At 44.5% G+C, this 144,179-nt stretch overlaps 1 protein-coding gene across 7 annotated transcripts; it reads left to right on the plus strand.

The window, feature by feature from the left end:
• The first annotated feature begins 22,408 nt into the window (after positions 1 to 22,408).
• PDLIM1 (PDZ and LIM domain 1) lies at positions 22,409 to 101,312 on the plus strand. 7 transcript variants are annotated; one of them, XM_040434708.1, is made up of 9 exons: positions 22,409 to 22,816; positions 55,492 to 55,643; positions 68,164 to 68,248; positions 85,806 to 85,876; positions 87,145 to 87,453; positions 89,957 to 90,108; positions 97,594 to 97,653; positions 99,489 to 99,600; positions 100,622 to 101,312. In XM_040434708.1, exons 1-9 carry the CDS (start codon positions 22,721 to 22,723, stop codon positions 100,806 to 100,808), a joined length of 1,224 nt encoding a protein of 407 aa, XP_040290642.1. In that variant the 5' UTR covers positions 22,409 to 22,720; the 3' UTR covers positions 100,809 to 101,312. The 7 variants fall into 7 exon arrangements, with proteins under 7 accessions (XP_040290642.1, XP_040290644.1, XP_040290643.1 ...); XM_040434710.1 differs by having other exon boundaries at positions 22,426 to 22,816; positions 87,235 to 87,453; XM_040434709.1 differs by lacking the exon at positions 97,594 to 97,653 and having other exon boundaries at positions 22,449 to 22,816.
• The last annotated feature ends 42,867 nt before the right edge of the window (positions 101,313 to 144,179 follow it).

The following is a 144,179-nucleotide window of genomic DNA, read 5'->3' on the forward strand; positions in this document are numbered from 1 at the left end:
AGCCCTAAGCTGGCGGTGGTTCCACCGAAGTTATGAAGAGGTGCAGGCCTCTCCATAACTTCGGCAAATCAAGAGCAGTTCTAAATGTAAGACGGCTTCCGAGCTGTCTTACATTTAGACCTTTTTCTACGCTTGAAACAGGCGTAGAAAATGGTAAATCCCCGCCCACTTATATAGACCTGGCGTAAGCGGGGCGAAGTCGGAGATTGTGGCGCAACTAGCTGTTACGCCGCAATCTGCTCCTGAAATACTCAGAATTTAGGCGTGTTTCAGAATGATAAATGACCCCCATAGTCTATCTTTTTACAAAAGAACATACAGCTGCAGAAGGCACACAGATGATCCGTGTGCTTTCCGCATCCGTATGTCCATTCCGCAGTAGGATAGAACATGTTCTTTACTTGGCTGCAAAATGCAGACCGCAGACCCATTTGCGAATCTGATTTGCAGACTGCAAAGTGGACACTGTCATGTGCATGAGGTCCTACTGGACACCGCTGCACGGAATAACAGTCTGGTATGCTATTCATAGCTGCTGAAAACCAGAAACCCCATCAAACCAAAGTCCAATTCTCTGTATAATAGATTCTGATGGGTCTGTTTAACAGACGTGCTGGACCTTTCCCAGAGTATACAGTAAACGGATGATCAAGATGCAGTGTGAACAAAGCTTTAGCAACACAATGCATGTACAAAGTTACTCACCATTTTATATAGGTTATTTCAATACATCAGCTGTAAAATGGGGCTTCAGATGAACATACCCTTTAAAATTTGGTCTCTGCTGGTTGGAAAGGAGTCAGGCATAAAATTAGGCTACTTTCACACTTGCGGCAGAGTGATCCGGCAAGCAGTTCTGTCGCGGGAACTGCCTGCCGGATCAGGAAATCTGCATGCAAACGGACGGCATTTGTAGACGAATCCGGATCTGTCTCACAAATGCATTGCAAGAACGGATCCGTCTCTCCGTTTGTATTATTATTATTATTTTTTTTCACATTTTCAGGACGGATCCGGCACTAATACATTTCAATGTAAATTGATGCCGGATCCGGCATTCCGGCAACTAATCTGGAATTTTGGATGGAGATAATACCGCAGCATGCTGCGGTATTTCCTCCGTCCAATACGCCGTTCAGTGACTGAACTGAAGACATCCTGAACAGATTACTCTCCATTCAGAATGCATGGGGATAAAACTGATCAGTTCTTTTCCGGTATTGAGCCCCTAGGACGGAACTCAGTGCCGGAAAATAAAAACGCAAGTGTGAAAGTACCCTAAATTGTATTCTCCTGGGTAAGTGGGGTATCCAATGCAAGTATCTTTCATTTTTGCTTTCTCCATATTGTATTCTACCATGCAGTATGTAATAGAGCAAAGTACCTAAAGTATATATATATATCACACAAAGTGACAGGTTCTCTTTGACTTCGAAAGTCAAGAAATCAGCAATGCCAAGTCGGCTTTCATGACCCGATCACCTACTGTACACACGTATGAAACCGTTCATTACACAAAGTGAAACTACACTGTAAGCTTGCACCTTGCAGTAAAAACCAGATCTAGAATGTTCTTTTATCATAATAAGGTATATTTAATAATGTAAGATGACTATTTTTTTTCTGGCGCTTTTCTACCGATTTATTAACAAAGCTACGTTGGCATGACTAGCAATATGTTTTGATAAATATACATAAAATATATATATATATATATATTATCTGTGTTCCTAGTACTAAAGATTATTATTTTTTGCCATGTTACGTACACATCGAAATGGTTTCTAAGAGGTTAGCGACTGTAAATATGTATATTTGACTTTGTAAAGAACATGTACGTTATCTTGTATAGAAACAAAAACAATTAATTTAAGTGAATTGACTGAAGAGAAAAAATTCAGCAGCTGGGACGAATGGAGAAGCTACTTTAAAAAAAAAAAAAAGTTTAATTTAAAATGAAGGAGATTTGTTATAACTTCACCGAATGGGTCTGATGCATGGAAACCAGTACGCTGCTGTCATTTTCCAACCTGCCTTAGAAAAATGAGAGCTGCAGTCTAAGGCTACTTTCACACTGGCATTTTGGCTTTCCGTTTCTGAGATCCGTTCAGGGCTCTCACAAGCGATCCAAAACGGATCAGTTTTGCCCTAATGCATTCTGAATGGAAAAGGATCCGCTCAGAATGCATCAGTTTGCCTCCATTCCGTCTCTATTCCTCTTTGGAGGCGGACACCAAAACGCTGCTTGCAGCGTTTTGGTGTCCGTCTAACGAAACTGAGCCAAATGGATCCTTTCTGACACACAATGCAAGTCAATAGGGACGGATCCGTTTTCTATGATGCAATCTGGCACAATAGAAAACGGATTCGCCCTCCATTGACTTTCAATGGTGTTCAAGACTGATCCGTCTTGGCTATGTTAAAGATAATGCTAACAGATCCGTTCTGAACGGATGCAGACGGTTGTATTATCTGAACGGATCTGTCTGTGCAGATCCATGACAGATCCGGACCAAACGCGAGTGTGAAAGTAGCCGAATTGGTTGCTCCACGTTCCTCCGTACTGGTTTTTAAGCACGAGGCCCAGTGTGTTTAGCACAAAATATCTGTAATCCAGTCATGACAAGACACTGACCACCTTTTAAGAAAAACTGTTCATTGTTTTACTAATATTTTAATCCTGCAGATGCATTTAAGCCACAGTATTTAGAACTATGTTAAGAATTGGGAACCACACGGTAACAATGCGTTACCCATTACCTATTGGACTCTATAGTCGACAACACCTACATCATTATAGAATGACCACTTTGCTCCTCACTTTAACATACAGTTATGTTGTGGTGTTTTCTTATTGCAGTGCATTATATTTTGAATCAATAAAAGAAAGCATTCAGTAAGCCGGGTCCCTTCATTTAAAAGAAGAAAAAAAAAGTGACGTCTTGCCTGGGTATCATGCGCTGAAAAGTGAATGAGCATGTTCAGCGCAAGCGCACAAGAAGATCAGTCTAAGGACAGAACGTCTTACCCAAATTAACATGGTGCCTGGGTATAAAAAGTTAAAGGAGTTGTGCAGTGCTACAATATTGATGACCAGGATAGGTCATCAATATCAGATCTAGGAGGGTCTGACATCCAGCATCCCCACCCATCAGCTGTTTGAAAAGGGAGCAGCACTGGTGCGAGAGCTGCTTCCTCTTCAAAATTACCTGTACCTTGTCTCGTCGCTCGTCCCATTCACTGATTGGTGGGGATGTTGGAGTCGGACTCTGATATTGGCGACCTATCCTAAGGATAGATAAATATTGTAGGACCTTACAACCCCTTTTACTTTTTATATTTGCAAGATAATCTATAATATCAGTATCTTAGCACCACACAACCCCTTTAATAATATGTTCAGCGCAAGCGCACAAGAAGCTCATTCTAAAGACAGAACAGAAAGTGGCATCCTGCCACCATCTTGAACCCTTTGGACGCTGTGTCGGAGAATCATAGGTGTTTACACAGGCCACAGAAGAGGACCAGGGTAGCTTCCCCTGTGTAGTGGGTTTAGGTTTTAAAAGTGTGTTGGATCAACAATACTCTAGGGGCTATTGGAAAACATTTTTACAAATTGTCCAACCCCTTTCAAAGTGACCACCAATATGGCCACTCTTTCTGCCAATATCCCTGTATGTTAATAAAAATAATAATTTTGGTAAATACGCTTCTGTTTTACTCCTGTATAGCTAATTTTATGTTTATTACTGGACTTCCTTATTTATGACATTGTGCCTCATTTATTAGGAGCAGAACCAAACACAAGGGGAAAGTCGCTAGAAACTTACCGAGAAGAGGAGCACCAAGAAAAGACAGTCCTGTAGCATAGCGAGGCTGGTCATGCATTGGTGACAAAGGACAGTTGTCAGGTTCAGGTTTCAAGTCTAGGGCTCATGCACACGGCTGTAGAAGTTTTTGCAGATCCACAAACCACAGACACTGACCGTGTTCCTTCCGCATTTTGAGGAACGGAAAAGCCGGCCTCTAATAGAACAGTCCTATCCCTGTCCGTAATGCAGACAAGAATAGGACATGTTCTATAATTTTATGGACATCACGAAACGGACTTGCGAATGCGGACACACACTGGGTGCAGTCCGCATCTTTTTCGGCACCATTGAAGTGAATGGGTCCGCATCCAATACGCACTTTTTGGACCCAAACCACGGTGATCCCTTAAATAGCACAAACTAAGAAACAAACGCCTATAGCTGGCAGTGAGGCCAGCACGTTGCCCCCATATGCTGCCTTTCATAGGATTATAAATCACTATATTGACTAACCGCACTTGATCTGTTCATACACCGTGTGCCAGAGTTTCGGTGCATGCACAATGCAATTCTCTCCAGCTTTACTGTGCATGCGCCAAACTTCTCGTGCATTGCGCCTGAGAGAGCCGTATACAAACACCTGGCCCTGGTAATCAACATGGGAAAGGAGGCGCTTGAACAGTTAATTTGCATATTAGACCAAAGTGCTTTTTCTACACAGCGCAGCAACAGATTGCCCTAAGAAAAGTACTGATTTATTTGTGTCTGTGCTCTACCAGCCTCTATGTAGTTTAATAAACCTGCCATTACATTTAGGAACGTACCCTGTTTTGCTTACCGCCACCAAACTACCGTATGTATAAGGTACAACCCAGAAAAAATGTAGCACGCCTTCTGAAGAGTAAAAATACTCCTTGCCATTATTGAGGAGTATTTTTAGCCGATGAGTAGGAAAGTTACTGTAAGGCTACATGCACACAAATGTGGTTTGGTTCCGCATCGGGTGCGGACCCATTCACTTCAGTCAGGCCGCAAAAGATGCGGACAGCACTCCGTGTGATGTCCGCATCTGTTGCTCCGTTCCGTAGCCACGCAAAAAAAATAGAACCTTAGGCTACATGCACACGAACAATGTTTGTTTCCGTGTCCGTTCAGGTTTTTTTTTTGCGGATAGGATTGCTGTCCTATCAGTATGTCCATTCCGTAGGCCCGCAAAAAAAATAGAGCATGTTCTATTCTTGTCCGTTTTGCGGACAAGGATAGGCATATACAATGGATCCGCAAAAAAAAACGGATGCTATATGGACGTCATCCATTTTTTTTTGCAGATCCGCAATTTGCGGACCGCAAAACCCCCGGTCATGTGCATGTAGCCTTTAAACGGAACGGAAATATTGAAATGGAAGGCAAACTGAGTACTTTCCGTTTTTTTGGCGGATCCTTTGAAATGAATGGTTCCGTATACGGAACGCCAAAGAACGGAAAACGGGAAAAAAATTGTTTGTGTGCAAGAGTTCGGGTTCATTCACACGTCCGCAATTGTGATCCGCATCCATTCCGCAATTGTGCGGAACAGGTGCGGACCCATTCATTGTCTAAGGGGACGGCATGGATGCGGACAGCATACAGTGTGCTGTCCGCATCCACGTTTCCGGAGCGCGCCGCCAATCTTCCGGTCCGCGGCTCCGGAAAAAAATAGAACATGTCCTATTCTTGTCCGCAATTGCGGACAAGAATAGGCATTTCTATGGGGGTGCCGGCCGGGTGTATTGGGGATCCGCAATGCACTACGGACGTGTGAATGGACCGGGTTGCTGTTTATTCATAGACACCATTACTAGTACTTTAGAACTGTCTTCCATGCATAAATAGCAAATTTAGAGCTCATGCACACAAACGTATTTTCTTTCCGTGTCCGTTCCGTTTTTTGGGGGGACTGTATGCGGAACCATTCATTTCAATGGGTCCGCCAAAAAAACGGAAGTTACTCCATGTGCATTCCATTTCAGTATGTCCGTATTTCCGTTCCGCAAAAAATAGAACATGTCCTATTATTGTCCGCATTACGGACAAGGATAGTACTGTTCTAAGAAGGGCCAGCTGTTCCATTCCGCAAAATACGGAATGCTTACGGATGTCATCCGTATTTTTTGCGGATCTGTTTTTTGCAGACCGCCAAATACATACGGTCGTGTGCAAGAGGCCTTAGACAATTTATCTGACGTCATATACTAAACATAAGACCAGTGCCACCAGTTTTTGCTGGTATAGACGCAAACAGTAGACTTTTTATTACAGTCATTCCTCCAACACCTAAAGCTGGGGACACTGTTACACTCAGCGGAAATGGAGTTTAGGGGCAACTTGTACAAAGTACTGCGTGCATAAGGGCTTCACCCTCTGCAGCGGTCTCAGATTGGATGCTAATGCTATGTAGTCTTAGGGTGGCACAGAGAGCTCTGCAGGGTCAGGTTGGCACAGTATGAGGCTATGTAGGCTTAGGGTGGTACAGAGAGCTCTGCAGGGTCAGATTTGCACAGTATGAGGCTTAGGGTGGCACAGTATGAGCTATGTAGACAGGGTGGCACAGTATGAGGCTATGTAGTCTTAGGGTGGCACAGAGAGCTCTGCAGGGTCAGGCTGGCACAGTATAAGGCTATGTAGGCTTAGGGTGGCACAGAGAGCTCTGCAGGGTCTGGGTGGTAGGCTTAGGGTAGCACAGGGCTCTGCAGGGTCAGGGTGGTAGGCATAGGGTAGCACAGTATGAAAATGTACTGTATGTAGTGCACATAGTGGGATGTAGTGTGATTGTGTACTGTTATACTATTATAGTGTACATAGTGTGATAATGTACTGTATATAGTGATACAGTATACGGTATATAGTGTCCTGGACTATAGTGCAATAGTGTACGGTATATAATGGGACTGTGATGCTTTTCCTTGCCCACTACTGTCTGTGTGTGAACCGGACCCTACCCCTCATGCAGCCTCCTGTTTCATGGTGCTTGCAGCCTCCTCTCTTCTCCCCTGTTATCTCCAGGATTTGCATTGACAATGAGAGTAGGGGTATCTGTAAGTCAGTCATGCTGTGACATCTGAGTATCAGCCAGGAGGCTTGTGCTGGGCCCCGCACCGGGTACACAGGCACATCACAGTCTGCTGCATCTATAAACTGCTCCTCCTTTATTTTTCTGGCTATGGGACAATAGAATGACCTGCCCTGAGGGTCTCCCTCCCATGTCCTCGCTGTCTTGCAGCTGGCAGTCAGACCCAAGTCTGAGGTTGGTGTTGCTTGCTGCTGGTCTCCTGTTGGTGTGTCCAGCGCTGAGACCCTCGCTGACTTCTATAAGCAGGAGTCTGAAACAAGGCGCTCAGATCTGGGACCACCACTATATTTAAAAGCAAGGCCACTTACCCCGCCAGTGAGGATCATGCACCTCCTTCCTCACTTCAGAGCGGTGTGCCATAAGCTCCGGCAGCCCGCCCAAACTGACCAATCACTAAGCGTCTTACTGTAAGGAGCTTTGTTATTGGTTGTTTCAGGCAGCATCGCTGCGCTGCCCTTGCCGTTCACAGCGCTCACTGCACTGATGAATGGCAGGGAAAAGTCTAAGGCGTATTGATACGCCTTAGATTTCTTCCAACGAGTAAAATGGCCTGAACAGGCATCTATGACGCTTGTACAGGCGTTATTGCGACCTCTGGGTACAACTGTGGAAATTTCTCCTTAAAAGGGTTATCCAAAGTGTAAAGCATGCCCAAAAATGCACGGGCCCCTCATATAGATTATACTTACCCCAGCACCCGCAACACTCCTGATCCCTGCAGGCCACCCCTACATCTACCTAGCGTCACCTGTGATGCTAGGGAGACTTGTCCCCGGGGAGAGGGCTAAGTATAATCTATATGAGGAACCCGGGCATTGGGGGGCATGTTTTACACTTTGAATAACCCCTTTAAAGCAGTCCCGGCGAATTCAAAAGATGCACTGTACAGAATACATCCCAGGACAGTTATTAAAATACAAGCTGCTGCTATGGAAGAGTATAAGGAAAAGGAAAAATTATTAAGACTTGTAATGTGCTGCAGTATAGGGTGGCACTATAAAGTTTTAGCAGGAGAACGTCCTTTTAGAGTGTCTCTTTGGACAAAATTTGGAAGGTGTCAACCACAAAGCGTAAAATTTAAATCGAATGGAGTTACAGTACGGACGGGAATGCAATAAAAACTGGATAATGAACTCCCACTGAGAGGTTCATCTTCAAGAAGACACTTCCTGGACAATAATGTTCTTGAGATAAATGGTTCACTTTGTGTTGTGTTCATATCATACCCTTGCAAGTCCTTTTTATTTTTTCTTGTGCCGACATATTCCACGGCTCGATATAGAGATTGTCACCATTCACATCAGTCTCTGTCCCCAGCAGGGCTCACAGTCCGGTTTTCCTGTCTGATGTTTATGCTGTGGTAGAGAATGATTGTATTTTTTATATTCCATACGTTTACGTATATAACCAAGTGAGAAAGAACAATTACATAAGAAATAAACTATCTGCAGCTACACCCCCCCACCCCACAGCTTGGGAGGTAAAAAAAAATTGTCATGATAAAAACACATTGGGGGGAATTTATTTATTCAAATTTTGACTTTTTAAAGGGGTTTTCAGCTTTTCCCATATTGATGACCTAACCTATCCTGGTCTTGAAGAGATGAAAGGTTCTGGAGAACCATGGAGCACAAAGATCAACAGTTGGGAGGCATTTATATATGAAAATATTATATAAATTAGGGCTCTTTCACACTTGCGTTATTGTCTTCCGGCATAGAGTTCCGTCGTCGGGACTCTATGCCGGAAGAATACTGATCAGGATTATCCTAATGCATTCTGAATGGAGAGTAATCCGTTCAGGATGCATCAGGATGTCTTCAGTTCCGGTACGGAACGTTTTTTGGCCGGAGAAAATACCGCAGCATGCTGCGCTTTTTGCTCCGGCCAAAAATCCTGAAGACTTGCCGCAAGGCCGGATCCGGGATCAATGCCCATTGAAAGGCATTGATCCGGATCCGGCCTTAAGCTAAACGTCGTTTCGGCGCATTGCCGGACCCGACGTTTAGCTTTTTCTGAATAGTTACCATGGCTACCGGGACGCTAAAGTCCTGACAGCCATGGTAAGTGTAGCGGGGAGTAGGGGAGCAGCATACTTACCGTCCGTGCGGCTCCCCGGGCGCTCCAGAGTGACGTCAGGGCGCCCCAAGCGCATGGATCACGTGATCACATGGATCACGTCATCCATGCGCATGGGGCGCTCTGACGTCATTCTGGAGCGCCCGGGGAGCCGCACGGACTGTAAGTATACCGCTCCCCCGCTCCCCGCTCCTACTATGGCAACCAGGACTTTAATAGCGTCCTGGGTGCCATAGTAACACTGAAAGCATTTGGAAGACGGTTCCGTCTTCAAATGCTTTCAGTACACTTGCGTTGTTACGGATCCGGCAGGCACCTCCGGCAACGGAAGTGCATGCCGGATCCCAACAACGCAAGTGTGAAAGAGGTCTTAATAAACATTATTTATATAATGTCAGAGTATCTGTTTGGAGAGTTACCACAAATCTTGCCTATCGGCCATGCAACATGATATACACTGCCTGTCCCAAAAAAAAAAAGATAAAAAATGGGGTTAAGGTCTGGACTCTGTGGTAGCAAATCCATGTGTGAAAATGATGTCTCATGCTCCCTGAACCACTCTTTCACAATATGAGCCGGATGAATCCTGGCATTGTCATCTTGGAATATGCCATCAGGGAAGAAAAAACCCATTGATGGAATAACCTGGTCATTCAGTATGTTCAGGTAGTCAACTGACCTCATTCTTGGAGCACATACTGTTGCTGAACCTAGACTTGACCAACTGCAGCAACCCCAGATCATAGCACTGCTTGTACAGTAGGCACTAGGCATGATGGGTGCATCACTTCATCTGCCTCTCTTCTTACCCTGATGCGCCCATCACTCTGGTACAGGGTAAATCTGGACTCATCAGACCCCATGACCTTCTTCCATTGCTCCAGAGTCCATTCTTTATGCTCCCTAGCAAATTGAAGCCTTTTTTTTTTTATGGCTACACAGCTGTTCAGTCCCGATCCCTTGAGTTCCCTTCGCATTGTGCGTGTGGAAATGCTCTTACTTTCACTATTAAACATAGCCCTGAGTTCTATTGTTGTTTTTCTTGATTTGATTTTACCAAACGTTTTAGTGATCGCCGATCATTCAGGATTTTTTTTCCGACACATTTCTTCCTCGAATACGATGGGTCCCCACTATCCTTCCAGTTTTTAATAATGCGTTGGACAGTTCTTAACCCAATTTTAGTAGTTTCTGCAATCTCCTTAGATGTTTTCTCTGCTTGATGCATGCCAATGATTTGACCCTCCTCTAACAGACTAACATCTTTTCCACGACCACGAGATGTGTCTTTCGACATGGTTGTTTAAGAAATGAGACGCAACTCATTGCACCAGTTGGGGTTAAACAACTTTTTGCCAGCTGAAAGATAATCGCCCATGCAGTAATTATCCAATAGGAGGCTCATAACTATTCGCTTAGTTAAATCCAGGTGGCAACTTTTTTATTGGACAGGCAGTGTATGTTCTCCAGCAATCACATGCTCATCAGCCGGTGCTTTGTGGGCGACATCTGGTCGGAGATAGCTGACATTGTGATTATAAGTGCCTGATGACAACAGGGAAATGATGTAACATTTAGTGATAAACTTGTTAAGTGCATAAAATATGACCCTCACAGCATTTCTGTACAGAAACCTGTAAAATGACATTAACCACCTCAGCCCCCAGTGCTTAAACACCCTGAAAGACCAGGCCACTTTTTACACTTCTGACCTACACTACTTTCACCGTTTATTGCTCGGTCATGCAACTTACCACCCAAATGAATTTTACCTCCTTTTCTTCTCACTAATAGAGCTTTCATTTGGTGGTATTTCATTGCTGCTGACATTTTTACTTTTTTTGTTATTAATCGAAATTTAACGATTTTTTTGCAAAAAAATGACATTTTTCACTTTCAGTTGTAAAATTTTGCAAAAAAAAACGACATCCATATAGAAATTTTGCTCTAAATTTATAGTTCTACATGTCTTTGATAAAAAAAAAATGTTTGGGTAAAAAAAAAATGGTTTGGGTAAAAGTTATAGCGTTTACAAACTATGGTACAAAAATGTGAATTTCCGCTTTTTGAAGCAGCTCTGACTTTCTGAGCACCTGTCATGTTTCCTGAGGTTCTACAATGCCCAGACAGTACAAACACCCCACAAATGACCCTATTTCTGAAAGTACACACCCTAAGGTATTCGCTGATGGGCATAGTGAGTTCATAGAACTTTTTATTTTTTGTCACAAGTTAGCGGAAAATGATGATTTTTTTTTTTTTTTTTTTTTTCTTACAAAGTCTCATATTCCACTAACTTGTGACAAAAAATAAAAAGTTCTATGAACTCACTATGCCCATCAGCGAATACCTTGGGGTCTCTTCTTTCCAAAATGGGGTCACTTGTGGGGTAGTTATACTGCCCTGGCATTCTAGGGGCCCAAATGTGTGGTAAAGAGTTTGAAATCAAATTCAGTAAAAAATGACCTGTGAAATCCGAAAGGTGCTCTTTGGAATATGGGCCCCTTTGCCCACCTAGGCTGCAAAAAAGTGTCACACATCTGGTATCCCCGTACTCAGGAGAAGTTGAGGAATGTGTTTTGGGGTGTCTTTTTACATATACCCATGCTGGGTGAGATAAATATCTTGGTCAAATGACAACTTTGTATAAAAAAATGGGAAAAGTTGTCTTTTGCCAAGATATTTCTCTCACCCAGCATGGGTATATGTAAAATGACACCCCAAAACACATTCCCCACCTTCTCCTGAGTACGGAGATACCAGATGTGTGACACTTTTTTGCAGCCTAGGTGGGCAAAGGGGCCCATATTCCAAAGAGCACCTTTCGGATTTCACTCGTCATTTTTTACAGAATTTGATTTCAAACTCCTTACCACACATTTGGGCCCCTAGAATGCCAGGGCAGTATAACTACCCCACAAGTGACCCCATTTTGGAAAGAAGACACCCCAAGGTATTCGCTGATGGGCATAGTGAGTTCATGGAAGTTTTTATTTTTTGTCACAAGTTAGTGGAATATGAGACTTTGTATGAAAAAAAAAAAAAAAAAAAATCATCATTTTCCACTAACTTGTGACAAAAAATAAAAAATTCTAGGAACTCGCCATGCCCCTCACGGAATAGCTTGGGGTGTCTTCTTTCCAAAATGGGGTCACTTGTGGGGTAGTTATACTGCCCTGGCATTCTAGGGGCCCAAATGTGTGGTAAAGAGTTTGAAATCAAATTCTGTAAAAAATGACGAGTGAAATCCGAAAGGTGCTCTTTGGAATATGGGCCCCTTTGCCCACCTAGGCTGCAAAAAAGTGTCACACATCTGGTATCTCCGTACTCAGGAGAAGGTGGGGAATGTGTTTTGGGGTGTCATTTTACATATACCCATGCTGGGTGAGAGAAATATCTTGGCAAAAGACAACTTTTCCCATTTTTTTATACAAAGTTGTCATTTGACCAAGATATTTATCTCACCCAGCATGGGTATATGTAAAAAGACACCCCAAAACACATTCCTCAACTTCTCCTGAGTACGGGGATACCAGATGTGTGACACTTTTTTGCAGCCTAGGTGGGCAAAGGGGCCCATATTCCAAAGAGCACCTTTCGGATTTCACTCGTCATTTTTTACAGAATTTGATTTCAAACTCCTTACCACACATTTGGGCCCCTAGAATGCCAGGGCAGTATAACTACCCCACAAGTGACCCCATTTTGGAAAGAAGAGACCCCAAGGTATTCGTTGATGGGCATAGTGAGTTCATGGAAATTTTTTTTTTTTGTCACAAGTTAGTGGAATAGGAGACTTTGTATGAAAAAAAAAAAAAAAAAAAAAAATCATCATTGTCCACTAACTTGTGACAAAAAATAAAAAATTCTAGGAACTTGCCATGCCCCTCACGGAATACCTTGGGGTGTCTTCTTTCCAAAATGGGGTCACTTGTGGGGCAGTTATACTGCCCTGGCATTTTCCAGGGGCCCTAATGTCTGGTAAGTAGGTAAATGACCTGTGAAATCTGAAAGGTGCTCTTTGGAATGTGGGCCCCTTTGCCCAGCTAGGCTGCAAAAAAGTGTCACACATCTGGTATCTCCGTACTCAGGAGAAGGTAAGGAATGTGTTTTGGGGTGTCATTTTACATATACCCATGCTGGGTGAGAGAAATATCTTGGCAAAAGACAACTTTTCCCATTTTTTTTATACAAAGTTGGCATTTGACCAAGATATTTATCTCACCCAGCATGGGTATATGTAAAATGACACCCCAAAACATATTCCCCAACTTCTGCTGAATACGGAGATACCACATGTGTGACACTTTTTTGCAGCCTAGGTGGGCAAAGGGGCCCAAATTCCTTTTAGGAGGGCATTTTTAGACATTTGGATACCAGACTTCTTCTCACGCTTTGGGGCCCCTAAAATGCCAGGGCAGTATAAATACCCCACATGTGACCCCATTTTGGAAAGAAGACACCCCAAGGTATTCAATGAGGGGCATGGCGAGTTCATTGAAAAAAAAAAATTTTGGCACAAGTTAGCGGAAATTGATTTTTTGGATTTTGTTCTCACAAAGTCTCCCTTTCCGCTAACTTGGGACAAAAATTTCAATCTTTCATGGACTCAATATGCCCCTCAGCGAATACCTTGGGGTGTCTTCTTTCCAAAATGGTGTTATTTGTGGGGTGTTTGTACTGCCCTGGCATTTGAGGGTCTCCGCAATCATTACATGTATGCCCAGCATTAGGAGTTTCTGCTATTCTCCTTATATTGAGCATACGGGTAATGAGATTTTTTTTTTCCGTTCAGCCTCTGGGCTGAAAGAAAAAAATGAACGGCACAGATTTCTTCATTCGCATCGATCAATGTGGATGAAAAAATCTCTGCCAAAAAAAGAAAAAGGAGGGGAAAGGCGTCTGCCAGGACATAGGAGCTCCGCCCAACATCCATACCCACTTCAGCTCGTATGCCCTGGCAAACCAGATTTCTCCATTCACATCAATCGATGTGGATGAATAAATCATTGCCGGGATTTTTTTTTTTATATATACAAAGTGTTTGCCAAAGTATATGAACACCGCCACCTCCTCAGCTCATATGCCTCGGCAAACATATCTTTTACTGCAGAGGAGAAATCTCGTCTTGCAGCGCCGCATACACCGACTTGCGTGTAATCTGACAGCAGCGCAATGCTTCTGTCCGAATGCACATCAGTGCTGCAGCTGGTCGATCGGTTGGTCCACCTGGAAGGTAAAAAAAACAAAACAAAAAAGAAAAAACCAGGCCGCAACGCAATAACTTTATTAACTGTTGAACAGAACATAGAAACTTTTTTTAAACTTTTTTAACTGAACGTTTAACTTTTTTACTTACCGGTATTTTTTTTTTTGTTTAGTTTTTTTTACCTTTATAGAGCAAACCTCTCCTTCCCCATGGGACAATGTGCAAAGCGCAAATCGCCCAAAGATGTGGCGAAGTACGTTATGCACTTTATCCCAGGTGAAAGGAGAGGTTTGCAGCAGCTGTGAGAGAAAGGGCCCTAATAGCCCTGTGTGCCTGTCCTGGTGAGATGTGATCCCTATGCTAGGTGTACCTGTGTGTGGTACTTCCGGAAACACTCACCATAGCATAGGGCAGGGTGGTCCGGACAGTCAGGACAGAAATAGCGGGTGTCACGCCTTATTCCACTCCTGCTACAGACACAACATTTTTTTGGGGGTGGCGGTTGGGTTGAGGTACCAGCAACGACACTGGGGAAATGTCGCTCGTGTAGACGGCTAACTACACTGGTGGATGGGGCCACGGAACCTCCCGGATAAATGAGGTTCTCGATGATCTCTTCCTGGAATTTGAGGAAGGATCCTGTTCTCCCAGCCTTACTGTAGAGAACAAAACTATTATAGGCAGCCAATTGAATTAAATATACAGACACCTTCTTATACCAGCGTCTGGTTCTGCGGGAAACTAAATAGGGAGCCAACATCTAGTCATTGAAGTCCACCCCTCCCATGAGCGCATTATAGTCGTGGACTGAGAGGGGCTTTTCAATGACACGGGTTGCCCTTTCAATTTGGATTGTCGTGTCTGCGTGAATGGAGGAGAGCATGTAAACGTCACGCTTGTCTCTCCATTTCACCGCGAGCAGTTCTTCGTTACACAAGGCAGCCCTCTCCCCCCTTGCAAGACGGGTGGTTACAAGCCGTTGGGGGAAGCCCACGCGACTAGTTCGCGCGGTGCCACAGGCGCAAATCCGTTCTAGAAACAAATGCCTAAAGAGGGCCACACTTGTGTAAAAATTGTCCACATAAAGATGGTACCCCTTGCCGAATAAGGGTGACACCAAGTCCCAGACTGTCTTCCCACTGCTCCCCAGGTAGTCAGGGCAACCGACCGGCTCCAGGGTCTGATCTTTTCCCTCATAGATCCGAAATTTGTGGGTATAGCCTGTGGCCCTTTCACAGAGCTTATACAATTTGACCCCATACCGGGCACGCTTGCTTGGGATGTATTGTTTGAAGCCAAGGCGCCCGGTAAAATGTATTAGGGACTCGTCTACGCAGATGTTTTGCTCGGGGGGTATACAAATCTGCAAATTTCTGGTTGAAATGGTCTATGAGGGGCCGAATTTTGTGGAGCCGGTCAAAAGCTGGGTGGCCTCTGGGACGGGAGGTGGTGTTGTCGCTAAAGTGCAGGAAACGCAGGATGGTCTCAAATCGTGTCCTGGACATAGCAGCAGAGAACATGGGCATGTGATGAATCGGGTTCGTGGACCAATATGACCGCAATTCATGCTTTTTAGTTAGACCCATGTTGAGGAGAAGGCCCAGAAAAATTTTAAGTTCGGAAACTTGGACTGGTTTCCACCGGAAAGACTGGGCATAAGAGCTTCCCGGGTTGGCGGATATAAATTGTGTGGCATACCGGTTTGTCTCTGCCACGACTAAGTCCAAGAGCTCCGCAGTCAAGAACAGCTCAAAAAATCCCAGGGCCGAACCGATTTGAGCCGTCTCAACCCGAACTCCAGACTGGGCGGTGAAAGTGGGAACTACAGGTGCGGCTGAAGTTGGTGACTGCCAATCAGGGTTTGCCAGCACCTCAGGGATTCTAGGGGCTCTACGGGCCTGTCTGCGCGGTGGCTGCGACGGGGTAACTAGTGCACATGCCACCGTACCAGCTTCAACTGCCCTTCTGGTGCTCGCCACGTCACCATGTTGTACGGCAGTGCTGGTACTAGGTCCAGGAAGGGCTGCGCTGCTGGTGTATGCCTCACCACGTGATCCGGCAGCGACAGCCCCACTCTGCTGCTCTTGAAGCGGATCCTGCATAACCTGTGGTCTAGCGACACGGGGCCGGGTACGCCTGGTGCTGCCAGGGACCTCCACCTCCTCGTCCGAACTTTGGGTCAGAGAGCCACTGCTTTCCACAGGTTCATATTCTGACCCGCTAGATTCGTCAGATGAGGGTTCCCACTCCTCATCCGACTGGGTCAGAATCCTGTAGGCCTCTTCAGAAGAATACCCCCTGTTTGACATTTTGGACTACTAAATTTAGGGGTATTCCCTGAGACTACCCAAGAAAAAAAGCAAGCCTGTCTTACAAAGGGGAGGCTAGCGAAGTACCGGAGGCCGCTGCGGTTGATAAAAAATATCAAAACTGATTTTTTTATCGCCGCAGTGCGTGTAAAGTGAATGTGCAGTGATCAAAAAACAAATTTTTTTTTGTCACTGCGGTGGGGGCGGGCGTGGGTGAACGCACGTGTGGGCGACCGATCAGGCCTGATCGGGCAAACACTGCGTTTTGAGTGGAGGGCGAACTAAAGTGACACTAATACAATTATAGATCTGACCGTGATCAGTTTTGATCACTTACAGATACTATAAAAGTACAAATGCTGATTAGCGATACGCTAAACAGCGAATAAAAGTGACTGCGGTGCGGTGGGCTGGGCGCTAACTGACGCTAACTACCTAACCAAGGGGCCTAAACTATCCCTAAAACCTAACAGCCAATACTAGTGGAAAAAAAAAGTGACAGTTTACACTGATCACTTTTTGTCTTTCACTAAGTGATTGACAGGGGGCGATCAAGGGGTTAATTAGGATGATGGGGGTGATGGAAGGTGATCAGGGGCTAAGGTGTAGTGTTGGTGGGTACTCACAGTGATCTCTGCTTCTCTGCTGGATCCAACCGACGAAAAGGACCAGCAGAGAAGCAGAGAAGCCATATAACAGATCATATTTACTAATATGATCTGTTATCTGGCTTCTGATTTGATTTTTTGAAAATCGCCAGCCTGCCAGCCAATGATCGTTGCTGGCAGGCTGGTGACGAAATACTTCTTTAACTTTTGCCGGCCCGCGATGCGCATGCGCGGGCCGGCAATGCACGAAATCTCGCGTCTCGCGAGAGGACGCACCGGCGCGTCCACCCAGAACAACAGGACCGCCGCAAAGACGCAATCCTGCGTACGGCGGTCCTGAGGAGGTTAAAGAGCCTGTCCCATGATAAAAGTAAAATATAAAAATCAGACATCATATACGTATTACATGACAATCCCTAAAGTATTCGCTTATTCTTAGGTAAAAGTGGTCTTAACCAACTTTCTACTAAGCACAGTTAATACAACCTTAAAGGGGTCGTCCCACAAAAAATATTATAAATTTTTCAAGCCAGAACCTGAATCTAAATACTTTTGTAATTGAATATTTGGTATAGTCACTTCAATAAAATGTATCTGTATAGCACCACCTGCTGTTTGTTCTTTTCTTTATCTGAGTCCCTAAGATATCAGCACATGCTCAGTTCCATCCATCAACTGCCTTATGAGCTGTGATAGGGAGAGAGATGCAGCAGAAAGGACACGCCCCCATCCCCTGAGCTGCAGCAGAAAGACACTCTCCTTGAGCTACCAGCTTGACATAAATCCAGCAGAGCAATTGGAGCAGTGAATGGGGAGATCTCTGGATCTATGTGAGGTACAGGGCTGGTTCTAGCTTTGTTAGAGATTGTCATGCACTACATGGTGTCTGACTTTAATTTTTTACATCATGACATAACCCCTTTCATTTAATCAGTATATCCTTTAGTTATGGACAGTGCTGTAATTGTAGTAGCAATCCCAACTGGGCCTAAGGTCTCATGCACACGGCAATCCGGCGGATCTGCAAAATACAAATACCATCCCTGTTCCGCCATTTTCATCAACAAAATCCGCCGATGAGGATTTTTTAAAGTTGCGTTTTTTTATTTTGGATTACATCTCCACTGAAATGAATGGAGGCTTCCCAGCTATAGGAAATCCGCAACAAAACTTTGTGTTCTGTTCTTGCTGCGGAATGTTTAATTCCACGGTGGAAAAGAACGCAGAAGTTGACACTTTTCATCCCCTAACATGGGGGATGTCTTTATGGTGTAGTGCTTTGTTTGCGGAAAATTCCGTCACGTGTGAATGTACCCTTATGAAACATGTTCTATTCTGGTCTGCAAAATGTGGACCACAGACCCATTGAAGTCAATGGGTCCACAAGAAAATGTAGACTGCACATGGACGGCAGCCGTATTTTTCAGACTGCAAAAAGGATAAGGCTGTGTGCATGAGGTCTAAAAACCGTGTCACATGAGGATCAGGTCCATATGAAGAAGGTGTAACCATATCTAACAGACATAATATATTAGATGGATCTTTCTCTGAATTTATTTATCATATCATATTAAATCAAAGGGGTTATCCAATCCTATAAAAAGCCCCCCCCCCCCCCTTCCATATGCCAGGCCCCCCACACTGAATATACTTACCTGGGTCCATGCTCCCTCCTCCTCTCGTGGTCCCCGCATGACTGATTCAGCCTTTAGGTGTCCTGTACACAACTGTTTAGCTGTGCGCAAATCCGCAAAATACAGATGCGGTCCGTGTACATCCCACAATTCCCACATGGGAGCCACTGTAAAAAAAAAAAGCTTCTTTTTGTCCCCAAAACAGACAAGAATAGGACAGGTTCTATAATTCGCGACCCGACTGCATGGATGCAAACAGTGCACGGATGACATCCGTTAGCTATCCATTTTTTTTTTTGTGGACCCATAGAAATATATGTGCGATCCGCAGGTCACAGACTAAAAATACAGTCATATGCATAAGGCCTTAGTCATACATCTTATATATACTGTACATTCCAGGATGTCTTTTGTATCTGTATGAACAACTTGAGATCTTTCCCTATCCATTTCCTTGCAGAACAGATGTAAAGGAAACTTGAGTCTAGATAAATATGATAGTTTTGAAGCAGACGCTCTGCAAAAGAACTGACAAACAGCAAGCATATTTATATTCCTGGGAGAAAAAGGGTTAAAATTAGATAGCTAAGCTATCCACTCACTATATAGTTTCACCTTAACGCAGGCATGCTCAACCTGCGGCCCTCCAGCTGTTGTAAAACTACAACTCTCACAATGCCCCGCTGTAGGCTGATAGCTGTATGCTGTTCAGGCATGCTGGGAGTTGTAGTTTTGCAACAGCTGGAGGGACACAGGTTGAGCATGCCTGCCTTAATGGGGTTCTTTAAAATACGTAAATACAACTTTATTATAAATATATTCCCAAATGCTATTCATTAGCTATAATGGCTCGTTTTCTCTGGGGAGCAATCATCAGGGGAAATAAAATGGCCGCCATCCTATTAGTGCACACGAAACCTGTCCTAATCACACACTAAGTTACTTCACAACACAGAGCTAAAGAGCTGCCTCAGCCTCCTCTCTGCTCTGCTTGTCAGGGATTATGGTCCTCTGTAGGAATGGAGTTCATGAGGAGACATGAAGTACAGAGAGGAGGTGGGGATGTGGCTGTGTCCTGCTGTGTGATGAGGATAGGTTTTGTGTGTACTAGTAGAACGGCGGCCATTTTATTTCTCCTGATTGCTCCCTAGACAAAATAAGCCATCATAGCTAATGAAAGATACTTGGGAATATATTTGTAATAAAGTAATATTTAGGTATTTTCATTTTCTTAATTCCCGGAGAACCCCTTTAAAGGGATTTTCCAGGCTCCTAAATAAAGGGGTTTTCCAGGTCATTAATATAAGGAACCTGGAAAATCCCTTTTAAGGGAACCTGTAATTTGGCACATGGCGTCTGGGCTGCAGGCAGGAGGAGCTTAGCGGGTCGATATATAGGGGTCACTTACACTGGTCATTGTTTCCCCTTTGCGTCAGTCACATAACCTAGGCGCAGCTCTTCTCCATAGAAGCGAATGGGCCTGAGCTGCAATACCAAGCACATCCACTATACAATGTACAGCACTGTGCTTGGTGAGCACACAGAAGGCCGCGGCGCTCACAGGAGGATCGGTGCCTTCTCAAACAGCTGATCAACGAGGGTCCTGGGAGTTGGACCCCCACTGATCAGATACCAATGACCTATCCAGAGGACAGTCAAGAATATGCGAAGACAGCACCAATGTCCCAATTTTTAGCAAGATGCACGGTCACCACAGTCAGTATAAAAGCCTCGGAAAACCCCTTTAACCACATGTCACCGTATGCAAAGCAACATCCTGAAACCTGCTGCAAAGTTCTGAGAGGATTGTAATGGAGCCAGACAGCAAGTGCTTTTTACATGTGCTCATTATTAAAGGGGTTCTCTGGGCTTTTAATATAGATGACCTATCCTCGGGACAGGTCATCAATATCGGATCGGCAGGGGTCCGATACCCAGCACCACCTCCGATCAGCTGTATGGGGAGACGGCGCGCACATGCCATCTCCTGTCTCTCCTTCTGCTCGCCGCTGCTGTCTATGGCAAAGCAGCAGCAAACGGGAAGAGAAATTGGGGATGGCACATGTGCATACGGTAAAATACATACGGTTGTATGCATGAGCCCTAAGGCCTCTTTAATGCAAACGATACGGATTGTCTCAGGATGCGTTCAGTGAAACTGGCCCCAATAACAAGCAAGTTCAGTGAGTTTTGTCTGCATTTGCGTTCAGTGTTTTTCCGCGCGGGTGCAATCCGTTTTGATGCGTTTTTCACGCACGTGAAAAAAAAACCGGAAGAATTACAAACAACATCTCCTAGCAACCTTCAGTGAAAAAAGCATTGGATCCAGACTGCATTCAATGCGGGTGTTATGCGTTCACTTCACGCATTGCACCCGCACGGAAAACTCGCTCGTGTGAAAGGGGCCTAAAAGATCTGCCCCTGTTCTGTGTTTAGAGCCGCACCTGGTTTTGGCTCACAATCACTGATGGAAATCGCTGATCAAACGCTGGGGGTCATTTACTAAGACCGGCTTTGTACGCTGGTCTTGGATTCCCCCCTGCGCTGCTGTAGGATTTGGCTAATTTATGATCAGGTGTGCGCCTCGTCATTAAATTAGGCAAATCTACGGCAGTCTGTGTGCTTGGAGAGAAAAACTACTGGGCTAGTGTACTTTTTCGCGGCGTAAATGTTGGTAAATATGCCAGAGTCGGATGATCTGTGTGCTTTCTGCATCCGCATGTCCGTTTTGCAAACAGGTAGAATGTGTCCAATACTTGGCCACAAAATGCGGACCACAGACCCACTGAAGTGAATGGGTCCACACAAAAAAAAACGGATACAACACAGACGTCATACGGACATTATCTGTATTTTGTGGATCTTCAGTTGTGCAGAATACAAAATACATACGGTCGTGTGTATGAGCCCTTACTTTGAAACAGAATTTTATGCCAGAATAGTGGCGCAAAACAGCTCTTCTTAGGCCATGCCACATCACACTTTCAAGCAAGTCGGAAAAAAGGTTAGAAACCCCAGCAGCGCCAAATGACACCACTTTTTAAACAGATTTTAGGCACAGATGCAATAGTAAATCCACAAGCTCCATGCACATGGCAACTCCGCGCGGATGATATAGTGCAAGCATCGCAGTTATTTCATCGCCGTGGAACCCTGGTCAAGTTTGATATATTTCAGAACTGCTATTCAACCCCCTCAAATATTATCATTTTTTGCGGCTCAGATGCGGATCCATTCACTTCAATGGGGACGCAAAAGATGCGGACAGCACTTTGTGTGCTGTCCACATCCGTTGCTCCGTTCCGTGGTCTGTTTTGCGGACAAGAATAGGCATTGCAATAATGGGCTGCCCGTACCATTCCGCAACGGGCGACATCCGCGTTTCGCGGACCGCAAAAGGTGGCACGTTCGTGTGCATGAGCCCGAAACAAGATCTTCAGGGGATCTTTCTTCGCAATACCTCTATGGTATTTCTAGACAGAGCAGAATCTTTCTTCACTTCCCTGACCATGATGACGTCACCACCCCCTCCAGCTGCTGCATTACAGCTCTATAGGCAGGGGCATTGCTGCGCAGGGGGGGCTTGGAAGGTGCAGCAGGGGGCTCTTGCCTAATCCCATGGAAGTATTTGGGAGGTAGGATGGGACAGGAATGCAGAGCGGTGTAAACATTTCCTGGGTTTGGGATCCCTGCTCTTCCATACAAGGAAACAGTGCAGTGTCAGAGAGGGGAGGGGATGTGACGGGACCATCCCAACACAAAGAGAGTCCCATCCATCCCCTGACTTTGTAGAGCCTGTAGCCTTTGTATGGGTGTTTCTGGCTGTCAGACACCACACCCCTCTGTGCTAGAAGCTCAGTAATCAGGAAAAGCTCCTGCTGCACAGGAACATCCACTGCTTGTGCCTGGAAGGAACTGAAATCAAGGAAACCGTCTCTATATAGTCACTGGAGCTTCATAATGACAACCAAGCGCATCACTCTAAAAGGGCCAGCGCCTTGGGGATTCAGGCTGGTGGGAGGAAAAGACTTTGATCAACCTTTAACCATCTCTAGGGTAAGTGTCCGCCTTGTCCTCAGCCAACAGCTGTGTCTCTGTCCATCTGGGGGATGCAATGCACTAAACTTCTTCCCACTCTAGTCCGTCCAAGTAGAATATTGTGAATTTTGCAATAGTCACCCATTGAACGGTTATGTTACACCTGTGGCTGCTCATACAATGCACTGACCGGGCGGGGAATGACCGGTATGCTGGGCTGTTATCAGCAGTTAACTATTGCGTTAATCGCCCAAAAACCGCTAGGAGATTAAATTGGCTGAACTTTTCACAGTCTGATAGATCGTTAAAGTGTAGACGGACTGATGAATGACATTCGCCGTGAGGGGCACTTCGCGTACTAGTCGGGGAGTTTTTCAAAAAGGATCAAGTGTTACGATGGATTGTTTCTTTTACGGTAGGACCAGCGCTCCCTGTATTGACTTGTGACTGTTGCACTGTGTGATGGTGGGAGATCATCACAATAAAGTATGCACATAGTGGGGCACATTTACCAAGACCGGCTTTTCGCACCAGTCTTAGTTTCCCCTTTTGCGCTGCCGTATGTTTCGTCTAATTTATAATGAGGTGCATTTATGGCAGTACTTTCACCAGGCAAAAAAAAAAAAAGAAAAGATGACTCCACCAACTGTCCAGCGCAGTTATTCTCCAACTTTTACGCCTATAATGGTAAATTTGCATGGGCCAGCGTTCCGACCCTGCCATGGCCCCCACACGCCCCGTCCTGCCCAGCTGCCGAACATGGTGTGATACTGGTCGTGCGACTAAATACTGTTGCACAGACAGTTTAATAAAGGACTAAAATAGTCAAAAGTCCCTTAGTAAATGACCCCCAGCATGTGATCACATTGCGGTTTATTGCCTTAAAACATAGCAATCTTGCTGCAATTTCACAGTAAACGAGGCAATAAACTGACCGCACCATGGTGCACTGAACTCCAATCCACTGTAACTGTATACAGCAACGTATGTACACCAGACGCCTGTTTCAGGGCGAGGCTTCAGAGTTTCACTATGAACACACAATCGTGACCTACTATTAGTTTAAGGGTATGTTCACACTTAAAAATGTTCTTTGCTGAAATGGACTGACATGGATTCTACTTCAGGATTCAGTGTTTTTTAGCGTCTCTTTTTATTCTGATGCATTTTTCGATGTGTTTCTTTTTGTGTGCAGTTTTTGACACTTTTTAACCCTGCCCATTTCAATGGAAAGATTGAATGTGGATGACGCGGAATCCGCTCCAAGAATGAACATGTCACCTTTTTGCCATTACTTGGTTTAAATACCACAAGTGGCAAAAATGCCACCCGATGTAAATGAACAAGCAGTCAATGGATATGTTTTGCAGTCGTTTTCAGGGTGGAGTCGATGCCACAAAAACTCTGTAAAGGTGGGCATACACATTCAGTAGCTGTTGGCTAAACAATGGCTATCTCTCCTGATTCCCTCCCGCCGCCACCATACACCTACACGTTTAGCTCGACCGAATGTCGGAGAAAGCTGTGACCAGAAACTTCTGGTGGTGGCTTATCTCCCAGGAGAGCAAAAGAATCAGGTGAAAATATTCCTCTCCCCTGACCTCATCTGTCGGGAGCTCCCCACACTTATTAGAGTGTTGGACAACTCGGCTGACAATACACTAACGTGTATAGGGGCCTAGAGTCTGCGTTATATCCCTGTATCGGGTGTGCAGCATGTGCAATGCACAGGCCTGAAGGAGGAGGGGGCGTGGAGAGGATGGGAGTGGTGGCAATGAGGGTAGTCATAGTCCTCACTGTTGCTAATCGATCCTACATCCTACTAACTCTAGCTTGGCCTGCTGGGAACTCTGTAATGCTAGCCAGGGGGGGAATAGAACCAGCCCATAATCCGGCAGCTGTAAGGCTAGTTGCACCCCAGTGTCTGAGATTCGGCAGGCTGTTGCGGCAGGTTTGTGAGGCCCCGTCCAGCCCCATTCATTATAATGAAGACCGGCGGAGATCCGGCTGCGTTCCGGCAAATATGCCAAGAATCAGACGGAAGAAAACTGCTGTTTCCTACCTATGTACATAGCCTCCTTGGGTTACGTAGTGCAAAGATCATATTCAGTATCACAGTGAACACTGCAACCACTTTAGTAATGAACTATAATATTAACCCTTTAGCAGTGATGGGTCACTGCACGTGCTAAACTGTGTAAGGCCTCTTTCACATTAGTATTTTAGTCAGTGTTTGATCAGTCATTTCCATCTGTGATTGTGAGCCCTGCGCCCCATTCATACTCTATCCGACCACCAGAGACAGCAAAGTACAGCTGTGGGGGGAACGGGACCCCCGTTTTTGGGATTAGTGGGAGTCTCAGCGGTCATTTAGTTATTATTTATTATTAAAGCGCCATTCATTCCATAGCGCTGTACATATGAGAAGAGGTATACATACATAATACAGACAATTGCACTAATCATAAACAAGACGAGTTACAAACTGGTACAGAAGGAGAGAGGGCCCTGCCCGTGAGGGCTTACAATCTACATGGTATAGGAGAAGGACACAGTAGGTGAGGGTAAAGCTGGTCATGGCGGTATAGAGGCAGCAGGGTCACTGGTTGTAGGCTTGTCTGAAGAGGTGGGTTTTCAGGTTTCTTTTGAAGGATTCCACTGTAGGTGAGAGTCTGATATGTTGGGGTAGCGAGTTCCAGAGTATGGGGGATGCACGGGAGAAATCTTGGAGGCGATTGTGGGAAGAGGTGATAAGAGGAGAGGAGAGAAGGAGGTCTTGTGAGGAGAGGAGATTGCGTGTGGGGATGTATCTGGAAAGTAGCTCAGAGATGTAGGGAGGGGGCAGGTTGTGGACGGCCTTGTATGTATTTGTTAGTACTTTGAAGTGAATTCGCTGGGCAATGGGGAGCCAGTGAAGGGATTAGCAGAGGGGAGAGGCAGAGGAGTAAGGCTGCGTTCACACGAGCGTGTCCGGATTAGTTCCGGATGCGTCCCGGTGTGTTGCGGCAAACCCGCGCGAGTAGGAATGCAATTGCAGTCAGTTTTGACTGCGATTGCGTTCCGATGTTCAGTTTTTATCGCGCAGGTGCAATGTGTTTTGCACACGCGTGATAAAAAAACGACTGTGGTACCCAGACCCGAACTTCTTCACTGAAGTTCAGGTTTGGGTTCGGTGTTGTGTAGATGTTATTATTTTCCCTTATAACATGGTTATAAGGGAAAATAATAGCATTCTGAATACAGAATGCTTAGTAGGTGATCAATTGAGGGTTAAAAAATAAAAAAAATTAACTCACCTTGTCCTCTTGTTCGCGTAGTTCTCCCGGTCTTTAGTTCTTTAAAAAGATGAACTATGGGCTAAAGGACCTTTGGTGACATCAGATCACATGCTCCAATCACAGGGTCCATCACCGCGGTGATGGACCCTGTGATTGGAGCATGTGATCTGATGTCACCAAAGGTCCTTTAGCCCATAGTTCATCTTTTTAAAGAACTAAAGACGGGAGAACTACGCGAACAAGAGGACAAGGTGAGTTAATTATTTTTTTTAACCCTCAATTGATCACCTACTAAGCATTCTGTATTCAGAATGCTATTATTTTCCCTTATAACCATGTTATAAGGGAAAATAATACAGTGTATAGACAGTCACCTAGCAACCGTGCGTGAAAATCGCACCGCATCCGCACTTGCTTGCGGATGCATGCAATTTTCACGCAACCCCATTCACTTCTACGGGGCCTGCGTTGCGTGAAAAACGCAGAATATAGAGCATGCTGCGATTTTCACGCAACGCATAAGTGATGCGTGAAAATCATCGCTCATCTGAACAGCCCCATTGAAATGAATGGGTCCAGATTCAGTGCGGGTGCAATGCGTTCACCTACCGCATTGCACCCGCGCGGAAATCTCGCCCGTGTGAACGCAGCCTAATAGGGTGAGAGGTGGATTAGTCGGGCAGCAGAGTTGAGGATATATTGGAGGGGTGCTAGATGGAAGGCCACAGAGGAGAATGTTGCAGTAGTCTAGGCGGGAGATGATCAGGGCATGTACAAGCATTTTCGCAGACTCAAAGTTGAGGAAAGCGCAGATGCGGGAGATGTTTTTGAGTTGAGTTATCTTCTTGTATATCACAACTCTTGTACATCTATTAAATTTATAGAAAGCCCTTTTACCTTAATGACATCAACTATCACAGGGAAAAGCTTTAAAACTACATATACAAAAAAAATAACATTTCAAATTTCCATAAAACTATCATTTTAATTATTATTCAGTGCATGCAGCTCTGTAGTAACGATCTCCCACTACTACAAGGTGACAGAGCTGCACCTAAACAGCTGATAGGCGGGGGTCGGGGACTGATCAGCTAGTGATGGCCTAGTCAGAGGATGGACCATTACCTAGTAAAGGCCGGACGACCTCTTTTATAGAGAATAGTTGCATTCATTGGTATTCATTATTATCTTTTAGAAAAATAAACCCTGAACTTATCATTGGCGTTCTTGATTCTACAGGAATCATGTTGTCACTGTAATCTTGACCTTAGGAAGGTGGTTTAGAAATATAGCTTGGCAGAGATCCAAGTGAGCTCATCAGTTTCGCATGAACAGAAGTGTAAATCTGAATATCAGACAGGCCAAGACTTATCATGAGAACACTCAGCACATGCAATGGGAGTAAAACATAAGTCAATACGAAAAAGTATTTTACTGCAGAAATAACTGTGACTAAAAGGGTTGGCCAACTGTGGGGATGGGTTTTGGCAATGTCTCTCCTGGGCAGACTTGCAAAGGGAAGCATAATTACATGCTCCCCGGTGCTGATTCATGTCTTCTTTGCTCTCCAGCCTTGGCTGCTTCATTTGGCTCCACTACTAACATCTGGTTTTTCACTGCTGAAGCCTATCAGTGGCTGCAGAGGTGACTTGCTTTCTTTGCATCATGTGACCAATTGACTTGATGCAAGGGGAGCAGGTAGCCGCAGCTGTGGCAAACTGGATGTTGACAGCGGGGCACCCAGTGAAGCGACCGGGGAGCAAAGGAGCTGGGACCCAGCACCAGAAGGCAAGTAAGTATGCTTCCCTTTGCAGGTCTCCCCAGGAGGGGTGGAATTGCCTTGCCCCATAGGTGGCCAACCGAGTTAAGCCTTATGCACTTAAGTGTACTATGGCTCTGTCCAGCCATCGAGTAGAAGTCTACGGGGCCATAGTGTAGCTCTGCATGTCTCCAATTTCAAGATTCCAACAGAAAAAAATGGAATACTATATCTGATGTCTTATTATAGAGTTATTTCCCCCTCGAAGTATTGCTTCTAGGTCTGAATAGCTTGGTAATACAGTGCCATATGAAGGCACATGTAGTGCCTATGTCCTGCTCCATGGTGCAGAGTCTTAGGGTAGGTTCACACAGAGTTTTTTGGAGGAGGTTTTGAGGCAGAATAACTTTCACATTTTGCAGCCAAAGCCAGAAGTGGATTAAAAAAAAAAAGGGAATTATAAAGGAAGGACTTCACACAGGTTTTTTTGCAGAGATTTCCATAACTGAAAATTGGTTCCATCCACCTGATTGAAATCCATGTGCTTGCTGCCTCATTCAAATGAATGGAACTAATTTTCAGTTGCGGAAAATTCTGCAACAAAATCTGCAGTTTGTGAAGCTACTCTTATTCTCCTTCCTGCTGGATCCATTTCTGGCTTTGGCTAAAATATCCGCAGGAAAAATCTGCCCCAGCATCCTCCAAAAAACAGTGTGAAGCTACCCTTAGGAACATTGGCTGTGTGCACATATCTAGCATGTGGTATTAATCTATGATATGATTTTATAAGGAGGCATGAAGATGTTTTTTTTTTTTTCCCTCCACAGAATCTTTTATCAAGAAAGTGATGTAAAAATGCCTAAAAAACAACTAAGAGCTACAGCATACTGCATCATTCTTTACAGTGTTCTGTGCACTCGGCATGCCATACATATACAGTAGTAAGGACTGTGCTGGGTATAGCATCATTGCCTGTTCAAACCTATTCAATAGCTAGTGGAGGTAGCAAGAGTTGGACCCTCACCAGTCTAAGGGCTCATTCAGACGACCGTAAGTGTTTGGCGGTCCTCAAATTGCGGATCCGCAAAACACTGATACCGGCTATATAAAATTGCCTATTTTTGTCCGCAATTGTGGACAAGATTAGGACATGCTCTATATTATTTGCGGGGTTGCGGAACTGAACTACAGATGCAGACAGCACAAGGTGTTCTGCCCGCATCTTTTGCGGCCCTATTGAAATGAATGGGTCTGCACTCGTTCTGCAAAATTGCAGAACGAATACGGACCCGTACATACGGCCGTCTGAATGAGCCCTAATACTGATGACCTATCCTATCACTGATACTAAAATCCCAGACATCTCCTTTAAGGGTTAGCCTTATAGAGCTGACCTCTTGGACCACAACTTCAGCGGAAGAGTGTTTTGCTGAGCTGGGCACCCCCATAAGTTGCTACAAGACAGAAACCCAGGCAGAAGTAACTAGTGAAATTGAGCTCTGTCTGCTGAGGGTCACTAGGACCAAAAATTGTCTCTTGGCTACTCAACATGTGTCTCAACATGTGTGAACGGGTCAGCCTTTACAATTGAATAAAACTATCTGCTGAGGTGCACTTATCTCATAGATACAGCCTTGTCCAGTATCATATTCCAGTCTTCTAGACTTTGAAACTCCTTGTGTATGTATGTTCTCTTACTTACTTTTATGGGGTCATTGACAAGTACATTTTATCTTTAAAACACATGGCGGGAGATTTATAGAGACTAGTTCAAGGCAAAAGAGGAGGCGTTGTCTATAGCCTGAATTATCGAATGAACTTGTCGGTGTGTTTTGGCGCGTGGGATGAAACCTGCACAAATGTGCCACTGTTTTTTGTTTAAAAAAAAAATAGTTTGAGCAGAAACACTTTCTAAAGCTGCATTTACACAGGCCAATAATCGTCCAAATAATCGACAATCTGCCCATGTTAATGTGCCGCTGATCACCAGAAGAACAAGCAGAACGCTCGTTCATTGATTCTTCCTGTCGTTCATACAGGCACCACTGATCATAGTATCTGGGTAGCAGATTGTGTGGTCTAAACAGTGATCTGCTGGTCAGAAGCTATGATTCTGTATGGGGATGAGGGATCGCTATAGCATTTCCCTGTCCTCGTACAGTGAAGGAGATCACTGCATGTAAGTGTGTGGTCTCCTTCGCTGAACGAGTGGCCAACTGTCGGGAAGGAATGCTTCTTTCCCGACAATGGGCTGCAGTAAATCCACCTGTAAAAATCAAATACTGTAAGTGTTAAAGGAGTTGTCTGAGAGAAATAAAAGCACTAAATGGTAGAAGAAAAAAAAAAGGCATATTTAGGCCCCATTCAAATTATATAATTTTTTTGGTCCGCTTCCTATCCAAATTTATTGCAGATTGGATGCGGACACATTAATTTTAATGGGGCCACGAAAATTATACCATGTGTTGTCTGCATCCATATGTCCGTTCCGCAGTCCTGCAAAAAAGATAGAACATGTCCTAATATTGTCTATTTTTTTGGAAAAGAATAGGCATTGTTATAATGGTCTGCAAAAAAAAAACAGATGCAACACGGGCGTCATCCGTATTTTTTTGCAGATCCAAGTTTTGCGGTCGTGTGAATGCACCCTTACCCTTTATCTTCGGTCCCGCTTCCAGTGCTATGCTGTAGTCCTACAGTGCTGATGTCATCTTCCTGGCTGCAGCGGTAAGATCCTGTGCACACAGGTCACCGTGCATCCGATTGCTGGCCTGAGCAGTACACTAGACATGGTGCTTTGAATTCATACATGTACAAAAAATGTGCATCACATTGAAGTTAACAATTCACATACACAAAATCTATCTATCTAATCTTATTTCTTATTACCGATATGTATTATTTCCCACTTTGGATTAAATAATTGATAAATGAGCAGGTTTCACATCTACAGTACATTACACTGATGTAGTTTTAGTGCAGTCATCTATGTCATAAACTGTACTGCTGATTACCAGTCATATGACTGTATTAATAGTGAACCTATTGAAATCTACGAGTATGTAGAAACATAGAATGTGTCGGCAGATAAGAACCATTTGGCCCATCTAGTCTGCCCAATATACTGAATACTATGGATAGCCCCTGGCCCTATCTTATATGAAGGATAGCCATATGCCTATCCCATGCATGCTTAAACTCCTTCACTGTATTTGCAGCTACCACTTCTGTGGGAAGGCTATTCCATGCATCCACTACTCTCTCAGTAAAGTAATACTTCCTGATATTACTTTTAAACCTTTGTCCCTTTAATTTAAAACTATGTCCTCTTGTAGCAGTTTTTCTTCTTTTAAATATTCTCTCCTCTTTTACCTTGTTGATTCCCTTTATGTATTTAAAAGTTCCTATCATATCCCCTCTGTCTCGTCTTTCTTCCAAGCTATACATGTTAAGGTCCTTTAATCTTTCCTGGTAAGTTTTATCCTGCAATCCATGTACCAGTTTAGTAGCTCTTCTCTGAACTCTCTCCAAAGTATCACTATCCTTCTGGAGATATGGTCTCCAGTATTGAGCACAATACTCAAAATGAGGTCTCACTAGTGCTCTGTAGAGCGGCATGAGCACCTCCCTCTTTCTATTGGTAATGCCTCTCCCTATACACCCAAGCATTCTGCTAGCATTTCCTGCTGCTCTATGACATTGTCTGCCTACCTTTTAAGTCTTCTGAAATAATGACCCCTAAATCCCTTTCCTAAGATACAGAGGTTAGGACTGTATCACTGATTTTATTTTCTGCTCTTGGGTTTTTACGCCCCAGGTGCATTATCTTGCACCTATCAACATAAAATTTTAGTTGCCAGATTTTTGACCATTCCTCTAGTTTTCCTAAATCCTTTTCCATTTGGTGTATCCCTCCAGGAACATCAACCCTGTTACAAATCTTTGTGTCATCAGCAAAAAGACACACCTTACCATCGAGGCCTTCTGCAATTTCGCTGATAAAGATATTAAACAATATGGGTCCCAGAACAGATCCCTGAGGTACCCCATTGGTAACAAGACCTTGGTCTGAATATACTCCATTGACTACAACCCTCTGTTGCCTGTCCCTCAGCCACTGCCTAATCCATTCAACAATATAGGAGTCCAAGCCCAAAGACTGCAATTTATTGATAAGCCTTCTGTGTGGGACAGTATCAAAAGCCTTACTGAAGTCTAGATAAGTGATGTCTACTGTACCTCCTCCATCTATTATTTTAGTCACCCCATCAAAAAAATCAATAAGATTAGTTTGACATGATCTCCCTGAAGTAAACCCATACTGTTTTTCATCTTTCAATCCATGGGATTTTAGATGGTCCACAATCCTCTCCTTAAGTATGGTTTCCATTAATTTCCCCACTATTGATGTCAGGTTTACTGGCCTATAGTTGCCCGATTCCTCCCTACTACCTTTCTTGTGAATGGGCACAACATTTGCTAATTTCCAATCTTCTGGGACGACTCCTGTTGCCAGTTAAATAAATCTGTTAATGGTTTTGCTAGTTCACCGCTGAGCTCTTTTAATAGCTTTGGGTGTATCCCATCAGGCCCCTGTGACTTATTTGTATTAATTTTAGACAGCTGACTTAGAACCTCTTCCTCTGTAAAGACACATGCATCAAAAGATTCATTAGTCTTCTTTCCTAACTGAGGTCCTTTTCCTTCATTTTCCTTTGTAAAGACTGAACAGAAGTATTTATTGAGGCAGTCAGCTAGTTCTTTATCTTCTTCCATATACCTTCCTTCTTTTGTTTTTTAATTTTGTAATTCCTTGTTTTAGTTTCCTTTTTTCATTTATGTATCTGAAGAATGCCTTATCACCTTTTTTCCCTGACAGCTAATTTCTCTTCTGCTTGTGCTTTAGAAGCTCTTATAACTTGTTTGGCCTCTCTCTGCCTAATTTTATAAATTTGCCTGTCATCCTCGTTTTTTTTTGTTTATTTTTTTATAATTCCTAAATGCTATCTTTTTGTTTTTAATTATTTTGGCCACTTCTGCTGAGTACCACAGTGGTCTCTTCCTTTTTTTGCTTTTACTGACAAGCCTAATGCAATTTTCTGTTGCCTTCAATAGTGCCTCTTTTAAGTAGTCCCATTTCTCCTGGATGCCAATGAAACTGTTCCAATCTGATAGGGACTCGTATACCACTAATCTAATTTTAGAAGGTGAGAATGCAATGGGATATAGATCCATGCACAAGGAAGAACCATAACCCCTATCAAAGCATTAAACCGGTTGTTTGAGATTATTTTCTCTTTGCTATAAAATAGAGGAAGTGTTCTGCACATCCATAGACTGTCCAATCCAAGTAAGGTTGTGTGCATCGATGTCAAACTGGATATTTAGGCCTCGTGCACATGACTGTAGCAGGTCCGTGCCCGTGTGTGCACCGTATCACAGATGCGGACTCACTGATTTGAAGAAAAAACTGTGCGGATCGGAAGCACTATGGGGTGCTTTTGTGGGTTTTCAGTCCGTGCCTCCGCACCGCAAAAAAGTAGTGCATGCACTACTTTTTTGTGGTGCGGACCATCAGATGCAGATCACAGACCCCATTCAAGTCAATGGGTCCACATTTTGAGACGGTGGACACACGGTTGGTTCCCAGGCACGGCCAGCACGTGGATGAGGCCCTTCAGCGAGGAAGCCCAGCAGGCCAGGAGGAGAAGGAGCGGGCAGCCAGGGCCAGGAAGCAGGCAAGTAATCTTCTCTTTACAGGTCCAGTAGAGTGGGTGGGGGGAGGGAGTGGTTGCCAATGGAACCCTATGGTGACAGATGGCAAAATGAGGCATCCATTTAATGTATACATCTTGCCACACGTTCAGGTTTTTTTATGTTTTGTTTTTTTAAAGCCAAAACTGGGGGTGGGTTGAAAAAAAGTGGAGAAGTTGTATCTGCCCTTTATTCTTTCTCTCCTGTTATGATCCACTCCGGATTTTGGCTTAAAAAAACTGCATTAAAAAGCCTGAACATGTGGCCGGACTCTTATCATCCCGTTCTCTTGCCTGATCCTCATGAGGAGTGGCAGCACAAGCTGACCTTTAGCCTGTACATGTGAGGAGGGTCTGACATAGCCTCTTCTGAGGTACGTTCAGGTGTGTTCACTCTTTCACTGCCTCCTAGAAGTATTTTTGAGTCTATACAAATACCAGAATATTCTTCGTGGGGCGTTTCTTATGCATATATAACCAGGACTTATTTGTGAACCAGTTCTTTATGTTTACATTTAAAGTTTACTACTCTACAAGGTGTGTGGATGATTTTTTGTGTGTGTGTGTGTGTTGTAGTGGAGGGTGTGATTGCATGCTAGGGTGTAGGAAGGCGGGATCCAGGGGGCCCAAGTAAATTCTTGCCCAATCAATATTAAAGACGGCCCTGTATATAACTTTCTCATGAGTTTGTGTGTTCTGTTTCTGTTTGCATTGCACAATGTTGACTTCCCAGCCCTGAGAAAAAACATCTGGTTGTCAGATCCTCACTGAAGACAAATCCCGTTACCATCGTAGCTGTGACCAGTAATGATGGCTCATGGGTACAGAACTCTTTTTTTCTCTTTATTATGAATACAATTATTTTATTGAAGATAACCTATATTACAGTCACAATTACTAGATACAGCTCCAATTTGAAATGCATCCTACGTCAATGTAATCTTTAGGTTCTCTTCATAGTAAATACAGGCCTGACGTACTCAACTGTGTATGCATTCCGTATTTTTTGCGGACCCATTGACTTGAATGGAGCCAGGGATAGTTATTTGCGGGCAATAATTCGACAAGTTCTATCTTTCAGTGGAACGGAAATACGGAAACGGAATGCATACTGAGTACATTCCATTTATTTTTATTTTTTTGCAGAACCGTTGAAATAAATGGTTTCGCATACGGACCGCAAACGGAATCCGCAAGAACAGAAACGAAAAAAAAAATGTTTGTGTGCAAGAGGCCTAAACAGAAATTGAACGGATCTCATTGTAGTCAATGGGATCTGTTGTCTCCGTTCCTGTCAGTTACGTGCCGAATCTAGCACTTCTGTTATTTTCCATTGTTCTGCTCCATTGTAGGTGTAGAACCATGGAAAGAATGTCAGGATCCCGGAAAGAAATATGGAGGGATCCTCATGGGATTATAATCATCCCAGAGATTATCATTTAGGGTTTTGGCGGGAATTTTTCCCACCAAAGATGTGAGGTATAGGGGCTAAAAATAGTAGGGTTACTGGGCAGAGTGGCAGAGGTCATTCATTGGGTCTGGGAGGGACCTATTAGATGCCGTTGCTGGGCAGAATGGAATAAGGATGCCCAGCAACAGGTATAGGATTGGGTGGGGAGCTTTGGGCTTGGGACCTGGTTAGGGTTTATAAGAGTGGTGTCTGCCAGCCGTGCGCTGTCAGACAAGTACCTGTGGAAAGGATTGCCGCCCCGCCCGCCCTTCCCTCTTTTGCTAATTGTCACGGCTACTTTATTAGAAGGAGGGTAAAAGTCGCTCACTGATAAGGTGAGCGGACGAGTTGAGTCAGTAGTTTAGGCTGAGTTTATGGCTGGTCTAATTATTGGTTTGATAATAAGATATTGGTGATTTCATTTTATGATGATTTATTGTTAAATGACTTTAAGCTAATCTTTAATAAAGATGGCCGTGGCCTAATTTATTCCACCCATTAAAGTGTCCACGTGTATTTTTATTTGGTTAAGCTATTGGTTAGTTGGTTATATGATTTATAATCCCAAGAACTCTCATGTAATGCTTCAAGTTATGAATGTATTCTGTCTAAATGCCGCTTCTCCCATAAGTCATCTGTAGCTGGGACCACAATTACTGGTAGATCTGATGTGGTCACCCACAGAGCGTGCCTTTTTTTGCTAAGCAGCACCCTGTAGACATTTAGTGGGAGAGATTTATCAAAGCTGGTGTAAAGAAAAACTGGCTTAGTTGCCCATAGCAACCAATCAGGTACCTTACATTTTTCACAACTCCATTGGAAAATGAAAGGAGGAATCTGATTGGTTGCTATGGGCAACTAAGCCAGGCTTCATTTACACCAGTTTGAACAAATCTCCCACCGTGTGACAAAACAAAATTCACTAGAAAAGACTCCCTAAAGAAATAGCCATGCAATTTGCAAACTGGTACTAACCCCTAATAGGAGGGGGGGGGGGCGGTGCCCCCCTGATCCTTTAGTAGGAGAGCAGACTTGCCAACCATCCAGAAATTTCTAGATATTCTGTAAAAATAGGCACCTCATTAATAAGGAGCACCCAAACCAAATCCTGCAGAATTGTCTATCTGCCGAGTCCTCATTGTTGTCCCCTACACAACCTGGAGCACATGGCCAAACCCCCCCCCTCCCCCCCCCCCCCCCCCCCCCCCCCCACTCACACACACACACACACTGGGGGAGATGTATTAAGACTGGTGCAAAGGAAAACTGACTGAGCTGCCCATAGCAACCAATCAGAATCCACCTTTCATTTTTCAAAGCTCCTATGGCACCTGAAAGGATCGATCTGATTGGTTGCTATGGGCCACTAAGCCAGTTTTTCTAAACTCCCCCACTAATGCTAAATTGTAGCATGAGCAGAAGATTGTTGAAGTGGTTTTCTAGCTCATCTGTTTCTGTAGTAGGAAGGAGGACAAACGATTTTAGGCCTCATACACATGGCCGTTGTGTGGTCGTTCCGTGCATTGGGGGCCGCAATTTTCGGTCCCCAATGCACGGGCAACGTCCGTGCGGCGGCTGGGACGGATCGAGACCCATTCAACTTGAATGGGTCTGTGATCCGTCCGCGCCACAAAAAAATAGAACATGTTCTATTTTTTTTGCGGTGCGAAGGCACGGACAGAAACGCCACAGAAGCACTCCGTGGGGTTCTGTGCCTCCGTTCCGCACCGCAGCTCCGGGTTGCGGACCCATTCAAGTGAATGGGTCCGTATCCGTGATGTGGGCAGCACACGGCTGGTGCCCGCATATTGTGGAACCGCTGTTTGCGGCCCGCAATACGGCCACGGCCGGGAACCTTAGAATATACACTTTCTGCTAGGCTGTGGTCTTCCTAATAGTACATAAGCTTCTAGTTGGGTATAATTAGTTAAATATGAGAGAACAGACAGGTGCAGATGGAGCTGAGCTGGCGTCATGCTTGAGCTGCAGGTTTCTTTCAGGGCATTTTCAGATTGAGTCACTGTGTAAACAGCAAAAGTGACAATGTGCAGAGCACTGTGACAAACAGGAAGTGTGACAATAGCGACTAAGTGATGTCCTGACAATGTGAAACTTGTTTGTGTTAACCCCACAACCTTTCATGTACAGATCTAACAGTCATTGCATCTACGTAGTGTAAATTGCTGCCTCCATTTATTGTCATAGCCGTCATATTGTGCTTTGATGTTACAAGTGGCATTGATCAAAGAACGTAAAAGAGTTACTCAATCCTTCCCGTCACTTGAATATGGACTTTTATTATACTTTTTCTTTCTTCTTAAGTAGTTACGTTTCTAAAACACTTTTTTTCACGGTTTTATGCATAAAATTCATTTTCACTGCATATTATATTATAGACCAACCGATATATTTGTAATTTAAAGGTGTTCTCCGAGACATTACAACTGATTACCTATCCTCTCATCAGTATCTGATCGGTGGGGGTCCGACACCTGGCACACAGGACTGGTGCTTCTTGGATTCACTGTTGGTTGCAGTCCATGGCTACATTTTTAAAAATCACATCTTCAAAACTGAGATTAGTACAACCTTGGGACTTATGCACACGACCGTATGTACTTTGCGGTCCACAAAACACGGATCCACAAAAAGAAAGGATGACGTCCGTGTGCATTCCATATTTTGCAGAACGGAACAGCTGGCCCATAATGCAACAGTCCTATCCTTGTGCGTAATGCAGACAATAATAGGATGCGCTATTTTTTTGCATAACGGACATACGGAAACAGAATGCATACGGAGTAACTTCTGTTTTTTTTTTTGTTTTTTTTTTGCGTGCCCATTGATGAGAATGGTTCCGCATACGGGCCGCAAAAGAACCCGGAACCGACACTGAAAGAAAAGACGGTTGTGTGCATGAGCCCTTAGCTTGTTCAGTACTGTGGCTACACCACTTATCTGCAAAGCTACAACCCTGTATGCCAAGCCACGTCCCTTGTCAAACATGGAATCGTCCCATATGATTCATAAATAGTAAATGTGAGCATTTTGTATTCACCATTCTTAACACTAATAGTTGTTCACATCTGAGTCATATTGCCTTTACTATGTATGCTCATTTTAAGATGATCAGGGTTGGACTGGCCCACCACAGTACCAGACGATCCTCTAGTGGGCCCTGTCTCGGAAGCCATAGTGGCCCCCGAAGGTCCAGGAGAATAATCCCATTTGGAGTTGCCTTTTGCAGCTAAGGATTTGTCTGTAAGGTCTATTTCTATGATTTAAAAATATACTTTATTGATGATGTCAGGGTGGACGGGGAACTAAAACTGTCCCCATGTTGTAGGTGGGTCCTTACTGACAGAAGATGGGGCAGCACAAGTCAGAAGTAGGCTGGGCCTCCAATAGCATAGTGCAGCATAAAATACCCCCCTAGCAGAACCAACTACCACAATGCAGCACAAAATACTGCAGCCCTCGCCACCGTATTTAACTGTATCACTGTCCTCAGTTGAGTTCAGAGGGGCACCTGCTGTTGTTGGCCAAATTAATGCTGAGAGCAGCAGATCGTTATATACCCAGCTGGTGGCCATGAGGAAGGCTTGGGCAGCCCGCTGGGCATCAGTCCACCAGCAAATTTACCTGTATGGTCAATGGCCATTCTGCCCCTGGATGTGCCCAAAGAATAATTTTCTCTGGTGGGCCTAAAGAATCCCAGTCTGACACTGAAGTAATAATAGTCGACATATGACTGGTTGATGAATACGGCTAAGAAGATGCTGACTTTATGTTTTCCTTTTCTTCAAGAAAAAAATGCACCAGGCGCAACAATGTGTGAGGACTATAAAAAAAAAAACACCCCTGGTCCAGTGAAAAGCTGCTCAACAGAGGACATCCTCCAGTGCAGGCATATCACTGGGTGGAACCCAGGGCAGGTGAATAGTGATAGCCTTGCGGTTCGCCCGGCGGTAGGCTTGTGGCGAACCTTGAGTGTTTGCGATCCGCCGAACATGCGAACATATGGCGATGTTCGCACACGCCATATTCTTTTGCATTGAGCCGAACTTTGACGCATCCATCGGGTGGGACAGGACAACCAATTGAGATGTTTCAGCACATGGACATACCCACACCCTATAACAGAATCCGATCTGGCTGCCATTTTACATTCTGTATTTTATCAGTGTAGGGAGAGGCTGCTTTGTGGAGCAGGGACAGGCTGTTAGGGACCCCAAACGCTAGCTAATAGGGCCACAAAAGTCCTTTTAAGGACTAGTATAGGTGTGCTATTGATAGGTGTGATTATACTTATAATATACTTTCTAACATAGTATATTACAGGGAGTGCAGAATTATTAGGCAAGTTGTATTTTTGAGGATTAATTTTATTATTGAACAACAACCATGTTCTCAATGAACCCAAAAAACTCATTAATATCAAAGCTGAATATTTTTGGAAGTAATTTTTAGTTTGTTTTTAGTTTTAGCTATTTTAGGGGGATATCTGTGTGTGCAGGTGACTATTACTGTACATAATTATTAGGCAACTTAACAAAAAACAAATATATACCCATTTCAATTATTTATTTTTACCAGTGAAACAAATATAACATCTCAACATTCACAAATATACATTTCTGACATTCAAAAACAAAACAAAAATAAATCAGTGACCAATATAGCCACCTTTCTTTGCAAGGACACTCAAAAGCATGCCATCCATGGATTCTGTCAGTGTTTTGATCTGTTCACCATCAACATTGCGTGCAGCAGCAACCACAGCCTCCCAGACACTGTTCAGAGAGGTGTACTGTTTTCCCTCCTTGTAAATCTCACATTTGATGATGGACCACAGATTCTCAATGGGATTCAGATCAGGTGAACAAGGAGGCCATGTCATTAGATTTTCTTCTTTTATACCCTTTCTTGCCAGCCACGCTGTGGAGTACTTGGACGCCTGTGATGGAGCATTGTCCTGCATGAAAATCATGTTTTTCTTGAAGGATGCAGACTTCTTCCTGTACCACTGCTTGAAGAAGGTGTCTTCTAGAAACTGGCAGTAGGACTGGGAGTTGAGCTTGACTCCATCCTCAACCCGAAAAGGCCCCACAAGCTCATCTTTGATGATACCAGCCCAAACCAGTACTCCACCTCCACCTTGCTGGCGTCTGAGTCGGACTGGAGCTCTCTGCCCTTTACCAATCCAGCCACGGGCCCATCCATCTGGCCCATCAAGACTCACTCTCATTTCATCAGTCCATAAAACCTTAGAAAAATCAGTCTTGAGATATTTCTTGGCCCAGTCTTGACGTTTCAGCTTGTGTGTCTTGTTCAGTGGTGGTCGTCTTTCAGCGTTTCTTACCTTGGCCATGTCTCTGAGTATTGCACACCTTGTGCTTTTGGGCACTCTAGTGATGTTGCAGCTCTGAAATATGGCCAAACTGGTGGCAAGTGGCATCTTGGCAGCTGCACGCTTGACTTTTCTCAGTTCATGGGCAGTTATTTTGCGCCTTGGTTTTTCCACACGCTTCTTGCGACCCTGTTGACTATTTTGAATGAAACGCTTGATTGTTCGATGATCACGCTTCAGAAGCTTTGCAATTTTAAGAGTGCTGCATCCCTCTGCAAGATATCTCACTATTTTTGACTTTTCTGAGCCTGTCAAGTCCTTCTTTTGACCCATTTTGCCAAAGGAAAGGAAGTTGCCTAATAATTATGCACACCTAATATAGGGTGTTGATGTCATTAGACCACACCCCTTCTCATTACAGAGATGCACATCACCTAATATGCTTAATTGGTAGTAGGCTTTCGAGCCTATACAGCTTGGAGTAAGACAACATGCATAAAAAGGATGATGTGGTCAAAATACTCATTTGCCTAATAATTCTGCACTCCCTGTATAGTGCATTTGTATTGTGCAGCAGTTGTGTGCGGTTCTGCTGCGATACCGCGATACAACTAATTGCAATGGGTGTGATATACCAGTTGCCCCCCAAAAAAACTGATTGAGGCAGGGGTGTGATATACCTATAATATACTTTCTATATAGCGCATTTGAACTGTGCAGCAGTTGTGTACGGTTCTGCTGCGACACCGCAGCTATATAGAGGGACAAACGCTATAGTAACAACTAATTGCAACGGGTGTAATATACCAGTTGCCCCCCCCCCAAAAAACTGATTGAGGGGTGTGTTATCCTTGTTTCCACAAAAGACTGATTTAAGGGGTTAGATATATCTGCTTCCACCAAATATTGATTGAGGCCTGCAATATACCTGCTTCCACAAATACTGCTCTTCTTTAGGGACTTAGGCACAGGGTCATTTTGAAAATGACAGGCAGAGGAAGAGGCAGGCCGTTCCGCAGGGGTGGTAGGGGTCGGCAGGTGCACCAGGCCGGAGCCTAAGTGGGAAGTTAGAGAAGGTGCGTGCGGTTTACTTCAAAGGATGCACCAGAGTTGGTTTAGTGGCTCACTCGCCCTTCCGCTTCTGCACTCTCCTCATCCTCTGTATCTGCACCCTCGTCACTCTTAGCTGTGTGCATCTCCAAATCCTCCACCACCACCATAGCCCCTCTACACGAGTCAGAGAAATTATTTTCCCATCCATTCCCAGACCTTACCGATGCGCAGCCATTCTTGACATCAGATGAGGAAGAGAAGGTAGCAACGGCCGCCACCCAGCGGTCTGACGACAGTACCTAGATCAGATCAGCCCAAGGAGGGAGGTCCCCACTGTTGCTGCCTACTCCGAGATCTCAAATGTCAGTGGTGGTGAAGGTGAGGATGATGACGTGTCAATGGACGTCACGTGGGTGCCCACAAGAGAGGAAGAGGAGGGGAGTTCAGAGGGAGAGACGGAGGAGAAGCATGCACAGCTCGCAGGGCACAGGAGGCAAAAAGCAGATTGCAAATGTATCTGGAGCTAGCCATCCACCATGCACGGTCACTTATGGCGCTTCCAGGACGCTGAGACATGGCTCCGCAGTGTGGGCTTTTTTTTAACGTGTCAGCTGCTGACAATAGTGTTGCCATCTGCAGCCTGTGCTGTCAACGCATAAGTCGCGGAAAGCCCAACACTCGCCTAGGGGCGACCGCCTTAAGTAGGCACCTGGCCTCCCATCACTGAGCCCAGTGGGAGCAACACTGTCACGACCCACAAAGCCACACTCCCGGCGCTCCATGTCTTGTGTCTTCTCCTTCTCCTCTCTCCTCCCATTTCTCCTCCACTCCACCTTCCACTGTGCCATCGTCACATTTATCTGGCATAAGGCAGGTTTCCGCCTCTTCTGCTGCGCCCCCCCCCCCAAGCTCCCCAGAACCTATTCGACATCCCAGGTGAGACGTTGCCATGCTGTGCTGTGGCTGTTGTGCCTGGAAGCCAAGAGCCACACCGGTCCTGCACTGCTTTCAGCTCTGCGGTCACAGGCCGATCAGTGGCTAACCCTGCTCAATTTGACAGTTGGTAAAGTGGTGTGTGACGACGGTGCCAATCTGCTGACCGCGCTGAAACAGGGCAAAATGACACACGTGCCGTGCATGGCACACGTCCTGAACTTAGTCGTGTAGCAATTTGTTGCCAAATACCCGGGTTCCGGGACGTCTTGCGGCAGGCTAGGAAAATCTAATACCATTTTAGAAGATCTTACACGGCCATGGTTCGCCTTGCTGACGTTCAGCGGCGACACCACATGCCACTCTACCTTGTATATGTTAGGCTGCTCCAGCAGCAACGTGCCGTTAACGACTACCTGTACGAACTCTGCAGCAGGACAGGTTCTGGGGAGCTTGGTTTCTATTCACCACGCCAGTGGCTGCTCATGTGCGACGCATGCAGACTTTTGCGGCCGTTTAAGATCACCAAACTGGTCAGTCGCAGCCAGGGCGCCATCAGTGACATCGTACCTTACACCTTCTTTCTGGAGCGTGCATTGCGTCGTGTCATTGATCAAGCCGTCGAGGAGCAGGAGATGGAAGATGAGGAAGTCGCAATGCTGAATGAATTCCCAGGGGGGGCTACTCTATCTGAGACAAGTCAGCAGAAGTCTGAAGAGGAGTCAGAGGTGGATGGTGACTGGGGGGAGGAGGAGCAAGAAGAGCAGGCTTTGAGGGGGACTTCAAACCTTTCAGGGATCCATGGTGTTGTCCGTGGCTGGGGGAAGGAGACAGAGGACGACATTCTCCTGATCGATTAGCAGGAGCCAGGGCGCTCCACCACTTCCAATTTAGTGCAAATGGGGGTCTTCATGATCCAGTGTTTGAAGAGGGACCTCCGTATTAAAAGCATAAAGAGCAAGGACTAGTACTGGGTGGCAACATACTTAGACCCCTGGCACAAACACAAAGTGGCGGACATGTTACTAGCATCACAGAGGGCTGGCAGAATGCAACATTTCCAGGCCTTGCTGCGAGAGATGCTGCATTCTGCTGTTGCGGGTGCTGGCAGAGGAATTTCCACCCACAGCGAAACAGGTGCGGGTACCAATCCTACCGTGCCTGCAAAAGAGGGCAGTTTAAAGATGTGTTGGTCACTACGGATATGAGATCATTCTTGCAGCCAACCCATTGACAGCCACCCTCCGTATCCAGCCTCAGGGAACGCCTAGACCGACAGGTGTCCGACTACATCGGGTTAATGGGCGATGTGGACGCTCTGAGAAACGAGGAACCCCTGGACTACTAGGGTGTGCAGGCTTGACCTGTAGCCAGAGCTGGCACAATTTGCCATTGAACTCTTGGCTTGCCCCTCGTCGAGTGTCCTGTCCAAAAGGACGTTCAGCGCAGCAGGGGGGATAGTGACCGATAAGCGCACTAGCCTAGCTCACGACAGTGGGGACTACCTCACATTTCTAAAAATAAATGAGGCGTGGATCACCTGTGACAACCACGTGTAATTGAATTTCCTCATGCCAGCCCACACATATCCGCCACTACCCAGAACAAAGAATGGTCCTTGTCTTATGTGTATACACAGGCATAAAAGCCCTTTTCTGTCCAGTGAATGCCAAATTTTTGGGCCCAGTAATCCAGTGGCCTACAGTAACATTTTTATCCAGTGAACGCCTAATGTACCTCCAGCCACAGAATCACAAGTTCTTTTCTGTCAGGTGAATGCCTAATTTTTGGGGCCCGTACTCCCGTGGCCTAAAATAAAAATTTTCTAGGCTCCAGCAGGGCAAGTTTTTGAGAGTTTCCCTTTAAGACGCATAAAAATGGCCCCTGATTAAAATACATATTTTTTGTGGGAATTTTTGCCAATGATCCCCCCCCCCCCCTCTGGTATTTCACTGTCCATGTTGTGGGACTATTTGTGTACTTCTAGTAAGTGTTTGCTGGATGCAAATATGACCTGAAGGTTTTTCAGGTTTGCCTGCCATTAAAGTAAATGTGGCCCGACGCGAAAGCGCGGTTCACGAACATTTGATCGCAAACGTGCGTTCTCGTTCGTGAATCGTCCGGGTGATGCTCATCCATCAATACAGGTGAAGTCAATGCAGAACGGAAGCCGCTCCCTTCCACTGGAAATACTCTTCTGGGGTCCAGAAAGGAAGTACCAATAACACAAAATAATAAAAAAGGGGAATCGGAAGTGCTAATGGATAAAAGTGGACTTTTATTAAAACAAAAATGCAAAAAAATAAGAAGGGTAACGTATTTCAAAGGGGGTCTCCCTTCTTCATCAGACCTATCACTTATCAGTAATAGGTCTGATAAAATGGGTTACCCTGCTTATTTTTTCTGTTTTATATTTTTTAATAAAAGGCTCCTGTTGTTTTTTTTTTTTTTACTTTTATTTTATTTTTTAACGGACCTCCTATGTAGAGAGTATAATGAACATTAGAACTAGGACCTCTAACATTTCATGACCTTAGGAGTGAATACAAGGAAGGGCTTTGAAGATGGCTTCCCAGATTGCAATAATTTCCAAACTGTCACAGCAGTTCTCAGAAGTTTGGATCTGTTCCTGCGGACTGTATCAAAAAACATTCTCTGATTAGTCTGAGGAATGTTCTTGTGGAAAAGTTATTTGTGTCTCCGATAAGATCTGCCTGGTCTGCTGAATACTTCATTCTTGCATTGAAATGTTCGGCCATGTGTTTCCGTACCTTTCTTGGATGGCTTTACACAGTATCAATGCAAATATCATTAGCAAATTTGCAGTGGGGGAGAAATTCAAATCCCAGTAAATGTACACAGGTCTTTATGAAAAAAGACTCCGTCAATAGCAAGTGACACCATACGTGACCTCCCTGTAGATATCCAGTATTGTCATCAGGTGTGGAAGGTGTATTACACTGCCCAATGTTTGGCGCAGTGCAACCGCCGATGGAGGATAACGCATCTATTTGCACTCGTTTGCATTGGCCTGATTACATTCTGTTGACTATGGGCAGTACATTACTGATTACACAGGGAGATGGTTGTGAATAATCGGGGATCTTTCATCCTGTATTCATACTTTCCACCAGGTCTTCATCCATTAGTTATATAGGGGGAAGACGTCAGTTTTTTGCTTGTTAGGGTACTTTCACACTTGCGGCAGAGGATTCAAGCAGGCAGTTCCATCGCCGGAACTGCCTGCTGGATCCGGCAATCTGGATGCAAACGGATGCGAATCCGTCTCACAAATGCATTGCAATACCGGATCCGTCTTTCCGGTTGTCATCCGGAAAAACAGATCTGGTATTTTTTTTTTCTCATTTGTTAAAGATCTGTGCATGCGCAGACCACAAAACCGGATCCGTTTTGTCAGAACACTTGTGGCCGGATCGGGCCTTAATGCATTTCAATGGAAATTAATGCCGTCTCCGGCATTCCGGCAAGTGTTCAGGATTTTTTGCCGGAGAGAAAACTGCAGCATGCTGCGGTATTTTCTCCGGCAAAAAAACTTAAGAGGGACTGAACTGATGCATCCTGAACAGAATGCTCTCCATTCAGAATGCATTAGGCCTAGTTCACACGAACGTATGGCTTTTATAGTTTTTTGCGGTCTGTTTTTCACGGCTCCGTTGTTCCGTTGTGTTTCCATTCCGTTTTTCCGTTCTGTTTTTCTGTATGGCGTATACAGTAATTACATAGAAAAAATTGGGCTGGGCAGAACATTTTCAATAGATGGTTCAGCAAAAACGGAACGGATACGGAAGACATACGGATGCATTTCCGTATGTGTTCCGTTTTTTTGCGGACCCATTGACTTGAATGGAGCCACTGAACGTGATTTGGGGATAATAGAACATGTCCTATCTTACAACGGAACGGAAAAACGGAAATACGTAAACGGAATGCTTACGGAACACATTCCGTTTTTAATGCGGAACCATTGAAATGAATGGTTCCGTATACGGAACACAAAAAAACGGCCCGTACACTCGCAAAACAAAGTTTGTGTGAACTAGGCCTTAGGATAAGGCCTCTTGCACACGAACGTGTGTGTGCCCCGTGGTCGTGCTGCGCAAAATAAAAATGCTGGTGTGAAAGTACCCTAAGATTTTAATAAGTTTAAAGTGGTATTTCTATCTTTTAAAGGGGTTGGCCTAGAAGGACAATTTATTGCCTGTCTACAGCACAGGTTATAAGTAGTGTTGAGGTAATCGAGCTTCGGATCAGAGATCTGAAGTTGATTCATTCAAACATTTTGGTTTTAATGTTGTCTCCAAACAGCATTAGGGTCCAATTTTGCGGAACTGGTGCGGACCCATTCATTTTTCAATGGGGACGGAAACGATGCAGACATCACACAGTGTGCTGTCCGCGGGCCCGCAAAAAAATAGAACATGTCCTATTCTTGTCCGCAGCTGCGGACAAGAATAGGCATTTCTATTGGGGTGCCGGCCCGGTGCTTTGCGGATCCGCAAAACACTGCGGACGTGTGAATGGACCCTTAAACAGATGCTAGTCACCAGCAATAGTGTATCTGACTACACGGAGCCGCCATCACACATGCGGTCCAGGATATAAGATTGCACCTCGGTACCAAACCCCACTTCGGATTTTTATTTTAAAATGTTTTTAAAGACGCAGATGTGATTACCAATTTAATTCACCTTAGTCTCGTGTGACTTTGGGTGAAACGAATTTTGCCTACATGGAGACAATACATTTTAATGCTGTACGGAGACAGCATTAAAACTGAAGTGTTTGAACGATTTGACTACGGATCTCTGATGTGAAGCTAGAATCGTTCAGCACTAGTTATAAGTGCTTGATTAGGAGTGTCTGACTGCTAGAAACCCCACCAGTCGAGAGAAGTGGGGTCCCATGTACCTCATTTAGTTTTGAGCATGTGCGCAAAGTGCTGAACCCAACTGCCTTCGGCAGTCCCATAGACTTTGAAGTGCGCATGCTCAACTGCATGCTGTCTCTGAAACAAGATCTCAGCAGTCAGACTCCCTCTGATGATAAGATGTCATTCTCAGACAAGCTGTCTAATATTATCACTAGGATATCCATAACATTCTGATTGGTGGAGGTCTGAAATATGTGTCCTCTACCAACCATGAGCATGAAGTGACAAAGGCCCCTTTGACTTTTTTCCTGTATGGGGAACTGGAATGCCGCTGCATTTGAGTAAAGTTTCATTAAAGGGGTTATCCCACGAGAAATATTCTACCGTTTTCAAACCAGCATCTGGATCTGAATACTTTTGTAATTTCATGTAATTAAAAATTGAGCATAGCCACTGAGTTATTCAATAAAATGTATCTGTATAGCGCCACCTGCTCTTTGTTCTTTTTTGTATTTCTTTGTCCTGCTCACTGAGATGGTCGCACATGCTCAGTTTCATCCTTCAACTGCCTCCTAAGCTGTGATAGGAAGAGCTAAGACACTCCCCCTAAGCTGCAGCAGAAAAGACACTCCCCCTGAGCTGTCGGCTTGATGTAAATCTAGCAGAGCAATGAATGGGGAGATCTGTGGATCCATGTGAGATACAGGGCTGGTTCTAGCTTTGTTAAAATGAGATTGTCATGTACTATATGGTGTCTGATTTACATTTTTTACATTTATTTAAAGGGGTTATCCAGAGAAACACTTAAAAACAGAAACACTGAACCCCCCAGCTGCTGCAATTCCAATGCTCCTCTGGTCCCTAGTGCTCTCTGCTTCCTGGTCCCAGGGTCAACACCCAGAAAATAGCTTGGGCTCAACAAGTATTCCCCTGTATACACTTGCACTAATGGCAACAGAAAAACAGACCAAATCCTGAATGTACACTTGTAGCCTTTATCAGTTCATAATACTTAGATATTGATTACTTGTACTCGGGACAGGTCATCAATATCAGATCATTAGGAGTCCGACACCCAGCACCCCCATGGTCAACTGTTTCAGGCAACTGCGGTGCTGGAAACTATACAGTATATGGAACAGAAGGTTCCATACACCGTGTAGTTCCTGGCATCAGCGTACTGCAGCTCAGCTCACATTGAATTGAATAGGAACTGAGCTGCAGCACTTCAACATGGCCACAACACAGTGTACAGAGCTGTATGCGTCCAGCTCAGTACCTTGTATGGTTTGCAACACTGGCAACTCCCTGAAACAACAGCTTGGTGGGTGCCATGTGTTTGGCGCTCAAGGCAGACCTAGGAGCAGGGAGCCTCCCAGCTAGCAAAGCCGCCCTGGGAACAAGGCCAAACACAGATCCTCGCTCCCGAAGCTAAGCAGCAGGTCTGCGGCTGATGGGAGACCGAGTGTGCCTTCGGCGCCCCGTTACATTTCCAGTGAGTGTTGTATAGGAATTAGAACATATTTGATTCCTGTAGAAATTTCGTACCCAAATCAAACTTTTTCAAAAATTCGGCAAATTGAACCCAAAACAAATTTCAAGACATTTTCTCTCTACCGTCATATTTAGTATATCCAATACCCAAGAAAGCAACCTTATGATCTGATGGATAGATGCCAGAAGTTATATAGTTTCTCCTAATAGATACTAGATTGTGGTGTGTTTGCTAAACGCTGCCAGGAAATTTTAATTCAACTACTTTTCAATTTGATTAAAAGGCAGATCACAAGCCATGTTACCATTAACTGTGCGATGAACATCGGAGTGTCGCCAGTTTGGCGAGCGCTGCTTCCTGTTCAAAATTACCTGCGTGTCGTCTCTTTTGCAGCGGCGGTGTAGTGTAATTATAACTATTCGTCTCATTCACTTGTTGCTACTTTGAGACGCCCATGGACATGACATCACAGGAAATAAGAAAGCTCTGCAAATACAGTGAAGGAGTTTAAGCATGCATGGGATAGGCATAAGGCCATGCTTCATATAAGATAGGGCCAGGGGCAATTCATAGTATTCAGTATATTGGGCATACTAGATGGGCCAAATGGTTCTTATCTGCCGACACATTCTATGATTCTATGCATGGACATGATCAGGTGACCACAGCCCAGAATGGAAGATGAGAGTAATAAAGGTAAAAAAAATACATTACACATTAGGCTACTTTCACACTAGCGGCACAGACCTCTGGCAGGCTGTTCAGTCGGGTGAACAGCCTGCCGGATCCGTCCTGCCGCTAGTGACAGTGTGCCTCCGGACTGCCGCTCCCACCCCCATTGACTATAATGGGGGCGGAGTTCTGGCGAGACACGGCAGTAATGTCGGACATGTCGTAGTTTTATTCCAGCAGCCTCTCGCCATGCGCTGCTGTGCATCCGCCGGAACTCCGCCCCCATTATAGTCAATGGAGAACAGCCTGCCGGAGGTCCATGCCGCTAGTGTGAAAGTAGCCTAATGTGTAATGTATTTTTTTTACCTTTTTTACTCTCATCTTCCATTCTGGGCTGTGGTCACCTGATCATGTCCAACGCAGGCTGTTCACCCGACGGTACAGCCTGCCGGAGGTCCGTGCCGCTAGTGTGAAAGTAGCCTTACAGCAACCTTCATAAATGGTTATTTTAAAGGATGTTGCTTCAAAGTGGAAAACCCCTTTAAGGCATCTGAAAATCACATGGTGGGAACTGGGGTTTATTGCATAACTCATTAATTAAATTATGGCCTTTCTTGCACACTGTCTCTGGACAATATTGTGTGCACGTTTCTTAAACCTTTTTATTATAACTGAACATAAATTGAACAAAAAGCAAGGTGGAGGTACATTGGGTAAAAGAAAAAGGCGACACAGGCCTATGTCCACAGTGTGGTTCTGGAAGTCAGCCATTCTATAAGGAAACTGTCTTGGAGTAAACACTTGGACATATATGCTTAAGAGTGGCACAGATGATGTCATTTCTGTAGTATTTCCTTGATTACCATAGCAGCCTTTGTCTTCTAAGTCTAACTTCCCTTATGGTAAGAGCTGTACTTCTAAACATAAGGTTCTCATTCTGAACTTAAGTCCATGACCCACTAAGAAATCCATCTTCATATTTTCTCATAAGGCTTTTATCAAATGTATGAAGATTTTAAGTCATTTGTATATGTAGTGGCTACAGACCTGGAGATGTAATACTTGGACCTCTCATGGTTCTCCAAGAGTGAATTTCCAGGACAGTGGTCTGGGTGCTACATCCAGAATATAAACAGTTGAAGGGGTATTCTCAACGTACATGTACATAGCATATCCACCGGATATGCCATACCTGCTTGAAAAAAAGGTAAAGATGCCACCTGTAGGATCTACGAAAACAGGTTCCCTTGAACAGGGGTCCCATGACCTCCCTTTTGTAATTGTGTGTAATTGCTTTCCCCGTCACCGATTGCAGTCATTAGCTTCCATAGACTGGAGAAAACCGAGTCCTCCAAAACCTCTTTCTGTCAGCCTGTAGAGGGTTGTGGGGGTTTTCCCTCTCCATTTCTAAGTGTAGTGATTTTTATTTTCATTATAATTTTATTTTATTTTTTTCAAAAAGTATAGGTTCTCACATGCTGGTTGACTGATTAATAATTCTTATGTCATGGTAGTGAATTGATCTGTGGCATCGGTCAGATGATTTATTGGAGGACCTTTTTCACCTGCCATAATTATATTCGGGCTTGTGAATGAGCTATTAGCAGATACAACAGTTGGTTTCTCATATTGTCCCTGTGTGAACCTGGGAATAGAAAAGCCTGCTGATTATGGGCACTAGTCAGACTATACTTGGTGCAGGGACTTGGTCGGTGCAGACATTTTTCATGTCGTTGTGCTCCATATTTAGACATGCAGTAAAGGTTAGAACAAAGCCATAGAAAGCAATGTGCATCTGACAACTTCCATGTCTAATTGGAAAATCCAATCCATCACAGTTGTGAAAACTGAGCCGGACTTGTACTAAAGTACAGTGCCTGGGAAAGATTGGGGCACACAGTTTCTGTGAACAAATAATACAATTATTCAACAATTATACGTTATTTAGTAGTCCATGGAATGTTATTGTAGTTTTATCCGTCGGTATCTACGAAGGTCTAGTGCGCATGACGGTTATCTGGGCCGCGGCCAAGGAGGTAAGATGCGGGTGACGTCAATCAATTAAATGTGAGCATAGACATGTTCTGTACATGAAGGATGGACCCAAGGAACCCTAGTGTGACAATTGTTATTAGAGCAGTTGTCTACTTTAAGATGCCATACATATGAGACAGCTGTTGGCCTAACAAGCTTGTTTGATTGACAGCCATGTCTCCTGACTCCTGCCTTCTTACACCACCACTCTTGCCTCAGTTGAGTGTGCATGTTTAGTTAAGGGTATGACCACTCTGCGCAGTTGCAACGTGGCCGCTCAGCCGTATGAGTTGCAGAAGGCTCCAATTAAGGCACCGTCGGATCCCATTATAGTCAGACTGTTTTTGCTTGGCCAACAGGCTGGGAGATTTTTTGAACACTAGTTTGAACCTGGAGCAACTAATTTGCACTGTTAATGAGTTGGCCACTTATTGGCTGATGTTGACCAATGTGTATGTAATACTAATACAGCCTTTGTCGGTATTCTGTTCCATATATTAAATTTGGTAACCCATGTCCCGTTGTTGGTCCGATCTTTTATGCTGTGCTCACAGATGTCCTGTCCAGAAGATAGCCGTTGATGGGGGGGTGGTCACAATAAACACGACTGGGCCTCCTCCATTCTAACACTCTGCACCTGCACTAAGCCTCCAACAGTGCAAGTGCAGATGACAGGTGCAGTGTGTTTGAATGGAGGAGGCTGACTTTTTTGCATGGTCATGTGACCCTCCATCGGCAGCCATTTTATGGACAGTCCTTTTAAATGGACAGCACAAAAGACTTGGCCAACAAGCAAGCACACTTTGTGAAATATTGAAAATGGTGCAGAATATCAATAGATTATATTGGCAAGTGCCATATAGTCCTTTTACATATCCATTGATAAACCGTAACCTGAAAGTGGCCAACCCCTTGGCCACAATGTAGACAGACTAAACTGTGAGGTCCGAATTAGTTAACTGGAGCCCGCTGAAGCTTGCGTGGTGGCGGAGTACTCGACCACATTGCGGCCGCAATGTGTGTTCATACCCTAAGGTTACATTCATATGACCATTTGTGTTTTGCGGTCCGCAAATTGCAGATCCGCAAAAAAAAGCGGGTGACGTCCATATGGCATCAGGTTTTTTTTTTTAGCGGATCCGTTGTAACAATGCCTATCCTTGTCTGAAAAACAGACAAGAATAGGACATGTTCTATTTGCGGGGCTACGGAACAGACATACGGATGCGGATAGCACTCGGTTTGCTGTCCGTATTTTTTGCGGACCCATTGAAATGAATGGGTTCTCATCCAATCTGGAAAAAAAAAAACGGAAACAAAAAACTTTCGTGTGAATGTAGCCTAATGGTGAGAAAGTAATAAGCCAGTGCCAGACCACTCTGGTGGCATCTTATCTTACAGGGAAGCAAAGAATCAGGTATGTCGAAATCCAACTTGCCCACTTCCTCTTTCCCTTGATGGCAGATATCTGGGGAGCGTTGAGAGGTGCTAATACACATTAGATCATCACTCGATCCTGCCTACATCAGTGGGCTTTTGCTGTCTCATATCTCGTGTATGGTCTTCTGGTTATGCAGAGAAATGTCCTGCTGGATCTGTATCCATGAAAAAAAATTGTTCCAGAATGTTTCATGTCTGAAAAGGTCTGTAGATGGAAGCTGGGTTCATGCGAAGTGACAATTACCAGTTTGGCCATATATTTGCCTTGTTAAGTTCAAAGGAGAAAAACGGCAATACATTTCTAATATTGTGTGAATGAAGCCTAAGGCTTTATAGCTTTCCCCTAGTCCAAGAAAAAAAAAAAAATCCAAGAAATTAACAGAACACTTACAAGGTGTCCTTCTTTTTAGCTGCAGATCTGCCAGTTTCTCAGACTATCTCATCTACACTGTGCATTTGGCAGTCCAAGACCCTTCCTGCTGTCCTTGGATTGGCCAGCACTCCTCATGTAAACATTGCTGGCCAATCCAAGAGCAGGGCTGTAGGAAGTGCTTTGGAGAAGTGGTGCGGCCATCTTGGATAGCAGTAGAGGAGCCTCAATATTAGCGGTTCTGCAATTAAAACGATGAAAAGGAGAGCAGGTAAGTGTTCTGTTCTTTCGCCTGTTAATGTGATTTTTTTTTTTCTTGAACTGGAGGATCACTTTATGTTCATCTACAATAACTTTAACTTTGTATTTTTTTTCTTTAGAATTGCATCTCTTTCCTGTGCCATAGTCTCCAGGGTGTTGATCTCATTTCCAGGAGCTGTGTAACTTTATAGCCTATGAAAGACTGTTTTAGTATCTTCTAGCCGATTTATTGCTATTGGGGTTTCTGGGTAATTATTCTGTCATATTGCTGTGCTCATGACACTTACCAGCCGGTCAGGGGGAGCTCATCTCTGAAATCAATTACTTCTGGCAGTTTATAATGTGCTTCCAGCTGGCAAATATTCTTCAGCTCTTGTCGTAATGTGCATCATACGTAGTGGAAAGGGAAGATAATTCAAGTAGACTGTCTCACAATGGTTTAATAAAAATCAATATATAATTTTTTTTCTTTTTCCGAGAGAAATATCACTGCAATGGTGCCCATGGTAGAGAGGGGTATCATCAACGTCCATTGCATCTCGCTTACTGTTCCTTGAGTCGTGCCGTGTCACTTGGCTTTTGAGCCTTCCCCCACAGCCACTGCACCAGGATAGAAGGATGGCCCTGTATCATTTTGCCCTGTCCTGAGCATAGGCCCCTGTAACTGATAGTGAATCATTGCTACCATTATGTTGCCAGTCTTTTTTATTTTGTACATTACTATGGTGCAGATCATAGTATTTGATGAATTTGTATTATAGTTATTGGGGTTGCACTGTTAATATATGACTTTTGGCATGGGTTCCTTAGGGTATGTACTAGAAGAGTAGCCAATGCAATAGTTATCGGTCTGTTTTAGAGACTTGGTTCATCCTTTTCCCAACCCAAGTGGTGCACACCTCTTCAGAGTATATGCATTGCAATGACCTATGGGCCAAGGTCTTAAGCAGTTGAACAATGGCCCAAAGGTCATAGACTGGGAAAGCAAAACACAGGCCCTTCTGGCCTTGGTGACAAAACCCAGCACAATAATAAGGAACTGCTGCATCCCTCATACACAGAGGCACAGCGTGAGGAAAATGGAAATCAACAGTTTACTAATCCTTTTAAAGGGGTTTTCAAGTTTGCATCAACATCCTTTCAAATAATACCTTATGAAAGTTGCTGTAATTTTGTAATGTATTTTTTTTACCTTTTTATTGCTCCTATCTCCTATTCTGGGCTGTGATCACATGACTATGTCCATGCAGCTCCTTATTTCCTGTGATGTTATGTCCATGGGCGGGGAAGTGATAGGGGAGTATCTATTACAAGCTGGGTGGGAGGAGCTATAAACTAGCTGGATGTTGGGGGCAGTGATAGGGGAGTGTCCATGTAACTAGCTGGTGGGAGGAGCTATAAACTAGCTGGCTGTTAGGGGCGGTGATAGGGGAGTGTCCATGTAACTAGCTGGTGGGAGGAGCTATAAACTAGCTGGGTGTTAGGGGAGTGTCTATGTAACTAGCTAGGTGGGAGGAGCTATAAACTAGCTGGGTGTTGTTAGGGACGGTGCTGAAACTGTGGTAGAGAAAGGAGAAGTGCATCATGGATTTGGTTGGATACAGCAACAGGAAGTGCTACATACAAGACGGAAACCAACCAGAGGGATTGGTTTACGCCAGGCATCCTCATACTGCGGCCCTCCAGCTGTCGTAGGCTGTTCAGGCATGCTGGGAGTTGTAGTTTTGCAACAGCTGGAGGGCCGCAGTTTGAGGATGCCTGGTTTACACAGTGAAAATGGACCAGGAGAGTCCAAATTGGAAACAAAAAAAAAAAAAGCATGGGGAAGATGTACATGAGATATCTGTTAAACACCTTAGTAATCCCAGAAAACCCCTTAAGATGGTTGTTTCATTTTACAAATATTTTTGATTCTGTTTGTAACTCTAGGACTGAATATCTTTCTTGGTTCCAGGTGAACCCAGGGAGCAAGGCTGCATTGGCTGATATATGTAGTGGAGATGTTGTGACAGCCATTGATGGAGAAAACACAGATGGGATGACTCATTTAGAAGCACAAAATAAAATCAAAGGCTGTGAAGATGAACTCTGCCTCACGATAAACAGGTAACTCTCAATGTGACTATAACAGTCTTTCTTTTTTACTGTAACCGTCTTGGAATGACAAAAACTTGCTGATCTCATGGCTGTTTTAGCATCCGCTCATGTAAGAACATGACTTTCTGCACATTCCTGTGGTCTCCCCATGACACGTGGGAGCATGATTTGTCAGGAGACCTTTACATCCAAATGCAAGGAGCGGTAAAATCTTGGAGCTTTGCTTCAGGAGCGAGCGTGAGAGGCCGTAAAATAATGTAGATTATTCTGAGTGTATTTTAGGAATGTGTACTATTCCCGCTCTCCAGGCCTCCAGGTAATATGAATGCCTGGCTTTTAAACAGCTCTATGTTAGAGGTCTATGTAAATGCAGATAAAGTCCGTATTTTTTATTGGACCCATTGTTAGTGGTCCGTATTTTGCGGCCAAGTATAAGACATGTTCCATTTGCGGAACGGACTTAAGAACGCAGAAAGTGCATGGATGATCTGTGTCCTTTTCGCATCCATATGTCTGTTTTGCAAAAAAGGATGCAACACGTACATCACCCCGACGCCGCCATCTGTATTTTTAAGACCCCAAAATACATACAGTTGTGTGAATGTACTCTTATGGAGCATGGGGAACAATCATCTGCAGAAACACATGGCACCGCTTATCTCTAGGGTATACAATAGGATTGGGCAGGCGAAACTCAACATGTTCAAATCTTGTATCTCCCCACAGGAGACATCGGGGAGTGTCATTCAGAGCCTGAATGTATAACATAGTTACATAGTTAATACGGTTGAAAAAAGACATAAGTCCATCAAGTTCAACCAAGGGATGGGTGGTGACAGGCTCGGACAGACCCACAGGGGTACAAGTGAATCCCCTGGTGGGTTCCTGAGCAAGGTGGACCCCTAGTCTCCCACTCCCTGCACAAGTGGCACATAACACAGTAGACTTACCGCACTACATACATTCAATGTACAGAACCTCAACCAGCCTACGTTCATATAAGAAACTCCCCTGTTTATTATTATAGACACGATCAGAGCTGAGATGACTTCTAGCTATAGAGGAAAGCTGCCAGTGTCCTCTTCTCCCCAGGATCTACCTACCTTATAGTTGCTGCAGGGACCCCCATATTCAATCACCTGGTAGCATCTTGCTGCTGTGTGAGCAGGTAATATGGGAATGTATCCTTATGATGGGTCCCCAAAATACATTTTACCGGTGGACCCTAGACACCTCAGTCCGACACTGGGTGGTGACGTGACTCCCAGAAGGAAGTGAGACTCGGATAACATGTTTTACAGAAGAAAAGAGCAGGTCATGATAGTAAACCTCATCATTATCTGAATATGTGACCTGTTACACTGGTGGCAGTGGCGTAACTACCGAGGAAGCAGGGGAAGCGTCTGACAAGGGGCCCGGGCTGACAAGGGGCCCGGCGCCCGACAGCGTGTCAGTCAAGTTAAATCTTTTTTATTTATATGCAAATTACCTTTCTAACGTGCCCAAGAGGTTGTCCCTCCGGCCGTTTGTGCCCAGCCGCGCCCATTATCGCCAAGCTCACCACCGCCCCGCTGTTAATTATTCACTGCTGTCCTTGTCTTTTTTTTTTTCTAAGTGCGCCGTAGTCTCGCGCATGCGCTGATGTTACTCACGTCCGGGCCCATGCGGTGTCCTGGCAGCAGCCTCAAGTAGTGTAATCACGCATGCGCCAGCTTTCTCCGCTTTCTGGCGCATGCGCGATTACATTACTTGAGGCTGCTGCCAGAACACCGCGCGGGCCCGCACGTGAGTAACATCAGCTCATGCGTGAGACTACGGCACACTTAGAAAAAAAAAAAAAAAGACAAGGACAGCAGTGAATAATTAATAGCGGGACGGCGCTGGGCTTGGCGATAATGGACGCAGCTGGGCACAAACGGCCGGAGGGACAGCCCTTTGGGCACGTTAGGAAGGTAATTTGCATATAAATAAAAAAGATTTTTTATCAAAAATAAAAAGGACAGGTGGGGGTAAAAATAGTATATAAAAAATTGGGCGGGGGGCTGGGGGGGCCCATACAAAAATTTGCTGTGGGGCCCAGGCACTTCTAGTTACGCCCCTGACTGGTGGTGTCCTAAAATGAATCCCTTTCTGATCTCCAACCTTATGTGTCAGTGAATACTAGAACTACCCAAACTAGCCTTTTTATCTTGAAAATTGGACCTGATCCCCTAGAGCAGTGATGGCGAACCTTTTATAGACCGAGTGCCCAAACTGCAACCCAAATTTACCCTGAGTACTACAATCCAGTATAGTATATCTTCCATGTACTTTATCATTCAGCTATAATAGCCTGCCTACATTCAATGCGCTGCCTGGGCTGTTCATAGTGTGTCCTGCGCTGATGATAGCAGGGAAAGTCTAAAGCATATTGGTACACCATAGACTTTTTCCAGGGCGTGGGTGCCCACAGGGAGGGCTCTGAGTGCAGCCTCTGGCGCCTGTGCCATAGGTTTGCCACCACTGCCCTAGAGGTTTAGATGGATAACACTAAAGCTGGTCATACACTTGAAGGAATGCTTGGTCTACAACGATCTCTGCCAATTCTCCCACATATATGCATGCATGGCTCAACCAGGTGTGCAGGTGTAGAGAGTGTGAGAGGGGAGAAAGCTGTTGCCAAACTCCCCACAATACATGTTGGGTCATCCGAACCTATCGAAATTAGTGCATTTTGCGTATCGCAACATCCCTCTCCTGTGTAGAATTGCCTATTCTTGTCTACAATTACGGACAAGAATTGGATGTGTTCTATCTTTTTTGCAGGACCACAGAACGGAAGTACGGATGCGGCCAGCACACGTGTATTGTCAGCATATTATGCGGCTCCATTGAAATGAATGGATCTGCATCCGTTCCGCAAAATTGCGGAACGGATGTGGCCAAAATATACGGTCGTGTGAATGGGCCCTTAATGTGATTTTCTTTATTTTCTTTGTGTTTGATCAATGTTTGTTTGTTTGCCAAACTTAAATGACTGATTTGAAATGCATTAGAATATTAGAAAGTAGCAGAGCATTGCATTATACCAGGCATGCTCAACCCGCGGCCCTCCAGCTGTTGTAAAACTACAACTCCCACCATGCCCTTCTGTAGGCTGTCCGGGAATGATGGGAGCTGTAGTTTTGCAACAGCTGGAGGGCAGTAGGTTGAGCATGCCTGCTTTATACAATGATGAGGTTTACTTGCAAAACACTGGACAGTCTTTACATCATACATTTTGTCATTTTGTACATGCACCCTCTGAATTGCAAAGCGATGTGGAATATGGTGGCGCTATATAAATAGATTATCGTATACAGTAGGTAAAATAGCAACAGTTACTTTTACGTCAATGTAGGCTGTTCCTAAAGTGCTCCTTGCAAAACACAATCTAATAATGTAGTCGCAGATTTATTATCTGGCAAGCAACCAGCTCTCATAAGTGTACCTATGTATTTGGGGGTACTATCTCTCATTCCGGAGAGCACCTTATTAGGCGGGAGGAGGCTTATAGGCCATACATGCTCCTCTATAATTCTGGGAAGAAGGTATGCAAATTAGCTCTTGGCAAGCTCTGCCTCTGATGCCACCAGATGTAAGGTGGCTATCCTACAAGTCATGTTCGACCCTTTAACCACTGTGATGCACCTGTCACAGTGGTTGAGGGAATGTATAGAGTGGGCTGCTGCAGTGAGCCTGCTCCATACAAGGCGGGTGCCGGCTGTATCATACAGCTGGCACCCAGCCACAATGACTGGGAATGGCGATCATGCCGAACACTGTCATTTAACCCCTCTGGTGCTGCGATCAACAGCAATCACAGCACCTGTGAGGTAAGACAGATGGATGTGGCTACCTCTGCCTTCCGATCGGAGCACCCACAGTGAAATTGCAGGGTTCCGATCGGTTACCATGGCAGCCTGGCCGCTTGTGAGGCCTTCCAGGTCTGCCATGGTAAGATGCCTGCAGCGCCGTGCACAAAGCACAGCACAGCAGGGACAGTGTCAGAATCCTCTTCACCCTAATATATCTCTATTAGGGTGAATAGGACAAAGGATCAAAAGATCCCAGGTTCGAGCCCCCTAAGGGGGGAAAATAGTTACTAAATAAGAAGTAAAAAATAAATAAAATAAAAAACAATAAAATATTAAAAGTTGAAATCGTCCCTCTTTCCCAATTTTACGTATAAAAATATTTCTGAAAATGTATGAACTCAAAAAAAGTTCCTGTGTGGTGCCATTTTTTTGTCAACTTTTACCCCCCAAAAAATTAAGTGATCAAAAAGTCATACGTACCACAAAAATGGCACCAATAAAAACTACAGTGTGTCCACAAAAAACAAGCACTCATACAACTCTGTGGATGGAAATATAAAAAAAGTTATGGCTGTCATAAAATGGCAATGCAAAGAAAATGTTTTTTTTTTTTCTTCAAAGGTTTTTACTTTTTAGGAAGTAGTGAAACAAAAAAACCTATACAATCATGTAATTTTTAGCACATATTAAACACCGTAATGTCAAACCCCCCCCCCCTCCTCCCAAAAAAACCTTGTCGGAATTGTGTTGTGTGTTGTTGTTTTTTTTGTTTTGTTTTTAACCCTACAAAGAATTTTTTTCCCCCATTTTCCAATACTTATCTCTCAAAAAATAATCAATGATATGGCTATATGAACAGAAAGTTTAAAAAGTTATGGCTATTGGAACATGGGGAGGAAAAAACAAAAATGCAAAACCAAAAATGGGCCCGGTACTTAAAGGGTTGAGTAGGCCTTGAGACATGACTTGGATAATAAATAAGCGAAGAGCTCATTTATATCCCTTCTTCTGAGTTGTAGGAGTAGAAATATTGTAAAAGGAAAGCTGGGTGGTATAATGGACAAGCTGGTTTACTTTTTACCTAGACACCATTAAGCAAAAGAAATAGACGTCTGCAATCCATCATGCTGCTTGTGTGTAATCTGTGACAAACACAGAGAAAATGCTGAGCCCACCGCATTCTCCTCTGTCGGGTTAGTTACCGTTACTGCCCTTTGGCTATACCAAACCACATGAATGGAGAGGCTGGTGTACGTGCTGAGGCCCATTGGACGTCAGTAAGAAGTCCTTTGCCTGTGGTTTCTATGGCTTTATGCACTTAATAAACACTGTGTAATAGTTTCTATTCTAGTTGGGACTCCAGTCATGCGGTGTTTGTTCTGGGATTGACACCGTTTCGATGAAGCAATATAATAGTATTTATAAGTATAACAAAGGTGCAGCCTGCAATACATTTGAAGCTGTAATGGAGCAAGAAGCCACAGACAGGACTGCGCCGCATAGACATTACTTGGCTCATTATAATCATTAACACTAAACAAGTACTGTAGCTGCTTTAATCCTCAATGTGAAAACATAAGAACCGTTTAATGCGATCATCTACTATAGGACTCACATCTTTGAACTAATCTATATAGAGATGTAAATTACTGTAGGCTTTAGGAGCCAGTTAGACCACAGTTTGATGTTAAAAGTGAAGATCAGCTACAAAGGGGTTCAAGAGTGGACTGACATTCTGCAGTGGAGCAGCTCGTCTCCCAAATGAACCAGGGGGCTACCAGATGTGTGTCTAAAACAGTTCAGTGACCCCTACTGCGTATGGAGCTCCTAAGCAGATAGATGGTCACTGAACTGTAACAAAGTTGCATCATCAGAAAAGGCTTCAATTTTCATGGTAGTATCCGAATTGTACTTCCACTGATTGGTAAAGAGTTGCCTTATCCGCTGAGTCACGTTTTCTGCTTCATCGAACGGACGGACGTGGCATCGCAGACGAGAAACATCAGAGAACAAACTTCAACCTGAAACCATTGCTGGAAGAACACAAGCTGGTGGTGGCAGCATTATGGTCTGGGGAAAGTTTTTGTGGCATTCTCTGGACCCACTCATCCATGTGAAAGGCAGGCTCAGCCGATTTGTGTATGAATCCATCCTTGCAGATCACATTCACCCATAAAATGCTGATTGTCTTCCCTGGGGTTTCTTCTAGCAAGACAATGCGACATGTCACACAGCTAGAAATGTCAGAGATTGGTTGGAAGAACATGACCAAGACTTCCAAATACTATGGCCCCCTAATTCCCCAGACTTTAACCTAGTTGAGCATCTGTAGGACCACTTCGATGGATCCTTTCCTATGAACCATCCAGCCGCTGTGTGATGCACTCCAGTCAGCATGGCTCCAGATACCTGTGACAACCTACCAGGACCTTGTTGACTCACTCCCATCAGCTGTCATGCCACGCTCTGACGATGTGCGGAGGTCGGCCAGGATAGCAGCACGAGTTTAGTATTTGTTTTGGAGCCGTGCTGGATCCGCCTCTCATCAGGTGCACTGGGTGGGGTCATTAGTTTAAATAGCATACCAGCCCAGTGCTCTGAGCGGATCATAGGAATCATTGTGGTCTTGGAAGCTAGGAAGGAAGGTTGTCTGTTTCAGCTCAGAAAGATAAGTGTGATTTCTAGTTTGGTTGTTTTGTGTCATCTCTCCCATCCAGGTTCTGTGCGAGCAGGCTGCTCCTATTTCCCCTCTTCACCATCTCAGGGAATTTAGGGTGAATTCAGCCCAGGCACGGGGACACATCATACCTACCATTAAGGTCTGCATGTGGGCTGAGCAGTGCAGCGAAAGAGGTCAGGGATTAGCTAGGAGGTGACCCTTCCCCTGTCTCTCGCCCAGAGCCTGGTTGGTGGGTTATCTCTGAGTCTGAGTGCACGCCCGCCGTGACATCAGCCCATCTAGCTTCTGTCTGTGCTGTGCATGGTGGTTACTCTGGATGTTAGCTGATGGTCAGAATAATGCGCCTTGATTGTGTGTTATTTCTGTATCCCCATATTTTTAATTGGTGTCCATAAATATTAAACCTGTTTTCTCCGAGGCTTTGAATTTAGTTATTTATTTTTATTCTGCTTTGTATAGGCTTTAAAAAGAATGTTGAGCCCCTTTAAGACTGTTTCTTCTTCTAACTAATTTCATTTTTTCTCATGGAATCTTTGAGAAGTGTGTTTATTACTTGGCATAAAAAAGCATTTCAGTTATAAATATGCAGTTATATTGAGTAATATTTTTTTCCTTTAGATTCCAAGACATCCTGTCATTTATCACACTGGATTATTTTTTCAATGTTAACATTGGTATTTTAGTCTTCTCGTTCCCATTGCTTGTACTGGAAGGAAACCTAAACTAATGCTAACTCACAAATCTCATACATGTACATTAAAACTCCATATAAAGCTGTGCCTACATGGTCTAGCTCTCCAATGTCTAAATGTACAGTACTTAAAGGAGTAAAAACCACTTTCATATGAAGCCAACAACCAGGCACACAGATGTTTTCTTTTAGTACTACATGTCGGCCATTCAGATGACAGATCGCTCTCTGTTCTGACTCGTGGGGGGATCCCAAGAAAGTACCTCTGCCCTCTATTCTATTTTGCTCATAGGGTCTTGCTAATATGCTATATAGATGGGGGTTGTCTTTACGAGACAATCTTTGCAAATTAACTTTACTCCCTGAAGCCTCATTCGCACATCAGTGTTTTGGTCAGTGATTTCTATCAGAGATAGTGAGGCAAAACCAGAATTGGAGCCTCCACAGACATAAGGTATAAGGGAAAGATCTGCGCCTGTTCTGTGTTTAGATCTGCACGTGGTTTCGGCTCAAAATCACTCATGGAAATCGCAGACCCAACACTGACGCGTAAATGAGCCATAAAGAAGGAAACAGTCTCTATAATGCTTTTATTTTACTCGCTTATATAACACTGACATATTCCGCAGCGCTTTATAGACATTATCATCACTCGCTCTACCCAGTGAAGCTCACAATCTACACTGACCAAAAATATAAACGCAACACTTTCGGTTTTGCTCCCATTTTTCATGTGCTGAACTCAAAGATCTGAAACATTTTCAACATACACAAAAGACCCATTACTCTCAAATATTGTTCACAAATCTGTCTAAATCTGTGTTAGTGAGCACTTCTCCTTTGCCAAGATAATCCATCCCACCTCACAGGTGTAGCATATCAAGGTGCTGATTAGACAGCATGAATATTGCACAGGTGTGCCTTAGACTGCCCACAATAACAGCCCACTCTGAAATGTGCAGTTTGATCACACAGCACAATGCCACAGATGTCACAACGTTTGAGGGAGCGTGCAATTGGCATGCTGACTGCAGGAATGTCTACCAGAGCTGTTGCCCGTGCAATGAATGTTCATTTCTCTACCATAAGCCGTCTCCAAAGGCGTTTCAGAGAATTTGGCAGTGCAACCAACCGGCCTCACAAAGACATGCTGTCTAATCAGCACCTTGATATGCCACACCTGTGAGGTGGGATGGATTATCTCGGCAAAGGAGAAGTGCTCACTAACACAGATTTAGACAGATTTGTGAACAATATTTGAGAGTAATGAGTCTTTTGTGTATGTAGAAAATGTTTTAGATCTTTGAGTTCAGCTCATGCAAAACCGAAAGTGTTGCGTTTATATTTTTGGTCAGTGTAGATTCCCCATCAGTATGTCTTTAGAAACCCACACAAACACAGGGAGTACATACCGACTCAATGCAGATGTTCTCTTTGGTTGTATTTCAACCTAGGACTCCAGAGCTGCAAGGCACCAGTGCTAACCACTGAGCCACCGGGCTGTCTAAGTAAATGTTGATCAAAAAGCCTTCAAACCTGACTAGCGAAATCAGCAATTTTTTTTCTCAGTGAACATAGCCTGTAAGACCCAATACAGCAGCAAAACAAACATGTACCCCATAAGTGGGGTACACAGCTTCCTTAAGGACCAAGCCTAATTTTGCAAATTTGACATGTCATTTTATGTAGTAATAACTTTGGAATGCTTTTATTTATCCAAGCAATTTGGAGTTTTTGTTTTTCTTTTCTTTCGTGACACCTTGTGCTTCATGTTAGTGGTAAATCTGGGTCAATATGTTTTACTTTTTTATTTTTTTTAAATCCTAAATTTGCTGAAAAATTAGCTATTTCTAAATTTGAATTTCTCTGCTTTTAAGACCAAGATGCCTCATAAAATAGTTATTACCATTCACCATATGTGTACTTTAAGTTGTCATTATTTTGTAAATGTCATTTTATGTTTTAGGACATTAGAAGCCTTAGAATTTTAGATTTCCTTTTTTTCAAGAAAATATCCAAGACTGATTTTAGTTCTGAAGTGACCTTTGAGGGGCTTACATAATAGAAAGTACCCATAAATGACCCAATTTTAGAAACTACACCCCACAAATTATTCAAAACCGATTTTAGAAACTTTGTTAACCCTTAATTTGTTCCACTGAAATTTATAAATTTATAAAAATTTACAAAATGGTGAATTTTCTATATTTTGTAGTTTTTCTATTTAAATCCATTTTTCCTGTAACACAGCAAGGGTTAGCAGCAAAACAATCCTCAATATTTATTAACCTGATTCGGCAGTTTACATAAACACCCCATATGTGATCATAAACTGCTGAATGGGCACACCACAGGGCTCAGAAGGGAAGGAGCGCCATTTGGCTTTTGGAGGGCAGATTTTGCTGGAATGGTTTTCGGGCACTATGTCACATTTGAAGAGCTCCTAAGGTACCCCCTACAGAGAAAATCCCCAAAAAGTGACTCTATTTTGAAGAAAAAACCCCAAGGAATATATTGAGGGGTGTAGTAAGTGTTTTGACCCCACAAACATTTCATAGAATTTGGCTGTGAAAATGAAAATTTTTATTTCAATTCTATTTAGTTTTGAGCTTCAAATGTTTGTTTCATTTTCACAAGTGTTAATAGGAAAAAAATTGCCCACATTTTATTACATAATTTTTTTCTAGTAAGACAACCCCTAACTCACACTACAGAGTCTCAGTGTATTTTTACAACATGTAGCTTCACACTGCTGTGCTCTGCCTTCTGCTTGTGATAGGTTTCTTTGTCAGCTCTTGCAAACCAAAGGCAGGAACAGTGTTGGCAGCATCTCATAGGATACACTGGATATCCTGCACACACAGATATTATAGAAAGGCAGTGTAAAGCCCCTATTAGACCTCTCAATAGTTGGGCAAATTATTGCAAACAAACATTCATAGGAAAGCTTGTTCCTAGTAATTGGCTTATATAATCAAGCAGTCAATGAACAAGCAAATGTCTGATGAAAAATGCCTGATTATTGGCAGCACATTTCCCTGTGTAATGCCTCGATAACACGTCAGTGATTTCTATCAGTTATTTTGAGTCCTAACCAAGTGCGGCTCTAAACACAGAACAGGTGCAGATCTTGTCTGTGGAGGCTCCAATCCTGGTTTTGTCTCACAATCACTGACCAAAACACTGACGTGTGAATGAGGCATAATCAGGGATGTGCTGCTGATAATGAAGAGGACAGAATGAGGGAGCAACAAATTGTTCCTCTACACAGGCTGATGCAAACAGCATGAATCAAGCCGATGCAAACGAGCTTGATGGATGTGTTCTCATCCAACGGCGCTTGAACATCCCGAACATCAGGCAGTGTAATACAGCTCTAAGTCAGGAAGTTTTATAACTCTGCAGCTAATCATTGTAAGGACTTGCCTACTATATCACTGAACTCCCCAGCAGCACTTTATGCATAGAGGAAGATACAATGGTGGAGATGGGTGGGTAGATGAGGAGTTTGAGAGCTGCTGAGAGGGATTTGATAGATGATGAGTTAATCCTGACTTTCACAGGATATCAGCCACACAGGAGAGACTGATCTCCTGTCTACACAGGCCAGCATGGTCTGGTAGTCAGACTGGTGATCAAAATATATTGCTGCAACTGAACTGGAGTAAACCTTTTACACTGCTAGAATATTGAGTTGGCCTAATACATCCAACATAATTGCTGGAGTGCTTCTTAAAGGGAGTCTTTCACTTAAACTGACCATTATAGAACACTAACACCATGATCTGCATTATAGTCCCCATATTAGAATGCTACTTACCGTATAGCTGTCCGTCGCTTATTTTCGCTAAAAAACACTTATTCAATATGTTAATTAGCTCTGAAGGTGCCCAGGGGTGGCGTGCAAGCGGCCGGTGCCCAGGCCCCTCGTCGCTTTTCATATGAAACCCCTCCCCTTTCACCCCTCTGGCCCTAGGTTCTTCAAAATTCCAGCACCAGTGCCGTTCACAAGATTCGCCGTGCCTGCGCACTTCATTCACCATTATGGGCAGAGGCACAAGAGCGTTTAATGTGCATGTGCCGGAATGGGGAATGAAGTGCGCATGTGCGGTGAATCTTGTGAAAAGCGCTGGATTTCTGAAGAACCTAGGGCGGGCCAGAGGGGTGAAAGGGGAGGGGTTTCATATGAAAAGTGACGAGGGGCCTGGGCACCGGCCACTTAAATGCCGCCCCTGGGCACCTTCAGAGCTAATTAACATATTGAATAAAAGTGTTTTTTAGCGAAAATAAGCGTCGGACAGCTATATGGTAAGTTGCATTCCAATATGGCGACTATAATGCAGATCATGGTGTTAGTGTTCTATAATGCTCAGTTTAGGTGAAAGACTCCCTTTAAGAAGTACCGAACCTAAAAATAGTACAAAATGAGTCTGCTCATAGCAGGTGGAGAATTGAAATTTCTGTCTCTCCATCAGTTCAAAATGTGCCTATTTTATTGCAAGATATTTATTTTTTAATAAATTTGACGCATATCATCTCCTGTACCAAGACTGGCATAAAATACACGTGCCTTGGTAAATACAGATCCACTGTGTTGTGCTTATTGCAGGTCCTGAGGGTGTGGTGTCTGATACAGAGGTTCTCTTCCTGATGTTCGTTGGATCCTCGTATCATGTGTAGCCCATCAGGGTCCCCAATAGGTATAAGGGTACTTTCACACTTGCGTTAAAGTTTTCCGGCATAGAGTTCCGTCACAGGAGCTCAATACCGGAAAGAAACTGATCAGTTTTATCCTAATGCATTCTGAATGGAGAGCAATCCGTTCAGGATGCATCAGTTCAGTCCCTCTTTCGTTTTTTGGACAGAGAAAATACCGCAGCATGCTGCAGTTTTCTCTCTGGCCAAAAATACTGATCACTTGCCGGATCCGGCATTAATTCACATTGAAGTGTATTAGTGCCGGATTCAGCATTAAGTGTTCCGGCAAAACGGATCCGGCTCAGACCTATAAAAATGCAAAAAAAATTTTAATACCGGATCCATTTTTTCCGGATGACACCAGAGAGACGGATCCGGTATTGCAATGCATTTGTGAGACGAATACGCATCCGGATCCGTCTCACAAATGCATCAGTTTGTGGCCGGATTGCCGGATTCGGCAGGCAGTTCCGGCGACGGAACTGCCTGCCGGAATCCTCTGCCGCAAGTGTGAAAGTGCCCTAACACAGTATTAAAGCCTGAAAGTAATAAATATCCACAAATATTGTGTGCCCTTAAAATGATCTAGCCAAACTAATCTGATGTCCTTCTGCTTTCTTCTAGGACCGAGTCTAAAATATGGTCGCCTCTTGTAACGGAAGAAGGCAAAGCAAACCCATATAAGATGAATTTGGCATCAAATACTCAGGTATCCTGTATCACTGTGTTGTTAACCCTTTGCTGTGCGGTTTGGGCAACAGTTGATAGAACTTGATACACAAGGCGATGCGGGGCGTGCCCACGTTCACATTGGTGGGAAAGCAGCAGGCAGGGATTTATGGGTTGGTTGCTTGTATTTGTGCAGTGAGTGAACCTGTTTCCTTTAGGTTAATATGCAATACAATTCTTTTCTGCTTGCTGGCTGTAATAATCCACTGCAAGAGGTGTCTGAAGCACATTGCAAACAGTGTAATCACTCCTCCAATGTTACTAAATGGGGCGAGAATATTTCTACTTTTTGAGAATGACAGATTTGTCACTTGAGTTGTTGTATATACATAGCTGTGCAGCTGTACTTCATGCTGTTTTGCACCTATTGTATATTCTTCCTAATGATTGAGTGTATATATAAAGCACAGCTGTGACTTAGTCCAGGGTAAACTGTGCTCTCATCTACTTTAGAGCTAAAGGTTATTTGACATTAATCTGCACATTCCAATGACTAAAACCAAAAGACTAGAATGTTAGTTAATTTTATGTTCCCAATGGTCCAATTACAGGGGCTTATACACAGGGTAACCATCAGGACCCAACAGTTTGTTCCAGATCGCTGCCCGCTTGTGTGAGCTGTATTTACATGCAGCGATCATCTCTTCTCTATGGGGACAAATGATTAATACGATCATTCTTCCCCATACAGATTCATTACTTGCCGGCAGGACGTGCCTGTTTACACAGAGTGATGTGCTGCCATGATGGGGTGGTTTTATGTGCTACATAAACAATCAGGTCACCCGGGCGTTTTGGTAGTTTCTCAGGTGATCGGCAACATATTCACAGGAGTTGTCAGGAACAAGCATTTGCATGAACTCCTTTCCTGATAATTAGCCCGAACTTCTACTGTGTAAAATGGACTTAAAAGGTTTTTTCCCAGACTTTAATACTAATGACCTATCCTCCGGATAGGTCATCGGTATCTGATCGGTGGGGGTCTAATACCCGAGACCTCCGCCGGTCAGCTGTTTCAGAAGGCACCGGCGCTCCTGTGAATGCATCGGCCTTCTCTGAGCTTGCCAAGCACAGCGCCATACATTGTATAGTGGCTGTGCGTGGTATCGAGCTCGGCACCATTCACTTCTATGGGGCTGAGCTGTGAATAGGCCACGTGACTGATCAACTTGTCATCACTGGCCTAGGAAAAACTGAGAGAGGGTTGCAGCACTAGTGCGAGCGCCGGTGCCTTCTCAAACAGCTGATCGTCTGGGATCCCAGATGACGGACCCCCACCGATCAGATACCGATGACCTACTAAGAGGATAGGTCATCAGTTTATAAAGTCTTGGAAAACCCCTTTAATTCTGAAGAACTTGACAAAGCTACATGCATGGGCCCTGTATAGCGGTACATGAAGACTCTATGGGTTTGCATTACTGACTCATGGGCACTTCATATGCCACTTCACAGTCCCTTTATGAGGCACCATATTCAGTCCTAGAAGTGCTGCCCCTACTAGAGAATATGTCCATAATGTGGCTTACAGTCAAGCATGCCATTCTTTTTCTCATGAATTGTTACAGAATTTGTGAGAAATAAAACCATGTTGGCATGTGTAGATCCTGTATTGTTGACCTTTTTAAAGATGCATACAGGCACCTATAACACTACTGAGTGCATGAGACCTTAAGGGCTATGGACACCTTTGGGGGAATTTTTATTTACATTCTACTCATTTTGGGCTACAAATTATATATTTTTTCAATTAGGCTTTATTAAAAAAAAAAAAAGTCAGCTTTTTTATTCCTTACAGATGTCCCTTTGTGTGTATTTGCAGAGTAGCAGGCTTTTTTTCCCATCAGACAGAAGCCCTGACAGCTCCCATGTAGCCCTTATCTGAACTGCTGGCAGCTCTTCAACACTCATTATAGCTGAGTTCTTATCAAACTGATAAGTATTTAGCGTAACACTTTCTACCCTGGAGGTTTTTTTTGCATTTTCGTTTTGCGCTCCCTGCCTTCTCAGAGCCATAACTTTATTTTTCTGTTCACATAGCCGTATGACGGTTTGTTTTTTGCAGAACAAGTTGTACACAAAGCCACCATTTAATATTGCATATGATGTAGTGGGAAGCGGGAAAAAAATTCCAAATGGGGTGAAATTGCAAAACAAAAAAGCTATTGCGCCACAGTTTTACGGGTTTTTTATTTAAGACGTTTGATCTGTGATAAAACTGACCAGTAACTTTCATTCTGTCAGTACGAATCCAGAGATACCTTATGTATAGTTTTTCTTGCGTTTTTATCACTTTTTATGTAATTTTTTTTGTAGAAAATGAAACGAAAAAAAATGGCGAATCGGACAGTTTGACACTTTTTTCTGTTTCGCTGTTTGCCGTATGGGGGAGATCTTTTTATATTTTTATACTATTGACGTTTTTGCACATGGCGATACCCATGATGTGTATTTTTATTTTTTTATTTTATTTATTTAGGGAAAAGGGGGTGATTTTAGAATTTTTTATTTTTTTAAAGGGAACTATAGGAAGCAATCATTTGATTGCTATTCTCATAGACTCCAATGCATTAGCACTGGAGTCTATGAGAAAATTACTAGTTTCCTATGGAGCCCTATTACAGGCAAGGGCTCCATAGGAAATACTATGCAGCAGCCTCCTGTCATTCACAAAGACCGAGGTTGCTGCACTCAAGCTCCGGCTCCTCCGATCGCCGCACGGGGGAGCCGGAGCATGACTGGAAGTGGATTGACCACGGCATCTTTAGTGTAAAATGTTGACGACCGGCATTACCGCTGGTTGCGGACATTGGCCGCGGGTGTCTGCTATAAGAAACAGCAGGCACCCCATGGCTATGGTGCCCGCTTTGCTCAGGAGCGAGCGCCATCTTTAAAGACCCGGTCAGCGCCGTACTAGTATAATGCTGGTCGGGAAGGGGTTAAAGAGGACCTGTCACCGCTCCTGACATGTCTGTTTTAATAGTTTCATCTATTCCCAGTGTAATAACAATTCTGGAGCATCTACAGTATTCTTATGGCTCTGTTGTGCCTTTCCTTTATTATTTCTACTAGAATTTATGAATGAATTGCTAGCAGTCTGCAGTAAGGGTACAGAGGGGAGGTAGCAAGTTGGGGGGTGTACCTGCACAGTCTGAAAATTGCACACTGATTGGATAGAGTGAGACTGTGCAGGTACACACCCCAACTGGTTACCTCCCCTCTGTACCCTTACTGCAGACTGCTAGCAATTCATTCATAACTTCTAGTTGCAATAATAAAGGAATGACACAACATAGAGCCATAAGAATAGATGTTCCAGAATTGTTATTACATGGGGAATGCATGAAGCTATTGACAGGCATGTCAGGAGAGGTGACAGGTCCTCTTTAAATAACTGTTTATGAGTAGGGTTGAGCAAACCCGAACTGCAAAGTACCTGGACCCGAACCCGGACTTTTTTTTACTGAAGTTCTTCTACCTTCATTCAGCAGGACCTGTGGTGAAGTCACTGCGCTTGCCACGTGGTGAGCGTGGTGACGTCACTGCAGGTCCTGAAGAAAGAAGACCTGCGCGATCAAGGCAATGAGGTGAGTTTTTTTTAATTTTTAACCCCTCCATGGCCATTTTATTTATCATTCTGTCTTAAGAATGCTATTATTTTTTGTTATAACAATGTTATAACGGAAAATAATAAAGTGAAGTTCGGGTCCCCTTTGACTTTAATGGGGTCTGGGTTTGGGGTCAAATTCGGGTCCCGAACCCGAACTTTGACCTGAAGTTCGGGCGAACCCGAACTTCCACGGGTTCGCTCATCCCTATTTATGAGCTGTAAGGCATTCAGAGATGAGGGCTACACCAGAGCCCCGTCAGGGCTTCCTTCCGACGGGACTCATGAACAAAAATCTTGCCACTCACAGAAACCATCTGTAAGGAAAGAAGGGCTGATCATTTTTTTTTTTTTTTTAATAAAGAACAATTGAAAAAATGATTTGTAGCCTAAAATTGGTATCTATATCCCTTAAATTGCCTAACCAATGAATGAAGCTCTGGTTGTATAACCCTGTTGCCTTTAATCAAGTGATTACAATGAATACAATTATTTTCTCACAAATCTGTCCATTAAGGAAAGAATACAAATATTCACACTAATAAGGACTGCATGTGCACTCTGCATGTTACGGGGTGGATGCTGACACGTAATGTTCATCAGCACCGTTCTCCTCACAATAAAAATCCTTCATTGCACAAAGAAACTGAATGAATCACAACTTGGCATGAGACTGGCATGCATGGCACTAGCTCTGTAATACGGTAGTTTTTATGCTTTTAGATCGTCATGCACGTACTGCCTTTACAAGTGCTTGAACCCTTCATGATGTTTTGTAGAAATAAATATTTTATAATGGATTAGTAATTAGAGCTCTTCCCTGCGGTAAATTACACACGAACTCTATGGAAAAGTTATATAGAAATATTACTTTGCTTCTTTTTCTATCCATATTTTGCACACCAATTGGCTCCGAAGTGTTGATCAGGAGCAATAAGAAGTGAATTCACGCTGTGACTTAGGCCTCATGCATTCGACCGCATTTGGGATCCATGTCCGAACCATGTATTTTGGGGGTCGGACTCTCTTCCCATTCTTTTCTATGGGGGTCCACAAAAAAGGGACCGCACACGGATGTCATTAGTGTGCTGTCTGCATCCGTATGGCCGTTATGCAAATTACAGAACATGTCCTGTTCCGGTCTTTTTTGAGGACCAGAGAAGCTATTTCTATTGATAAGGGTAAGAAAATTTCGGCACGCACGTGGATGGTATCCATATTTTATGGATCTGTGGATTGCGGACCAGAATTCGGATACGGTCATGTTAAACAACTGGACCTAGGCTGAGTTCACATCACTGTTTATTTTTCCGTTCTTCTGATCCATCAGAAAGCTAGTAAAATAAAGAAAACAATGGATCCTGTAAAAAAATAAAAATAAATCGGATCCTGTGCATCAGTTATGCAAATTTAGCATCTGTTTTGAGCCATTTCCATCTGAGATCCTTTATTTAGACAGAACTGCATAAATAACAGATCTCAGAAGGCTCAAACACATAACTGATGCCCAGGATCCGTTTTTTTCTTTATTTTTCTGTTCTTCTGATGGATCAGAAGGACGGAAAAGTAAACAGTGATGTGAACGCAGCCCTACCTGTGTCCCAGGGGTTGGGGCCTTCAGGGAAATGTGTCTTGAGAACATAACTGGGATAGTTCTAAGGAATATGAAAATATATTTAACTTTTTCCCCCTCCTTGGTCATCATTTAGGGAGGCAGTTTAAGGGCTCATGCACACGGCCTTGTTTTGGGTCCGCATCCTATCAGTATTTTTTGCGGGTTGGATGTGGACCCATTCACTTGAATGGGGCTGAAAAATATGCTTCCCGCGTCTGTTCCGAACATGTCCTATTCTTGTCTGTTTTACTAGGGCAGGACGTTCCATTCCACAAAATGGAAAGTGTTTTGAGCCCAGAATTGCATACAAGTCAAGTTGCTGCTTTATACTACAGCTGTTGCTCAATAGTTAAAATCAATTAGTAGTGCTACAAAATGTCTAGGTGTATCTCCAGGGTAAGGCTGGTTTCACACGGGCGTTGCGGGAAAATGTGCGGGTGCGTTGCGGGAACAGTCGCGATTTTTCCGCGCGAGTGCAAAACATTGTAATGCGTTTTGCACGCGCGTGAGAAATATCGCGCATGTTTGGTACCCAAACCCGGACTTCTTCACAGAAGTTAGGGCTTGGGATCGGTGTTCTGTAGATTGTATTATTTTCCCTTATAACATGGTTATAAGGGAAAATAATAGCATTCTGAATACAGAATGCATAGTAAAATAGCGCTGGAGGGGTTAAAAAAATAAATAAAATAATTTAACTCCCCTTAATTCACTTGCTCGCGCAGCCCAGCATCTCCTTCTGTCTCCTCCTTTGCTGATTGTAGGAACAGGACCTGTGGTGACGTCACTCCGGTCATCACATGGTCCATCACCATGGTAAAAGATCATGTGATGACCGGAGTGACGTCACCACAGGTCCTGTTCCTACAATCAGCAAAGAAGGAGACCGAAGGAGCTGTATTAAAATCTACTACAGACATAAGGCTCGTTTCACACTTGTGTCTACTGCTCCAGCAGGCCGTATTTCTGTCTGGTCCCAATCACTATATTTGGCTTCTGGCGATGATCCAGCGAATAAGCCGAGAAGCAGCCGGACGAACACCGCTGTGCGCAGCAGTGTGAAACTTACCTAAGATAGAGGTTGAACCACTGATACTTTGGCTAGCATCTGTTTTCTTTGGCAACCTCGTTAACATTTTCATTTGATTTGAATAGCATGCATGTTATTTCTATTTGAAAAAAAAGTGATAAGTGGATGCCAGACAGGCTTGATCAAATTCATCCCTTGTAAAACAATGATCCAACTTGTTTAATCCCTGGATCCGGACTATCCAGGATCTAACTAGCTTCATCCACTACACAACGTACGGAGCTGTGGGGTTCCAGCCCCTACATCCAGTGCCGGAGCTGCTCCCAAACAGCTGATTGTGGGGGTCTCTGGAGTCTTCCCCCAACAGATCAGATATTGATGGTCTGTCCTGAGGCTAGGCCATCAATATAAGGCCTCTTTCACACTACCGTATGGCTATTTCAGTGTTTTGCGGTCCGTTTTTCACGGATCCATTGTTCCGTTTTTTTGTTTCTGTTCCATTTTTCCGTTCCGTTTTTCCGTATGGCATATACAGTATACAGTAATTACAAAGAAAAAATTGGGCTGGGCATAGCATTTTCAATAGATGGTTCAGCGAAAACAGAACGGATACGGAAGACATACGGATGCATTTCCGTATGTGTTCAGTTTTTTTTGCGGACCCGTTGACTTTAATGGAGCCACGGAACGTGATTTGCGGGCAATAATAGGACATGTTCTATCTTTCAACGGAACTGAAAAACGGAAATGCGGAAACGGAATGCATACGGAGTACATTCCGTTTTTTTTGCGGAACCATTGAAATGAATGGTTCCGTATACGGAACGCAAAAAACGGCCCGCAAAATGGAAAAAAAAAATGGTAGTGTGAAAGAGGCCTAAAAGGAGGGGATAACCCCTTTAATGTTACCAGTCCCTTCATTGATTCTGTCAAGAATGGATCTACTACCTATAGGCGACTAGAAGCAGATTGTCCTATTTATGAGTATAAAAAGGAACTAAACAACCTGACAGATTTCGGTGGCGGCTGCGTTTTCTGTGTAATTTACAGAGAAGTAATTCTTACAGGCCTCTGTAGGAAACTGATGTAATCTGGTCGGTGTTCAAGAAAAATACATTACTATTTGTGTCTGAGGCCAGATCTAAACCCTTCTGAGCTCATTTATAACACTTGACAAGGCCATTCTAGGATAACCGTTACTTTAATGAACACGCATTGCATAAATTATAGTCTGTTCTACATATGGAGAAAATTTATTTTTGCTTAGATGTAGCAGAGCTTTATCTGGCATTTTGTGTTTTGCTAATTGTCTGACTAAGGGTACTTTCACACTAGCGTTTTTGTTTTCTGGTAGGGAGTTCCGTCCTAGGGGCTCAATACCGGGGAAAAAAACGCTTCAGTTTTATCCTAATGCATTCTGAATGGAGAGCAATCCGTTCTGGATGCATCAGGATGTCTTCAGTTCAGTCCCTCTTACGTTTTTTGGACGGAGAAAATACCGCAGCATGCTGCAGTTTTATCTCCGGTCAAAAATACTGAACACTTGCCGGAATGCCGAATCTGGTATTAATTTACATTGAAGTGTATTAGTGCCGGATCCGGCATTAAGTGTTCCGGCAAAACAAATCCGGCTTTTCAGTCTTTGCATGTGCAGACCTTTAACCTCTTCCGGACACAGGGCGTACAGGTACGCAGGCACCTGGGACAAATGCGCCGGGGGTCCTGTGATCCCCCCGTGTAGGCGATCGCAGCAAACCGCAGGTCAATTCAGACCTGCGGTTTGCTGCGTTTTCGGGTTATTCGGGTCTCTGAGGACCTGATAACCCGGAACAGGATGGTGATCGGTGGTGTGTTTTTACCCCACCAATCACCATCCTTAGATCCTGAGTGGTGATGGTTACATCACCTCTGATTGGTAGGTGGGCGGGCCGGCGGGAGATTCAAATCATAGCAGCGCTCCTCCTCCTTTTGTGTCCGGAGCCCGAGGAGAGAGGAGAGCTGCCTGCACGTGTGGAGCATCACCCCATCTGTGCCCCAGCACCCATCCTTGCCCCCAGGACCCGATCTGTGCCCCAGCACCCCCCATCTGATCAGCAGGTAATTAGGGAAAGTATAGGGAAAGGTTGGGCTAGGCAGGGATAATAATGGGAAAGTTAGTGTGAAAAAAAAGTTTGATCGCATCACCCTAAGTAGGGTGTCTGGGGTCCACAGCACAGCTGTGTGACCCTAGACACCCAGGGGTGCTGCCGCTTGCTCCCCTGCCCCCCTCCCCCCCCACAACTTTTTTGGGGCGCAGGCTTTTTTTTTTTTGTGCGTACGCTGACTGTGGCCAGCACTCTTAGCGTCCGGCCACTGTTAGAGCATCGCACACCCCATCGCTGATTCAGACGGTTGATCAGCGTTTTTGAAAAATTTATTATTTTCTTCCACATTTTTCACCTTTTTTTAGTTAGTCTTTTTTTTTTTTTTTTTTTAGTTTTTAGGGATAAGTACGTGAACACCCGTGCCCCCACACACACTGAATAAAGATTTACACGCACGCACACACACACACACACGCAGACACACACTCCCCTATGGCCCGCCAGATGTTCTCGGCCGAGGAGGCATACGCCCAGCTTGCCTCTGAGTCCGAGAGTCCTAGTGAGGACGAGGATGACCCCACTTTCCTGTTGTCATCCGCGTCCTCCTCATCATCTAGCGATGCTAGGGACCCTGTGGCCCACCCTAGTACGAGCAGCTCTGGGGCTCGTACTAGTTTTCCGGCCCACCAGTTAAATCCACCGGAGCCCCCTGCCGGTGAACTTGTCTGGTGTACCACAGAGCGATTTGAGCCCGTGATTCCTGAGTTTGTAGGCCAATCAGGAATCCAGATTTCCACAGTGGGCTTCACTGAATATGACTTTTTTAGTCTTTTTTTTTCAGTGACCAACTGGTAAATCTAATGGTGGAGCAGACGAACCTGTACGCCCAACAGTTCGTTGCTTAACACCCGGGCTCCTTTTTGGCTAGGTAGAAAGGTAAAGGACGGCTCACCTCTGGCTCAAGATGGCAAGGTGCACCAAACAGATGTCGTACCCTAATCACCAAAGAACAATTGTAAAATAGAAAGAATGGGCACTCTTATACCTGGTTCACAAAGTTAGCAAAGTGACACTATTTATTAATGGCAATTAATAAATATACAGATCATCACCATACATAAATGAAAATATATATCCTAAACAGAATGTTACCCTAATAAATGTTGCAATTAAAACATCAAATAAAATGTCAGGTAAAATAGCAAATGAATCAGTCCACTGATATAACTACTAGATGGGGATGTGGACCTGTAGGTCCGGCCGGAGTTAACCAGGCTGCATAGGAATAAGCGGACTAGATATCCTCTATTAATTATAACAGTGGCCGATGCCGAGGAATTCTCCAGACAAGAAACGTGAAAATAATTATAAATCAACGTGTATACGTATAAGAATCCGATGTGATAAATACCAATAGTGATATAAAACAGTTTTTTAAAGTGAAAATGTCTATAAGGTAAAATAAAATAATAATGTGGCTAATTATAGGGGTGCTCAAATTATTCAAATGTTAAACGTCTAGATAAAAGCATAAAGTGTCGCTGGAGACTCGGCAATATTAGAGGGCAGTAAGTCTCACTGGTGGTTCTATTCCTAAAAAGCGATCTTCCTGTTATAACACAGATCTCCTAGGAATCGGCTTGATATAGCACTATTCAGTCGGCACAGTTCATCAGAGTGTACTATATTACACAAAGTTGCCAAACAGAGCCACTGAGGAAGAAGGTGGGCAACCTTCGAAACGCGTCTGGCGTGGACCAATTGGACTGACAATAAACCGTCTTCTTCAACTATAACAGTTTAATATATCTGTTGGACTAAGGAAGCGCTTCCTAAGGAGAACTAAACCGCGGCCCTTTGGACACAGTGCAGTGAGGGGCGGGTGAGTTTGAACCACCTATGCTGACCAATACAGGTGGAACACCTACTCCAATTAATGAAATTGAATGTGAATCTGTGAATCTGGAGCGCAAGAGAACGAGCGCCTCTACTCACAGCCGGATCTGCAAAATTGAAAGACGCCTTATGCAGCACTTCTATCCAGCAGTTAAGCAGCTTCTCCACTTGCTGCCCACAAGGAACAACAAATAGTGTCACTTTGCTAACTTTGTGAACCAGGTATAAGAGTGCCCATTCTTTCTATTTTACAATCCTTTTTGGCTAGGCCCGGTGGCTGGACCCCGGTCAGTGCAGCCGAGATGAGGACATTTTGGGGCCTCGTGCTGCACATGGGCCTAGTCAAGAAACCTAGTGTCAGGCATTACTGGAGTGGGGACGTCCTCTACCAGACCCCACTTTACAGTACGGCCATGACTGGTTTGAGGCCATCCGGAAATGCCTGCATTATTCAGATAATGCAGCATGTCCCCCCCAAGGTGATCCTGCCTATGACCGTCTGTATAAAATACGGCCGGTCATCGATCACTTTGGGGCCAAATTTGTACAGGCCTATGTACCTGGAAGGGAGGTCGCGTTTGATGAGTCTCTCATTGCGTTCAAGGGGAGACTCATTTTCCGCCAGTATGTTCCCTCAAAGTGGGCGAGGTATGGCGTGAAGCTGTACAAACTTTGTGAGAGTACCTCAGGGTTCCCGTATTCAACCCCCAGAATGTCCCCCCACTCTGGGTGTTAGCAGGAAACTTGTGTGGGACCTTATGCACCCACTGCTAGATAAAGGTTATCACCTGTACGTGGATAACTTTTATACTAGTATCCCCTTGTTCCAGTCCCTTGCCGCCAGATCCACGTCCGCTTGTGGGACCGTGCGGAAAAATCAACACGGCTTCCCTGCCCACCACCTCCAGGTACCTATCTGCAGGGCTGAGACCCGTGCCCTTACCAGTGAAAACCTGTTGCTGGTCAGATATAAGGACAAGAGGGATGTCCTTGTACTGTCCACAATTCATGGTAACGGCATCACTCCTGTCCCTGTGCGATGTACCGCGGCAACGGTCCTCAAGCCCGATTGTATCATCGACTACAATCGGTATATGGGAGGAGTTGATCTCTCTGATCAAGTCCTCAAGCCATATAATGCCATGCGCAAAACCTGGGCATGGTACAAAAAAGTTGCGGTCTACTTGGTGCAGGTTGTCTTGTACAACTCTTTTGTGCTGTCCCGAAGCGCTGGCAACACAGGGACATTCCTTCAGTTCTATGAGGCAGTACTCAAGGCCCTGATCTTTTCAGACCGGGAAAGAGCAGGCCGGAGTACCTCGGGAACTGGAAGCGCCCGGATCGTCCCTGGCCAACACTTTCCAGGTGTGGTCCCCCATACTGGGAAGAAGGGACGAACCCAAAAAAAGTGCAGAGTGTGTCGCAGGAGGGGGATACGGAAGGACACCACTACTTTATATTCCAATTTAGCCACTGACAATCGGATAAAAAAACTGGTTCTCAGACTTGAGACACCAAAAAAAATATACAAATTAGGTATCGCCGCGTCGGTAATAATCTCCTCTATAAAAATACCCCATGACCTAACCCCCCAGATAAACACGATCCATAAAAAAAAAAAAACGGTGCAAAAAAATTTATTTTTTTGTCACCTTGCATAACAAAAATTTTAATAGCAAGGGATCAAAAAGTCATATAGCCCCCAAAATAGTGCCAATAAAACCGTCCTCTCATCCCGCAAAAAATGAGCCCCTACATAAGATAATCGGCAAAAAAAAAAAAAGACTCAGACTTTAGAGATACAAAAAAAAAATTTGGTATCAAAAAGGATAATATAGTCTAAAACCTAAATAATTGTAAACTTATTAGGTATCGCCGCGTCCGTAAGAATTTCCTCTATAAAAATACCCCATGACCTAACCCCCCAGATTAACACGGTCAAAAAAAAAACTGTGCCAAAACAGCTATTTTTGGCACTTTTCCATTTCAATCCGTTTTTTCCGGTAACAAAGCAAGTGTTAACAACCAAACAAAATGTAATATTTATTACCCTGATACTGAAGTTTACAGAAACGCCACATTTGTGGTCGTAAACTGCTGTATCACTAAAAGGCAGGTTGCAAAACGAAAGGAACGACATGGTTTCTGGAAGGCCGATTTTGATGGCCTTTTTTATTGACACCATGTCCCGTTTGAAGCCCCCCTGATGCACCCCTAGAGTAGAAAGTCCCTAAAAGTGACCCCATCTAAGAAACTACACCCCTCAAGGTATTCAAAACAGATTTTACAAACTTTATTAACCCTTTAGGTGTTCCTCAACAGTTAATGGCAAATGGAGAGGAAATTTCAGAATTTCAATTTTTGGTAACCTTACCTCACAAAAATGTAATATAGAGCAACCAAAAATCATATGTACCCTAAAAATAGTTCCAACAAAACTGCCACCTTATCCCGTAGTTTCCAAAATGAGGTCACTTTTAGGGAGTTTCTACTCCAGGGGTGCATCAGGGGGGTTGAAACAGGACATGGTGTAAATAAACCGGTCCATAAAAATCAGCCCTCCAAAAACCACACGGCGCTCCTTTCCCTCTACGCCCCGCCGTGTGGCCGTACAGTAGTGTACGACCACATATGGGGTGTTTCTGTAAACGGCAGAGTCAGGGCAATAAAGATACAGTCTTGCTTGGCTGTTAACCCTTGCTTTGTTAGTGGAAAAAATGGGTTAAAATTGAAAATTTGGCAAAAAAATGAAATTCTAAAATTTTTTCCCCATTTGCCAATAACTCTTGTGCAACACCTGAAGGGTTAACAAAGTTCGTAAAATCTGTTTTGAATACCTTGAGGGGTGTAGTTTCTTAGATAGGGTGACTTTTATGGAGTTTCTACACTAGGGGTGCATCAGGGGGGCTTCAAATGGGACATGGTGTAAATAAACCAGTCCAGCAAAATCTGCCTTCCAAAAACCATATGGCGCACCTTTCCCTCTACGCCCTACTGTGTGCCCGTACAGTAGTTTACGGACACATATGGGGTGTTTCTGCAAACTACAGAATCAGGGCAATAAATATTGAGTTTTGTTTGGCTGTTAACCCTTGCTTTGTTACTGGAAAAAATAGATTAAAATTGAAAATTTGCCCAAAAATCTAAATTCTGAAATTTTATCTCCATTTGCCATTAACTCTTGTGGAACACCTAAAGGGTTAACGACGTTTGTAAAATCCGTTTTGAATAGCTTGAGGGGTGTAGTTTCTAGAACGGGGTCATTTTTGGGTGGTTTCTATTATATAAGCCTCACAAAGGGACTTCAGACCTGAACTGGTCCCTAAAAATTGGGTTTTTGAAAATTTCTGAAAAATTTCAAGATTTGCTTCCAAACTTCTAAGCCTTGTAACATCCCCAAAATATAAAATATCATTCCCAAAATGATCCAAACATGAAGTAGACATATGGGGAATGTAAAGTAATAAACTTTTTTTGTAGGTATTACTATGTATTATAGAAGAAGAGAAATTGAAACTTGGAAATTAGCAATTTTTTACAAATGTTTGGTAAATTTGGTATTTTTTTATAAATAAAAATTTATTTTTTTGACTTCATTTTACCAGTGTCATGAAGTACAATATGTGACAAAAAAACAGTCTCAGAATGGCCTGGATAAGTCAAAGCGTTTTAAAGTTATCACCACTTAAAGTGACACTGGTCAGATTTGCTAAAAATGGCCTGGTCCCAAGGTGAAATAAGGCTGTGTCCTTAAGGAGTTAAAAATGCAAAAAAAAATGTTATTAATACCGGATCAGTTTTTCCGGATCCGGTATTGCAATACATTTGTCAGACGGATCCGCATCCGTCTGACAAATGTTTACTTTCTGTATCGATTACTCAAGGTTTTCAAGATCTCTGCTTGCAGTCACTTGGTGGGAACCATGTGATGATCACACAGGTGTTCAGCTCAGTACAAGAGACTACTGCGATAACCGTACAGTACCTTGAGCCCCGATTTGTATAATCATTATCTCATGAGCAGGACAGATTATTATATTTTTTTTGTTCTTCTGAAGTGCCTATGAAGTGTATCCGGCATTCATTTGCATTAAGGGTTCCGGCAAAACGGATCCGGCTTTTCGGTCTGTGCATGCGCAGACCTTTTAAAAATGCAAAAAAAAATAATAGCGGATCCGTTTTTCCGGATGACACCGGAGAGACAGATCCGGTATTGCAATACATTCGGATCCGTCTGACAAATGTCATCAGTTTGCGTCCAGATCTGCCTGCCGGAATCCTCTGCCGCAAGTGTGAAAGTACCCTTAGGGACCCCAAAAAGGCACCTAATAATAAATAAAATAAAATAAAACATCATCATCATCTCGTGTGTTCTGTATTTCATATTTCTTATAGACTTTCAGCTAACATCTGGAACTGGTGTTTTTACAGCAAAAAAAGCAACAAAAATCGTAGTGCAGAAAACACTATTATAAATCAATGTGAATCCCCTGTAAAAGTGTACTACAGTATAATTTCCTGTGAAATCTCGTACATAATCAGAGGAAACGGAGGTGCACACGGCACTCATAGTTTCAGCGTTTTGTGCTGTTTTTGTACTTGTTGATCCGTTTCCCGAGAGACAAGATGTAATGACAAGGGTGTGTCAGCCAGCGGCTAGGTGTGATAAGAAGGGCAAAGCGGGCACAAGATATAACAGGACTATTGTTTCATGCACTGGAGCCATAATGACCTCATTAGCATGGAATGTCACGGGAATAAAGGGGTTTTTTAAAACTTGATTTAACACATTCAATACCAGTCCTATCTGACTGGTATATGACATTCCCATAACAGATTTCAACAAATAAAGGTTATCCTTTGTATAATGAAAAGCTGTACAATCTTTCAATTTACTTTCTGTATCGATTACTCAAGGTTTTCAAGATTTCAGCTTGCAGTCACTTTGTGCAGACCTGCAATTTGCAGTCATGTGCAGGAGGCCTAAAGGGGATATTTTTTAGGATTTTGATGGTGAAGGTCTATCCTCAGCACAGGCCATCACTGTCAGATCAGCGAGGGTCCAGCACCCTGCACCCCAGTGATCAGCTGTTTGGTTGTAGCTCTGGTGCCGTCCATTGTGTAGTGGATGGAGCTGGTTACTGCAGCGCTGCTCGATTCACTTCATAGGGAGCAGCTGATCTGACAATTATAACCTATCCTGAGGACAGGCCGTCAATGTCAACATCCTGGATCAATGAGATAGCACTTCTGTCTCTGTCCCTGCCTGACACCGATATGTGCGATCTGTGCAAACAGGAGAGGATGGTGAGAGATCATTCAACTCATGGAGAGGACTGTGGGAAACACTGCCCAGGCAGCAGGGAATACATGTAGCTATGATGATATCACTAGTGGGAGGAGTCAGACCAGTAAGAAGAGGACTACACCGTGGGTACCATATTGTACCGTACACTGTAACTTGGGATGTTGATACTCCTATCATGTTCCATTGAGGTTTTTTTTTTTTCAATGGTCAAAAGAAGACACACTAGTATTAACAAGAGCTGACTTTAAACTATTAAAGGGGTTCTCCAGGAATTATTTAAAATAACCAACAGCAACCTGTCCTTGATTGTGAGCAGGACTGGTTATTCTAGGACAAGTTGCTGGCAGCCATTTTAAAGAATCCCTTTAACCTCCTCTACCTTAGACTAATAAAGTTAGTGGCATTGACCAAAACACATTTAAATACCAGGCACATTTTCAATAAAAAATATATATATTTATTTTCTAATTTCCTGTTGTCTAAACCTGTGATGCGGGGGCGTCTTATGGTCAGGTGCATCTTATTGTACAAAAATATGGTAGTTACCGGTCAGATGTTGAAGTTTTATTGCCTGAACTACAAAAATTTAATTTGGATTGGTTAATATGTGGCCTAGTAGTCCTATGCAGGGGGTGCAGGACAAAAACTGCCCTCATGGGTGTCCTGGACCAAAATCGGTCACATTGATGCCCAATTTTAGTGGTAAGAGGTTGAAATCACATCTTGAAAAATCTGTATATTTAAAGGGGTCAAATCTGATACCATATCGTACATGACAACCTTTTTAACAAAGCTACAACCAGCCCTGTACCTCACATGGATCCAGAGATCTCCTCACCATTCATTGCTCCAATTGCTCTGCTAGATTCAATGCAGGTTGGCAGCTCAATGGGCCTATCCTTTCTGCTGTAGCTCTTTCCCTTCAATGGCCACAGATATCTCTGGTGACAGTTGAAGATTTAGGCTAGGGCTACACGACGACATGTGTCGCGCGACACATAGGGCGCGACTTTACTGCAACATTTGTCGCACCAATATTGCGTGATAATCTTTATAATGATAGTCTATGGTGTCGCACTGCGACATGCTGCGACTGCGACGCGACAGTCGCAGAAAAATCCATTTTGAATGGATTTTTTGCGACTGTCGCAGTCGCAGCATGTCGCAGTGCGACACCATAGACTATCATTATAAAGATTGTCACGCGACATTGGTGCGACAAAATGTCGTCGTGTAGCCCTAGCCTTAAACTGAGCTTGTGCGACCACCTCAGTGAGATGGTCGCACAAGCTCATAAAAGAACAAACAGCAGGTGGCGCAATACTGATAAATTTATTTGATAGCTCATTGGCTATACTAAAATTTTAAAAACAAACAATTACATCCAGGTGCTGGTTTGAAAAATGTAGAATGTATTGAGTGGCACAACCCCTTTTAAATGTGAGGACTGGTGTGGGGGCTTCCATTTTGCCCAGGGTATGCTCCATCACTGACCGATAGATGGAGTCATGTTGATCGGCATTGCATGAACATTGGCTTGTCACTCCACGCGTGCATGTTAGAAACACTTCTGATTTTCCTTCTGGTCCCCTTGCATGCAGGAAGTAAAACAGATAGGAAGTGCACACAATCGAAGTGCTATGCCGTTCACTGCCGCTTCCAGCTCCCCCAAAGTGATCACTGCTCAGTACAACAACCCGGCCGGCCTCTATTCCTCTGACAACATCCAAAACTTCAATAACACTTTGGAGACCAAATCCGCTGGTGCCCACGTGCCAAGTAAAGAGTAAGTATCCTGGAGCTGGTAATGCCAATGATCTATACATTCTATAGTGTGTACGGTCAGGGCGTATAATGTGGTTTCCTTTCTAGCGACTATAAAGAATAATCCTGATGAAATGTATTGACCTCTGACCATTTTCTGCCTCTTCATTCACAAGCATTCTACAGCTGATCGACAGATGGGAAACTAACCGTATGTTTTTTTCATTTACCAGAGACCTGTCAAATTTCAGCGTGCTTTCAGCATGACTTACCAGCCACTAAAATCACCAACCGACTCCATCAGGTGCTTTCTCCTTTAAATGGACTGCTCCTAGTTTATAGTAGGCCAGTCAGTGACACAAGATTGACACCATGAACGCTATTTATACGTTATTTCACATAGACCCTCGGGGCATGCACTATTCTGGTCCGTTTCTCACGGAACATGGACAAGGAGACAATGGTTTCCGATGTTCGCCAGGTCCACGCCTTACTCATACATACCGTTATATTAATAATCGTTCATATGACCATTCTGACTTGATTTCATATGACCCCTTTAGAGGGTTAAGTGTATACTAGTTAAAGGGCATCTGTCAGCAGATTTGTCCCTATGACACTGGCTGACCTGTTACATGTGCGCTTGGCAGCTGAAGGCATCTGTGTTGGTCCCATGTCCATATGTGCCCGCATTGCTGAGAAAAATGTTTTAATATATGCAAATAAGCCTCTAGGAGCAACGGGGGCGTTGCCATTACTCCTAGAGGCTCAGCTCTCTGTGCACTTTTATTGATAGGGTCAGGTAGACGTAATCACGTTAACGCTGCCTGACTCTGTCAACCAAAGTGGAGAGGGCCATGGTTGCCAAGTGTCCAGAAATTCCTGGAAAGCCTCTAAAAATAGGGCAGTGTTCGTGAAAAAAATGGACGTGATGAATTATTATTTATTTATTTTTTTTGTGTGGCTGGTGGTACTTGAGCAGATTATTTCGACTGCTAATGTACCAAGCCATAGACCTGTATTACTTGTTTTTTAATCTGTCCGTAAAAAATATGATTTTTGGATACGTTGTCCAGAAAAGAGAGAGATGAGCCTCTAGGTGTAATGGCAACACCCCCGTTGCTCCTATAGTAAAACATCATTTTTCTCAGTAATGCGGGCACATATATGAAGATGGGACCAACACAAATGCCTTCAGATGCCAAGCGCACATGTAACAGGTCAGCCAGTGTCATAGGAGCAAAACTGCTGACAGATGCCCTTCAAAATACTGTACAGCATTTTAATGCCAGTGACTGGCACAATGTACCGCCATCATTGTAACTGCTCATTTACAGTTCTCAATATCTTACAAATTATTAATTTAGTTTCTAGAATAGTTAATAAATAATCATTTAAACTTGGCAAGGAGGGTCATATATTAATTGAGCGGAGGATAGCTGAGACGTTATATAGGACAGTGATTGCTGTGTGCATCTGTTACACAATATTAACTTTTACATTTCCTTCTTTTGTTCATCTGTCATGACTATTTCTCTTTCTATGATCTCTAACCTCCCCCCTGGTTTCTAGTCCTGTTTCTCCTTCTGCCATGTTTAAAGCTCCTTTGGCTTCTGTCTATAACCCTCTTCAATCACGTGGTGCCCCTGGCTCTTTGCCAAGGAGGCACAGCACCTCCTCTATCCCAAATCAAGTGCGAGTGGTTCCCGAAGAGTTAAAACAAGCTGCACAGATCTGTCCCAACAGTCCTGTTGAGGTGGATGTTCCCGGACTCAAAGTCACCCACATCCAGTTTAACTCCCCATTACAGCTCTATTCCCAGGAAAACATTATGGATACATTGCAGGGGCAGATCTCTTCCATTAACCCAACTTACTCCAGGTAACATTGCCTGTGTGCACAACTACCTGGCACTGTGCATGTGTGTTGTCGATTGGCACTGCCTGCCTCTTAGTTGGCATCTCACCGTAACACCTTGTAATACTGTACTTCTTCCTCACATCATCCTCTTCATCAACAACACTGCTTTTTAGTTTGAAATTCATGTGCCTGCATTAATGTGCTACATGCAACGCAAATATCCCTGTCAAACATGTTAACTGATTTGCAACATTATTCCTTTTTTTTTGTACCTAAATGTGCATGTTTTAAAGCATTTTACACTGGAGATTATTTATATATTTTAATATTCTATATCATCAATGGGTAGTGTATGACTAGACACTCCAAATCCATAATTTCTTCACTCCCTACACCCTTGGCATACATAAAATAGTGAGGGATCCATAGTGGAAATAAGAATGGCGTCCCCATGAAACTTGTACATGCCACTCCACCCTCCACCCAAGAGAGCTTGTCTCGGGCAGGACAGAAATGCAGTGTGCCCCCAATGGCAGGTTTCTCCTTATGGGTGTGGAGAAACCAGTCTTAGTAAAAAAAAACTCCCTAAAGAAAGACTAATTTATTAAGACGAGGTGCACGTGGCTTAATAAACTTGTCATGTCTTCTGCTGTCCATGCTCCAGAACTGAAATCTGCTCCATCCATGGCAATACATAGCCTATACAAAACCCAAACACTTAATAAAGAAATAATAAATAAATGCACAGACTAGAGTTAAAAAAGAGTGGAGGTAAAAAATGGCCATGGCCTTGACCATACTAGTCATAAACTAAGACTCAATCAAACCATAACTAGGGGCGTAGCTATAGGGGGTGCAGAGGTAGGAATCGCTACTGGGCCCAGGAGCCTGAGGGGGCCCAAAGACCCTTAAGCCGCATGAGAAACTGCATGCTAATCAAGTCACACCTCTGGCTGAAGGGAAGGGGTTAGGTCAAGAATTTGGCATGGGTGGGGAGAGGTTGCCGTTTCAATATATGCCTCCGGCAGCACAAAGGCTATGTGCTTCCCTGCCCCTGGCCACAAAGCTTTGAGCCCAAGCTGAACTCTTGCACTAGGGCCCATGAGCCTTTAGCTACGCCCCTGACCATAACAATACATCAGAGTCCATCCCATCACGGGATGACTATCCTTAAACCACCATTCTTACCGCCATGGCCATATCCAACAAATAGAGCTGGGGGCATAAAATGTCCGGCTCCACGGGCAGATGCAGGCCGTGGAGCTCGAACAATTATAGCCCGCTTACCAAACCCCTCCAGCAATTAGACCTTTGTTACCAGGGTCCGGAACTCTGGGACACAATAGGTCGTCTAATTAACCAATTAAGGGCATCACTAATAAAACTTCTGACTAAAAGCGGGAAAATTTTCCCTCCAAAACCCCAGGCTAAAAATACTTTACAATCACTGGGTAGAAAACCTCCTAGCCCAATGACCAGAATACAGCCTTCAAAAGGCAATGCAAGTATTGCCATGTGTACCCCTCTTTAATGTCTGGGGTCCCTCCAGGAGTTGGAGAAGATTTCTGACGTAAAGTGTACCAATTTTCTCGTGCATATGTTAAATGAGTCGTCCTCCTACGTACACCCATGTCACTGTTTGGAAAAGTGGCGAGGGTGTCTGAAAAAAGCTACACCAGTGGGGAGGGTGTCTGAATAAGGCTACACCAGTTTTTGTGGAGCCATATTAAATAAAACCCAATGTGCCTCATTTACACAAAACATCCATACCCGCAATGGTAAAAGTTAATGATTCCACTGAAATCGACTCCTGTTAAAGAGCATCTGTCAGCAGTTTTATGCTGTCCTTAACTGAGGGCAGCATAAACTGCTGACAGCCATCCTGATGAGAATGTTGGCTCATTTACTTGAATTGACCCAGTATTGAGCAGTCCCGTGTGAGCGGAGTCCGCTCAATAGACGGCACAAGCTAAGGAGTCCTGAAATTCATGAGCTCCCGACTCTCCTCGCCCCCTCTGTGCCACTAATATTACTGTGTATCAGAAGAAGGCTACCATTTGGCGGCATGGATCTGAAGAAAATCTCTTCTATGGTCAAGAATGCTTATCGTGCAAATTTTTCATGCTGGTTTGTGGTAAATTTTGATGATCATACAGTTTCAATGCAGAATCAAAACTGCTTTTAGAAATAGGGCCGAAAATAAATGTCAACCAGGTGTTGAATAACTAGTAAGTAACAGACCCATCAGAACACAATATTGGCTTTCCTCTAGTGCTGTATGTGTTTCTATATGTGTGTTTTTTCCAGTTGCAGTACTAGTATTGTCAATGTGTGACAGGGTCTGCCCCAAGAAACAGCGCCACTGTAGGCCCTGTTATTGCAATTGAGCCTCATTGAGCCTCATCGGGCACAAATGATCAAGTAGCGCTGTTTCGGGGGACTAAAGCAGACCTTTTCATGCCAATCTCCTGCAGGATGTATACTGATAGGCTCCCGCTTGTCTTTTGATTTCTGTCACCTTCAGCATTGGGCAGCCTCAGCCAACCGGTACTCAGGCCATTGACAAGGATTCTGAGGTTTACAAGATGCTGCAGGAGAACCAAGAGGCCAATGAACCACCGAGACAATCTGCTTCCTTCCTGGTACTGCAGGAGATTTTAGAGACCGACGAGACAGGCAAGTAGCCACTAAATTACTGGAATCCCATGGAATGTGTTTTTTATTAGAAAAAAACAAAACAAAAAAAAGCTGGACAAAAAGACCATTCTAACTATTAAGTGAGACGTCTATGGGCTGTGCAAAAAGTTTCTCAATTTAATTTTTGGTCAGTAAAGCCAAGAGATGCAATACCATACACAGCCTATGGACAGGAGTGGCACTGTTTGGAGATGAAGCAGTTTTCCCAACCTGCAGGGCCCTCCATCTGTTGCAAAACTACAACTCCCACCATGCCCTGCTGTAGGCGGATAGCTGTAGGCTGTCTAGGCATGCTGGGAGTTGTAGTTTTGCAACTGCTGGAGGGCCGCAGGTTGGGCATCCCTGAGCTAAGAGATTTGTTTTTTTCTGTCCTTTTTACATAAAAAAATCCCCCAAAAAACGCTCAAAATTGTGTGAAATAATAAAATAATTAATACTGTTGTGGGAACAGTATTAATTCTTTTAATATTTCACATTATTTCTCATTCCAACACTTTTCCAGCCTCTGTATTTCCTGGTCCACCCCTGGAATGCTGGATATCACTAACTGAGTGTTGGCCCCTTTGCAGATTACCAGTAAGCATGCATTGATGGCGAGAACACATGACCTTTCACACGTCTCTGCTATGAAACACATTGGACTGGTATGAGACGCCACTGCAAGAGCCAGCGAGGAGATAAATGGCTATAATCGGCTAAATGACGAAGGAACAAAACACAGTATAGAAGATATCTGTTCTGAACTGTGTGTTCTTCAGCCCTAAATCAATACGTTCAATATTATTGTATGCGGTATAATGGAGAATACAGTATATACTTACCAGTGCTGCCACGTAGAGTAGGCTCAAAGGTCGATTCATCTTTCCCACCCTGCCACAACTGAAAAATTATAATTTAGATATGGCTTTATTTATTAGGTAGTGTCCTAGGTTTCAGATTATTCACCCAATAATGCCACCTGCAAGGTACGCTAAATTAACCTCAGTAATGTGTGATACAGGTCCCGCAGTCTGCAAGTATTTAGGCGCAGCAATCGGACACCGTTCCAGAGGGGATTTAGAATCCGGAGACTGCACAAATTACATTTTTTCGGACATTACGACTCTGGATGATGTAATAAATAGCTGAGAATATTTTGCATAAATGGTGGAAAGTTTTCCTAGCAACACATGAACCAAAAATGAAATCCTTGATAACACACATCATAGAACATAATCATTTATCATTTCTCGTCAACATGCCTTTTATAAAAAAAAATAAAAAAATGTTTTTTTCCTTGAGATAAGTAATCAATGTCAGATTGGTGGGGTTCAAACAACCGGAACCCCAACCAATCAGATGATTTGATAGCTGCCGGTGCCAGAAACGATATAGTGGATTAGGGTGGCCACTTGCTTCACTCCAAAAAAGGAGGATATTCTAGACCACGACCCTCTCCCTGTAACGATGCCCGGCAAAAGGAATAAAAAAAAAAAAAAAAACTGAAAGACTTTGTGTTGAGCTGTGCGCAGGCCCTAAATGCTGCTCTCACCCTCACGTAGTGACATGTCTGCTGGCTCTAATGACTGACTGGGGGTGAGAGAAAGCCTCAGTCAGTAAGTTGGTGGTTGCTGTCTGAACATGGAGCTACAGAAAAAGAGGACACCCCAGCGTCTGGCCAGTCCCTGTGCCGGACGGAGGACCGGGTGCCAGTAAACTGGATTGCCTGGCCTAAAGCTGGACGTCTGGCCACCCTACAGTGGATGGAGTCGGAAGCACAAAGTCCGTCCACTGTGAAGCGGCCATGCTGGGGTACTGATTCTCCGCTCCTATTCAACTGAATGGGAGCTGAGCTGCAGTACACTGGCATTAGAAAACACTACTGTATAGTTTCCGGTACCAGCAGCTGCCCAAAACAGCTGATTGGTGGGGATTTTAGATGTCGGACCTGACAATCGGATATTGATGGCCTACTGTATCCTTAGGATAGTACATCAATAGGTAAAGGGCCCTTTATATGGGCCGAGAATCCGCCAGCTAGTCGCTAATGAGCGTTCATAGGAAAGCTTGTTGACTATCTGGCGGTTTAAAGGCTCCGCTGATTACTCGATGAACGAGCGAAACACTCATTTGTCGGAAAATGTAATACTTTGTGTAGGCACCTAAATTGTCATTTGCTGGCAGCAGGTTGTGCTGTGTAAACAGCTGTATGGGGATGAGCGATGGCATTAGCGATCGCCCCTCCCTATACTGTGGAGGAGATCGCTGCATGTAATAGCAGAGGTCTCCTCTGCTGACGAACAGCAGATTGTCGGGAAGGAAGGCTTCCTTCCTAACAATCGCCTGCTAAATTGTTTTGTGTAAAGGGACATTACGTTGAAACGCCCAGTTGTCAATTTACTTATGTGCTTCCATGAGGAAAAACATAGTAGTGCCTCCAAACAGAATTCTAAGAAAAGATGATCCATCATTGGTATTTTATGGGGAAGACAAATATTTAGTGAGAGATGTCAGGAGAGCGGTCTAATAAACATCCGTTTTTCTGTATATGAGGAGTGGAATGTGAAGAGGCAGAAGCTTTTTTCCCCAGTGTAAGTTATTACTATGTAAAAGACGCCATAACAGTTATTTAATGCTATGTGTCTCTGCTTGACCTTATTGCTACAGATTCATAGTGACAGCTTTATGTCAGTATGATCCTGTAGAAGTAAGGTCAAGCAGAGACACATAGCCTTATAAATCAGTATAATGCCCTGTGCCCCTGCAAGATGAGCAGCGTCCAGAACGGAGGATCACACGCACACACAACGTGATTTCTGGACTGTGAATGAGCCCTAAACATGACATGCTGGGGACTGACCACTGCAGGTCAATATCTGCTCAGATTTTTCTTCTTCCGCAACATGTGAATGAGATTTGGTATAATTTCATCTACTTCGCTGCCGCTGTAAATGCTGCAGATTTTCCACTTTGGAAAATCCCAACGTATCTGCTCTGTGGCAGCATACCCTTTTATATAGCATTTGAAAAAATGACATGACAAGTTTATAATTCAAGATTTAAAACTCTTACAAATAGAAGCACTTAAAGGCCTGTTTGTACTGATGACTTAACCTCAGTATGGGTCATCAATATCTGATCGTCGGGGATCTGACACCCAGCACCCCCACTGATCAGCTGTTTGAAGGAGGCGGTGCTCCATGTGAGCGCTACTTCCTGTACACTATACTGCCTATTGTCTCCTAAGTGCGGTGTAATTTCGCTTGAATGGAGCGAGTACTTGTATTTACACTGCACTTCCGCTACAGGAGAGACAACGCATAGTGTAATGAAGAGGAAGCGGCACTCGCATGGAGTGCTGTCTCTTCTTCAAACAGCTGATCGTGGTGGTGCCAGGTATCGGACCCCCGCCAATCTGATATTGATACTGGCTGCACAACCTCTTTAAAGAGGACTTGTCACCGCTCCTGACATGCCTGTTTTAATAGCTACATGCTTTCCCCATGTAATAACAATTCTGGAGCATCTATTCTTATGACTCTATGTGGTGCCATTCCTTTATCATTTCTACTAGAAGTTATGAATGAATTGCTAGCAGTCTGCAGTAAGGGTACAAAGGGGTGTTACCAGTTGGAGGGGTGTACCTTCACAGTCTGACAATGGCAGCACTGATTGGATAGAGTGAGACTGTGCAGGGACACACCTCCAACTTGCTACCTCCCCTCTGTACCCTTACTGCAGACTGCTAGCAATTCATTCATAACTTCTAGTAGAAATAATAAAGGAATGGCACCACATAGAGTCATAAGAATAGATGCTCCAGAATTGTTATTACATGGGGAATGCATGGAGCTATTAAAACAGGAATGTCAGGAGAGGTGAAAGGTCCTCTTTAACCCCTTAAGGACACATGACGTATCGGTACGGCATGTTTCCCGAGTCCTTAAGGACACATGACGTACCGGTACGTCATGTGTTGTTCCGATCACTGCCGTGCGGCCGGCTGTGATCGGAACAAGGTGCCTGCTCAAATCATTGAGCAGGCACCTCGGCTAAATGCGCGGGGGGGTCCCGTGACCCCCTGATGTCCGCGATCGCAACAAGCCGCAGGTCAATTCAGACCTGCGGTTTGTTGCGCTTTCTGCAGTTTCTGATCGCTGCGGTCCCTGACCGCGGCGATCAGAAACTTTAGTGTGGCGGAAATATATATTTATCACCCCCCCCTGCACCTCTGAATGATTTTAGCCCGGTGGGAGGTGCAGGGGGGGTGTTGCGGGCGGTGGGGGCGGTGCGGGAGGCGGGCGGTGCGGCAGGCGGGATCGCGATCCCCCGCCCGCCTCCCATTGCATAATCGTTGGTGTAAAGTGGGTATACCAGGGTGCCAGCACATTGCTGGCACCCTGGTATAAACGGCTGACATCGGTGATGCGATGTCAGCTGTTTAACCCTTTCCATACAGCGGTCCGTACGGACCGCTGTATGGAAAAAGTTAACAGTAAGAGGGAGCTCCCTCCCTCTCCGATCGGGGGGCTGCTGTGCCTTTGCAGCCCCCCGATGGAGAGGGAGAGAGCCCCCAGACAGCCCCCCGCAGCCCCGTGCTCACCCTTCCCCGTCTGCGAAGTTCTGAGCAGACGGGGAAGGTTCCCATGGCAACAGGACGCCTGCTCTGGCGTCCTGCTGTCCATGGTGCTGAACAGATCTATGCTGAAAGCATAGATCTGTTCAGTGTAAGTAAAATACAGTACAGAACAATATATATTGTACTGTACTGTATTATACAGACATCAGACCCACTGGATCTTCAAGAACCAAGTGGGTCTGGGTCAAAAAAAAAGTAAAAAAAGTGAAAAAAAAGTAAAAATCAAAAAACACATTTATCACTGATTAAAAATTAAAAAAATAAAATTCCCTACACATGTTTGGTATCGCCGCGTCCGTAACGACCTGATCTATAAAAAGGTCATGTTACTTTACCCGAACGGTGAACGCCATAAAAATAAAAAATAAAAAACTATGATGAAATTGAAATTTTGCCCACCTTACTTCCCAAAAAAAGGTAATAAAAGTGATCAAAAAAGTCGCATGTACGCCAAAATTGTAACAATCAAACCGTCATCTCATCCCGCAAAAAATGAGACCCTACTTAAGATAATCGCCCAAAAACTGAAAAAACTATGGCTCTTAGACTATGGAAACACTAAAACATCATTTTTTTTGTTTCAAAAATGAAATCATTGTGTAAAACTTACATAAATAAAAAAAAAGTATACATATTAGGTATCGCCGCGTCCGTATCGACCGGCTCTATAAAAATATCACATGACCTAACCCCTCAGGTGACCACCGTAAAAAAATAAAAATAAAAACGGTGTAAAAAAAGCCATTTTGTGTCATCTTACGTCACAAAAAGTGTAATAGCAAGCGATCAAAAAGTCATATGCACCCCAAAATAGTGCCAATCAAACCGTCATCTCATCCCGCAAAAAATGAGACCCTACTTAAGATAATCGCCCAAAAACTGAAAAAACTATGGCTCTTAGACTATGGAGACACTAAAACTTTTTTTTGTTTTAAAAATGAAATCATTGGGTAAAACTTACATAAATTAAAAAAATTGTATACATATTAGGTATCGCCGCGTCCGTGACAACCTGCTCTATGAAATTACCACATGATCTAACCTGTCAGATGAATGGTGTAAATAACAAAAAAAAAAACGATGCCAAAAAAGCTATTTCTTGTTACCTTGCCGCACAAAAAGTGTAATATAGAGCAACCAAAAATCATATGTACCCTAAACTAGTACCAACAAAACTGCCACCCTATCCCGTAGTTTCTAAAATGGGGTCACTTTTCTGGAGTTTCTACTCTAGGGGTGCATCAGGGGGGCTTCAAATGGGACATGGTGTCAAAAAAACCAGTCCAGCAAAATCTGCCTTCCAAAAACCGTATGGCATTCCTTTCCTTCTGCGCCCTGCCGTGTGCCCGTACAGCAGTTTACAACCACATATGGGGTGTTTCTGTAAACTACAGAATCAGGGCCATAAATAATGAGTTTTGTTTGACTGTTAACCCTTGCTTTGTAACTGGAAAAAAAATATTAAAATGGAAAATCTGCCAAAAAAGTGAAATTTTGAAATTGTATCTCTATTTTCCATTAAATCTTGTGCAACACCTAAAGGGTTAACAACGTTTGTAAAATCAGTTTTGAATACCTTGAGGGGTGTAGTTTCTTAGATGGGGTCACTTTTATGGAGTTTCTACTCTAGGGGTGCATCAGGGGGCTTCAAATGGGACATGGTGTCAAAAAAACAGTCCAGCAAAATCTGCCTTCCAAAAGCCAAACGGCGCACCTTTCACTCTATGCCCCGCTGTGTGGCCGTACAGTAGTTTACAGCCACATATTGGGTGTTTCTGTAAACGACAGAGTCAGGGCAATAAAGATACAATCTTGTTTGGCTGTTAACCCTTGCTTTGTTAGTGGAAAAAATGGGTTAAAATGGAAAATTAGACAAAAAAATGAAATTCTCAAATTTCATCCCCATTTGCCAATAACTCTTGTGCAACACCTAAAGGGTTAACAACGTATGCAAAATCAGTTTTGAATACCTTGAGGGGTGTAGTTTCTTAGATGAGGTAATTTTTGGGTGGTTTCTATTATGTAAGCCTCGCAAAGTGACTTGAGACCTGAACTGGTCCCTAAAAATTGTGTTTTTGTAAATTTCTGAAAAATTTCAAGATTTGCTTCTAAACTTCTAAGCCTTATAACATCCCCAAAAAATAAAATATCATTCCCAAAACAATTCAAACATGAAGTAGACATATGGGGAATGTAAAGACATCACAATTTTCGGGGGTATTACTATGTATTACAGAAGTAGAGAAACTGAAACTTTGACATTTGCAAATTTTTCCAAATTTCTGTTAAATTAGGTATTTTTTGGTGCAAAAAAAATAATTTTTTTGACTTCATTTTACCAGTGTCATGAAGTACAATATGTGACGAAAAAACAATCTCAGAACGGCCTGGATAAGTCAAAGCGTTTTAAAGTTATCAGCACTTAAAGGGACTCTGGTCAGATTTGCAAAAAATGGCCTGGTCCTAAGGTGTAAAAAGGCTGTGTCCTTAAGGGGTTAATACTGGAAAATGAGATTTTCCAATGTGTGAAGGTTACTCCTCTGATGCCACAGCAGTTATCTGAAGTATAACTTTGACAGTGATGTATGCAGGTGATAAGCTTTTTTTTTACTGGCGAGAAATAAAGTATAGTGATGTCTACTGGCTGGACGGAGGACAAAAGGACACTATTTTGGCCTTCGTTGGGTGGTAGCTTTTCCCAATGAATATGCCAAATGTAAGCACCAAACATGATGTGAATATAGCCTTATATGTATGGTCTGTACACACAGTTACACAATGGCTCTGCACGTGAGATGTACTGTATATAATAGTCTAAATGATTTACCATTCTCTCCTGTCGCCAGATTTTGAGGGCACAGAAATTGCATACACAGGTCCTGCAAGTAACCATGGTATAGATCAAGGTAGAGGATATGGAAGGATACTCTCTATCACTTGCAAGTGAAAGCTGCTCACTTCTGTCACCACGTGCGCTATTCCTGTGGCGAACTGCATGTTATCTCTATGAAGGGAAGGCAGGACAAGGTGCAGGATATGGCAGTGACCAGGCTCATATCTGCTCTGCAATCTCTTTCTTAGAATAGCATACATTTTCAACTAAAAATGAATTATTTAAATTTATGAATGGAATTGGAATCTAGTGAAAATAACACAAAGCAAAACCTGCCCGAAAACCATTAAGACGTTGATTTATTGGGCTTTTCAAGTGGATATCCACCTTTTACCAATTATGCTAATACGTTTTTTAATATTTTTTTTTTTTTAGCTGGAGCTCCAAATAAACTGTACAGTCACATAGTTAAAATGCTACTCCCCTCGCTAAAGTTTGAATTCCCACAAATCCTCTTTAAAATATTTTGCAGGAGATCGGGGGGAAAAGAAAAAATAACTAGCTCACCGGCTCAGTCCCCTTCCTTCCAGCAACGCCACTTTACTTTCAGCGCTGCGACAATGACATCACTGACTATTCCACGTGATCTCTGCAGCCAGTTTCTGACCTCAGCTGTCACCTGAGGTAGTTGGGCACATCATGAGTGGTGTACCCATTTACCCGTTTGGCTTTAGCAATCACATGGAGTAGTCGGTGACATAATCACTGCTGTGGCATAAACAAAGACTGCTGGGACCACCCTAGCAGCAGCTGTGTACCGGCCTGTGACTGAGCGTGTGAGCACATTTTATTTTTAACTTTAAAACTTTTCTGGCCTTCTGCTAAATTTTTGAGGACCACATAAAACCCCTTTAAGAACTTACAGCATACTTTTTACACAATCAATGGCATAATAAAACCGCATAAAGTAAACTCCTTGGCGCCCCCTAGTGTTTCAAACAATGAAACAATAAAGTAGAATACAGTAAACTCCTGCTTGACCTGCTGGGGTTGCAGGTAGTCAGAAAGTTCATATTTAAAGGATAACGGTCATATTTTTTATTTTTTTGCTAAAGTGTAGGGCAAGTGATGGGTAACAATTTTGCAATAGACTTTATTTAGCCAAAACGTTTATTTTTGGTAGAAAACTGGGGCTGAAATGCCCTTAGCAGCACTCTTCAAAAGAGCGTTGCTAAGGACCATCCGTCTCCAATTAGAAAGGACAGGCTGTGCAGCCAGACGCTGTGCTTCTGCCTCGTGCTTCCCTGGGAGACAGAAGGCTGGGCACAGGAGTCTTAGGAGTTAAAATTACATTTATATTCCCCCTTTATATGCAATCTAATGCTCCGTTACATTCACTGACCTGCGATCCCTGTGATAATAATTCATGAATCAGCCACCGGCTCACTGCGCACCGTGCTTCTACTTCCAGCGGCTGCTACATGAATTATTATCACAGGGATCGCAGGTCAGTGAATGTAACGGAGCATTAGATTGCATAGAAAGGGGGAATATAAATGTAATTTTAACTCCTAAGACTCCTGTGCCCAGCCAGTATTCTTTAACCGTGTCTATTGAGGGCATTTGGAGATGGTAGGTCCATACTATAGCGGCTGTGTTCTGCAGTACAGTTTCTGTGCACATTGCTAGTATCTTTTTCTATAATTAGTTAAAAATCATCAAGTTTCTAAATGGGAAGAGAACTTGGTCACTGCTACCATGACATGTCCTGCCTACTACAACTTCATGCATTCACAGTTCAAAGGCATTGCAGCTTCTAAGTTTCACATGGTCAAATGCAAAATATGATATTCTTCTATGTCAATAGGCTAATCTAGATGTTCTGTATTTTTTTCATTACTGATACAGGGGAGAAACCTTCTGGGTTCCGTAGTGTAAGACCTCCTACTACCAAAGTGGCTGCCTCAGTCGGCAGTGGACAGAAACTGCCCATATGTGATCACTGTGGAAATGGGATTGTGTAAGTAGCATTTTACTGTATTTAATCTCCTTTATATACACAGGATTTTATTTCAAACACTGCTGTATACATGCTCACTGGATCTAGTCAGGGGTTAAGTAGACCATAGGCTCTGAGCTGTTTGGAGTTGTTTACTTTCCTTTTCTTCTCCATCTGGCCCGGAACTCCTGGTGACTGAATAATTTGCTGCAGCGACAACTTTGGTCCAATGCTTCTGTGGCCATTCCCTCTCTCTATAGCGACACAAATTAATTCAGACACTTCCTCCAAATGTTTTACCTTTTTAGCATGATGGTCGATCACAGTCTAGATGTCACTACTGTATCTGATGGAGATAACCACTACTTTTCATTTTCACCATATCCCTGCTCCACTTTTCTTTTGCGATCCTACTCTTCCCCTTTCCTCTTTTTTCCAAAACCCCCTTTTCTTCCTTTGCTTTCCTTCCCTTCCTTTCCTTTCTTTCTCTTTCTTCTACACTCTTCTATCGCTTTTTTCTTCTTCTGTGTGAGAGACATGCTCTCGTACTTTTGAAAAATATTTACTAGAGTGAAGTTAAATTAATTCAGAGTGACGCAGGAATAAATACAAGCCCCCCTAAACGAATACAGACTCCAGACCAGACCCCTTTTAACTAAGACAGTTCTTAGAGAAGACCCCAAACACTTTCCCAGCAGCTCTTCCTCTGCCTCCTGGCAGTTCTCTCCTCTGGCTTCAGGACCTGCATGCAGGTCCTTCAACACCAACAACTCCTCCACACATTTGGTCAAAAAGCAGTTTTGTCATCATTTGTGCCACACTTCACTGTAAAAAAAAAAACAACAACAACACAATAACACCATATGTGTGAGCGATATGTGTTGGCATTTTGGGAAGGCGTACTTTCCCTATAAGAAATACGATAGAAATGCAAAAAAAACACTGGACAAAACATTTTTTGAGGCTTTTCATGGCAAAAAAAAGTGCCAAGGCCAGAACTGTGTGTGTGAAGGAACCCTTACAATGTTTTTGTGTTTCTCAGGGGTATCTTTGTGAAGATCCGGGACAAGCCTCGTCACCCCGAATGCTACGTGTGCTGTGACTGTGGAATGAATCTCAAACAGAAGGGGCACTTTTTTGTAGAGGATAAGATGTACTGCGAAAAGCATGCCCGGGAACGTATGACACCGCCGGAAGGATACGAAGTGGTGACAGTGTTTCCAAAATAAACACAACCTCTCCGCAGCTGAAAAGTGACATTCTGTAGCCTGTTTTAATGCTAAGCAAGGTCTCTGTGTAACTAAACATGAATGTTTGCAGTAAAGCTTCTTGAGAAAATACCAGGGGTGACTTATCAAAACTGTCTACAAGTTAATCTGTCCTTGCTGCCTATAGCAACCAATATGAGTCCACAGCGCCACATATGTCCATAGGTTGTGTCTGGTATTGCAACTCCACGGAAGTGAATGAGACTGAGCTGCAATTCCAAATACAACCTGTGGACAGGTGTTGCCCTGTTCATGAAAAAAAATACAGCCATGGAAAAATAAAAGCTACCCTGTGATTGCCTGCCTTGCAAAACAAGAACAGTTTTAGTTTTAGACTGTTTTGATAAATCTGCCGGTGGACGCCTGTGGAAACTTTCTACATGATGGTAATTTCAAACCAACATCTATGATGTTTTTTCATCTTTGCTTTTGTTGATATTCAATACAGAAAATCTTTATTACAGAGATGTGAGTTGCGTAATTTTTATAATGATTTGTAGCTATTTAGTGTCCATTACTAGCAGAACAAGGGGATGGTGGTTACGCGTCCTGTGCTGGAAAATCACTGAATACGAGTGGAATGTAGAGGCAGAAAAAAATAATTAGAATACATGAAAACACTTTATTGCTGCAGCCAAGATGTAGTAGTACCTCAGAACCGAAGCAGAGTTCAGTTTCAAGTTTTAAAGTGGTTTTCCGCTTTAAAAATCAACTACTGGGGGCGCATGCACGCAGTTCACAGGAGCGGATGTGCACTGTGTGAGCTCCGGGCCCGCCACTGCTAAAGGGCTGATTTAGCGCTGCTTTGCAGCTCCACAAGCACTGACCAGAACACCCATCCACTTGGGATAATGACTAGGGATTAAGTCCAAAAAATCGGGCGCTACGCTGACTTTCCAGCCTCTATCTCAATCCATTCTGGCTATCTTTGCCTCGCAAGCGGCCTCCAAAATGGCGGACCTGCCTGCTCCTGCTAACAACGAGGACTCTAATCATGGAGTGCCATGCTCCCCACCACCAGCTTCCTCCTCGTCTACTGCTTCTCCGCCGAGGGATCTCTACTAGAACATCAGACAACTGTTCTGAGACGAGCTTGCTCAGGCGGTGGCGGAGTTTACTGGCCAAATTCACGACCTTGGCTAATGGGTCGCAGTATAGTGGATGCCATAGCAGCGGATAGATTAAAACATTGACACCCAGGCAGCACAATTAGAGGCTTTGGAGCTAAAAATTTAGGACTTGGAGAACCGATCCAGGAGAGTGAACCTCCGCATCCAGGAAATCCCCAAAGACTATACCTCATTGCACCAAACAGCCATGGATCTCTTCAATTCGGGACTCCCTGTTCCAAATTGATAGGATTCACGGGGCTCTGGGCACTCCAAAGAACTCGGATTTTCCCAGGGACATTGTACTGAAACTCCACTACTCAGAGGCCCGTGACCAGCTGCTCGCAATCTACCAACGCTGCTGGGCCTACCACCTACGGCATGGCTGTACTCCGACCTGGCTCCTTCCACCTTGGGACACCACATGAACTTGAAGCCTGTCACAACGGCTCTCCATCCGGCCCAGGTATGCTACAATTGGGGCTTTCCATTCTCCCTGACTCTTTTATAACTCCAGAACCTACCTGATCCGTTCTCTTGACGAAGGCAAGGAGGCTCTGGCTAAAGCGGGAATCCCCATGGAGATATTAGCACCTCTCCCTTTTTCAGGCACAGTTGTATGTTGTACATTAAACCAGCTGTATTACAACCAGTGTCCCATGACAAAATGGAGGCTGTTGTGAAGGCCCTCATGGAGGCTAATCTGCAGCAGCGACAGACAAACCTGCATCAACGCAAGGCTAATAAGCAGCAGCAGGAGACTAACCAGTTGCTGCTACAAAACGTGATGGCTTTGCAGATAGCAGGAGCAACCCCGAGCGTCCACGATGCCCGGAAAGCAGTCCGTGCCGCGATTTCTAATATGACCCCCGCAGACGACATCGAAACTTACCTGGCGATGTACGAGAAAGTGGCCATCAGGGAAAAGCTACCCTGTGACCAGTGGGCTGAGGTCGTCGCTTCATTCCTGGCATCCGATTCCCAGCGGGTGTATTTCGACTTGCCGGACGGTCAAGCGGTCGAGTGCCAAAAAGTAAAGGGTGAGATTTTGGCAAGACTGGGGGTGAATGTGTTAGTCCGGGCCCAGTGGGTACATCAGTGGGGGTTTAAGCCGGCTGAGCCTGCGAGGACCCAGTATTATGAGTATTAAGTGGCTACAGCCTGTGCTGAGTCCTACGGCTATGCTGGATAGACTATTGGCTGATATGTTCTGGAGGGCTCTGCCACCCCCTTTCCAGCACTGGATCAGCCAGGTGTCTCCTGGCAACGCCCTAGAAATGGTGGACCTGGAGGAGCGCTACGAGGCTACTAAGACTGTTACAGGGAGTTATTTTGGGAGGGGGTCAGTCAAACCGTGTAAATCTCCATCCCAGACCCGGCAACTTGTACCAATCAAACCCACCCGGGGTGTACTCTCTACGGACCTGGCTCCAATAGTCTGCTGGTGGTGTCAGGAGCCGGGCCATGGAAGAGCTGACTGTCCCCATCAGGTGGAACCCATGGATACTAACTATGGCTACCGTCAGTTGCTATATGCCAGGAAGGTACCCCAAAAACAATAAACCACCTATGCCAGGTGGAGGTAGGAGACACTCCGGCGGAGGCTCTGCTGGAGTCAGGGAGTCCGGTGTCCCTAGTAAGGGCTCCACTGGTATGGTCAGCGGAGTATACAGGCCGGAAAGTTGGGGTCATGTGCATCCATGGAGACTTAAGACTATCCCACCGCCCTGGTGTCTCTAACCACGGGCTGGCAGATGGACTACACTACGAACTTATAATAGGGAGAGGTTTCCCGGCACTATGGCCTGTTATGAGAGTAACTGATACCCATGAGACAGGGGTAACCCTAGCAGAGTGGCCTGGCTCAGGGGGGAGACCAAAACCCTGGGAACCTGAGACCGAAGGGACAGCGGTAGAGGTGACTGCCACTTCGGTGGAAGAGGGGAAGACAACCTCACTAAGTGTGATGGTAGTAGGAGACCTGGAGGACTTGCCGCCAGGTCCTGAATTGGCAGACCTCAATGTCTCTGGAGATAATTTTGGTCCCGCCCAACGTCGGGACCCAACCCTATTGCGCCTGGGAAAATGTGTTAATAGTAGATGGTGAACCACAACAACCTGGGGCAGAGTCAGTGTTTACCCGTTTTGTGGTTCATCAGGATATGTTGTATCAGGTAAACCAACTACGGGGTGAGCCTATTGAACAGTTGGTGGTCCCCAAGGCTTATCGCAAGCTTGTGTTAGATCTAGCCCACCCACAGGTTCTCGGGGGTCACCTGGGCTGCAGAAAACTCAGGATCGTATTCTACAGCGGTTTTACTAGCCTAGAATATTCAAAGAAGTGGAAGAGTTTTGTAAGTCTTGCCCGACCTGCCAGATAACTAGCCCCCAGCCACATTTCGGTCGTCCCCTTGTACCTCTCCCGATTATCAAAGTACCGCTTGACCGAATAGCTATGGACATCATAGGCCCAGTACCGAAGTCCGCCAGAGGGCATCAACACATCTTAGTCATTCTAGACTACGCCACTCGGTACCCGGAGGCGGTGCCACTGCGACATACCTCGGCCAAACTCATAGCTAAGGCTACTTTCACACTAGCTCAGGACAGACCCGACAGGCTGTTCACCCTGTCGGATCCGTCCTGCCGCTATTTCGCCGTGCCGCCGGACCGCTTCGCCGTCCCCATTGACTATAATGGGGACGGGGGCGGAGCTACGTCGCAGTGCACGGCGAGAGGCCACCGGACTAAAAGTACTGCATGTCTGATTTTTTTAGTCCGGCGGCCTCTCACCGCGCACTGCCGTGCTGCGCTGGAGCTCTGCCCCCGTCCCCATTATAGTCAATGGGGACGGAGTGGTGGCACAGCAAAATAGCGGCAGGACAGATCCGACAGGGTGAACAGCCTGTCGGTTCCGTCCTGCCGCTAGTGTGAAAGTACCCTAAGGAGTTCATGGAGATGTTTTCCCGAGTAGGACTACCTAAAGAGGTTCTGACCGACGAAGGGACCCTTTTTATATCTAAGGTGATGAGGGAACTATGTAAGTTGCTGCACATAAAACAACTACGGACGTCAGTTTACCATCTGCAAACGGACAGTCTGGTAGAACGGTTTAACCAAACATTAAAAAATATATTGAAAAAGGTAGTGTCTAAAGATGGGAAGGACTAGGGCCTTCTTCTGCCCTATCTCATGTTCGTAGTGCGAGAAGTACCCCAGGCCTCTACTTGGTTCTCGCCCTCCGAACTGCTTTATGACAGACACCCTCACGGTCTCTTGGACGTGGCCAAAGAGGCATGGGAACAACAACCCACTCCACATAAGTGTCATTGAGTACGTTACCCAGATGCAAGATTGGATCGAGACAGTGTTGCCTCTTGTTAGGGAGCATATGGAGCCAGCTCAGCGAGCCCAGAGTCGGGTCTATAATCGGCAGGCTCGGGTCAGGATCTTTAACCCGGGTGATCAGGTTTTGGTTCTGACCGTGGACAGTAAGTTCCTGGCCAGGTGGCAGGGGCCCTATGAGGTACTCAAGAAAATTGGGCGGCAAAAGCCGGAGCAGGTTTACCATGTGAATTTACTCAAACTGTGGAAAGATAGGGAAACCTGTACAAGAGACAGCCCGTGGCCGGGTTTTCTAGGAAAAGAGGTACCGGCCCCTCTGTCTGATGCAACAGAGGCGGCTGCCACAGTAAAAATTGCTGACAGCCTCTCCTCTAAACAGACTCAGGAGGCCAGGGAGTTCGTTAGTCGGAACAGGGATGTGTTCTCGGACCTCCCTGGACGCACTTCTAAATTCCAGCATGACATTGTCACTGAGCCTCAGGCAAAAGTTCGATTAAAACCATACCGGGTGCCCAAGGCTTGGTGACAAGCCATATCAGAAGAGGCTTTTGCCGCTTTGAAGTCGGCCTGTGTGGGTCACCGGTTTTGGTGACGCCGACTTCAAGAGGGAGTTTGTGGTACAAAAGGATGCCTCCGAAGTAGGCCATGGTGATGTACTGTCTCAGGAAGTCAACGGGGAGGAGCAGCACGTTGTCTTCCTAAGCCGCAAGCTCACCCCAGCCGAAACCAGGTACAGTATAGTGGAGAGAGAGTGCCTGGCTATCAAGTGGGCACTCAAGTCTCTCCGCTACTATTTGTTGGGGATAAAGTTCCGCCTGCAGACAGACCACTCCCCTCTCAAGTGGATGAGCCGGGCCAAAGACAGGAATGCCCGGGTCACCAGATGGTTTTTGTCTCTGCAGAACTTTAAGTTCTCGGTAGAACACAGAGCAGGCCGGTTGCAGGGAAACACGGATGACCTGTCCCAGGTGCATTGTCTGGTGTGTGTCCACCCCCTCAGGGTTGAACAAAGGGGGGGGGGGGGTATGTGACACAGTGAGGGGTTGTGTCTAGCAAGGCAGGTATTTTCCTCCCAGCATGTGCGGCCGGGCTGGTTTCCAGCCAGGTAGGTCAAATACCGGACCGGAGTTTAAGTGCCAGTCCGGGATTCGGCAGCACCTGGCTGTCCTTAAATAAGCAGCTGGGCTAAGCATAGCTGCAGGGAGAAAGTCACCATCCCTCCCACCCCTGCAGCTGACAGAAGTTGATTTTTACCTTCATTTTTAAATACCTGTCGGCTGCAGAGTGGGAGTCCTTGGGGTGGGGTTTTTCAGTCCGTCTTTTGAGGGTGGCCTGAATGGCCACCCTACCTGCCTCTGAACTGTCACCTCCACAGAACTCTGCTCTCTTAACAGTGTCATTAACAGCGCCCTGCCCCTTTAAAGCTTACCTGCAGCAGTGAAGAAAAATAGCTGGGTTGTTATGGAAACCTGGTGTAAAACTGTGTGTATGTGGAGACTAAGGACCTGCGAGCTTGTATTGGCTTATAAGGGACATGTGACCGTGTGTATGGCAGTTGGGATATGAAGAGAAAGACCTGCAGGCCTCTATTGGCTAATGTAGGTGATGGGATGTGCCATATTTGCATTTTTTTGGGAATATCTTAGGAATGGTATGTCCTAGAGAGCTGTGACCCCCACAAGATTTCTTTCCAGGTAGCAAGGGATGTGTATACCAAGTTTCATTGAAATCAATTGTTGTGTTTTTGAGTGATCGCGGAACATCCATACATACATACATACATACATCCATCTGCGGCTTCCTTCGCTAGGCGGGCAAGTAGTGATGAGGAGAGTGGCGTGAGAGCTGGTGTTGCGAGTGGTGAGGCTCCTGACCCAGAGACCGTTGAGGAGGACATCAGTGAAGTGCAGACAGTACTCGGTGATGATGATGTAGCTGATCGCACTTGGGAGCCGGGTGAATTAGGGGCTTCATCATCATCAGGAGAAGAGGGTGGCGGAGCAAGTAAGTCGCTAGTGTGGCCGGGAGTCAGCAGGGTGGCAGCAGTGAGAGGTTGGTAGCCAAAGGTGCCCGGAGTAGACCACCCGCTTCGCAGGAGCCTACCTGCCCGGAAAGTGATGGTGCAAGGGTTCACGGAAGCAGTGGCGGTAGCAGTCAGTCAGTGCGTAGTGTTGGGAGTAAAATCACCTACTCAGCGGTGTGGCAGTCTTTTGTTAAGCCGCCGGAGGAGGTGAACATGGCCATATATAGAATCTGTGGGCAGAAGGTGAAGCGTGGCCAGGGTGCCAATGTTGGCACCACGGCTCTGTACCAACATATGCAGCGTCACCATAAAGTGGCCTGGGAGAACCGTGGCTCTGATGTAGTGGTCCAGCCTGCCGCAGCAACTGCTGCATCACCCAGTGACACACACCCGGTTTCAGGCAGTCAAGGCTCTACCACCTCAGCCAAAGGGAGCTGTCTGTCCTTCCCATCATCTGCTGGTCCTGATGCTCCTGCTGCTCCTCCTACTCCGCGTCAGTCATTCCATCAGCAATCGATCACCAAAGCAATTGCCAAGACACAACAGTATACGTGCACTCATCCAACGGCGCAGAAGCTGAATGTGCTCCTGTCTAAGTTGCTGGTGCTGCAGTCCCTCCCTTTCCAAGTGGTGGACCTTTCAGAGAACGGATGGCTTGTGCTGAGCCGAGGTGGAGAGTCTCAAGCCGTCATTTCTTTGCCTAAAAGGCAGTACCAGCCCTGCACACACATGTAGAACAGAAGGTGGGCCAGTCTTTGAGCCTGTCGCTGTCTGCCAAAGTGCACGACAGCGCCTACATGTGGAGCTTTAACTATGGTCAGGGACAATACATGCCCTTTACGGCCCACTGGGTGAATGTGGTTCCTGCACAGCCACACCAGTAACTTGGCCAGGTGATGCTGCTTCTGCCTCCACGTTGTCATGCCGTTGGCCCTGCGACAATGTCCGCCTCTGCCTCCTCATCCTCCACCGTGTCCTCAGCCTCTACTGCAGGGACAATTCACAGTGCCCCTCCAGCATACCACATGTGCAGGGCACTGCGGTGTCACGCTGTTCTGCACCTCGTTTGCCTGGGCAAATGGAGTCACACAGGGGAGGAACTGATCTGCTCCATGTCTTTCATCAAGAAATAATATCCTGGCTTTCTCTGCGACAACTGAAAATCGGAACCATGGTGAACGACAACGGGAAGAACATGGTGTCGGCGCCACGTCAAGGAGGGCTGAGCCATGTGCCCTGCATGGCACACGTGTTCAATCTGGTTGTCAAGCGGTTCCTGAAGTCTTCAACCCATCTGCAAGATATCCTAAAAATGGCCAGGAAACTTTGTATGCACTTCAGCCACTCGTACACCGCAAAGCACACCCTCCTTGAGCTGCAGCGGCAGAACGGCATCCTCCAACATAGGCTGATATGCAACGTTTCCACCACCTAGAATTCCACCCTCCATACAGGTATGTTGGACCGACTATACCAACAGAGAAAGGCCATAAACAATTTCTTGATGATCCAAGCGGACAGGAGTACTCCGCTGTGTAACTTCGATGTTAGCCAATGGCAACTCATGCGTGACACCTGCTGTTTGCTCAGGCCCTTTGAGGAGGCCACGTTATTTGTCAGTCACCAGGACTACGGGATGAACAACGTTATTCCACTGCATGTCCTGGAACAGATGCTGATAAATCTGGCTGTTCAGGGGACTGGAGACGTGGCGCCTAGATCTCACGACCGCATGACCTGTGGGGGCTGAACTTGAGGAGGAGGAGGAGGACATTGGAGCACAAGCAATGTGTCTAGCGAAATGGGTGGTTTTTACACACAGGTGACAGGAGAGTAGGAGCAGGAGCAGCCAGAGGAGCTACAGGGCGATGAGGAAGACAAGGCAGAGGACCCAGACACACCGTGGCAGTATGCAGTGGAGATGGAGGCAGGGAGTCCCTTTGAGTCACTTGCAAAAATGGCCCGATGCATGCTTACTTGCTTGCGTAGTGACAGCCGAATTGTCAGCATTCGGTAGAGGGATGACTTCCGGCTCTCCGCCTTGTTGGACCCTCGCTACCGGTCCAAAATTGGGGCCTTTTTTACACCCGCTGAGAGGGAGGACAAAGTGAACTACTATAAAGACATCCTATGTTGTGAATTGGCCGCTGCTTATCTGCGCCATCGTCCATCCTCTCGCAGGTCTGACCAGGGGGGCCCTCTGCGCTCACGTTCATCTGCCATGGCTGCTGTGGCAGGTTGGGGGGATAGGAGCAGTTCCAGCTCTATCAGCAGCAACTTGAGTCTAGAGTCACTGATGAGTAGATTTCTTCACCCGCCTAGTTAAGAAACTACTTACCGACAGTGGCTTACTTTGACAGTACCCTGCCACCCCATATTGAAGATCCGCTGGACTACTGGGCAGCCAAACTGGATTTCTGGCCGCAACTAGCAGAGTTTGCCCTGGAAAAGCTGTTCTGCCCGGCCAGTAGTGTGGCATCAGAGTGGGTGTTTAGTTCGGCGGGGGCCATAGTTACCCCAAGAAGAACTCGCCTGTCCACCCAAAATGTGGAGAGACTGACCTTTGTCAAGATGAATCAGGAGTAGATCAGCCAGGATTTCCACACACCAATGCCTGATGCATCAGACTAGATCATCCATTGTGCCACACCAACACTTTGACAAAAGAGACCAGTTTCTTCTGGCTACTTGCCTCAGCTACTATTCTGATGTAGTGATGTCGCGAACATAAAATTTTCAGTTCGCGAACAGCGAACGAGAACTTCCGCAAATGTTCGCGAACTGGCGAACCTGGCGAACCGCCATAGACTTCAATAGACAGGCGAATTTTAAAACCCACAGGGACTCTTTCTGGCCACAATAGTGATGAGAAAGTTGTTTCAAGGGGTCTAACACCTGGACTGTGGCATGCCGGAGGGGGATCTATGGCAAAACTCCCATGGAAAATTACGTAGTGGACGCAGAGTCGGGTTTTAATCCATAAAGGGCATAAATCAACTAACATTCCTAAATTGTTTGGAATAACGTGCTTTAAAACATCCAGTGTGTGTATACGATCAGGTATGATGTTGTATCGATCAGGTAGTGTAAGGGTTACGCCCGCATCACAGACATTGACAGACCAAACTCCCCTTTTAATGCACCGCAAACAGTTCATTTGCACAACCGCAAACTCCCCATTTGCACAAGGTTGGATACCAAGCTAGCCACGTCCCGGTGATGTCATTGAAGGTTTCTTCCTCCACCCAGCCACGTACAACACCAAGGGTCCCCGAAAGGTCAATTGAATTGATTTTTCGAACGGGGAGATGGTTAAAAAAACGCTGGCTCCCTCCCCTTTGTTTTTATCCACGGTGACTGCGTCTGCGCCGTGCAATTTACTGTCACACCCGATATGAGTGGTATTTTCTGTAGTACTATTCTCATCAGTTTAATCCCTCTAACGTCCCCAATCTGGGTGCCATTTATTGAATAGATTTTTCGAACGGGGAGATGGTATCAGTGGTTGGCACTGGCAGTGGGCACACTACAGTCAGTAGAAGCGGGCCTGACACACACTGGCAGCAGGCAAGCAACTGAAATTACACTAAAGTGTAAAAATTAAATGCCTTATTTATCGGCAAGCTACTGTGCCACCCGGTATGAGTGGTTGGCACTGGCAGTGGGCACACTACAGTCAGTGGAAGAGGGCCTGACACACACTGGCAGCAGGCAAGCAACTGAATTTAGACTACTGTCTAAAAATTAAATGCCTTATTTATCGGCAAGCTACTGTGCCACCCGGTATCAGTGGTTGGCACTGGCAGTGGGCACACTACAGTCAGTGGAAGCGGGCCTGACACACACTGGCAGCAGGCAAGCAGCTGAAATTACACTAAAGTGTAAAAATTAAATGCCTTTTTTATGCAAAGTCCTGTGCCAGCCGGTATGAGTGGTGGGCACTGGCAGTGGGCACACTACAGTCAGTGGAAGTCAGCCTGACACACACTGGCAGGCAACTAACCTTAGATTAAAGTGTAAAAATTAAGTGCCTATTTTTTAAGCAAAGTCCTGTGCCACTCGGTATGACAGGGGTGGGCACTGGCAGTGGGCACACTACAGTCAGTTGAAGTCGGCCTGACACACACTAGCAGCAGGCAAGCAGCTGAAATTACATTAAAGTGTAAAAATTAAATGCCTTTTTTAAGCAAAGTCCTGTGCCAGCCGGTATGAGTGGTGGGCACTGGCAGTGGGCACACTACAGTCAGTGGAAGTCAGCCTGACACACACTGGCAGGCAACTAACCTTAGATTAAAGTGTAAAAATTAAGTGCCTATTTTTTAAGCAAAGTCCTGTGCCACTCGGTATGACAGGGGTGGGCACTGGCAGTGGGCACACTACAGTCAGTTGAAGTCGGCCTGACACACACTAGCAGCAGGCAAGCAGCTGAAATTACATTAAAGTGTAAAAATTAAATGCCTTTTTTAAGCAAAGTCCTGTGCCAGCCGGTATGAGTGGTGGGCACTGGCAGTGGGCACACTACAGTCAGTGGAAGTCAGCCTGACACACACTGGCAGGCAACTAACCTTAGATTAAAGTGTAAAAATTAAGTGCCTATTTTTTAAGCAAAGTCCTGTGCCACTCGGGATGACAGGGGTGGGCACTGGCAGTGGGCACACTACAGTCAGTTGAAGTCGGCCTGACACACACTGGCAGGCAACTAACCTTAGATTAAAGTGTAAAAATGAAGTGCCTTTTTTTTAAGCAAAGTCCTGTGCCACACGGGATGACAGGGGTGGGCACTGGCAGTGGGCACACTACAGTCAGTTGAAGTCGGCCTGACACACACTAGCAGCAGGCAAGCAGCTGAAATTACACTAAAGTGTAAAAATTAAATGCCTTTTTTATGCAAAGTCCTGTGCCAGCCGGTATGAGTGGTGGGCACTGGCAGTGGGCACACTACAGTCAGTGGAAGTCAGCCTGACACACACTGGCAGGCAACTAACCTTAGATTAAAGTGTAAAAATTTAGTGCCTATTTTTTAAGCAAAGTCCTGTGCCACTCGGGATGACAGGGGTGGGCACTGGCAGTGGGCACACTACAGTCAGTTGAAGTCGGCCTGACACACACTGGCAGGCAACTAACCTTAGATTAAAGTGTAAAAATGAAGTGCCTTTTTTTTAAGCAAAGTCCTGTGCCAGCCGGTATGAGTGGTGGGCACTGGCAGTGGGCACACTACAGTCAGTGGAAGTCAGCCTGACACACACTGGCAGGCAACTAACCTTAGATTAAAGTGTAAAAATTAAGTGCCTATTTTTTAAGCAAAGTCCTGTGCCACTCGGGATGACAGGGGTGGGCACTGGCAGTGGGCACACTACAGTCAGTTGAAGTCGGCCTGACACACACTGGCAGGCAACTAACCTTAGATTAAAGTGTAAAAATGAAGTGCCTTTTTTTTAAGCAAAGTCCTGTGCCACACGGGATGACAGGGGTGGGCACTGGCAGTGGGCACACTACAGTCAGTTGAAGTCGGCCTGACACACACTAGCAGCAGGCAAGCAGCTGAAATTACACTAAAGTGTAAAAATTAAATGCCTTTTTTATGCAAAGTCCTGTGCCAGCCGGTATGAGTGGTGGGCACTGGCAGTGGGCACACTACAGTCAGTGGAAGTCAGCCTGACACACACTGGCAGGCAACTAACCTTAGATTAAAGTGTAAAAATTAAGTGCCTTTTTTTAAGCAAAGTCCTGTGCCACACGGAATGACAGGGGTGAGCACTGGCAGTGGGCACACTACAGTCTGTGGGCCTGCAGCTCCTCACACACAGGCAGGCCAGGCAACTGCAATATGTATATAAAGGAAAAAAAAAAAGCAGACTAATGTTGCAGCCCTAAAAAGGGCTTTTTGGGGTGCTGTCAGGACGCTGTCCTTACAGCAGAGATCAGATGAGTCTTTCAGGACTGGAGTGGACACTGAATTCACTAGCCTAGCTATCGATTTCCCAATTAAATCAGCAGCAGTTACAGTCTCCCTCCTCTCACTAAGACTGCAGCTTCAGAATGAATCTAAAATGGATGCTGTGCAGGAGGTGGGAGGGTCTGGGAGGGAGGGTATGCTGCTGATTGGCTGGAATGTGTCTGCTGACTGTGAGGTACAGGGTCAAAGTTTGCTCAATGATGATGTATAGGGGGCGGACCGAACATCGCATGTGTTCGCCCGGCAGAGGCGAACGCGAACAAGCTATGTTCGCCGGGAACTGTTCGCCGTCGGATAGTTCGGGCCATCTCTATTCTGATGCTGCCACCTGCCTGATTCCACACATCTGATGCCAAGTGTTCCTTCTTTCACCCACCATCTTCAGCTGGTATTCGTTTTGCCACCCACCTCCCCACTCTGTCAACGGGTCACTCTGTAGTCTCCTGATGCTGCTGCCACCTCCTCACTATGTCACCTTGCCACTCTGCGGTCTCCTGATGCTGCTGCCACCTGCCCACTCTGTCATCAGGTCACTCTGTGGTCTCCTGATGATGCTGCCACCTCCACACTATGTCACCTTGCCACTCTGTGGTCTGCTGATTCTGCTGTCACCTCCACACTATATCACCTTGTCACTCTGTGGTCTCCTGATGCTGCTGCTGCCACCTCCACACTGTCATTGTGCCACTCTGTGGCCTCCTCCAGATGTTGCCGCCACCTCCAAACTCTGTCATTGAGCCACTCCGTGGTCTCCTCATGCTGCTTCCACCTCACCACTATGTCATAGGGCCACTCTGTGGACATCTCATGCTGTTCCCACCCTCCCTACTTTATGACTGGGCCACTATTTTGCCTTTTGGCCTGGCTGACATCATCATTTATTTGACCCTTCTTCTGACCTGTAAGCGTTTACACCCTTTTGCTTCCGAGGCTGTAATTCCATTGGATCGATGTATCATATCTGGTGGGCATGCCCTATAGTAAGTTCTTTCTAGTCGAGTGTCTGCTCAATTATATCAGATGTTCTGGGCACCACTTTTCACAAAATTCCATCTGTATGTCTCCTAGGGGATAAACCTATAAGCCTAAAATAGGCACCATTTAAAGTAGCTCAATTCCTTCTACTCACGGCTTGCATACATATCGCTGCCAAAGGGTGAACTAACACCCTCAACCTTTCCGAGGTCATGCAGCGGATGGATAGAATGGCCATATACGAAAAAATTGCTGCTACTATAGGGGACACGGTTGACTCACATTTAAAGTTTTGGCAGCCCTGGCTGTCCTTCTCCCTCTCAGCTCACAGGCTACCATATCTAACATTATAAGATTGAAGGGAAGGCTTTGATTGATTACTTGCATCGCCTATAGATAGTGGGTATATTCTATGATTACACTGCCCAACTTATGTCTATTTATGCTTGCTTACAATAACCCCATAGCTATGTTCTCCTAAGGATATCTCTTTTTGTGTTTGCTGTTTTCTTTTTTATTTATTTATTTTTGTACTGTACTTTGTAACTGAATGTGTATCAACAAAGCTCTACTGTCAGCCACCTCCTGCTTGGGGCATTGCATTATGGCACTGTCTTTAGTTATGTTCCCCAGATTTTGTACAATCTTTCAATAAAACCATTTTTGAAACTAAAAATCAACTACCGAAGTTATTCAACGAAGTCACGCGTGACTTCGCGAATAACTTACTTCGACTCATTGGAGCCCATACAGTATTATTCCAAAGCTTTGGATGAAGCGACTTCGGATGAAGCATGCGAAGCTCGCTTCACTCAACACTAGTACTGAGCTCCCGCTAGAGGTTGCTACAGGCAGACAGCTTTGTGAAGTGAAGCAAGATATTTATCAATGTATTTATGGCAGCTGTCTGGTGTAAATAATGAGATATAATTTTGAAGCACCAGTTGAACTTTTTCTGATGCAGAAAATTATTAAAATCTCTGATAACATCTATGACACCAAAGTATTGATTATGCTGATTCTGTAAACGATCATGCATCATTTGATAGTGGTACACACTCCCCTTGTCATCACAGCAAATGTCTTCGACAAGGTAGCCATTGTGATGTTTTCCAAGGCGTCCTGGAAAGCATCAGAGTGAGGAACGAACTAGAACATTGAGCAGTACCGGGGTCCATTACACCAAGAGACTAAACCTGGCACTCTCATAGACAAAAGTGGATCAGTCCCACTTTACAATCTTGATGCATAGGGGCTCTGAGGATGGGAAGAGGTCTCATGAACTACTGGAGTCACCCTAACCACACAGGATGAGTGAAAAAAGCAAGGTAACTCCTGTACACTAATATGGAGGCAGATTATGTACTAAAAATCTATCATACGCCATCTAATGCTGTAATATGGAGGTATTTTACATATTGCTTGTAGGCGAGAATTTCTCACATGGTACCAGATGGGCATGGGACAGCAGCTAAGAAGTCTCTAAAGCTCCGGGCACACTGGGCACCCCATAGACATGAGGTCTATCTGAATAAAGAACTTCAGGTTATTACCAGTTTTGTGTCATTGGGTCAGTTTAAATGCTTATAGTAGTCCAATTTCAGTTCCTCATAGGCCTTAAACTGAAGGGCTCCCTGTGATGTTCCCAGCAAGTAGAAATCTCTGCAGATACAAGACATGATGGTTATCGATGGAAAAGCCTGATGCTTGTAGGACATTACAGAGACATTATCTTGTACAATTGAGAATTCCTTCCTGCCTATAGACTGTAGCCAGAGCATAGTCAGCACGGTCTAGATGGCGGGCAATTCATCAAAACAACCATCATTCTACTTCTTTCAGTTCAATGATGCCACTGCTCTCAAAGTCCGTCTACTGAGCAAAACGTCTTTAAGTTCATCAAAGAGACTGTGTTCAGGTGTCCACGGAGGATACATTCGGACCAGGGGGTACTATAATGAATGAGCTGTACCAACTGTATGGGATTAAACGTTCCCGCACCACCCCGTATCACCCCCAGGGAAACGGGGTGTGCGAGCAGTTCAACCGCACCTTGCTCCAGATGCTGCGGACTCTGGAGGACAGCCAAAAGGCTCGGTGGCCCGAGTTCCTACCCGAACTGATGTGGGCCTATAACAACAGGGTACACAGTACTACAGGATACTCCCCACATATGCTCATGTTTGGGAGAGCCGGACGGGAGATTGAAGATCTCCACATGCCTGATTCGATGGAGCCACCTCTGAGAAATACCACCGCATGGTTGCAAGACCACCAATGCCGGCTGAGAGCGATCCGCAAGGTTGTGGGGTAGCACCTAAGATAAGTGGTATACTTTAACCCAAGACCAGTGCAGAGGTAATGGTATGCCCTGGGTGATCGAATGATGTTCAGAGCCAAGCGGCCACCTGGGAAGCTGGATAGGTGGAGGGAGGCGGTCCCATACATGGTGAAGAGGAGGGTAGACCCTGCCATCCCGGTCTATGAGGGAAGAGCCAATAGGGACTGAGGCCCTCACGAAACTTGCATCGTAACATGTTGAGGCGTTGTAATATTGATGAGCCCGTGTGCATGGAGGAGATGCCTTCTCCTGCTGAGAGTACAGAGGAAATCCTCGAGGAGGAGGAATGGTAGGTCGTCCCTGCCCCGGTACCTACAGAGGCTCCGGTCATGGTTTGCCAACCAGGGAAAGTGTTGAGCAGTCGGCAGCTCCTTCCCCATTAGATGTGCCTGACGTCCCCAGTGCTTCTGAGGCTATCACTCTGCGCTATGCCCAGAATGAGTTTGTATGGGGAGGGTTGCCATGTGAGATGGGGAAACAGCTCTCATTGTCTAAACACTGTTTTTTGTAAATGAAGTTAAATAACTGGACTGACATTCTGCTGTTAGGCCACAACATGCCGCTGTTTCCTAAACACAGCTAACAAACTGCATATTTTTCCATATTCACGAGAGGTGGGGTTACAAAGCCTAGAGAGGAAGAGATAGAGCAGCCATTATGGGGAGAGCTTGAAAGAGGATCCAGGAGCTGTGTGTGAGGGGAACCCATTGACATCCAGGTGTGGGAGCACCCTTCAATGACCATAACTACAGCCCAGTGAAGCTGAGTGTGTCCAAAGCCCTGATCCTGTCCAGAGGAACGACAATTGCTTCCAGTAATGCTGATGAGAGCTGAGGAGCAAAGTAACATACACTGCGGTACCGCATGCTTGTTGGAGACGCTTTTGGTCAGTTCACAGTCACCAGCGAATGCAGAGCAGACCCACAGTGTTGGCGCCTAGAATCCTAGGGACTGAGACCAGGTCTGTAGTTAGTTAGATAGGATTTCTGTTTGTGTAAGGCCTCGGGTTGGGTGTATGTAAATTTATTGTATGTTCCCAGCATTTGTGATTGTGCTCATTGCCACGTTTAAGTAAAATACTATTTTGGAGTTGCTTTCCTCATTCGTGACTTCGCTGTATCCTGGGGAGCCCACCCCAGTACACGGCTTACAAGGCCTGCCTGGAAATCTGTGAATTCTTACCAAGAGGTACACTACCTGAAAGTAGCCTCTGAAAGCCTTTTTATAGGGCAGTATGGGAAGCACTTTTGTGGCAAGACCCAGTGTCTAACCAGACCACACCTGTAATCATTTACATAACATATTGTAAGGGATAGCTCTCTCTCAGGCGGTCGCAATCACAGACTTCTCCTCTGCCAATGGGGTTCAAGTCCTAAAGGTGCTTTATTTTGGCACTTCAGCACCATCACACACATAAACATCGAAAATAAACACCTGCCCGTCTAGGCTCTACCTAATACACGTGTTGTCTCTACCTCACCTATAGAGCGCAGTTCACACATGATTAGATCCGGCTTCCTCAGCCATATACGGTCCAGCAGCCTTCAGGCTGTGACCACACCAGCACCCTAGGGGGGGGATGGTCCAGAAGTCCTCCCGACTCTGACCGTGCGACCCTCTTTCTGTAGGCGTTGCTGGGCCTCCCACACTTCATGCTTTACAAAGCCTCGTGGCCACTCAGCCCTCCTGGCTGAGACCACACAGAGCCTCTCAGGCTCCCCTCTCTCAGGCTTCCTCAGCCTTTCTCTCTTTCAAGTCATACACAGAGGGTTGTTTTATTCCTCCTTGATTACAGCAGGCCTCACCTGCAATCACTTCCGGCAAAAGACAATACATGTGTAGTGTACGGGAACTGTAATACCCGTCACTACCAAAGTGTCACTTGGTGTGCTGTCGTCCCTCCTAATTATGGAGAAGTTGTTATATGTCAGTTTTATAAATTGTCATGTAATGTAATGTTATGTATTTCCCTGTTACTGTGAAGCTTGCATGTACAGGCCTGCAGGGGTGTCATTCCCGCTTCTAGTCGCTAGAGGGAGCTAGAGAGCCCTAGTTTATATAAGGCCCAGTCAGGGAAGTGCAAGGCAGACGGAGTCTAGTGTCTGTAATCTACAGTTGGAGATTAGACAATGTCTGAGACGAGTCCAGGCCTGAAGCCTGCTGTCCAGGAGAAGATTCCCTCCTGAATTCCCATATGCAGAAACAGGAATATGTTAGATCAAGAACCTGAGGAAGTTTCCAGCAGCTGAGAGAGACAGAGGAAAAGATCAGGAAAGCCAGAGGTACTCAGAAAGACAGAGGAGGTACTTATAGAAGCCATAGCCAAGGATATAAAGCCAGAATTAGGTTAATGGGCCTTGGTGAAGAATTGCTGTATTCCAGGAACAGACAGAATTAGAGTGCAAGCTCCTGTGCTGCAAGTCCTGTGTTCAACACTCTGTAATCACCTTGCTGTAACTGAATTGCCTGCATCGACCGAATTGCAAAATCGACTGTATGCCAAGGAACTGCGATTCCAATATTGTCTCTGCTTGAAAACTACTAAAGTTGGAGTTCTGTTTTAATACTATGTTTCCTCAATTTATTCCTGCATCCGCAAACGGCGTGCCACCGTTTACTTGGCACTGGCGTCACTGGCTGTACCAGGTTAGTGTATATTGCACTACATCACCCAGAAACACCTATTGCACACAACTTGAGTACGCTGCACCTCTCTTTTGGCGTCACGAACAGGATACGCACGCTTTCTAGTGCAAGAAGCGTGAACTTTGTGCCTTATACCGTTGCCCTGTGACCAAAGTGACAATTTGCCTGTTTATTGCAAGTGGACTTTGTGGACTGAAAATCTACCCAAAGTGTACCAAAAAACTCTAAAAAGCGCTGTGCAGTGCTGCGCTACACAGAGGAAGAAAACCGCCGCATTGGAATGTGGTTTTGTGGACTTTTTACAATCCTGCTTGCTGTCAGTGAATAGACAGCGTTTATACCCAAAGATGGCTGCTGGGCTTGCTGAATTTACTGCTGCGTCACCTTCATCCCAAAAAGGCGGGAAAAATTGGCGCCTTTCTGAGGAAAAAGCGGGAAGAAGGTCAAGGGCAGGCGCCACGGCTTATCTGGATATTTGCATGTCTGCCAGCATGGACACCGCCTTCCATATACTGGAATACCTGGGGGGCGGCTCCCCAGTGCAGTGGGAGGAGCTGGCTGCTGTAATTGACGCGACCCTATCGCTCTCCTCAGAAGGATCGAGCATGTTGGATAGTGAGCAGAGTGTTACTGTAGCGTCCGCACCTGAAATTGCAAAGATGACTGACATCGGTGTAGAGCCAGAAGAGGCTCCACCGGCCTACTCTCCGGGACCGGAGCAACCCGCCTGCCGCCCAAGGGAGAAAGAACCCGAGCCCTGCTATGGCTCGTGGAGGGACTTTTTCCAACCATCTTTTAAATGGTCCTCCCTGATGGCGGAGATCCGAGAGGCCGCTATAAAGCGGAATACAAAGACTAAAATCCTCTATGAGGAACTAACCAAGACCATACATGAGAAGCATACGCACACCCAACCCCGCCTGGAAAGGAGAAAGGGAGTGGTGCTGTCATTTGACAAACCCCGTGGCTACGGGTTTATTCAGGACTATCTAACTGGCAGAGACCTCTATGTTAATCGAAGGTCTGTCAAAAGAGACTACCTCCCTTCGTACCAGCACAGCCTCCGCGAGGGAGAGGAAGTGGAGTACACCCCTGCCGAGAGCCTACGAGGCCCTTATGCGACTGCTGTGACCCGTCCCAAGCGTGCATCTGAGGATTGGGAGGCAGAAGAAGGAGAAGACTACTCTGGCTGCGAGCGGGAACCGGAACGCTCTCCAGAGCCGGCCCATCACGCCTTTCAGGAGCGGAGCTCCTTCATTGGGCCAAACGTCTTCTGGCAGCCAACCGTGTTGGAAAAATGGGTGAGCCCCTATCCTTCCCCCGAGCTGCCTCGTCGGGAGAAGACAATATCGGAGCTGGAGCAGTTAAAAGGACTTAGTGCTACCTTTGACAACATCCGGAGGGGTCGGAGACCAGACGCATCGCCAGAACCTGCGGAGGCCGAGTCCGCACCATCGGTGACTGTACCTGCGCCGGCGGCGCCAGCAGATGACAGCGACTCCGACACAGAGAGCATCGGTGAGCAGATCGTCCGGCTGGAGGAGAAGTTGCGGGAGTTGCGCAAGAGGTACACCGCCAGGATCCAGACACCGCTGAGGAAGGATGAGGTAAGGGTGCCTGTCACCACCCGTAGACCGCATTCTGTTGCCACCGCTCCGTCAGTGCCCCAGACCGGACCCGCTATTGCCGTAAACTGCTGCACCCAGAGCACCGGACCGCTTGCTGCGGCGGTGCCAAGCACGTTACACCCTGCAGTGATCATGTCAGGACCGGCAAGGTCCACCAGAGGGTTCACCCCTAGGCCTAATGGGCCAATACCTATTAGGGGCCCCTTTACCCTACAGCTGCCCCCTGACACTGTTATGTGGGCACATCCTCCTGTAGAGGAATACTACAGACGATACCTGCCAGCGGAGCCAAGTGGATATGATATGCCACTGTAATCAGCCTGCTAGGCCTTTGATTTGTTTCACTGCAACAGTTTGGATGTTAACCCTTCCAGGACAGGAGACCTATGTTTCTGGTCTTTTGTTGCGGCTGCCAGTTTGTCCACGGCTCAGTGGTAGGTGTTGGCCACTGATATCACAAAGCTAACAAGGCCAAGTTTGTTTCCAGGACCTCCTGCCTGCTTTTGCTACCCCACGCCAAGTTGTGCCTGTTCCTTTAGTTGCACCTTTTACCCTTCACCCCCTTTTCAGGTTGATCAGGGGTATTACAGCACTTGTCTTTGCTGTCCTTTTATTGTGCAACTTCATATTAAGGAACCGTGCCCGGAGACAGACTCAAAAGTACCTGAGCCTCTGAGATTCTTATTCTTTTAAAAGTAATGTGCCCAGAGATGGACTCCACCGCATGAGAGCCTCTGTGATTAATAAGAAATAACCTGGGTACGGACTCATGTTTGTTCTTTGAGCCTCCAAGAACTTTTATACCGTTTTCTACTGTTCTATTATGGACTTATTCATTGTCATGGACTATCCTGGTTATAATGTCATGCTGTGCCAGGTCAGCGCCCCCGTTCCATTCACTATCCTGAGAGAAGAGAACGACGCCCCTTGTCACTACCCTTCACTTTTGCCAATTGGACCTGATGTAAATGTAAATGCAGATGAATTACATGTATGTATGCCTGCATGTCTCTATTTTCTATTTCAGGTAGAGATTCCAGTTGGGCGAGCCATGATGGAGTACGAGGTCGTACTCAGCTTAAAGCAGTGGGGTATGTAGTGTACGGGAACTGTAATACCCGTCACTACCAAAGTGTCACTTGGTGTGCTGTCGTCCCTCCTAATTATGGAGAAGTTGTTATATGTCAGTTTTATAAATTGTCATGTAATGTAATGTTATGTATTTCCCTGTTACTGTGAAGCTTGCATGTACAGGCCTGCAGGGGTGTCATTCCAGCTTCTAGTCGCTAGAGGGAGCTAGAGAGCCCTAGTTTATATAAGGCCCAGTCAGGGAAGTGCAAGGCAGACGGAGTCTAGTGTCTGTAATCTACAGTTGGAGATTAGACAATGTCTGAGACAAGTCCAGGCCTGAAGCCTGCTGTCCAGGAGAAGATTCCCTCCTGAATTCCCATATGCAGAAACAGGAATATGTTAGATCAAGAACCTGAGGAAGTTTCCAGCAGCTGAGAGAGACAGAGGCAAAGATCAGGAAAGCCAGAGGTACTCAGAAAGACAGAGGAGGTACTTATAGAAGCCATAGCCAAGGATATAAAGCCAGAATTAGGTTAATGGGCCTTGGTGAAGAATTGCTGTATTCCAGGAACAGACAGAATTAGAGTGCAAGCTCCTGTGCTGCAAGTCCTGTGTTCAACACTCTGTAATCACCTTGCTGTAACTGAATTGCCTGCATCGACCGAATTGCAAAATCGACTGTATGCCAAGGAACTGCGATTCCAATATTGTCTCTGCTTGAAAACTACTAAAGTTGGAGTTCTGTTTTAATACTACGTTTCCTCAATTTATTCCTGCATCCGCAAACGGCGTGCCACCGTTTACTTGGCACTGGCGTCACGAACTATTTCTACCTATACCTGCCCTTGCAGAGAGTCAGCTGTACCAGGTTAGTGTATATTGCACTACATCACCCAGAAACACCTATTGCACACAACTTGAGTACGCTGCACATGTAGTGGAAGGGTGTGGACTGGCAGATCCCACTACCAAACCTATCCCCCAGTCCACGTGAAATCCAGCCCAGAACAACATCTAAACAAAACTGTCTCAGCAAACTACACTTTGCTGAAACCACTGCAGCTTTCTGGATTTCATTTATCTCACCCAGCTGAGGTATCTCGGTGGGATATACACGCCTCGCAGCACTTATACTAAACACATCACCACAATATCTGTATGCTTAGTTTTGCAGTACTCCAACTTTTGTATCTGTGTGCGTTTTTGTTTTGTCAGAGTGCATAGCGTATATTAGCTGTACGTATATAATTATATACCAGAAGGCAATTTCAGTGTGCGGTGGTATTCACTGTATATGTTGGACATACACTTCTTTACATTGAAATTGCACCAAGATGCGCGTTTTCTCCAAGATGGCAGCAACAGCCTCTCTGTGAGCAATTGGATGAGTATGTATTTTTTTGTTTTTTTGTTACCCCTGATTAACCCCTCAAAGACCTCAATGTCACTGTCTGATGCCGCGATCAGCGATGAATGCGGCATCTGAGGAGTTCAATGATGGTGGGTGGTGCGATCGCCGTTTCCCGTCATTGAGCCCGCTATGTACAATGGAATGCGATTCGTGACAAAGTAATTCGTAATGAATGTCATTTCTTTGTGAACTTTGGTGAAGCAGCCGAATAAAATTTTTGATAACTTCGCTCATCTCTAATTACAGTTCAGTGAAAACCTGTGCCACAAAATAGATATTATTTTTAAACAGTTTTTGTTAATTTAGGCTGGGTTCACATGTTATTAGCTGCAGATTTTCTACAGCAGAAAATCTGCAGCATTTCTGCTTCTAATCTATTAGAAACACACCAAAGGAAGCCTTCACACGCTGCAGATTTTGTTGCAGAAAATCTCAGATTAGACACAGTTTCATTCTTTGTATTGGAAAAGGTGAAATCCGCAATGAAATCTGCAGCATAAATTCTGAAATTCTCATCCACTGGTACTGTACAACGCTGCGGATTTACCACATCCCCAAGGGCAAATCTGCAGCTAATCTGTCACGTGTGAACCCAGCCTTATAAGGGAGCCTTCACACACGGCAGATTTTATGGCAGAAAATTCTGCGACTGAAAATCAGTTCCATTCATTTGATCAGGGCAGCAAGCACATGGATTTCTGCAAGCCAGGTGAATGGAACTGATTTCAGTTGCAGAATTTTCTGCCACAAAATCTGCCGCGTGTGAAGGCACCCTAAGAAAATTGGTTAAAGGGAACCTGTCACCGGGATTTTGTGTATAGAGCTGAGGACATGGGTTGCTAGATGGCCGCTAGGACATCCACAATACCCAGTCCCCATAGCTCTGTGTGCTTTTATTGTGTAAAAAAACGATTTGATACATATGCAAATTAACCTGTATGTGAGAGGAGTCAGGGACAGGACTCATCTCAGGTTAATTTGCATATGTATCAAATCGTTTTTTTACACAATAAAAGCACACAGAGCTATGGGGACTGGGTATTGCGGATGTCCTAGCGGCCATCTAGCAACCCATGTCCTCAGCTCTATACACAAAATCCCAGTGACAGGTTCCCTTTAAAAGAATACCTAAAAAAATGACGGGTTCATTAACCCCTCAAAGCTATCCTATCCTCTCCAAAATAGGTGTTTCTCCCATTTAAACAGAATGGGGCACATTTTCTAAGGGACTTGCAACTATTTTAGGTATTAAATAGTCACAAGTCCTCTTATTTAAAGGGGTTCTGCACTTTGTTTAAACTGATGATCTATCCTCTGGATAGAGTTGCAGAGTTGCTCCAGCAGCGCCGCGGCCTTCTCCCTGTTTACCGCTGGTGATACTAGTCGTGACATCACTGGGCCTGCGGTAAACAGTGAGAAGGCCGCGGCGCTGCTGGAGCAACTCTGCCTTCTCAAACAGCTGATCGGCGGGGGTCCCGGGTGTCGGACCCCCACCGATCAGATGCTGATGATCTATCCAGAGGATAGATCATCTGTTTGAACAAAGTGCAGAACCCCTTTAACCGGCCATGCAACAATATTTAGTTGCATAGACAGTTTTACGCCATGTCTGCCAGTTGGGAATGACTAGGTGGGACTGGGGCATGTCAGGGGCCGGGACTCTAGACCTGACATATTTACTAACGTTTATGCCTGGAAACAAGCGGAAATGTTAGTGAAAAACGACACCAGCCAGCCATAATCTGTAAGGCCCCTGTATGTGCAGCTGTATGCTGATGGGAAATGGGGGTTACATAATTTGCATTGGGACTCATGTTACCCCTCTCCTTATACAACAACCACTGGGGAATGGCAGGCCAAAGGGTGCAGACCATCAATGCAGTACAGCTGCTAGAACTAATCATGGTTACAGCATTATTTCAGTGAGTACATAAGGTACCTGCGCAAGTTTTGGCCACCAGGTGGCAGCAAAGCTCGATGAATAGCTATAGGTTATGCTGAAAAGAGCTCTTCTTGTTTGCAATACGGAGAAGAATAGGACATGTTCTATAATTTGCAGAACAGCCACATGAATCTGCAAAAATAACGGATATGTCCAAATCCCCATAGAAAAGAATGGGTCAGTGTGCTAGCTGCAAAAAATGCAGAGAATTGAAAAATATGGTTGTATACATGAGCCCGCTGTGGAAAGGGAGCCTTCACACACGTTAGATTTTGCTGCAGAAAATTTCTGCGACTTAGAATCAGTTCCATTCACTAGTGTTGAGCGCGAATATTCTAATCGCTAATTTTTATCGCGAATATCGGCACTTCGAGAATTCGTGAAAATCTAGAATATAGTGCTATATATTCATAATCGCGAATATTCTAGTCTTTTTTTTTATCAGTACTACTGCTTCTTGCTTGTGGGCCAATGAGAAGGCTGCAATGTCTTTGTCAGAGCTTAGCAACATCCCTAGCAACCAATAGGAAAGTTGCCTACCCCTTACTATATAAGAACCTCCCCAGCAGCCATTTTCAGCTGTTTTTTCAATTCTGAGAGAGAGAGAGCAGTGTAAATACTGTGCTCTGTGCTTTGCAGACTCATCTTTATCCTTATTTAATTACATTAAATAGTTAGCTCATATATATAATACAGATAGTTAGTGGGAGATAGTCAGTGTAGGTTATATCCTGATATAGTGTAGCTGTTGCAGTGCAGGGTGTTAGGTAGTGTGATAGGAATTACTGTTTCTTTGCTGTCCATACAGACATAGTGCTGTGATGTCACAACAATACTTAGTGCACCAATCAGTAATATCTACTCAGACCTGCTAAAATGTGAAGTTTCATGTATTGCGAAAAAATATGTGCATCATTAGTGCCGATTTGCGCAATTGCAAATATATTGGAGCACTTGACTCTATCTGCATATAAAGCTATTGTTCTGCCATGCATGTGAAATGTAAATCAAAAACAGTGCTGTAATGTAAAATTCCGTGGGCATTCCGCATCACTGATGCGGACCCATTCACTTCAATGGGTCCGCAAATCTGGAGATGCGGAATAGTGCGGAACGGAACCACGGAACGGAACCCTACGGAAGCACTACGGAGTGCTTCCATGGGGTTTTGTCCCATACTTCCGTTCCGCAAAAAGATAGAACATGTCCTATCTTTTTGTGGAACGGCCGGATCGCGACCCATTAAGGTGAATGGGTCCGCGATCCGCTGCGGCTGCCCCATGGACTGTGCTTGTGCATTGCGGCCCGCATTTTGTGGGCCACAGCACGACCACGGGGCGCACACGCCCGTGGGAAAGAGGCCTTAAAGGATAGCTCAAAGTAACTATATACAGGTAACTATAAAAGTCCATTTATTTCAGTAATGCAAATTAAAAGGAATTGCATTAATGCAGCTTAAAATTTAAATTTTGTGAAAATGTTCAATATTCTAGGCTCAAAGTGTCACACTCTAGTCAGCCAAATTATCCATATCCACTGAGCAAAGGGTACCTGAAAATTGTGACTTTGGGGTTTCATAAGCTGTAAGCCATAATCATCCAAATTATAACAAATAAAGGCTTGAAATATCTCGCTTTGCATGTAATGAGTCTACCTCATACTGTATATTAGTTTCACCTTTTAAGTTGCATTATTAAAATAAATAAACTTTGCACGATATTAAAAATTTTCGAGTTTCACCTGTATATATACCATAATACTTTAGTACCAGAGTGCTATAGAGTGAATTTAGGATTACCACCAGGATCCTTGCCTATAGAGAATCAGCATTAGAAGAATCCCTCCAGTGACAACTGCCACTACCTGATAATAGGAGTACAATTGAACTTATTATTACTATACAAAATGCTTTCCATTGATGAACTGTACCAACTGCCCAGAGACAATTGATTTTGTAAATGTTCAACTGGTTTACAACAAATGACTCCTCATTCTTACTACTACTCTCAACATTTGCACCTAACGGTGCTGGCGTCATGAACCAGGGGCCCAGCCGCAAAAGAACCTAACACCAATTACCATCAAGGGCACCTTCCAAATCTAATACCGCCCGGCGGTAGGGCTGTAGTACCACTAACTGCTCCACTATATCCTGTCGGACCTTGTCCACCCGGTACAATAAGTCCTGGGAAACAGCCATGTGGGGAAACACCACTTCTGCGCCCGGTTGTTGAGGTACCCCACTGTCACCGCCTCACACCCTACACACAGCCCAACATTAACTAATGACAGTGCACCTAGACAATGTGTTGATCTTTGCCAATATTAGGTGCAAATTGGCCATATATTCTGCTTCAGACTAAGCCAAACAAAAATTGGTATAGAGCTTTACAAAAGCGTTCCTGCATCAGTCGGCGCATGCGCACTTCGCTCAACGAAGCCGCTGCCAGAAGTCCACGGCGCATCAGGCTGAGCCTAGTGTGCAGGCGCGGGATCTGGCAGAGGGACGGGTAGGATTGCGGAGGCGGCGCTGAGCTAGGGAAGGCGGCGCTGGGCACCGGGCGGCGAGGGGTGCGGCCGGGCACCCTGTATTAACGGACCTCCCCTTGGGCACCTTAAGTGAGTGATTGACAGGTTATAAAAACCTGTTTTTTGGGCCAAAAAAATCCACAGTGAAGTTTAATAATGCCTGCTTAGGATTCTTATTATTACTCCGGACATGAGCATATGTTTAGGTTATAGGGGTAAAATCTCATGACAGAATCCCTTTAAAGTTACTTTTATTCAACCAGCAAGTAATTTTTTGACGGGAAATGACAGGTGTCTCCCAAAAGATAATAAGACGATGTACAAGAGGCATTATTGTGGGAAAACATTTCTCAGCGTTTTATTTACATTTGAGCAAAAAGTGTCCAGTCCAAAATTATTCATACCCTTATCAATAATCAATAGAAAAGCCTTTATCGGCTATTACAGCAATCAAACGCTTCCTATAATTGCAGACCAGCTTTTTGCATGTCTCCACAGGTATTTTTGCCCATTCATCTTTAGCAATGAGCTCCAAATCTTTCAGGTTGGAGCCTCTTCTTGCCATCACCCTGATCTTTAGCTCCCTCCACAGATTCTCAATTGGATTCAAGTCTGAACTCTGGCTGGGCCACTCCAAAACGTTAGTGTTGTTGTCTGCTAACCATTTCTTCACCACTTTTGCTGTGTGTTTTAGGTCATTGTCATGCTGAAATGTCCACTGGTGCCCAAAGCCAAGTTTCTCTGCAGACTGCCTGATGTTGTCGTTGAGAATCCTCCTGTATTGCTCTTTTTGGTGCCGTTTACTGTGATTAGGTTCCCTGGTCCACTGGCTGAAAAACACCCCCAAAGCATTAGGTTCCCACCACCATGTTTGACAGTGGGGATGGTGTTCTTTGGGTTGAAGGCTTCTCCTTTTTACGCCAAATGAAGGAAACATCATTGTGACCAAACAATTCAATTTTTGTTTCATCTGACCGTAACACAGAAGACCAGAAGTCTTCTTCTTTGTCCAGATGAGCTTTTGCAAAGGCCAAGCGAGCTTTTGTGTGCCTTATCTGGAGAAATGGAACCCAGCAGTGTGCAGTGTCTGTTGGATTGTCTGCCACCAGCAGAGCCCAGATTCACCAGATTCACCAGGATGGCCTTGGTGGTGATCCTTGGATTCTTTTTCACCTCTCTAACTATCCTCCTGGCCAGCACAGGTGTCACTTTTGGCTTCCGACCACGTCCTATGAGATTTTCCAGTGCGGAACATCTTGTATTTTTTGCTCAAATGTAAATAAAAGCTGAGAAAGATTTTTTTTTTCTCCACAATAATGCCTCTTATTATCTTTTGGGAGACACCTATGTCATTTCCCGTCAAAAAATTACTTTCTGGTTGAATAAAAGTAACTTTAAGTCAAAATTTGCCTGGGGTATGGGCAGCACTGTATATATTTTCTTTCTACTTATCACTATACTCCGGTCCCTGCTCCGTTTCCCAGGTGCATACCGGCAGCGCATTTCTGTGTCTCGGGCCTTCTCTCCGAGGTCTCGAGGGTTTTCAGCCGGGACACAGTTATAATACTGTGATTCGCAGGCTTTTTTCTCCTGTCGGACGCTGGACTTTCTGACAGGAGGAACAAAGCTCACTCACTTTTTCTCTCTTGATTTTTTATTCTATCCTAGCCTGCCACCTAGTGTACTCAGAAATTATTACCCTTCTGCTTAACCTGCCATATAGTGTTAGTTATAACATAAGGGTTTATTTAAACTCTTATTAGATTAGGTTTTCTTCTTTATTTACCTCAGATATATTTAATTTCATTAAATACTAATAATAATTTCTTAATATAAAAATAATTTACTTCATTAATATATAAAAATACTACATATACCTCTTCAGAACATGTCTGATGAGGGTGTGGAAATTAGGATGGAGCAGGAGATTCTTACACCTGCATTTGGTGAGGGAATTTCAGCTAATGCTATTAAGGATTTAGTTGACAAGTCTATACAACAGGCTCTTGGAGCTGCTATGTCATCGCTTAACGATAATATCAATAAATCTGTGGCTATGGCGATGTCAAAAGCTAAACAGGTCTCTGAACCCAACATCCATCCTTCGAAGCCTTCCGACCATTTTCGGCAGACGATTCGACCACACACAGACCCGGGAAGTCCACCTTATTGTCGACAATGATGACTCTCCTGATAAATATATGGCAGGAGAAAGTATAAATATTTATAAGACCCCGTCTCACCACGGTGGTCCAACCAAACAATCTTTCCCCTCACGTTCTCGACCCTCGGCTCCAGAGGAAAAATGTCTTAAGCAGGCACATACATCTTCTAGACGCAATAAGCCGGATTCATATGTAGATTACTCTAGCCAGGAGTCATCCGCGGCGTCTAATTCTTCAGAAAATGAATATACATATGATAGTGAGGAGGCTGATTATGATTGTTTGGATGAAGAATCCCCTATACCAGATAATTCTGGTTCAATTATATTGGATACTCAGGGGTTACCCTTTTTTACACCAAACCAAATAAAACACCCCAGATCAGGGGATTGGGCTCCGCTACCCAAGCAAAATATGTTGCATCCCTAGTAAATAAACCTTTGGATAAAGATCGCAACAAACTTAGGGCGGAGTGCCCTCGCCCGTCTTTGCCTTCTAAAGCATCCGTTATGCCAGATATTGATCCAGCCCTCTCTAAGTATTTATTGAAAACAGGGAAGCACCCAAAAAGGGGGATAGATAGATCTTCCAAATCTATCCAGGATAAATTATTGGACTTAGGTCCACTGACCAAAATAATAAACATGTCAGAACAGTCCACATCTACTGGTGAACCAGTTAACACAGAAGTGTTACGTGGTTGGGCACAGAGAGCTATGTGTATTCTGGGGAATACCAATGAAGCAATCTGCTCGGAAAGGCGTAAGTCTGTGTTGATGCGCCTAGACCCACTGCTCGTCCACCTGGCACATAATGACCCAGACCCTTCAAGTGAGGGTGTTTTATTTGGAGATTCTTTTCTAAAAGATCTCAATAAATATGTAGGGCTTTTTTATTCCCTTGATAAGGCCCAGACATCTCTTAAAAGGATTTTTAATCCTCGTATTTTTGGAAAGGCCGGGAGAGGAAAGGGCCGCTTTCCCGGCCGAGCCCAAGTTCCCCGTTCCTACAACAAAGGCCCTAACGAGCCTCAAGAGAGGGTTCAATACCAACCAGCACCCTACCAGCCTCCCCCATTCTTCCCACCCAGAGGAAGACCTTGGAGAGCACGTGGTAACAGAGGATTTCCCAGATCTCGCCCTCCCACAGGTAAGCCTCAAAGTTTCTCATCTACCTATGATATCGCTAGGGGGCAGGATTCAGTATTTTTCCTACGTCTGGTCCACGATAACATCCGACCACTGGGTGCTCAATACTGTATCGGGGTATCAACTGGATTTCCTTACAAGTCCAATACAGATACATCTGCATCACCAGATACATTTTTCCAAAATAGATGAACAACTGGTTCAAACAGAAATAGAGGAATTATTTAAAAAAACAGCGATAATTCCTGTTCCATACCGGACACCAGGTTTTATAAGCAACATCTTCCTGGTCAAGAAAAAAGATGGCGGTCACAGACCAGTGATAAACTTACGGAATCTCAACGATTTCCTTACATTTCACTATTTCAAGATGGAGGGTTTCCATCTTCTACGGGACCTTCTGCAATGAGCAGGACCGTGGTACGGTTACACGGACGCCAAATTATGCAGTGGGTCAGGATATGGGTATAATAGTCTATAGTTTGTTCGTGACACCAAATTGCAGCATGCGCAGGGTACTATCACAGGGCCCGCCTAGGATGTTATAACTCACACCCCAGGTTAGGAATGCTAGAGTGGTGTAATGTCTCTGTATGGTAGTAGTAATAGTGTCAACAGTGTCTCCCACCTGGGTATGACTGGACTCCTGGATCCTGGCTCACTTGCAATAAAATGAGTGTGGTGCTAGTAGGAGTAATAGAGGAATTTGCAGCAGTAATTGAGATCCAGACCTTGGGGTGAAGTTCAAACTTGTCTTTACTGATAGTAACTTTCATCCAAGCAAGATACAGAATTAGTCTTTAGTCCCAGCAGGTATTGGCAATGGTTGGCAGGAATTTATCTTCTGCTCTATCAACCTGGATCTTGCAGGAAATGACGTCTGCTTGTTAGCTCTATACTGTAGCAGGAATTTGGCTTCTGCACTTTCTATCTTCTGCTGTCTGGGGACTGACTAGCTGAGGAGGAATATGTCTTCTCCTGGGTCTCTGGTCTGTACTCACAGTTATCTTCTCAGGGTATGCTTTCTTCCTGGAATTCTGGAGTTTGTCTGCTTGCTTCTTCCAGCTGAGACTTCAGAGTTCAGGCTGGGGATGATTAATGTCTCAGCCGAGGTAAGATCCTGGCTTAATTCCCTATATCTGGGAGCTCCTACACGCACAGCCTTCCCCTAGCAGGGGTGGCTGGCACACTAACACTAACTTCCTTCTCCACCCATGAGGCAGGATGTGGGAGCAACCCACTCTGCTCACAGAGGGGGGAGCTAAACTGAAATGAACTATTCTAGCCTAGGACCACTAAACTGAACTTAAGAATGACAACAATTCTACATTTGACAAAGTTTAGAATGCACAGTTGTGAGGATATTATGTGAAATTACATGAGATGACAAGGTTAAGGCTCTTAACAGATTGTGGCGGGGTAGAAGAGTTTAGTAACACAACTCTGGGGTGTTACACTTCTGCTTCATAACGATTGGTTAGTGAAGATAGACTTAAAAGATGCATATCTCACTGTCCCCATTCACCCTTCTTTCCACCAATTTCTCCAGTTTGTCCGGAAAGACCAAAAATGGCAATTTACTTGCCTCCCATTCGGCCTTTCTTCGGCCCCATGGTGCTTCGCCAAACTGATGAAGCCGGTGGTAGAACTTCTCAGAAATCGAGGGGTTCGGCTGATCATATATCTGGACGATATTTTGATCATGGCTTCTTCCCTCAAACTCATTCATCGACACCTACATTGGACAGTGACCCTTCTCACAGACTTGGGTTTCCTTATAAACCACAAAAAATCAGTTCTGATTCCTTCTCGAGAACTGGAATTCCTAGGATTCCTTAAAAATATTCGATCAGATCTATTGAACCTTCCTGCTCGGAAGTTGCATGCGATTCACAAAGAAATTCGTGCTATACTGTCCAAACAACTAATATCGTTAAGAGGGCTCACTCGCATCATAGAGTTACTTTCTGCCTCGATTCAGGCAATATTTCCTGCGCCTCTTCACTACAGGGCTCTCCAGAGACTAAAGTCTCAACATCTCAGAGAAGGTCTGAATTATTCAGATCAGATTCCGCTATCTGCAGACGCCAAAGAGGAATTAATTTGGTGGCTCCATTATGTTCAAGAATGGAACGGGAAAGCGATATGCGCTTCCAATCCAGACTTAGTGATAAAATCGGATGTGAGTCTTCTCGGTTAGGGAGCTCGATGTGGCCCATTATCCACAGGAGAGAGATGGTCAGAAGCTGAATCTTCCCTCCATATCAATTGCCTAGAGCTTTTAGCCAGCTCTTTCAACTTGAAGAGTTTCACAAAACACAAATCCAACTGTTGTGTTCTTCTCAGATTGGACAACATATCGGCGGTTCAATACATCAACCGTCTGGGGGGTCCCAAATCCAAAACTTTAGCGGATATTGCCAGGGAATTTGGGCATTTTTGTTTGGACAAGAACATTGTCCTCAGGGCGGAATATATTCCAGGAATTTCCAATTCAGTGGCTGATTAGAATTCCCGTTATATATCCGACTCCAGCGATTGGAGATTAGATCCACTGATTTTCAAAGAGATAGACGCTCTTTGGGGTCCTCTCCAATTGGATTTATTTGCGTCCCGACTCAATTGCCAGATAGAAACATAGAAACATAGAAACATAGAATGTGTCGGCAGATAAGAACCATTTGGCCCATCTAGTCTGCCCAATATACTGAATACTATGGATAGCCCCCGGCCCTATCTTATATGAAGGATGGCCTTATGCCTATCCCATGCATGCTTAAACCCCTTCACTGTATTTGCAGCTACCACTTCTGCAGGAAGGCTATTCCATGCATCCACTACTCTCTCAGTAAAGTAATACTTCCCTATATTACTTTTAAACCTTTGCCCCTCTAATTTAAAACTGTGTCCTCTTGTGGTAGTTTTTCTTCTTTTAAATATGCTCTCTTCCTTTACCGAGTTGATTCCCTTTATGTATTTGTACAGATACCTAATTTCTTCAGTTGGTGTCCGGATCCAGACTCTCTGGGAGTGGATGCCTTTCGTCAATCATGGCCTCAAGGAATTCTATATGCTTTCCCTCCTTTTTCTCTCATACCGAGAGTTCTTCTTCAGGTCCTACACCAGGAAGCTACAGTGGTTCTCATTACTCCATGGTGGACTACTCAATCATGGTTCCCTCAAGTATTGGGAATGACGATAGATATTCTGAGGATCCTTCCATCTCACCATTCCATCCTTTCAGACCCATCGGGGAATTACTACCCCCTCCTTCTGTCGGGTCTTCTTTCTCTAGTAGTTTGGTTGATATCCAGCCAACCACAGCTAGTTCATAACTTTCACAGCCCACTAAAGATCTCCTCACAGAAGCTTGGGCTCCAGGTACCAGATCTGCTTACAGATCAGCCTGGAAAATTTGGGTTCATTGGTGCTCACAACGGCATCTGGATCCCGTAGCTTCCTCTTTACCCCACATCTTAAATTTTTTGTCTGATTCTTTTAACTCCGGCAAGGCTTATCGAACGATAAACGTTTATCGTTCAGCCATCTCTTATACCCATTTACCCATTGATTCTATCCCTGTGGGTAAACACCCATTAGTATGCTGTCTCATGAAGGGTATTCGTTTCAAAAGACCTCCTTTACCCAAATATCAGACTACATGGAATGTGTCTATTTTACTTAACTTTATTTCATCTTGGGATGATGATAACAATCTTTCTCTCAAATTTCTTTACTTTAAATTGACTATCCTTCTATGTCTTGTTTCTATTAAACGAATGTCTGACATTCGGGCATTAGACATATCACGTAGGCAATACTCACTTCAAGAAGTTCATTTTTCCATATCTCGCCGTACCAAAACTGGTCTTCACTCTATATTTTACCCAGATTTTCCTCTTCAACCAAAGTTGTGTGTAGTCAGATGTCTGAAAGCTTACGAACAAATGACTGAACCTTATCATTCTTCTTTTTCTTCTCAACTACTGATTTACTTCTGCCACCCTTATTTGCCAGTCTCCTCGTCCACTCTCCCCAGATGGATTAAACTAACCATGGCATTAGCTGGCATTGACACTTCTATATTTGGTGCCCACTCTACTCGGATCGCAATAACAACTAAAGCAGCCCAATCGGGAGGCTCCTTAACCGAAATACTTAAGACAGCAGACTGGTCGTCTGACACTACTTTTAAAACTTTCTATTATAGACCTCAACCTCACATCTCTATGTCGGTGATATCATAATGTATAACTTGTCCTATTTTGAAATGAATAAAGTGCAAGAGTGAGGCGGCTCTCTATTATCAAGAGGATTGAATATGGTGCTCAATCCAAACAGAGCGTACCCAACGCTTGTGGTGGAAGAATAAGAGTAAAAATAGAGGGATGGCACTCAAAACAATTGGGGTGTATGGAAAAGTATATTTAATATGGGATGGCTAGATGAACTATAAAAGGAAAATAATCAAATAAGATAAAAATATCGGATATAATAGGACATAGTATAGTATCAATATAAAAAAGACATAGTATCAATATAAAAAGGACATAGTGATAGTATCAATATATCAAAAAGACATAAATATATATGAGGATGGTAAAATGATATAATAAATGTCTATTTGGTAAAATCCTGCTGGAAAAAAGAGACAGTCTTATAGGTCTATTGGAGAAAAGTCCGATCTTATGTTGTGATGTCCAATAATAGAAATAAATATCCTGGTACAATATAATGTAAATGATGTAAAATCCTGCTGGAAAAAAGAATCCTGCTAAAAAGAAGGAGGAAAGACAGTCTTGTGAGCCTGTTGGTAAAAAAAAGTCCAGTCTCATAACATGTAATCCGATGAGGAAATGGAGTATCCTGATATGGTTTATTTAGCACAGTTTTTATTTAAATTTTTTTACGGTGTTCATCTGAGGGGTGAGGTCATGTGATATTTTTATAGAGCCGGTCGATACGGACGTGGCAATACCAAATATGTGTACTTTTTTTTTATTTATGTAAGTTTTACACAATAACAGTTTTTTTAAAACCAAAAAAATGATGTTTTAGTGTCTCCATATTCTGAGCCATATTTATTTTTATTTTTTGGGCGATTGTCTCAGGTAGGGGCTCATTTTTTGCGGGATGAGGTGACGGTTAGATTGGTACTATTTTGGTGGGCAAACGCCTTTTTGATCGCTTGCTGTGATGTAAGGTGACAAAAAAATTGTTTATTTAGCACAGTTTTTTTTTTTTTTTTACGGTGTTCATCTGAGGGGTTAGGTCATGTGATATGTTTATAGAGTTGGTCGATATGGATGCGGCGATACCTAATATGTATACTTCCCCCCCCTATTTTTTACCAATTTTTTTAACTTTATTTGGGGAAAATGACGTTTTTGTTTATTTTTACTTGAAACTTTTAATTTTTTGGGGGAAAACTTTATTTTTTCAACTCTTTTTTTCACTTTATTTTTTGTCCAACTTTGGGACTTGAACTTTTGGGGGTATATTCCTTTACAATGCATTCCAATACTTCTGTATTGGAATGCATTGGCTGTATGAGTAATACTGTGTGTATTACTCATACAGCTTCCGGGGCCTGTGAGATCAAGAGGGCTGATAGCACCTTATTTAATGAAATGGGTCTATCTAAGAATTCCTGTTGGGTGGCATTAAGTTTAGAAATGTTAAAGGGACACTGACAGGCCGTTAGAGCATATAAAGTGACATATTCTTCTATTGGTCTTAATATGATAAATTAAACTATACCATTATCGCCCCTCACTGCCTTTCCGTTACTTATAAAAAGTGTTTTTATCAAAATGCAAATTACCTTACTTTGCGCCCAAGGGGCTGTCCCTCATTCAGTGCTGTGCCCAGCCGCGCCCCAACTGCCGTCTCCTAGTGCCGCCCAGCTCATTAGTATTCACTGCACTGGGCGGCTTTATTTTCTCCCGACGCGGCGAAATCCTGCGCATGCCCAGTACTATCTTATACTGGAGGGTGCCGGGGACCTTATCCGGCGCAGGCACGGAGCGACAAGATGAGGCTGATGCCAGGAAGATAGTACTGGGCATGCGCGGGATTTCGCCGCGTTGGGAGAAAATAAAGCCGCCCAGTGCAGTGAATACTAATGAGCTGGGCGGCACTAGGAGACGGCAGTTGGGGCACGGCTGGGCACAGCACTGAATGAGGGACAGCCCCTTGGGCGCAAAGTAAGGTAATTAGCATTTTGATTAAAACACTTTTTATAAGTAACGGAAAGGCAGTGAGGGGTGATAATGGTATAGTTTAATTTATCATATTAAGACCAATAGAAGAATATATGTCACTTTATATGCTCTAACGGCCTGTCAGTGTCCCTTTAATGTCCTTAAAAAAAAAAACTCATTCTACTCTGATCTAACCGACTCTGTGTGGAATATAAATCTGCATAATAATCCTTAAATAACCCCATAATCTTTTCTGGTTCATTATATATTGTACCCTCCTTATTGTGAATTGCTGATATATTTGCCACTGTTTCCCGCTTATTGATTATTCTAGATAGGAGTTTACCTGGTCTACCCCCTTCCCAATAGCTTCTCAATCTAACAAAATGGTCCTTATTCTGTGCTTTTTTCTCTAAGATAGTTATTATAAGTATTAGATGCCAAAAGCCACGCTTTCCTTGCCTCCTAAGTATTTTGATTAATCACATTCACCTCCCTGGTTTCCATATCTATCCTTAAAGTCTCTTCCTTTGCCTTAAACTATATATATATTTTTTTTCAATAATCTTTTTGTTGAGCAGCCCTCACATAAGCCTTGGCAGTATCCCAGAACATATTGACCCCAGCTGATTCCTTATTTATTTCAAAGAAGAAAGTTAACTTTCCCTTGAGCTGGTCCTCTTGCCCAAGTAAATTAAACCAAATAGGAATAACCAAATACAATCTGTTAACCCTTTTCCCATCACTTCCCACTAAACCCAATTTAACTAAAACTGGGGAATGGTCTGAAATACACCTTGGCTCATATGAGACTTCCATTGTATTCTGGAGTGTCATCTGATTTCCACAGACCAGGTCAATCCTGGAAAGAGTGATAAGTTTTACTATAGCAAGAAAACTGCTATAGATTATGTGTCCTCCATATTTCCCACCACCCTAAGGGTCCATTTACACATCCGCAATTCTGTTCCGCATTTTGCGGAACGGAATTGCGACCCATTCATTTCTATGGGGCCGCACTTCCAGGTCTGCAATTCCGTTCCCGAAAAAAAATAGAACATGTCCTATTCTTGTCTGCAATTGCGGACAAGATTAGGCATTTTCTATTAAGTGCCGGTGTCCATGTTTTGCGGATCCGTGTGAATGGACCCTTACTCTTGGGTTAGTTTCCTCAAAGGTGTCAGCCCAGTTTTTTTAACCCTATCTTTCTGTGTTAATCTAGCCATAGTTTTATCCATCGTGCAGTTAAAATGTACCTGTAATCATTAATATATCTGTATGCCTAGTTTTGCAGCACTCCGACTTTTGTATCTGTGCATTTTTTCCTTTGTCACAGAGCGTATAACATATATCAGCTGTACGTAGATAATTATATAGCAGAAGACAATTTCAGTGTGCAGTGGTATTTACTGTGTACATGTTGGCCATACACTTCTTAACATTGAAAATGCTCCAAGATTTGGTGCGTTTTATCCAATTAAAATAGCGGCAACGGCCTCTCTGCAAGCAAATGGATGAGGTGAGTATGTATATATATATATTTTTTTACCCCTGATTAACCCCTTAAGGACCCAGCCATTTTTTACCTTAAGGACCAGGCCATTTTTTAGCAAATCTGCATGTGTCACTTATCCAGGTCATTCTGAGATTGTTTTCTCGTCACATATTGTACTTCATGACAGTGGTAAAATTGAGTCAAAAAAATTCATTTTTATTTATAAAAAAAATCCAAATTGACAAAAAAAATTGAGAAATTAGCAAATTTTCAAATTTCAATTTATCTACTTTTATAATAGATAGTAATACCTCCAAAAATTGTTATTACTTTACATTCCCCATATGTTTACTTCATGTTTGAATCATTTTGAAAATTACATTTTATTTTTTGGGACGGTAAAAGGCTTAGAATTTAAGAAGCAAATCTTAAAATTGTTAAGAACATTTCCAAACCCCAATTTTTTCAGGACCAGTTCAGTTATGAAGCCACTTTCTGGGGCTTACCCCATTTTAGAAACTACACCCCTCAAGCTATTCAAAACTGATTTTGAAAACTTTGTTAACCCTTTAGGTGCCCCGCGAGAATTAAATAATAATGAGAATTACATTTCTAAATTTCACTTTTTTTAGCAGATTTAAAATTTTTATCTATTTTTTTCTGCAACACATCAAGGGTTAACAGCAAAAAAAAACCTCAAAATCTATTACCCTGATTCTGGAGTTTACAGAAACACCCCATGTGTGCTCAAAAACTGAAGTATGGGTGCACAGCAGGCTTCAGAGTGGAAGGAGCACCATATGGCTTTTGGAGAGACTATTTAGCTGGAATGGTAATTGGGAGCTATGTCGCATATGAAGACACCCAGAGTTACCCCTAGATTGAAAACCCCCAAAAAGTAACTGCATTCCGGAAACTACACCCCTCAAGGAATATTTCAAGGTGTGTAGTGAGCACTTTGACCCATCAGGCGTTTCACAAAATTAGGAAAAAGAAAATTTTAATTTTTTTCCAGAAAAAGTTGCTTTACACCCACATTTTTCACTTTAAAAAAGGAATAACGGGACAAAATGTACCCCACATTTTGGTCCCTATTTCCCCCCGAATACACCAACACCCCATATGTGCTAAAAAAAAATGATGTATGGGCGCATAGCAGGCTTCAGAGTGGAAGGAAGCAGTCTTCAGAGTGGAAGGAGCACCATATGGCATTAGGAGAGAGGATTTAGCTGGAATGGTAATTGGGAGCTATGTCAACTATGAAGACACCCTGAGCGGGTTATAGAGTTTAATCCCCGAAAAAGTGACACCATTCCGGAAACTACACCCTTCAATGAATATTTCAAGGTGTGTGGTGAGCACTTTGACCCATCAGGCGTTTTGCAGAATTAAGAAACGCATGGCTATGAAAATGAAAAATTGCTATTTTTTCCAGAAAAAGTTGCTTTACACCCACATTTTTCACTTTCACAAGGGGTAACAGGACAAAATGCACCCCACATTTTGTTCCCCATTTCCCCCTGAATACGCCAACACCCCACATGTGCTCAAAAAATGATGTATGGATGCATGGCAGAGTTCAAAAAGGAAGTAGCGCCATAGGGCTTTTGGAGGACAGATTTTGCAGGATTGGCTTTTAGGAGCTATGTCGCATATGAAGACACCCTGAGGTACCCCTAGAGTGGAAACCCCCAAAAAATGACCCCATTCCAGCAACTACACCCTTCAAGGAATATTTCAAGGTGTGTGTCCACATTTCCCCCCCGAATACGCCAACACACCATATGTGCTCAAAAAATGATATATGGGCGCATTGCAGGGCTCTAGAGTCAAACAGCTAAATATGTTTTTTGCAGGCCTGAATAAACAGACATAGATTTTAGCTGCCATGTCGCATTAAATAAATTCCTGAGGTCCCCAGAAATGGAAAAACCCCAACAAGTGACCCCATATCAGAAACAGCACCCCCGTACGAACATTTAAAGGGGTGGAAAGGGCACTTTTGACCTAAGAGTTGTCTCACAGAAGACAGAAAAACTTGTGACAGCATTTGAAAGCACACATTTGTAAAAATGAAAAATTACTAGCAGACGCCAATTTTTCACTTTCACAAGGGGTTAAAGGAGAAAATGCACCCCAGTATATTTTCCCCCCTTTTTGCAAACACCCCATATGTGCTTGTAGCCTGCTGTATGGTCGCACAACAGCCATGTCGCATTAAATAAATTCCTGAGGTACCCAGAAATTAAAAACCCCAATAAGTGACCCCATTTTGGAAACAGCACCCCCATATGAACATTTTAAGGGGTGGAAAGGGCACTTTTGACCTAACAGTTGCCTCACAGAAAATAATATGTAGTGGTTGTTGGAAAGTGGATATGCAAGCGAGGTGGACTAAATCAGAGATATAAAGTGGAAATATTACAGGGAGCATAAAGGATAGAATTAAGTTAATAGTCCATGGGTGAGTGGTATATTCTGAAACACTCCTGCATACACAGGCCAGGTTTTTCAGGGCAGGTTTCGCAGTGGTAAATGGTGTCTTTCCTTATCCCCCTTTTGAAACACACTCTGCATCTTTTTTGGGTCCTTCTCTTCCTTGCTGTCTGGGGGACTTGACCTGGAAAATGTTGCCCTCTTGTCCTTGTACTTAACCACCAGCGTGTTATCCTGGAGGAGAGCCCTTCTTTCACCCATTCTCAGTGGTTGCATACTGTGCCGCAAGCCACAGTACCTCTGGCAGTTAGGGACATAAATAGGGGTATGCTGGTATAATAGTTATCCACATAGAGGTGGTAACCCTTATCCAGCAGTGGGTACAGTAAGCCCCACACAATCTTCCCACTAACTCCTAGGATGGGGGGGGCATTCTGGGGGTTCTATCCGGGAATCTTTCCCTTCATAAACGCTGAACTTGTGGGTGTACCCGGAGCTACTCTCACAAAGTTTGTATAACGTTATGCATACCTTGCCCGTTTGCTAGGCAGGTACTGGCGGAATCTAATCCTCCCTTTGAACAGTAACAGGGACTCATCTACACATACATTTTTATCAGGGTTGTACACTTCAGCAAACTTTCTGCTGAAGTGGTCAATGACAGGCCTAACTTTGAACAGACGGTCAAATGTTGGGTCGTTTTGGGGTGGGCACTGTGCATTGACATTGTAGTGTAGGAATTTCCGAATTGACTCAAATCGTTTCCGAGTCATGGTCTGACTGTAAAATGGAGTCTGGTAGAAAATGTCCGAACTACGCCCATATGCAGTACGAGTCCCCAAAATGTCATCCAACCTTGGGGTCTAGCGTATGTGGGGTTCTGGGAAATAAATTGTTGGCGTATAAGTTGGTTTGGGCCACCATCAAATTTGCTAAATCTTCAGAGAAGAAGATTTTGAAAAAATATACTTCAGTGAACCCCGCACAGTCTATCTGAATTCCTGAGTTGCCCACAAACTCAGAAATTTGGGGCTGATAATCGTCAAGGGGTGGGGTCCATGTGGGCTCACTCTGGGGGGCTGCCTCCTCTGCTACCCTGGGGCGCCTTCTGAGGGGGTAGAGTAGAGGAAAGTGGCATCCGCTTCTCCCTCACTGGCAGACTCAGTATCAGAGGCAAGGATGGCGTATGCCTCTTCAGCTGAGTATACTTGTTGGGATGAATGGAACATTTTTATTTTATTGGGGTGTGACGTGTGAAATGTGGAAACCTTTATTTAGTGTGAGGCGTGTGTATGTAGTGTTTTCACACATGAAGGGGCTTGTAATGAATTTGAAATTAAATTTAGAAGAAAAGTTGTAAAAAAAAAGTCCTTTCTGCAAAAATAAAAAAAAGTATTTTCTGCAAAAAAAAGGCTTTTCTGCACAAAAAAGTATTTTCTGCACTAAAAAGTATTTTGCACAAAAAAAGTCTTTGCTGCACAAAAAAAAGTATTTTCTGCAAAAAAACAAACAAACTTGCACTGCAAACTGAGCAGACGCGATCAGTAACGGACACAAAATGCACTTACGCAGATGGTGCATTCGTGCAAAAACCTAAACTGACACTAACTGAAATGTATATATATCTCTAACTAACTACAGTTCTTTTTCACACCAAAAAAATTAAACAAAAAACTAAAAAATGTGCAGATGCTACTGAGCACACTACTGATTGGTGCTCTGCAGCACGCACGCACACAGATTGTGCGTGCGTGCAAAAACTGTAGAATAAAAATTCACTACAGTGCTCAGCAAAATGCACGCACGCAGATGGTGCGTTCGTGCAAAAACCTAAACTCACACTAAAAGCTCATGCACATGAACGTATTTTCTTTCCTCTTCCGTTTAGTTTTTTTTGCGGAACCATTCACTTCAATAGGGCTGTAGAAAATATAGAAGTTAATCCGTGTGCATTCCTTTTCCATTTGTCCACATGGCCGTTCCGCAAAAAAGTAGTGCATGTCCTATTATTGTCTGCATATCACGGGCCGGGCCCCATTCAAGTCAATGGGTCCGCAAAAAATACGGTGGGAAGGGACAGGGACGGAGGGTGGTTTAGGGATCTGGAACAGCTGCAAATAAAAAAAAATTATCTGTGCAGATTTTTCAGATGTTCTTCTTTCTTCTTTTCAGCAGGAAAGGGGTTAAAAGCGCTGTGGTGTGAACCACAAGTTCCAGCAAGCCACAAGCAGCACAGAAAGGCACAGAACCTCTCTGCATGCAGTCACCAGCTAGAATGGCTGCATGCAGAAAAGTTCTTCCTCTTCCTGTGTATCTATAGCGCTGCCATTGGCTGGAGCGTTGTTCCAGCCAATTGCAACGCTGGCAGGGGACCCAAAACACTGGTGTCCCCTGTCTCACCTCGAAGGTGACCGGTACTGACCAGTTCAGCACCGGTCACCTCCCCCTGAACCCCTTCCGACCTGCCCCGATGACAGCTTCCTGCGCTGCAATGTGCCGTTCTCATTGATCGATCAATCGCATCACTTGGAGCTGTAGGGGGGTGGTGCAGCACCATGCTGCCCTTACCCGGCATGGTGCCGCGATTCCCCTCTGATCCTCCCCCAGAGCCCCGCGGACCTTGCGCCGTACATGTACGTCTCTGGTCCTTAAGTCACGTCCTGCTGCGCCTCCAAGTGACTGTCAGATTCCGCAATGAGTGGTGAACACGGCATCTGAGGGGTTCAATTATGGGGGCAGTGCGGTCGCTGTTCCCCATCATTGCGCCCGCTACATATAATGGAATGTGATTTGTGACAAAGTAATTCGTAATGAAACAAATTTCTTTGTGAACTTCGGCAAAGCAGCCGAATCAAATTTTTTTATAACTTCGCTCATCAATATTTACAGTTCAGTGGAAAACTGTGCCA

The sequence above is a fragment of the Bufo bufo genome, chromosome 6, assembly GCF_905171765.1.
Source record: "Bufo bufo chromosome 6, aBufBuf1.1, whole genome shotgun sequence".
Classification (NCBI taxonomy): Eukaryota; Metazoa; Chordata; class Amphibia; order Anura; family Bufonidae; genus Bufo; species Bufo bufo.

Bases quoted from the DNA above. Each gene is read 5' to 3' on its own strand.
- PDLIM1 (XM_040434708.1), top strand. From the start codon at position 22,721: ATGACAACCAAGCGCATCACTCTAAAAGGGCCAGCGCCTTGGGGATTC. The intron at 85,877-87,144 runs GTGCTTTCTCCT...CCTGGTTTCTAG, and splicing joins TCACCAACCGACTCCATCAG to TCCTGTTTCTCCTTCTGCCA. The intron at 90,109-97,593 runs GCAAGTAGCCAC...TCCTGTCGCCAG, and splicing joins TTTAGAGACCGACGAGACAG to ATTTTGAGGGCACAGAAATT.